The sequence below is a fragment of the Lissotriton vulgaris genome, chromosome 7, assembly GCF_964263255.1.
Source record: "Lissotriton vulgaris chromosome 7, aLisVul1.2, whole genome shotgun sequence".
NCBI classification, from domain to species: Eukaryota; Metazoa; Chordata; class Amphibia; order Caudata; family Salamandridae; genus Lissotriton; species Lissotriton vulgaris.
In genome coordinates this window covers 1367733077-1367877255 of record NC_141695.1, presented here as the reverse complement: position 1 = coordinate 1367877255, position 144179 = coordinate 1367733077, and the positions used below count along the sequence as shown (strand labels likewise).

Sequence of the window (144179 nt, the reverse complement as noted above, 5' to 3'; positions counted from 1 at the left end):
TGGGGCGACTGGTCTCCGTTGTTGGAATGGGAGGAATTGGGCCTGCAGGTGGTGGGGGATTTATATGCCGACGGAACGCTGGCCCCCTTTAGGGTACTGCAGGACCAGTTTGGTCTCCCGGATGGGAGCTACCTCTTACATTCTGCGCTAACAGCAGCGATACAAAAGCACTGGACGGGAGGTTTGGCGGAGCCGGACACGACCATGGCCTGCTAATACGTGGTGATGGCTGCGGGCACAATCAAGGCGGTGACTTGTATCCACTCGAGAATGCTAAATGAGGGCCTGGAACCGCTCACCGCACTAAAAGGAAAATGGGAAGACAGCATAGGTAAGCCCATACCAGACACGGTTTGGGGCCACATTTTGGAGCGTACATGGAAGGGTTGCAGGAATGCCCGCTTCCAACAGGTGCACTTTTTTATATTACATAGAGCCTACCTGACGCCAGGGAAACTTAGACGGCACTTTCAGGTGCAAGATGCAGTGTGCCCGAGATGTTTGGTATTCGATGTTGAACTAGATCATATGTTGTGGGGCTGCCCGAAGTTGGGGACATATTGGCCTGAGGTGGGCGAGCTATTGAATTCAGTCACTGATAGAGAGGTGGAGTTCGATATGGCAGCGTGCCTGCTGCTTTGGTTTCCACACACGGCAAGGACCAAAATTACAAGCAAGTTTATTGGCCTGGGACTCATGCTACCACAAAGAGAGATTACCTGGCGCTGGAAATCCAGGGAGGGTCCATCCGTCCGGAGGTGGTCGAATGAACTGTTGAAATGGTCCAGATGTGAGAGTGTGATCAGAATGCGACAGGCCACGAGAACTGGTAACGAGAAGAGTTTGGAGATGGCAAGGGCTTGGGAGATGATTGTGCAGGCTCTGGGCGACTATTTGACCGAGGACCAAGAGGAGGGCAATCTGGAGAGGGAGATTCCATGAGGCTTAGAAAGCCGAAGGCCTGACCCCGATAGGCAGTGAGTTCTTCTGCAAGTCCAAATAGGTACAACCCACATCAGTAGCAGTAGGGGGGGAGGGTGGAAGGGGTGTTATGGGGGCACCGCAGCAGTAACAAGAGGGACGCCTGCAATAGGGAGGTATGACTGGTCCTACAGGGGAGGGACGTAGGGCAGCACATATGGGTTGATGCTGAGTGGAAGATGCTAGGCACTTACAGATGGCTGACCTTGAAGTGCACTGGCATAGACCTGATAGGACGGGCACTAAGGGCCCGGTCGTCGCACACACGAAGTGACTGGAAGTGTTTGGCGGGGTGGGGGGTTGATGGGTAAAAAGCAGATACAAAATTGTGTTGTTGACCTGATGTCCCTTTGAGAAGCACATGGTTAACTCTTGCTGGAGACTGTTGGTGCGCCGCCTGGCCTCCGGGATGTGGGCTGAATGGCTGTGTACTGCTTTGAAACCGCACAGTGGCTTGAACTGTTGGAGGTATAATGGTCAACTGACCTCGATGTCTTATCTATAATTCTGCAATAAAAACATATTTAAAAAAAAAATAGAGGGGTGTGGAGTAAGCATGGGCGGAAAATCCGTTCCACTCGCGGATTTTGCGGATTTTCGGTAAATTCGCAATCCGCGAACGCTCACGAATTTACCGAAAATCCGCAAATTTGCACGCAGCGGATTTTTTTTTCTTGGTGATACAATTTTGCGGCGCGCGGCATTCACTTACCGTCATTCAGCGTTTGCCGAGTTGTTTTTCTTGATATTTTGCGAGTGCTGCGCCATTTTGGATCTTGCTGCGAGATCCCGCGGGAGTTTGGCGACCGCGATTACATCATCGCGCTCGCCACCTTGCACAGCGAGAGTTTGTCAACACGAGTACGCCGTGATCACGTATCGCGAGAGTTCGCATTTGCGAACTCGTACATGCGGCGAGCAGCAACAATCTTGCACTCACAAAAATACAAAATTTGCAATTCTGCACAAGAAATCCACCAGCAAGCAGCATAAACCTTCTGAAAATGATGATGTTTATCTGATTAACTCCTCAGGTTGACATTTGCCTGCACTTTTTTTGCAAGGAGTCCATTTTGGGGTGGGGGGAGGGGTGGGAGGAAGGAAGTGCCCCACAGTCTCCAACTTCCTGTTCCTGTCCAGCAGGCTCCTCCCAGTGCTTTGTCCATCTCCTGGTCACTTTTCATTTGGATCTGGAGCTGGAAGGATTACTTTTTGTGGATGCTGCTGGATATTTGGATTTGAGGCCTTTTTGACTTTCTTTGGATCACTTTTGGATTAGAAATTGCACAAGTAAGTTTGTTTGGGGCATTACAGTTGCTGCAACTACAATTTTGTAATTTTCGATTTTTGAGCTGTTGTTGGGGCCTTTTGCCCAGGGGTACTCAGTGGTGGGTGGACTGAGTCTTTCTGTGGGGTCTCTTTAATAAAAACATCATGGAGGGCCTGGATGGCTTGGGATTGTGCTGATTTTTCTGTGATTTTCGTTTTTTTGGGCTGTTGTTGTGGCCTTTTCACCAGGGCTAGTGAGTGGTGCATGTGCCTAGTCTTTCTGTGGGGTGTCTTGAATTTAAACATCATTGAGGGCCTGGATGGCATGGGATTGTGCTGATTTTTCTGTGTTTTTCGATTTTTTGGGGTGTTCATGGGGACAGGCCATGTGGCTGGGGGCCATTTTGAGTGCTGCTACAGGCCCTGGCCATGTGCTGGGAGGGATGGGGCCATTTTGAATGCAGGCAGTCTTCTTAGGTCTGCAACCATTTTGCCTAGCTTTCAACCTTTATGCCCAGGGGTACTGAGTGGTGCATAGGCCTAGTCTTTCTGTGGGGTGTCTTGAATTTAAACATCATGGAGGGCTTGGGATTGTGCTGATTTTTCTGTGATTTTCGTTTTTTTGGGCTGTTGTTGTGGCCTTTTCACCAGGGCTAGCGAGTGGTGCATGTGCCTAGTCTTTCTGTGGGGTGTCTTGAATTTAAACATCATGGAGGGCCTGGATGGCATGGGATTGTGCTGATTTTTCTGTGTTTTTCGATTTTTTGGGGTGTTCATGGGGACAGGCCATGTGGCTGGGGGGCATTTTGAGTGCTGCTACAGGCCCTGGCCATGTGCTGGGAGGGAGGGGGCCATTTTGAATGCAGGCAGTGTTCTTAGGTCTGCAACCATTTTGCCTAGCTTTCAACCTTTATGCCCAGGGGTACTGAGTGGTGCATAGGCCTAGTCTTTCTGTGGGGTGTCTTGAATTTAAACATCATGGAGGGCTTGGTATTGTGCTAATTTTTTCTGTGATTTTCGTTTTTTTGGGCTGTTGTTGTGGCCTTTTCACCAGGGCTAGTGAGTGGTGCATGTGCCTAGTCTTTCTGTGGGGTGTCTTGAATTTAAACATCATGGAGGGCCTGGATGGCATGGGATTGTGCTGATTTTTCTGTGTTTTTCGATTTTTTGGGGTGTTCATGGGGACAGGCCATGTGGCTGGGGGGCATTTTGAGTGCTGCTACAGGCCCCGGCCATGTGCTGGGAGGGAGGGGGCCATTTTGAATGCAGGCAGTGTTCTTAGGTCTGCAACCATTTTGCCTAGCTTTCAACCTTTATGCCCAGGGGTACTGAGTGGTGCATAGGCCTAGTCTTTCTGTGGGTTGTCTGGAATTTAAACATCATGGAGGGCTTGGGATTGTGCTGATTTTTCTGTGATTTTCGTTTTTTTGGGCTGTTGTTGTGGCCTTTTCACCAGGGCTAGTGAGTGGTGCATGTGCCTAGTCTTTCTGTGGGGTGTCTTGAATTTAAACATCATGGAGGGCCTGGATGGCATGGGATTGTGCTGATTTTTCTGTGTTTTTCGATTTTTTGGGGTGTTCAAGCGGACAGGCCATGTGGCTGGGGGCCATTTTGAGTGCTGCTACAGGCCCTGGCCATGTGCTGGGAGGGAGGGGGCCATTTTTAATGCAGGCAGTGTTCTTAGGTCTGCAACCTTTGTGCCTAGCTTTCAACCTTTATGCCCAGGGGTACTGAGTGGTGCATAGGCCTAGTCTTTCTGCGGGGTGTCTTGAATTTAAACATCATGGAGGGCTTGGGATTGTGCTGATTTTTCTGTGATTTTCGTTTTTTTGGGCTGTTGTTGTGACCTTTTCACCAGGGCTAGTGAGTGGTGCATGTGCCTAGTCTTTCTGTGGGGTGTCTTGAATTTAAACATCATGGAGGGCCTGGATGGCATGGGATTGTGCTGATTTTTCTGTGTTTTTCGATTTTTTTGGGGTGTTCCTGGGACAGGCCATGTGGCGGGGGCCATTTTGAGTGCTGCTACAGGCCCTGGCCATGTGCTGGGAGGGAGGGGGCCATTTTGAATGCAGGCAGTGTTCTTAGGTCTGCAACCATTTTGCCTAGCTTTCAACCTTTATGCCCAGGGATACTGAGTGGTGCATAGGTCTAGACTTTCTGTAGGGTGTCATGAATTTAAACATCATGGAGGGCTTGGGATTGTGCTGATTTTTCTGTGATTTTCGTTTGTTTGGGCTGTTGTTGTGGCCTTTTCACCAGGGCTAGTGAGTGGTGCATGTGCCTAGTCTTTCTGTGGTGTGTCTTGAATTTAAACATCATGAAGGGCAATGGATTGTGCTGATTTTTCTGTGTTTTTCGATTTTTTTGGGGTGTATAACTGAACTGATGTTCCTCTGTCTTCCATTGCTTTTAGGTGCACAAGACTCAAGAGAACCACCAGTGCCAGGAAGAAGTCCTGCAGCGGTGTGTTTGTGCAGCATAACGTCACGCGACGTCACGTCTGGCCACAGACAACTCTGCAACTCGTGCAACTGCGGCCTGCTGTTCTGACCTGCTCTGAAGAAGATGGCCCCAAAAAAAGTTCTACGTAGCTCCTCTAGCAAGAAAGTTGCCAGTAAGGAGCAGAAGACGCAAGTTACCAAGGAGACTGGTGTGCCGCCCGCCACATTTTTTGGGAGTAAAAAAAAAGTACGCCTGCAGCAGCAGCGGGATCTGCTGGGGACCAAACTGGGAGCAGCACCCCCGCTCCATTGGGCTCAGTGCCACCACCACCACCACGCCAACTTAAGTCCAAGCCCTTGAGTGCTGCAGAGGCAGTCAGTGTACTTCTTCAATCACCATCGACCAGTGATGTTGGCTCATCGCAAGAAAGTAGCAGCAATGTCCCTCAATCAACACAGGTTGTTGTAACTCATCTGACGATTGTTGAACAACCACAGCCGCAACAACAACCACATGTGCAAGTACAAGCCCAAGTACATGTAGAAGGAGAGGCAGCGCAAGGAGATGCGCAAGCAGAGGTGCATGGAGGGTCACAAGTGCCCACAATAGTTAATCCTCCCGAAGTAGGGGCACATCAGGAAATCGACAATCAAGCCGAGGTATCATTTGAGGAAGCCACTCCTCCTGATGATCATTCATTGTCTTCCACATCCCTAGCAAGGAAAAGATCAAGGGCGGTGTCTACATCTTCTTCAAGCCCACCTCCTTCTGATGATATGGATGAAAATTGGGAACCACCACGGCCGTCTGAGAGTGAGGCACACCATGATCTGACAAAGGTACTTAAGCGTAAAAGGAAGGTCATCGAAAAACTCATAGTTACGGAGTGTGATGAGGCTCAACAAGAAGTGGCGGATACTGCTGCTGATGAAGGCTCTCACGACGACAACCCAGCCATCATAAAGGTCACTGCAGCCCCAGCGGGCATGCAGCACACAGACATTTTGACCCTAGCCCAAGAAGCTGCTGAGCGTGATGATGTTGTCGACGAGGAGGCAATGGAAGAAATACCACAATCATTGGAGTTAACTAGTACACCAACACCTACCGCTTCCATATTTCTTACTCGCCAGAAGGGACCTCCATCCACCTCGACCTCAATTAGTGGTGGTGAAAGTGCAAAACGTACTGAAGTTCGGCAATCCACATCCTCCACTTCATCTGGCATTAGCAGCAGGACCACCACCACCAGTATCGCCACCTCCTCCAGCCCCCAAAGACATTTCAAGTCCGCAGTTTGGGACTTCTTTAGTGTTTGCCCAAAAAAGGAAATCCTCGCCATTTGTAGCATTTGTAAGTTTGCAGTTAGTCGTGGTAAGTTTGGTTCCAACTATGGTACCGGAGGCCAGAGAGGTCATCTTGAAAGAAAGCACGCTGTCAAATGGTTTGCGCACCTACAGGCGATCAAGGAAGCCCGAATTGCACGTAATGAAAAGGTTGATGTTTCATCTGATGATGACGAGGAGGAAGAAGACGTGTCAAACACTTCACTTACATCCAGTACCCCTGTCAGCAGCACATCCCATGTGAGCCACACTAAGAGTGTGGGAGAGAGTGAGACACCAATGCGAAAAAGTTCATCAGCGAGCGTAACTGGGTCGAAGAAATCATCATCATACCGTAAATGCTTGGTCCAGGGCAACATTAAAAAGATGTTGTTTACAGAAGTACCATATGAACGCAACCACCCACTGACGCGTCGGTATAACACTAAGGTGGCTAAAATGCTAGCTCTGGACCTTCTCCCTTTTTCTTTTGTAGAAAGGGTTGGTTTTCTAGAATTAGTGGCAGCGCTCTGCCCTAAATGGAAGGTTCCTAGCCGGTTCTATTTTGCCAGAGTTGCGGTTCCAGCACTACATGAAGATGTGCTGGAGGTGATTGGGGCAGCTTTGCAGAAGAGTGCTGTTCACACTATACATCTGACAACAGACATGTTGACCAGTGGCGCAGGCGCTGATTACATGTGCATCACTGCACACTGGGTCTCTTTTTCAGGGGTTAAAGCAAAGCTAAACACTGGTGTTGACCCGGACCAAGTTTTTAAAGCTGCTCGGAAACATGCAACTAAGCATGGGCGAATTTTGCGAAACTCGCGTTCGCGAATTTTGCGGATTTGCGAACTCGCAATCCGCAAAATCCGCGAATTCTCGCGAATTTGCGGATTTTTTTTGTGTGTTCGCGCGGGTTTCTGCCAGTTCGCGAGGGTTTTGTACAATTTCGCAAACGCAAACTTACCTGTCGGGTCGCAAGTTTTGCGAACTTGTTGTTTCTACGTGTCCAGCCTGTTTGGGACACTCTTCTTCATCACTGCCACTCTCTGTCACCACTGCCACTCTCTGACTACTCATGCCACCCTCTGTCCCACCCATGCCACCCTCTGTTTCATCACAGCACCCTCTGGTTGTCCAGTGTACATTATTGTGGCAAAGCAAAGCACACCTTCCCTGCCTCAAGTGACCTGAATTAATTTGGGGCTGATTAATGTGTCACAGAATATTTTTTTAGTTGGCACCTGCTTCCTTAGTGCTTCCTGATTAGTGATCTTTTGCACTTGCTAAGTGCTTTCATTGTTGCAAAATTAGTTACAACACCTGCCCTGCCCCAACTGACAATAATGAATTAGGGGCTGATTAATGTGTCACTGGATTTGAACTTCCAGCCTGGCTCCTGCTTGTCTGCCTTAGCTGTAATTCAGGACCTTTGTGTAACTATTCTGAGGGTCAGAGCAGGGTCACATAATAGTTGCAAGTAGGCAACTGAACTCTGGAGGGGCCCCTCAGGAAGCACTACAGGAAATGGCTACTAATGATGAGCTTGAACTTTTGAACCTGGTAAGTAGTTTCAGTTTTGCTAAGATCGTATTTCTGCAATTTAGCGCTTATTCGCGGGGCGCGAAGTTGAACTGGGAAGCTGCGAACTCATGCGAACAGTGGGAGCAAGCCATAAAATCCGCTGCTCGTGGATTTGCGGATTTTGCGGGAAATTCGCGAATCTCGCGGATTGCGAATTTACCGAAAATCCGCAAAATCCGCGAGCGTAACGGATTTTCCGCCCATGCTTACATGCAACACTAGCCATGTTTGGCTTGGAGAAACGTCACACAGCACAAAACATTTTGGATGAGTTTAACACAAAGGTCCTGCACTGGCTGTCCCCAAAAAAACGCCAGATTGGTTATGTTTCCACGGATAATGGCGACAATGTAGTTAAGGCCATGGAGCTGGGTCACTATTTCAGAGTGCCGTGTTTGGCGCACTGTATAAACCTGGTTGTTAAAAAATTCTTGAGTGATAAAGACAGTCCAGCGTATGAGGTAGTGGACACCTGCCGAAAAATGTGCAACCATTTCAGCCATTCTTTTAAGGCCCGGAAGCATCTGAGGAGCCTGCTACATGAACGTCGAATGCCAGTGAAAGCACTCATCCAGGAGGTGGCAACACGTTGGAACTCAACCTTCTACATGCTTGAGCGTCTGTATGAGCAGTATACGGTACTCGATCACTATTTCTTAAAACAGGGTACAGCTTAGAAGGACCTGAGGATGGATGCGGCGCAATGGGAAATAGTTAAAAGCCTGACAGACATGCTTCGTCCTTTTGAGGTCTTCACGCTTGCAGTCAGCAAGGAGGACTGTAATTTTGGAAAAGCTATCCCATTGTTGTACATGCTGGAGCACCAACTGAAGGCGGTGTCTTCTGTGTTTCAAAAAGATGAAAAAAACCAAGACCCTTTTGTTTTGGCGGAGAAATTATTAGAGCGCCTAAAAGGTGATGAACGTCTTAAAATGATCCACTCAGAACAGCATTACATTTGTGCTACTATTCTGGATCCATGCTACAAAAAGGCACTGGCAGGCCGAGCATTCTTTCCTTTTGCTGATGATGATGTTACAAAGTACAAACGTTGGCTAGCCTTGTCAGCCAAGAGGTTTGAAAGAGATCGGCAGCTCATTGAAGGAAAAGGCAGTACATCAGCATCAGCATCAGCAGGCCATCCCCAGTCAAAACAATCCACTTCTGCACCTTTGGCTGTGGCACAAGTGACCTCTCAGCCGTTAAAGACACCGGCAACCGGATCATCTGCAACAGACACAACAGTAACATTGGATGCTGAAGAGGATTGGCTAACTCTGCTTGGGTTTGGTTCTCAAAAGGTCACAGCAACAGCTAAGCAAAGTGGAGGAACCTTGGAGGACCTTGAGCCGATGGTGCAGGACTATCTGAATGACTCAACAGAGGCCTATGTTAATGCTGACCCATTGGCGTATTGGCATGGGAAAAAAGAATTGTGGCCACAGCTCTCCAACCTGGCTTTAAACTACTTGTCTTGCCCACTCGTAAGCGTGTGTTCTGAACGTGTTTTCAGTGCTGCTGGTGGCATTGTAACTCCCATACGGAGCCGCCTCTCGCCCAAAAATGTGGAGAGGTTAACAATTATCAAGATGAATCAGCACCTCATACCACCAGATAACAAAGTACGAGAAAGCAAGCCGGATGAAGACGAGGTGGACAGCAACGTAGATGAGGGAATTTCTTCTCTGTAAGGTGACACTGAGCTCACCCTGCCTGAATTCGCAGAGTATGATGACAAAGCCTTATTCTTATTCCTGGACCCTGACACTGAGCCCTGAAAATGAGACAATGAATCAATAACTTTCTTTTTCGTCCTTATTCACTTTTATTCCTGTGTGTCTGTCTTTCTTTGTTATGCACAGTTAATATAATTCAAACTTTAATCACCTGATCACAAAAACAAGCCCATCAGCAGAACTGTCTTCACTTGTTTGCTTCTTGATTTGAAGGTGCCGCAGTCTGCATTCCTCAGGTTCACAAGTTCAGAAGAACATGCTCCTCTATCCTCCTCCTCTAGATTCCTATTTCCCTCAAAGCAGCGGGCTGGATTACGCCCAATGAAGAAAGACTCAGCACTTGTGGGGGTGTTCTACTTCTTTGCGGGTGAGTTGACGGCTCTGGGGCTATTGCTGGGAAGCTCTAATACGGATAACATCGGTTTGGACCAAATCGGAGGTGGACATTTTTTTGTGTTTTTGCTGACTTGCTTGCCTTTGAGTTGCTCTTTGGGGGGGTTCCGGGTGTTTGTGGGTGAGTTTTGGGGTCTGGGAGCACTGCTGGGACAGTCTAATCTTGATTGCATTTGCTTTTCAGGAAATCCGTGGTGGAAAACGGGCGTTATGGCCTAGCTGCACAGCGCGTTTGGGCCGAAGGCCGAGAAATATTGTAAGTATGAGATTTTCCTTTTTGGCTGTTTGGGGGTGTTGTGCTTTTTGGCGGGCGGGTTGGCGGGTCTTGGGGCATTCCTGGGAAGGTCTAATACCGGATAGAAGTGGTTGGGACAAAATCCATAAGGAAAAGACTTTTGGCACTTTTTGTAACTTAGGGTTCGTTAGGGTTAGCCCTAGCAGCAGGATTGCATGTGTTTCGGGGTGTTCTAGATTTTTGCAACTGAGTTCTGGGGTCTTAGAGCACTCGTGAGAATGTGCAATTTTGGTTGCAAGTCATTTGAAGAAAATCCATGGTGGGAAAGGGCGGATTTGGCATAGTTAAAGAAAGCCTTTGCCAGTATTCTTAACTTAAGGCTCATTAGGGTTAGCAGTATTTCTATTGCATGTGTTTGGGTGGGGGGGGTTTCGAGTCTTGGAGCGATGCTGGTTATGGATACTTTTGCTTGCTTGCAAGTGGTTTGAATACAATCCACGGTGGGTAAGGGGGTATTTGGGCCTACTTTTACTTTCAAAGTACGTTTTGTCACCAGTTTTCTGCTAGGCCTCGTTTTTTTGAGATCTGATTGGGGGTCTTCTACATTTTTGCGACTGGCTTTAGTAAGGGTCTGGGTGGGAGCACTGCTGGGAAGGTCTAATTTTGTTCTAAAACACAGTTTACAGTACACCTAGCTTGAGGGGAAAGATCCGCTAAATTAATTTGCCCATACTTATTTATCCTTCAAAAGGTGACTCAGACAGAGTACGCACTTTCAAAAATATTGTACTGTCTATTAGGAAAATTAAAGTGTGACTTTTTGCACTACACAGCGTACATACCTTATATTTATTTATCAGTGGTGTTGTAATATTATATCACTTCCTGTTTTTCGTTCAATAATTACAGGCCGGGTTTCAGTCTGTGCAATGGGGAAAAAAGGCTTCACATTAGCGAGCCGCAATTCTGCATCCGCCAGGCAGGCAGTGGACAGGATGTCTTCTGGTCACCAACATTGATGGACGAAGCGTCAGCTAGAATGGAGGAGTGCCGCTAATAAGAGGAATTGTTTGCTGCATGCAACTTACTTACCAAATTCAACAGGAGAACTACAACAACATACAGATACAGTATCCATTGTTTTCTTCTATGAGTGTGACTGCATTTCTTGGATCTCTCTCTGCTTCTAAATTGATCTCTCCAGCCATTCTATAGGTTTTACTTCGGCTATTTTTTAAACCTAATTTAATGTAGCCCTGTACTGTCGCATTCTGTCATTCACGGTTGTCGAAAGTACTACTTACTTTTCAGTAACAATGCATTCAGTAGTGCATGCACTTCCTTTATGTCACGTAAAAGATTTATGGTTAGCTTTGTACCCAAAAATTTCTTTATGTTCAATTATTGTTTGTCTATGCTGTGCTTTTTTTTTTCTCTCAACAAAACCTACCCAAAAAGAAACCCCCATTCCCATCCATTTTACAAACCCTAACCCTCTTCCCCCGGGCTGTGTGGTTTTGCTTGATGTGTGACTAAATGACATCAATAATTCCACACACTTGCTGGGGATCATAAGGTCATAGCAACAGGCTGGTGAAGGAATCCGAGGATATATTCTAGACTTACTCAGCTTCAATACTATTTCTTGTAGTAGTAGCCAATATCAAAGAAATCCAACACAAGTACAAGTTATACCATTTGTTAGGCTACATTGTGGCACTGTTCTAGTGTACTGTCACCTGCCATATTCTCTATCGTACCGTTGTAATGCTACAATAAGGACAAACCAGGTTTGATTTTCTTTTTTTCCATAGGCATGCAACTGCCACTGTGTCACACCACTAGTACCACCGCAATGAGGAGGAAATTTCATCCGCCCTGGATTGCCAACCTTATTCGCCATTTCCCGTGGAGCCAGCCCTGGGCCTAGCCCTACTTTCAAACACAAATTACAGGTAAGATAAGCGTTTGGAGAGATTGATGGTAGTACTACTAAAGTCCTAGGACTATTCAGGAAAACAAACTTACTGTTAAACCCCCACCCACCAGACTCAAAAGCAGTAAAAAACAGGTATGGTCAGATAAAGTTTCAAAAAGTATATTTTTATAGCCCTAACAAAATAATCTCCCGCAAGACCCTCCCTAACCCCAACGATTGTCCTTCAAAAGTCCCAAAAAAAAACAACTCCCAATTCCCACCTCCCAAAAGTCTCTAAAAAAGGGGCAAGGGACACTACGGCAGGGTGCTGTTGACTTTAGCGGCCAGGGCATCATGCTCCTTGCGGAGGGTGGCATGGTCGAAGCGGAGGCCCTCCACCAAGTTCTTATAGCTTAGGACCTCCTGCTCCAGGTAGGACACTCTGAGGCATAAGCGGCGCTGGTGTGCCTTGCAAATCCTGTGGGGGGCAACTGCTGTCTTTGCTGCTCGGCGGTGGCGGTGGCGGTTGGCTTTGGTAGCCTGGCTCCGTACCGCTGGAGCACTGCGCTGGCTGGCAGCCCGTGGGGGCACGGAGGAGGATGCAGCTGTCCCAGTGGATGTTGTTGTTGTACCGGTAGACTGCGTCTCCTCCTCCTCCAGGGCCACCAGCCGCCGATATTCGGCGACAGTGGCATCCAGCCTCCGTTGCCGGGCAATTCGAGCCAACTCCCTCCTCCTTGATGGTCTTTTTGATTTGGAAGGAGCAACTATATGAAGAAAGAAAGACATAGTCTGTAACCAATGTTCCTTAAGATTAACACAAAATGATTGAGCAGAAAGTTGTGTCACAGTAAAAGTACCAAATTGAAAGCACAGTACATAACTATTGAGGACAGTATCTATGTAACCTCCGACTTCTTCATCCTTGCTCTAACATAAGTGGGAGTTTAAGGAACAAACTCTACGAGCACTATGGACTTCCATTACAGTCGACTATGACAGTACACCAGTCTTATTCTTCTTCTTCTCTCTTGTTTAGGGAAATTGGTACGTTATCTTATGCAAGCCGGCATAATGCCAGCGCAGTGAACTTGCACCCGAGAAAAACAGACGCACACCATGATGAGTGAGACAGACTTGCGTTACTGTACCGGTCCAGTACATGCAGGTGGTGAAGCTCTTACTTTTCTATTACGCGTGGCACTGAGAATACTCTGTTAAAAGGGCTACCGCTTAATTAATTTAGCTTTCACCCTATAGTGCAAATGAGTATTAGAAAAGGAAAATGAAGAAGATAATAATCTGATTATCTATCACTTCACATGGGATGTATTTGATGACATATGGGATGACTTTAGGTGCTTTGCTTATTATTGAGTGAACAGTGATACACCCACACATGAATGACGTACTACTACTAAACTAAAGTTATTAAGAGAGGTAGGGAGTGTCCACCGTAATAACCGGATATATGCTGTGCTTGCAGTTGCAATACAAACTACTGCTACTATTCATGGTAGTATTTGGACAAAATTACAACTTCTTTTCCTTGCCTTTCCTACACTGGAACGGACGTGCGGGTGCGGTGTTACATGCTCTTCAAAGTAACACTTAGTTCATCCAGTGACCGTCTACTCTCTCTAGATACACATATGCTATCTAAGAGTCAGATAGTACCATGATCCAGGCATCCATCCATTCAAAGTATATGCACACATACAGTTTCTGTTTCACCCACCCAGGCTGTTCTCCTTCCACCCATCCTTGCTTCATCATTCACCCAGCCATGCACCATGCCATATTCTTTCCTTCCCAGCCACCTCGGGGACCAAGCAAACACATATCATTCTTCTTTGCCAGTCATCATTACATTTCTCGTCCTTCCACACTTACTTACACCCTTCTTTCGCTTTTCGTTCATCCCATCCATCAAGTTCATCTCAGATCTGATTGGGATTCTTCTCGCCAAAAACTTCACAGCTAAGTCAAAGTACATTTAGAGGAGGCTACTACCTGGTTGATTTATAATACACCCGTGCAGAGAGCACACTCTGCAGTCTTCAATCTCAATAAGTAAGGAATATTAAGCATGGGTGAATTTTGCGAATCTCGCGTTCGCGAATTTTGCGGATTTGCGAACTCGCAATCCGCAAAATCCGCGAATTCTCGCGAATTTGCGGATTTTTTTTTTGTGTTTGCGCGGGTTTCTGCCAGTTCGCGAGGGTTTTGTACACTTTCGCAAATTGCGAACTTACCTGTCGGGTCGCAAGTTTTGCGAACTTGTTGTTTCTACGTGTCCAGCCTGTTTGGGACACTCTTCTTCATCACTGCCACTTTCTGTCACCACTGCCACTCTCTGACTACTCATGCCACCCTCTCGCCCACCCATGCCACCCTCTGTTTCATCACAGCACCCTCTGGTTGTCCAGTCAGTGTACATTATTGTGGCAACGCAAGCACACCTTCCCTGCCTCAAGTGACCTGAATTAATTTGGGGCTGATTAATGTGTCACAGAATATTTTTTTAGCTGGCACCTGCTTCCTTAGTGCTACCTGATTAGTGATCTTTTGCACTTGCTAAGTGCTTTCATTGTTGCTAAATTAGTTACAACACCTGCCCTGCTCCAACTGACAATAATGAATTAGGGGCTGATTAATGGATTTGAACTTCCAGCCTGGCTCCTGCTTGTCTCCCTTAGCTGTAATTCAGGACCTTTGTGGCATATGTGTAACTATTCTGAGGTTCAGAGCAGGGTCACATAATAGTTGCAACTGGCAACTGAACTCTGGAGGGGCCCCTCAGGAAGCACTACAGGAAATGGCTACTAATGATGAGCCTGAACTTTTGAACCTGGTAAGTAGTTTCAGTTTTGCTAAGATCGTATTTCTGCAATTTTGCACTTATTTGCGGGGCGCGAAGTTGTACTGGGAAGCCGCGAACTCACGCGAACAGTGCGAGCAGTGCGAGCAAAATCCGCTGCTCGCGGATTTTGCGGGAGATTCGCGAATCTCGCGGATTGCGAATTTACCGAAAATCTGCAAAATCCGCAAAATCCGCGAGCGAAACGGATTTTCCGCCCATGCTTAAGGAATATATAGCTTACCTCTGCCAGCCACCACCGTGTTATCCCTCACAGGCATGTCCGGCACTTGCACCGCCTCCTCCCCAGAGTTGTTCCCCTCGTCCAATGCTACCACCTCCGCGCTGGCCCCGCCTCTAAATGTTCCACCTACAAAGTACATTTAATAATGTTAGAATACACCACTCACTACTATATAATATTTGGTCTAGGAGGAAGAAAGAAATGTGAAAAAAACAATACAATGTAATAATTTGTGACTGTCTACTCTAAAGTAAAAATGTCCCTTTTTCCAGGGAAGGCTGTTGTCTTGCTCCACTTTTTGGCACAACTGATGAATGCTTGCTTTTTATTTTTAACACGCACCACTTTTTCTCCTAACAGACAGAAGCTTGACTTCTAAGAACACGAGCAGGATCAAGTTCAAACCAGGTGAGAGCTCGGCTCGACCACAAGAAATGTGTCCAATTAATCGTCAGCACTAAGCACTTTTCCATTTTCAGTTAAACGTTTACTTTTATGACAAACTTGATTTTAATAAATGTGTTTACTTTTAATAAAGCTTTTAAACCTAAATAGACTCTGTGGTTTTTGGTCCTCCAGACTAGAGGGGATGAGCTAAAGGTGTTGGAATTTTTGCAAGCATGAGTCCGTGCCTCTGACATCATTGGGGATCAATCATCTGTGACTTTGGGAGCTAAATGACTCTGCCACACTATCTAGTCAGTAAGGAGATTGGGGGTTCAACTACAAAGTCTGTTATCACTGAGGTATGTGGAAAGTATAACAGCACCTATTATAATTGATAAGCTAAGCAATGCATTATTTAGTGTCCATAGTTCTGTTTGTGCAGATTTGTCCCTGCAACAGTAGTAGAATGGATTGTCCTACTATCCAAACCAAAAGTAAAGTAGTATCTTATTCTTTCTTGGTGGTCATTCACCTTTTTATTGTTGGCAATTGTCAAAGCATAAACATTTAGAAGACTTAAAAAGACATTATGGACAATCCCAGAGGACTGCACTCAGTGCATAGAGCTATTGCTGACTAGAATGGGAGTCCAATGGAATTGCCAAATGTGCAATCTTAGTTAGCTACACAGACAGACTAATAAGAATAATCAAGTAATGCCACAGGGAGTCATAGTCGAGGCAGGATAAGAATTTAGATCCAGTCTACAAGAAGATCAAAGACGATTTAGAAAAAATCGAATGGGGAACGCTAGGAAAAAATAAGTACTCTATATTAAAATTAAAAACTTACTGGGGCCAGCAAAGGAGCCCTCACCTGCCCGATCCTGGCCTGCATCCTGAACAGCACCCTCCTCCTCCTCCTCCTCCTGTGTCCTCTTGCCCCTGGGGGGAGCTGATGTACAACATGAAAGAAAGAAAGACCAGAAAACATGGATGATATTTGTCAACCAAATCAAACATTTCAAAAGAACAATAACAAAATATTTTGGCGAAATAGCAAATAGACAACTATTCCACGGGATATATTATTGACCGATCTCATGTGGTCTACTACGTTATTAGTATTGCTTGATTTGCGGACCGTCGAATTGGAAACTTCTTATGTAACTCACTAAAAAAAGTACTAAAAAGGTTTGCCTAGGATTGGCAGGCAGCAGTCCGCAGCACGCGAAGTGACAAAGTCCATCGTGATTGCAGATCAGCGACAACACTAAAGTTTCCTACTACATTACCCAGTCATTAAAATACTCAAACTATCAATCCACCACCACTATTTCTTCTTATCACCATGTGTACAAAGGAAGGACTGGACTTGAGTCTGTAGGGGCTGATTTAGAAGCCCCTTGCGGCTCTTTTGCTCCATTGTTGCGTGACTTTTGTGACGCAGCGGCAGAACAAAAGAGGCGCAATGGTGCGGCGTATATTAACAACGTGACGCATATGGGAGATGCATCACGTTGTAAAGCCCTGCGCCATCAGGGGGCGTTCCGGCGCAAGGGAGGGCGTTCCTGCGCAGGAACGCATCCTAAAAGTGGCTGAGGGAAATCTACAAGATTTCAATCACTCACTTTAACGACAATGATGCGTGACTCAAACCCTGCGCCTGCTTGAAGCAGACGTACGGCTTGATGCAGCATTGGGGAGATAGGGCACCCCAGAGCATTGATGGAGCTGCGCCATCGTTGCGACGCAACTCCAGCAATGCGCCGCCTTTACGGCACAGATGCGTAACACTTTGGTGACGTTTTGGGCCCATGGTGCGCCGCATTGTAAATACGGCGCACCATGGGTGATGGTGGCGTGGCGCACAATTACTGGCGCATCCCTGCTACTTTGCAGGGATGCGCCGGTAAATAAAAATCTGAACCTTAGTGTCTAGCATTACGCAGTTCTTTAAACTACACTCATACATAATTTCACAGGCCAATGAAATGAACACAAAATCGAAAACAAATAAGCATAGTAGCAACACTACTGAGAAGGAGAGCAGTGCACCTGAAATGCACAGAAGATTTTGAAATATAATTTACCTACAATGTAATGAGCAGCATTATTGCTCTTGGTAAAAAACAAAAATTTGCAATATAATAACACACAGAGCAGGAGAAAACAGAGTAGTAAAGAAATAGCTACTACTACTCACCAAGCCCGGGGATCTCAAGGCCAAGCAGGTCGAGCAGATCTCGTTCACGGTCCAGGACATCCGTCCAGCGGTGGGTGGCCTGGTTGTAGGTGCACCGGACCCGAGAGTGGTGGTACATGGCCCGGCACACCTTCTCCCACCGCTTCCGGCGCTCCCGGATCCCGTACCCGCAACCGATCCTGCTGCCTGCCATGATGGTCTTGGGGAGGCGGCGTGAACATAAAAAATTAGTGCGCCCACCTCCTCCGGGCTAAAGATCTCCCGTGGTACGACCTGCTCCCCCCTCAAACGCCCGCACGGGAGCCGGGCACGGGGTGCGGGACCCTTCCCCTTCTCGGGATGCTTCCCGGCTCCCTTCACCATGGTCTGGGCAGAAAGGAAGCTAAATAATAAAGAAAATAGAATAGGGAAGAGAAGACAAGTAAAGAGTTGAAAAAACTAGTTTAAAATTAACCAAAAGTACCAGAAAACACAAAAATATAGAGCAAGAAAAATAGAGAGATAGATAATAAGTAAAATAGATTAAAAAAAACTTCAAACAAGCAAAGAATGGCAGAGATACAAAGAGGATACCAAAAGCATGCCCAGAACCATAGCAATAAATGAGAAACAAGATGGCCGCGCCCGTTCACGACCGCGCGGGTAAGTTCGCATGAGATTTTCCTCGCGAACACCCACGAAATTGTACTGGCGAGCCGCACACTTTGCGAGATTACACTTCGCGCCCGGAAACGGAAATACGTCATGCAAACAAGATGGCCGCGCCCTAGAACGATCGCGAGGGTAACTTCGCGCCTGGCGCTACAAGCGGCTCGCTAAAACGCACAAAACCTTGCGAACTAACACGCCGCAAAAAACAAATCGCATATTCGCACGAATTCGCGGCTTCCGAATCCGATCTCGCGCATGTTCGCTCCCCGCGAATCCCGCGAAATTGCAGAAAAACGAGTTTTGCAAAAAACTGAAAGCACTCAGCAGGTGCAAGAGTTCAAACTCATCATTAGTAACCATTCCCTGTAGTGCTTCCTGACTGGGGCCCCTCCAGAGTTCAGTTGCCAGTTGCAACAATTGTATGACCCTGCTCTGACCCCCACAGAAGGCTCATAGAATAGCTACAAGTAGGCCACAAAGGTCCTTGAAAAAAAAATTGCACTGCAACAGAAAGCAAATTACTGATAAGGAAGCAGGTGCCAGACCTGGAATTTTAAAACAGTGACACATTAATAAACTAACCCCAAATTAATTCATGTCAGTTGAAGCAGGGCAGGTGTGCTTGCTTTCCCCCCCCATAATCTACAGTGATGATGAACCAGAGGGTGGCATTGATGTAACAGAGGGTGGCATGGGTGAAACAGAGGGTGGCAGTGGTGAAACAGAGGGTGCTGGGAACCTGTGATGATGAACCAGACGTAGAAACAACATAGTCGCGACCGTTGCGAGCCGACAAGTAAGTTCGCAATTGCAAACTGGTACCAAACCTTCGCGAACTGGCAGAAACCCTTGCGAACACAAAAAAAATCCCCAAATTCGCGAGAATTCGCGGATTTTGCGGATTGCGAGTTCGCAAATTCGCAAAATTCGCGAACGCCAGATTCGCAAAATTCGCCCATGCTTAGTGTGGAGTGGCATAGAGTGGTGTAGCATGTATTAGAGTAGAGAGGTGTCGAGTGGCATACAGTTAAGTGTCGTAGAGTGATGTGGAGTGTCTTAAAGTGACGTCAAGTGTTGCAGAGTGATGTAGAGAAGAGTAGAGTGCCGTGGAGTGGTGTAGAGGGACGTAGAGTGACATAGAGTGGAGGGTCATAGAGTGGAGTGTCATAGAGTGGAATCGTACAGTGGAGTGGAGTAGAGTGTCATAGAGTGGAGTGACAGAGTGTATGGGCGTAGAGTAGAGTGACATAAAGTGGTGTAGTGCAGAGTGGAGTAAAATGTCATAGAATGGAGAGCTGTAGAGAGGAATGCCATAGAATGGAGTGGAGTAGAGTGGAGTGGCTTAGAGTGGAGCAAAGTTGTATACAGTGCAGAAGAATGGAGTGGCATAGAGTGTCATAGTTTTGGAGTTTCAAAGAGCAGAGCATTGTGAATAGAGTGGCATCGAGCAGTGATTCCCAAACTTTTCACTCCTCAGGACCCCCATTGAGTCACTACTGGAAGCCGGGGACCCCCAGGAAATTTATATTATTTAAATGTCAAACATTAAAACTGTAATTCGAAAAAAACACACATGGTTGCACATCAAACAAAGACTAGACTTGAATTGCTAAAGATTTTTGTATTTTTACATTAAAAAATATTTGCAAAAATCCAAAAATGCTAATGGGAAGGTTGGAGCTGCATCTCGCGACTAACTTTTCATTGTTTGGTTTTATTTCGCAGCCCGGGGCTCCTGTTCCTGCTAAGGCTGGACTGGAAACTTAAAGCTACTCAGTCAAATGTTGTCAGACCAATCCCCATACCGTGCACACCAAGTGCAGCGAGTAAGCCTGAGTACTCCAAAGGGGGCTTTGGGGCCCTCTCCCCCAAGAAAATCTGGGGGGAAATGGTGCATTTTACAACACATTTGTCATTATCTATTGAATTGAAATAATGACCTTACTATGCGCCAGGATATAACAATCTTTTGTCAAACTTCAATGATTGACAATCTTCAATGATTCCCTCACTACTGCCCTCCAACAGTGCCTCTCATCTCTCCATAGCCCCACTGTCACATGTATTTAATTTGTTTTATAATACCTCTCATACCACTGTACGGTGTCAGAGCACTTTACATCCCACACATACAGAGACAATGAATCATACGTGTGTAAATCAGTGAATAGAAAATGTTTCATAAGGCAAAGGAGACTAAAAGGTATAGGATTCAGATGTCTTCCAAACTGGTAGGCATTTTTTAAGAGTGCTTGGTCTGGAGAAGCACAAACTCAGGATTCAGAACAAAGCATAGGGGTTAGCGTTGACTTTAACCCATTTACCACGGCGAATATGTCGTGGGCGTTCCACGGAGTGGGCGGGGCTGCATCGGCCGTTGGCTATTCGCAGCACCAGGGAGGTAGTGCTCGCAACGGCCGACGGGAGCATGGAAGAGGTCAACAATAAGGATTTATTTCTACCCAAACAAACCTTTTTAGCAGCATTGGGATGACGAAAGACTGGGAAATAGCATAACTTACTAACTTGTACCATGCAGTGTGCATGTAGCTCTTTGATGGCAGTTCATAGCTCACTGTGCTAGATTACGATTGGAAATTGTGAACTGCATAATAAGAAAAGAGTCTCTGGCAAAAGCAGGAACACACTGAGCTATGCACAAAACAAAATGCATGGCAGACATTCTTTGCAGCAGGCATATTAACCATCTGGGCTTCCTAAGATGAGTAAAAGCTACCACTGGACAAAAACCCCATCTCTCTCCAGCTGGTTCATAACCACCGGGGTTATCTTGACACTTTTATTGCTGCCTAAAAACTGCTTATTATACAAGGAACTTTGCAGTGCTTTTAAAAATGCTGCCTGCGGACCCCTTGGGAATGTGTCACGGACCCCGGGGGCCCGCGGACCCCAGTTTGGGAACCACTGGCATAGAGTGTTGTGGAGTTTCATAGAGTGGAGTAGAGTAGTGTGTCATTGAGTGACATAGAGTGGAGTGGCATAGAGTTGAGCAACGTAGAGTGGAGTGGCGAGGAGTGGAGTAGAGCAACATAGAGTGAAGTGACATAGAATGGAGTAGAGTGTCCTAGAGTGGAGTGACAAAGAGTGGAGGAGCGTAGAGTGAAGTCACGTAGTGTAGCGTAGAGTGGAGTGAAGTGTCATCGAGGGGAGTGGCATAGAATGGAGTAGAGTGGAGTAAAGTGTCATAGAGTGGAGTGGCATAGCGTGGTGTGTCAGAGTGGAGTAAAGTTGCATGAGTGTAGTAGAGTGGAGTCACAGAGTGTTTTAGAGTGGAGTGTCAGAGTGGAGTGGCATGGAGTGAAGTTGCGCGTTGTAGATATAAATGGTGTCAAGAGTCATTGAATGAAGTGGTGTAGAGTGGAATGACAGAGCGGATTGACTGGAGTGGAGTAGAGTGGCATAGAATGGAGTAGAGTGTTGTAGAGTGGAGTGGCATAATGTGGAGGGGCGTAGAGTGGTTTAGAGTGGAATAGAGTGCGTAAAGTGGAGTAGGCATGCTGTGGTAGTCCGCTGCCATTACAGATAACATATTTTTAATGGAAATTACCATTACATTTACACAGGCATACTGTTTTAGTGATAAAACTATGCAGTGCACAAACAACTATGTGTGGAAATGGCATCACCTAGTATTTTGATTTGTTTTGATCTTTTAAAAATATTTGTTCCCAGGACTCTTGAGAATTAAATGAAAAAATGCTTCATTTGTGACTTCCTAATTATGACGTATTCAGAAATATTTGCACAGTTCATTTACAGACATTTAACATTTGCTGTGTGCTAGTAAAAAGCCTTTCCTTTCACACCTCAGATTGTCAGATAAAGCCTCTCACTTTGAAGTTAAAGGGAGAAAAGTAAACACCAAACTCCCTCCGAAGACAAAGCTTGACATTTGATCCCTGTCTTTGAATGTGCAGTAAATGTGACAAGATTGGAACAAAATCTAAAGGCCTGTTTTCAGACAGTGACCACTTGTGGAAAAATACAGTAAACAGGCAGTTATAAACAAATAAAGCCAGCAAATAGAAAGGGATAACACGTGAGTTACAAAACACAAAGCAATGGGCAATATGTATTCTTAGGTCAACTTTCAGAATGTCCCCAAGAAGTGTTAAGCAAACCAGACAACTGACCTGGTAGGTTTTGAACTGAAAAATCAGAGGCTACCAGACTGGTCTGGGGAGTAGAGTCCACCCCCTCCTCCTCACTATCCCAAACCTGAAGGAACAAGCATTGGCAAATCCAGCAGCTCTCTGCTACTAGCACTATTGGCTTTGTCAATTTCTTTTAGCCATCATGAAAAGCAGTCCGACTGCTGTGCAGCAAAGCAAAACATTAGAAATAGGATGGCCACACTTTTTTGTAATTGCAGGCCAACACAGACAGTGAGACTAGAGAGGGAGGGGGCAAGCAACACCAGGGACAGGTGAAGGAAGGTGATAGGGGCTAGGGCCAGGTCAGACAGTGGAGGGAGAAGCAAGATGGCAGACAGCGGTTGGGGCAAGCAAAACAAGGGACAGCAGAAGGAAAGCGGGAGGGACAAGCAACTCCACAGACCATGGGAGAGAGGGGACAAGGGCAAGAAGGATTGCGGGGAGAGTGGGATGTGGATAGATGGCCGGGAAACCCTTACACCCCATCAAGATAATGCTTCAACTAGAAAGTGGTGCAAGTTGAATTTAAGGGTCGTCCCGAAAGATTAAGCCCATTTGTACTTTTAGGTTCAAGTCTGCTTCAATGCATTCAGTTCTCTACAGAGACCACGTGTTTGACTACAGCTCAGAACTGGACTACAGTGTTTAAGACTTTCAGTCTGTTTTGAGTTTTGCCAGCCATGTAGTTTAAGACAAGGTACTCCATTACACCCTTTCCTCTCTATAACTGAGAAGCAAATTGGCTTATTTCAGGGTGGATCTAGAGGGGGGAGGGAGGGGAGACACCAACACCGAAGGAAGGGAATGGGGAGTGGGTACAACAACGATGAGTGGGGGCGGTGTACGCAGCAATGGGAAAGCCATGAGGAAGCAACAACAATGGGGAGTGCCAGAAGAACAAAACAGTATCTGAATCCAAGGTAAGCTGTGGAAAGACAGTAAAAAAGCAATTATTCAGTACTTGTCCATGCTCCCTCAGAAGGATTAACACACAAAGAAGAATGTGAAACAAGTTCTAAAAAACACAGAAAACGCTTCTTCTGAATGGGCTTTGGGAAGGGCGGGGATTTCTTTGGTGTGCCTATTCTATTTGCCCCTCCTCTTGAACCCGGGTTGTAAGTGCATCAAACATGGCTCTCTACAAAGGATCAGTGCCTTCAACACCAGTAGGTTCACTGAAAGCAAAAGCCTACCAGGTCGTCTGACGGACTCCTCTAAATATTACGGGGCATATTTACAAATGTGTCGCGCAGCACAGCCTAGCACCAACACAGGCACCCTTGCACCATAGTGCAAGGTTGCCTGCATTGTAATGCAGGATTGTTTTTGTGCAGGAAGGGGTATCATCCTGCACAAAAAAAATACCCTGAGGCATTTTCCTCTTTTTATGTGTGCTGCAGAATGCAGCACACATTAAACAGGAAAAAACAAGATGAAATAAACATTTTTCTCCTTGTTATGCCACACCTGGGGAGGTGTAGCAGTTGATAAATACATCAAAATCTATGGGTTTTATGCAGAAACACCATCACAGTACCCATTGAACGCCTCCCTGGGGCAGAGTACCACATCACAGCAATTTGCGCCGTGTTGCGTTACTCTGGATTTATCAAGCCATTCAGGGCCATGCAGGGTGGCCTTGTGTGGCTTGATAAATCGCACCTTATGAGATGTGTTGCTTTTGCACCAGGTGCAAAAGCAACGCAACCCTATGATAAATATGATGAATATGGCCCTAAAGGCATCCATTGACCTGGTGGGCTTCCTAATTGGCCTCTTTGTCTCTGATTGTTTCCAATCTTAATTGTGTCTCATGCAAGTTTCCTTTTCTGGATGCTTTGTGGCTCTTTCTCTCTGTCCTTTCTTTTGCATGTCTTTCTCTGTTTAAGATGGTGTCTATTCCTTCTTGTATCTGCTCCTGTACCTGTCTCTGCAATCAATTCTGTCTGTTCTGCCGGCACCTGCTCCACATGTACCTCCTGTTGCTTGTATCCATCTCAACAGGTGAATATCTATTTCTACGTTTACCTTTCTCTCTACGCAAGCAAGTCCATACCTACTGATGCCTGTTCCTGCATTCCCCTGTGTAACCATCACTGGCTGTAGGGCTTGTTCAGACATGTGCCTGTCTGTTTGTGATTGTATCAAATACTGCCCGAGCCTGCGTGCGTCTTTTTCTGTATTATTGTATCTATTCCAGAAGTTAAAGAGTTCAGACGGGCATACGCGTAAACTCGCAGGGACAGACTACAAGCCTTGAAAAAGGAAGCCTAGGATAAGCTTAAAGAGGCCTGCAATACAAAGAATTGTGCAGACTTCTGGAGAGTAGTTAACCAGACACTTTTTAATGAGAGCACAGTATTAGACAGAACTTTGGTTACACCTGCGCAAAATTGGGAAGAGCATTTTGGTGCAAATAAGTGGGAGATGGCGATTACATGAGGCACACGGTCAAGACTGATTGGCATATAGCTGGGTCCAAACTGGGGTGGCGTGGTGAGCAAAAGAACGATGGATTAAACCCAGATCTTTGTGACTGGGGGTGAATGTTTGCATTGTTCAACATTACGTCCATCTCTTGTTTCTTTTGCTTTTGTCGCCCTAAGTGGGAAGAGTATGCCCAGACGTGGGTCCCGTGCTCACTGTGCCACTGGGTTCAAGCTAGCCTGGCTGATGAAGGGTGATGCCCTGAAACCGGTCCCAGGATGCTTGTTTCCGGTCCAGAGAGGACCTGGCTTGGTAGTTCGGGCTGGACTGTTCCCATGAGGAACAGGGTCAAGACTGATTTGCATATAGCTGGGTCCAAACTGGGGTGGCGTGGTGAGCAAAAGAACAATGGATTAAATCCAGATCTTTGTGACTAGGGGTGAATGTTTGCATTGTTCAGCATTCCGCCTTTTGCTTTTGACACCACCCTAAGTGGGATGGGTATGCCCAGACGTGGGTCCTGTGCTCACTGCGCCACTGTATTCAAGCTAGCCTGGCTGATGTAGGGTGATGCCCTGAAACCGGTCCCAGGATGCTTGTTTCCAGTCCAGGGAGGACCTGGCTTGGCAGTTCGGGCTGGACTGGTCACATGAGGCACAGGGTCAAGACTGATTTGCATATAGCTGGGTCCAAACTGAGGTGGCGTGGTGAGCAAAAGAACAATGGATTAAACCCAAATCTTTGTGACTGAGGGTGAGTGTTTGCATTGTTCAGCATTCAGTCCATCACTTGTTTCTTTTTATTAAACTTACCTGCCCTGCAGCAGGAAATACTGTCTATTTTGAACTGGAAGAGGTGAGGAAAAGTATAAAGGGGCAAAAACTTTGTTTTGGGGCATACCTGGGACTCTGACCACACGCCACACGCCGCCGCTGGGGCCCACACGCTGCCTGTTCCCCCTGCCGCCGGTGATTTCCTGCTTCACGGCCGCCGGGGAACTACAGCTCCCAGCAGGCCGAGCGGGTCACTTCCTGGCCCAGCGCGCCCGGAGGCGCAGAAAAGGAGGAGGCTCCCACTGAGGAGCGGGGGCAAAAACTTTGTTTTGGGGCATACCTGGGACTCTGACCACACGCCACACGCCGCCGCTGGGGCCCACACGCTGCCTGTTCCCCCTGCCGCCGGTGATTTCCTGCTTCACGGCCGCCGGGGAACTACAGCTCCCAGCAGGCCGAGCGGGTCACTTCCTGGCCCAGCGCACCCGGAGGCGCAGAAAAGGAGGAGGCTCCCACTGAGGAGCGGGGGCAAAAACTTTGTTTTGGGGCATACCTGGGACTCTGACCACACGCCACACGCCGCCGCTGGGGCCCACACGCTGCCTGTTCCCCCTGCCGCCGGTGATTTCCTGCTTCACGGCCGCCGGGGAACTACAGCTCCCAGCAGGCCGAGCGGGTCACTTCCTGGCCCAGCGCGCCCGGAGGCGCAGAAAAGGAGGAGGCTCCCACTGAGGAGCGGGGGCAAAAACTTTGTTTTGGGGCATACCTGGGACTCTGACCACACGCCACACGCCGCCGCTGGGGCCCACACGCTGCCTGTTCCCCCTGCCGCCGGTGATTTCCTGCTTCACGGCCGCCGGGGAACTACAGCTCCCAGCAGGCCGAGTGGGTCACTTCCTGGCCCAGCGCGCCCGGAGGCGCAGAAAAGGAGGAGGCTCCCACTGAGGAGCGGGGGCAAAAACTTTGTTTTGGGGCATACCTGGGACTCTGACCACACGCCACACGCCGCCGCTGGGGCCCACATGCTGCCTGTTCCCCCTGCCGCCGGTGATTTCCTGCTTCACGGCCGCCGGGGAACTACAGCTCCCAGCAGGCCGAGCGGCTCACTTCCTGGCCTAGCGCGCCCGGAGGCGCAGAAAAGGAGGAGGCTCCCACTGAGGAGCGGGGGCAAAAACTTTGTTTTGGGGCATACCTCGGACTCTGACCACACGCCACACGCCGCCGCTGGGGCCCACCCGCTGCCTGTTCCCCCTGCCGCCGGTGATTTCCTGCTTCACGGCCGCTGGGCAACTACAGCTCCCAGCAGGCCGAACGGGTCACTTCCTGGCCCAGCGCGCCCGGAGGCGCAGAAAAGGAAAAGGCTTCCTCCGCGTCGCGGAACGCGCGCGGGACCGCGCCGGGCTAAGCCCGGGCAAAGGGCGGGCCCTCTGTGGCCCTCAGAGGCCAGAGGAGGCTGGGACGGGCTACCCCCCTTGGTCTTCAAAGAAGAGGTAAAGCCACTGATTGCCCACTCCACTGACTATCACATCTGGCTTGACACTGTTACCCATACCTATAAGGGAGTGGTTACTCAATATATCCCCCTGGTTGAACTTATGCCCTAAGATACTAGACGGGCATGCTATCGTCATTGTGGTACAAATGAACAAATAGTACAGTTGTTTGTTTTGTTTTCTATTACATTGCTCACCTTAAACATACCCCTACCAGCATGGATCCCCCTACTAAAACATCTAGTACAGCATCTAATCCCCCTTGGCTAGACGACTTAAACAGTATGTGTAATATCAGGTACACCCTTGTTACATCACCCTACCTGGTATCTAACGCCAGTCCGCTAGCTCACAGCGTTAGTACACAGGGGCTTTTACCGACTCCCATAAAATTAAATGCAAAAAATACAACTCCCGTTAAGGCCACATCTGGTAAAAGGAAACATGACGGGGTTGGAGAAAGTGGGTCCCAAACCAAAACATCAAAACTGCAGAGTGTGTCATCAGATTTAAACCCGCCTGTTAACATGGCTCTGTTAACTCCAGAGATGGGCAAAAAACTAGATGACCCAGCATCCTCTCCCCAATTGGTTTTACTGACCATGATTGAACAGTTGATCAAAACTATTATCCATCCCCTGATCGACAAAATTAACATCTTGGGGGACAGACTAACGGGGATTGAGGAAATTGTTAAACTCAATCAGGCATACACAGTAACATCTAAGTGTTCACCCCAGGCTGGTCTTCCTAATTTGCCCAAACAAACTATGCAAAACACAGTTCCCCCAACACAAGTAACAGTCTCCACTACTGTGTGCCCACTTGTCCCTAAAGCACTACCCATACCTGCCTCAGATCGCAATATTGAGCCTAGATTAAAAAGTACTAAGACACCTCGTATTAATCTTCCCCCAGAGGCCGCTCCATTCGTGTCCATCCTGTCGGGGGTTCTTCCCCTGAAACATGGAAAATCTGAGAGAACCAGCGATTTGCTAAATAAAGTTAAGTTCTGGCTATCGAAAAATAGACCCTTACCCCACAACCTCGATGGCAGGATAGTCAGCGTGAGGAGAGTGGGATGGTTGGGTCCCCTTCGAAAAGATATCTGCGGGGATCTGATTCTAATCAGATTTAGGAGCAGACAAGTTGTCCCCTATCTCCAGTCTTGGCAGCCCCAAGAAGGTGACGGTCCTATAACAACTTGGGACCTACATGACTTTTATCCAAGTGAATCATATACCCCCTTCCGGAAACAAACTGCCGATCACAACACTAAGCTGGGTTATAGATCCTGCCCACCAAATGAGCGCAGTTTCCCCTCTTTTAACTCTTTTCCGCATAGCCTTTTTAAGTATAGCAACCTACCTCAATTTAACCCTTTCACCCCATATAACAACTGTCAATATTAGGCGGGTGCATGCCATGTAAAATTCATAGACATTAATAACAACTGGGTCAGCTAATTTTACTTAACCTAATGAGATTATGTTCCTTTTAAAATGTATGTTGTTTGTTAAATTATGACTGTATATTTTTTAAATTGTATGCTTTTATGGTTTGAAACAAAATCGAATAAAGCTTAATGAAAGAGTATAAAGGAATTGTTACATGGAAGGCGCTGGGCCCAGATAGAGTCCCAGGTGACCATTTTAAATCATGCGTAGATCTATGGGCCCATTTGATCACTCAACATTACGCAGCTTGTGCTCACATTCCCTTTTCGTGGAAGTAATCAATTCTAGTACCCATTTTTAAAAAAGTGAACTACGCTGGCCCAGCGTGCTACCATCCGATCTCTTTGATAGATACAGAAGTAAAAGTGTAGGGTAGGGTCTTGTTGAAGCGACTAACAGATTGAGCCAATGATAATAACATTCTGTCAGAGATTCAATATGGATTTAGCTCAGGACAAGGCATGATAGAACAGAATTTGAATTTATATCTTTTAATTAGCAGAAATACAGTGGCCTAAAAATAAGGTATTTATGTAGCCTTTATGGACATCAGCACAGCCTTTGATACAGTGGTAAGATCTAAGTTGTGGGTTATGCTGTGGGACATGGGGATGGAGAAAGCCATAGTGGCGTTCTTGCACAATTTACATACGGGGCTTGAAGCAACTGTAAGATTTGCCCATCTGGAGAATGCACTGACCACTTTCATATAGGAAGGGGGGTCTGCCAAAGATGTATTTTAACTCCTTTCCTTTTGTATTTTATATACAAATCAATTTGACCGTTTTTTAAGGGATCGTTGCATAGATGCCCCGAGGAAAGGACATAGAACGGTTCCCGCTTTGTGGTATGCGGATGATTCCGTTCTTATTTCCCAGACAGCAAATGGCCTCCAACTTCTACTAAACCATTTTCATTATTATATGGGGTTAAAAATCAATTATTCTAAATCACATACTATGACATTAGGACCCAGAGGCACTAAGACTAGAAAATATGTAATAAAAGATAATACTATAGGCAAGGTGGATAGGTTCAGCTACTTAGATATACTGTTGGAGGATAGATCATCCTGGAAGCAGTTACTCAAATTACACATACAATCATATAATAGGATTACTTTTATTATCAATGCTTTTTCTAGGCGTTTAGGCTATAGTCACATAAAGTCTATATTATGCCTTTATAATGCTAAGTGTGTCCCAACGGTTACTGATGGGGCACAAATCTGTGGACATAAATCGGCCATTTCAATACAAATGGCAGAAAATAAATATCTAAGGAAATTCTTATGGATCCCACAGATTGTCCCTGCAGAAATAGCACACGAAGAGTTAGGGACAGGTTATATAGTGGACTATATACACTTGTGACCTATTTTTCTATGGTGCTCTATACGGACAAAAAAAAATTCGATTTTAACAGATCAATATTAAGAGATTGTTTAACCCCTTGGCCGCTGCGGTAATTCTGCCGTGGCGCTGGAGGGAGGGGGGCCTCGCGGCGCCGCCATGCTCATGACGGAACCACTCCGTCACGAGCCACGGGCGCGCTGTGCTTGTGACGGAGTGGTTTTGTCACTGCCCCGCCAGCTCAATAAAACAGCCACGCAGGCGCGAAATTGACGCCACGTAGGCGGGGAGGCCGCGCAGTGACGGAACCACTACGTCACCAGCACAGCGCGTCCCTGGCTCGTGATGGAGTGGTTCCGTCACGAGCACAGAAGGGGTTAATTTGAATTAAAGCCTGTGTATACCATGGCTGAGCTATATACACAATGCTATGGTAAAATCAATTGATAAAATTGAATTTTATTTAACATTGAATATGCTGATTAACCACAGAAGGTTTATAACATATCTTCATTTGAACATGTTTCTGCAACTTGTAGCAGGCTGACATAAGCCACAAGACCCTCCCATATGTTCATGTGATAAGTACTCTGTACTGGACACTTTACATATTGTATTCATTTGTCCTAAAAGGGCCAATTTACGACAAAAGTACATTCAACCATTACTTGGACATAAGAATTTTTTCCAAGCAAAAGCTGCTCTCTTATGCCCACAATTTTAAAATAATTTTACTGTTTGATATTATGTTTGAGATTCTTAATAGCTGTGTACCATGCCTATGCTTGAGGCTGAATCCATATGGAACATATTATATGAAATTATATAAATTGATGTGCTCATTATACTTTTATGATTGTTTTTACTGCACTCTTATGATTGCTGAAGTCAATCGACTAAAGCAGGGGTCTCCAAACCGGTCCTGGAGGGCTGGATCCATGCCAGATTTTTAAAATAACTACATGTATCTCAATGGGGATATCCAAAAAATCTGGCATGGATCCGGCCCTCCAGGACCGTTTTGGAGACCCCTGGACTAAAGTAAATATTGATTGATTGAATATAGAGATGACTGTTCCATACAAGCATACACTGAGTCCCTAAAAGCTCAACTACAAACAGCTACGTCAGTGGTTGGTTTGAAGACAGGTATGTGTATAAGCCAGAAAGACATTTTTATTGGCCCCTTTCCAATACAAACTCTCCATTTTGTCATCAGATCAACAGGTACACCTATATGTTCAAATGGTCTGTCCACTGGTTTGTCTAATTAAAAAAATTCTAGCAATTTCAAAGAAAAATAAAGTGCATTGGTGAGAGCGTGGGGCTGGTTCCTACCTAAAAATATAATTCAGTTTAGTGCATCTAATATAACAACCTTTGCCATCATTCCCTCATCAAGAAAAACACTAAACGAAGTTAAATAGCCTACCTTTCATTCTAACCACGTCTTTAGCTTGTACTAGCATTTCTGTGGCACCCATACAATGAAAGAACACGAGGGAAAACGTGTAGGTTTTAGCACCAGGGGTCCCTTACAGGGGTTATTTTGTAGTCTGTGATCTAAAGGAGAGAAGAGACCTGGTTAAGAGTTTTCTCAACAGGCAATGTGGGTCCAGATGCCTGGATCTAATGTGGCGTAGGGAGAACAGTTGAGGGTTCCTCCCAGGGAATTGTTTGGAAAAGTTAGTCAGAAAAGTCAAATAGAGCAGTGGTTTCAACAGATTATTCCAACAAACCAGGCCCTCTTTTTCAGATGTAGATCAATATGCATCGCTATGTGATCCAGAAGATCTGTCAGCATACAATCCGATCCAACCGTATTGGACTCTTCTTCAGCGTTTAAGGTACTCGGTACAGTTGTGAATTGCCGGGACGTATACAAGCCATGGTCCAGTCTTACCAAGAGAGCCTATTTCAGCGGTGGATCCAGTCTTATCACTCATCTTCAACAGGGAGAGGTGGACGTAGAATGCCTTACTACCCAGAGGAGGTGCTAGGGGCATGAGCAGGTCAGACCGAGCAGCACATCTTTATCTATTAGTGTTACGACAGCATGGCTCTGTGGAGCGGTGTGCTGACTGTTGGGTTCGGAATGACCAGAAGGTCCACAAAGCATTGTCATTGTAACCAAGGAGAGCATATCTTGCCATGCATAGACCCATCCCCTGGTTGGGCAGTGGTGTCTTTCGGCTGCTCAGGCAGTTGGCCCGAAGATCTCAGTTGGAGAGCCGTCATGCAACATAAACCTCTGCCGCAATGCAAGATGTATAACTACGGACCATCCGGGCATGGGTGCAGGTGCCAGTTGCAGCAGGGTTGTCGGGAGGGTGTGGGAATCGGCCAGGGGGATCCGGAATGGACAAAGCTTGCCTTTTCTAGGTGCCCTCCAGGAGGGGTTCACATGCCCGAGATACTGAACTGACTGCCATAATGGGATCTTCCTCCTTTTTCAGCAAAGGGCTGGAGGGAAACTGTTAAACAGAGAAAGTGGCTACATGATCGTCCCATACTCTTCGTTCCAATCCAAAAGCAGTTATCACAAAATTGGAGAAGATGACTCTGGGAAGAACCAATCTGTATGTGGCGTTGAGCAAAAGGCAGATCCATGGGTGGCTCACAAGGTATATAAACGAGGCTGCTCAGCTAGTCAGTGAGATCCTGATGGACTATGAGGGAATGCACAAGACAGACCCTTTTATTTTTACAGAGGGGTGGGACATGACCCCCCCAACCAACAGGAGGAGTCCTCTGAATAGTCGTCCCTTGAACTGACGCCAAAAGGAATATTTGTACCTGGAAAAAGACTGGGCCCAGGCAGTTGTTCCACTACAGAAATTGGGAGGTAAATGGTTATGTATGAATAAAAGACCACTAACCATAGAGCTAAGAACATGAAGCAACTGTTGCATTATAATAATGACCAGCAAATAAAGCGCAACTTCCGAAGAATGCAACTGTTGCCTCTGTGCTAACCGCCAAAGGTAGACAGGCTGTAGGATAGTTTCTCCAGCTTGGGACGTGCTGTAACTAGCACATCAACTCCTGAGAAGTGCTGGCAATTAACCTATATTATTACAGAGCAGTTTGACTGGAAAGTGCTAGTGCTCAATCACTGAAAATAGGCCATCTTCTGCTCAGATTTGCCTGCACTTTCCCAACAACCCATTAGCAGCCATGCTGAAAAATGTTTCATCGTTTTCTAACAAATTCGACAGTCCTCGTGAGAAGTGCGGGTGCTGCATCAATGCCCATGCAAGTGCAAATGTGTATCATTTCAGATCTAGAGGGTGAGAAGATAGCCAGTCTGCACACATCACATCTTTAGCATGTCACCTGTAACTGCTAACCAGGGCTGTATCCAAAAAGAAGTGGAGCAGAGCGACTTACACTGTCCCATAAATGTCTAAAAGTACCCGGTTGAGACCTGTTAATATTACGCCTGAGAGGATCTGAATTGTTTTGGCTTAGATTGTGGGGTTTTAAGTCCAAACTTCAAACCCGCTGCTTCCAAGGACCATCTTTAATGAACTATGGGACCGGAAAGATCCTAAATAGCTCATAGCTCCCCACTGTCTCCACGGGATACCCCCACCCGACCCAATAACTGATGCAGGTGACCGGGCAATTCATCGATGATGCACTGAATGGTGAGGTCTACTGCAGCCCCACTTTAAATTACGCTGACTGACTTCTGTTAACATGGCCCTTTTGTGTGTTTATTCCTTTAAATGAATGATGTCTCCTACCTTAAAGTTTGTTGCAGTCGCCTTAATGATCACAAACATCAGAACAAGTGTGAATGGAGAACTGTGATCATGACTAGTACATTGGTCCTTAGGGTTACGCATATCTGAGCGCAAACACCTGTGTTTTAGACAAATGAAGAGCGCGAGAAGGAGGATGGCCCACATATGTCTTCAACAGACACTCCCTGGAGTGAATGCACGAGTTTCTAACAGAGAAGCGTCCCTGGGCTAACTGTATGTGACGTCATACACAGCCACGAGAACGGCGTAGACTTGCTGGAAGTAACGCAAGTTTGCCGCTAAACAGAAGGGGGGGGGGCTCTGAAGCCAGTCATCTAGACCAGGCCTGAGTGTACCCTGCCCAGGTACCCTGTTGAATATGCATTTGAGTGCTGTCTGTTTCCTCTAGGCTTTGACTAGACCTAATACACTATTGAGTTTCTGCTTGGCTGCTATACTACTGGTCCTGAACCAGCTTAAGGATTAAAGAGATGATGACCGAGCGCTCTAAGAATCCTTCTCTACCCATCACCAGAGCCCAGACGAGGGCTGCCCAAGATCAGCCTACAGGTGCAGGTGAGCTGAGGAGTTGATCTTCCTGGCAAGCACCCTCCCTTAATGCCAACATCTGATTGTTTCACCTTTGTGGGGCTGCTTACCTCGCCTTATGTCAATACCCACTACACCCCATCTGGTGTGGAACTGAGCACAGGCCCATCGCTAAGCACACAGGCCTGGGTGACATCAAAAGGGTCACTGAGCTGCACGTGGGGTAGACTGGCCTCATCTGGTCTGCCCTGATCTAACAGGCTCACTAGCCAGCCACACCCAAAGCTTGAGAAATGCCCCAAGTGATGCTTGTGTTTGTTCTTCATTCTTGGGGGGTGTCAAACCCTAGGTTTACGTGAGAGCCAGGACTCAGTCCTCTCATGCTCATTATCAAGATCAAGCCTCCCCGGCCATGGAACCCTTGATCTAATGTAACCAAGAACACGGGGTCACACGCTAACCAACTATAAAGCACCAGTGAAAACCCATTACCACAAATAGAGCAAAAACCCATTAATGCCAAACTAAAGGATCTTGCGATGACTTTATCAATTTCTTAAAATTTCCCACAGGTTACACGCTTTACACGCATTATTTTGCGCTTTACTCGTAAGCTTACCTATGGTCGTAGTTATCTTGTGGGCACAGACAACGTACCAGCTTGTCCTTTGAGCAGCCCAAGCAGTGCTTAATTTGAGCTGGTGGTTTCCGGTGCTCGGCACTAGCACTTCATTGGTTTCTGGTGCTCGGCACCAGCCCTTATTTGCCATAACCACACTTATGACAGTCTGCCACATGGCGGTGCTGCTCATCTAATTTATAGATGAGCAAAACAATCAATCAATCAATCAAGCATTTGTAAAGCGCACTACTTGCCCGTGAGGGTCTCAAGGCGCCACGGGGTGGGGAGATGCTGCTACTGTTCGAAGAGCCAAGTCTTGAGGAGTCTTCTGAAGGTCAATAGGTCTTAGGTCTGCCGTAGGCGGATGGGGAGGGTGTTCCATATCTTGACGGTGAGGTCGAAGAATGATCTGCCACCGCCGGTTACACTTCGGATGAGGGGGACAGCGGCGAGGGCGTGGTCGGCAGAGCGAAGCTGGCGGGCGGGGGTGTAGAAGCTGAGTCGGCTGTTGAGGTATGCTGATCCCGTCTTGTGCAGTGCCTTGTGTGCGTGGGTGAGGAGCTTGAAGGTTATCCTTTTGTTGACGGGGAGCCAGTGCAGGTCTCTCAAGTGGGGTGTGATGTGGCTGTTGTGATGGTTGTTTATGAATACAATATACATTTAAAAAAATACTTATACCTGCCTACCCAGCCATTTCTTTAGCCTTGAGGAACTGGGATAATCTGATCTGTCGCACTTGCCCGTGAGAGAGATGGTTAGTTGTTTTGGTATCGTCATTGGCAGTGATGAAAGAGCAATGGATGTTGGAAGCTGCAGTGGCCTACTGGTAGAGGCCCTTACATTTATTATTTTACAGATTAGGCACTGCCAAGGAGGAAAAACTGACTAAATTTTTTTTTTAAAAAAGTACAGCATTGTATTTTCTATAGCAAAACTGAGTAGAAATCTGTAGTCTGCATTTTGTGATATTCTGTGATTTTCAAGGTTTTTTATCTAATTATTCCAAGAATGGATTTGTCTTATTTAGCCTATTTGTGTAGCAGAGTCTCCTACCTAAGTGTAAGTGGTTGGGATAAAAATCTGCAATACTGGCTTTTGCACACAACTATCCAACCGCACCACATAGAAATTCAAGAAGTGCAGCAGTTATTTGGCCAAAAATATTGGAACCTGTTGACTGCCGTTGAAAATTTACAACCACAATAACACACAGAAGAACTGCACAGAACACCAAGCCTTGTAGAACTCATGAAACTTCAAGCACATTTTTATTTTGCAGATTTCAGACTCAAATATTGGATAATTTTGCCATTACTCTTCCCTAAACCACAACACTGGCACATTTTTGGGAGGAGTGTGGTAGTGATATTTTCGGATTTTGTGCACTTTCAAATACAACACATTTGCCCAAATGGGAAAATCACATTTTGGGAAAAAACAGAAAATGAATAAAGAGATTTTCGCACACAGATGGAGAAATAGAAGCATGCACTATAACAGAGAACATATTACCGGAATCCGCCCTCAATGGAAATGAAAAAAGCATGTTTCAGGGAACTCATTACAACAATTTGGGTGTACCACTGAGATCAATGAGAATCGTACAATATATAGAAGGTTAGGGATGAGCTAGGATTACTGTCAGGTTCTGGAATAAGAATTGTGGCTACATTTAGGGCTTTTGTGAGGGTAACAGGGAACTGACCTTGTACAATAAAAACTGAGGCTCATGTACAGGGCTGTAATGCCCTTGAGACAAAATTGCTCTATATACAATGCAACAAAAAAAAGTTTACATTGAAGGATAACCTGAGGATTAGAGTAGTGATAACGTTGTGGGAAGTGTTAGGGGTGAACCAAAAAGTATCAGTAGGGGCTGAGGTTAAAAAAATGATAAGCGTTAGAGAAAGTTAATTGCTTAGGACTGAGGCCTGGTAATGCTTATGGTTGGAGCAATAAAACGTTATGATGTAGGCTGGGATGTGGGGAAGGTTGGGGATAGTGAGTTAGAAGTGATATGTAAAAAACACAATTTATCCTGGAAAACGTCGTTGTTGCAGCAGATAATCTAATGTACGTCAGAAGAATTCATGTGAAGGGTCCAATTTAAACGAGATTATGTCATGGTTATGTTTCTTCATTACATTTTTGTGGAACACGTCATAACGAAGAATCTAAGCTACCCTTCTCCCTTGCAAAGACATTTGCTGCCACTAGTGGTAACATGTTCCCTTTAAATGAGGCACTCCAGTTGGCTTCTTAGCATTGCTGTGCCCTTGCCACTGGATTCAAGCTAGCATGGCTGATGAGGGGTGATGCCCTGAAACCGGTCCCAGGATGCTTGTTTCCGCTCCAGTGAGGACCTAGCTTGGCAGTTCGGGCTAGAGCGTTCCCATGAGGAGCAGGGTCAAGACTGATTTGCATATGACTGGGTCTGAACTGGGGTGGCGAAGTGAGTTAAAGAACAATGGATTTAACACAGATCTCTTGACTGGGGGTGAATTTTAGATTGGCTCTAGATTCAATTGGGTCTTGTGCCATTGACAGTGGTGTAACAAAGGCCCCAGCAGGCCCTGCAGTGCAGGGGGCGAGCTCCAGGGGGCCCCATCAGCAAAGTACCCTGGCTGGAGAACTCCTGAGTAAGTCCAGAAGGGGGCACGCCATGTATTTGGATGGGGGCCCCCTCAAGCTTCATTACGCCACTGACCATTGAGTCACATCTGGGTTGATTTCACAGTGCAAAATTGATGACTCTTAATTACTTTTAATAGCAGAGACGGTAACGTGGCTTCTCCTCAGGCCTTTACCAGCCCTGAGTCTTGCGCAGCACTGGAACAGGTCTGTTGGATAGTTCCAACCTTCTTCTCGCCTTGTGTCTAGCAACTGACGTGCAAACAGTGCATTTAGGCTTATGTACTTAGCATGTGGATTTATCCACTGATGATAAGAGTGCATGTAAAATGCAAAAGGAGGATCTCTCTCTGTACACATATGTCACCACCACGAGTACAAGTGTTGCAAACTAAAGTACCAAGGTTTAAAGATGCAATGAGAAGAGCCTGTCTCTGCATTGGGGCACAAATTGACCAAGTTGTTTATCCCTAAAGAGTAAGTGATGCAGCAGAGAGAGCTGCTGATTCTAGGCGGGTACATGAGTCAGTAGCACAATTTTAGTGTTAAGTTAAATCACCCATTTTGTAACCTTCAAAAGCAGTACCACAATCCGTGAATATCAAACCTCCCACACGGCCTACTTTTTCCGACACCTGCTCAGCTGCACAACCTCCATGATAGCGGATGTGACGCAGACCACTATGTTGATGCCGGCAGTAAATGCTAGAGTGGCCAGGGCCATCTGCTTATCGGAGCGGCCAAAGATGGCGCACTCCACATTCTCAGGGCACAAGTCAGCCCAGCATGGAAAGGTGTGAGGGAACACTTTGGGCAGTTGCAACACAACCAGAGCACACAGGAAGACTACCTCAATGCACAAGAGGAAGAGTATGCAAGCAATGTGCAAAATAACAACGGATGTGCTCTGCGGCGGCACCGGCGTGGATGATTTGGCGGCAGCCTCTCTAACAGGATCCATCAGTTCAATGTCCTTCTTCTGTGAAGCAGCCTTGCGGGAGCCTCGCTGGACCAGGCGCATGAGCAGCACTGGCACAACGCCAGCCAGGAAGCTGAAGCTCCAGAGCGGGGACAGTGGGACATCAAAGTGATTATTGAAGCAGAGGGTGGTGCAGAAGGCACTCATTGAGTGGTTGCAGGTGAAGTCAGGCTTCAGAGAGGACCAAGGGTTGTCGGCTGTGAAGAGGGCGACCAGCCGGAGACTCAGCAGGGCATACCAGAGCACTGGGCCTTGGCTGTCGCCCATCGAGGCCAATGAGGGTTGGAAGAGGCGCACCAGGCTGGTCACAATGGCTGCCATCTACAGAGAGAAACAACATCAGAGACAGATCAATCACAGCAAGACATCGACCGCACAACCCATGAGAAGATAATAATAAAGCAATACAATTTACTCACATTCTTAATTTTTTCCTTCAGTCTTTGACTTAATGCATGTGCAAGTCTAGTTCTTGCCACTCTTTTATTAAATATGAAATCTGCAAAAGTTCCATCCTGTGTATCTTTTAAGCACGACAGAGTAACGTTTACTCATGTGACGAGGCATGGATAATCCGCGATTACACCACCTCAGCTATCTAATTTTTTTATTCTTCTTGCCATTCATTTTGTCAGCGTCTATGGACAATACATTAGCATATAGAATTTTGCCCTCAGATTGAACACATTTTCTTTATTGTTCGTTAACTACCTAACTAAACCTGGTAGCCACAAAATGTTGTTTGGTCATATTTGACCTCTAAGTGTGAGGGACCTGTTGGTTAAATTAACTAGCAATTTACAAAGCAAATTAGTCCCGCCTTGTCATCCAAATAATGATGCTTCATAACTTCCAGTGTAGCAATATGTAACGGATGTACGTTGTTACAACGCATGCTTTTAGCACGCATGCTGTAACAACGCAGTTTTTATAACGCATTCTTTTACAACGCATAATACAAAGGGGTGTTGGATAGTGAATATTTTAATTTACTATTCCAACACCAGTCCCCGTTGACACTAGGGAAGGTGTTGGATAGTAAATTAAAAGTATTCCCTATCCTTGAGCGCCCCCCAGAGTCATGTGTTGTAATAGAATGCGATTTAACAACCGCGTTGTAATAGCACTGCGTGCTAAAAGTTGCGTCGTAAACGACGTTCCCCATATGTAACTTGTACCCATAATTATAATTCACGCATCAATTCAGAGCTGAGAAATCTACCCCGATATGACAACTTTAGAGTATTTTCATTGTTTTATCATACGGGGTGAAGGCAGCGGTCCAAACAGTGGCAGCTCTTTCGCTAAGGCAGAGGAGCACCACCCCACTGCTCTTTGAGCAGCGCTAAAATTGAAAAATAAAACAATAATACCTCAATGTTATTATAATGTAATTTTCTGTACTGAGACAGTTTTACGGGGCGGGGCTGGGCTGTCATCACAGCCAGCAAAGGGAGGAGTGGTGGGCACTTAAGTCCGCATAATAGTTTGGATATTCGTCTTGAGCTGGCCAAACAGTCATGCGCACTTAGTATGTTCTCCACCCGGCCGCATTGCACAGTCCCTGTCTGAGAGTTGAACCAGGGCCCTCAGACCAATCATGACGCTGCTGTCATGCTGGAGACAGCAGCGTCGTGATTGGCTAGGAGAACCTGGGAGACTGTGTGCTTCCTTGCATGGTGGACAAAACAGCAGAGAAGATTTTTTTTCCTCTAACCTGCCCCCCCTCCCTGCCACCATTCTCTAGTAGCCACCCCAGGGTCGAAATGCATTGAAAAAAGTATAGAACTGTGATCATGTATGCAACGTGGTGGGGGTCAGGGAGCGTGGGAGCAGGGTCAAAGGGGTGCCTAAAAAGAGCAAAATATTTTGTACCTATTCTATTGTTTGTTTATCTTTAGGTACTCTAAAATAAAACAAAGCGCACCTTAAATGAAAAATAAATACAACTTAAAAATAATCAGTTGGAAATTCACTATTACACACAGTATCAAATGTGCTATCACAAAATGCACAAAAAGATTTAAGTTGAAGTTAAACCAAATGATTTAAAAAAATAGATATTAGCTGTACACAGACTATACCAAGTACAAAGATTTTTCAACTATACAGTAAAAGCACACACTCCACAGCTCATCTGGTAACATTCCTACACTACCTCTCAAAAAGAATGCATCCTTTTCAAGTGAATCTACCTATTAAAGCCAATAGCTCTTCCGGGGTGGCGGGCCCTAAAGTTGGCAGCTTTGCTATCTCACAACTGTAACCCAGACGATGACCCTCAGTTCTAACTGTACACTTAACTAGACCCTTTCCAACCCCAAACTATGACCCCGCCTTACCTCCAACCATAGCCATTACCATGATTCTGAATCTCTAACATGATTCTAACCACAAACTTGACCTTTTTCCTCATTTCATCGCCCTACTTTCAATTGTATTTCTGTGATTTTGATTTCGAAGGTAAATTTTTTTAATGAAATGGTACTTCAATTAAATGTTTTCATATAAAAAAAAGGAACTGAAAGGAAGTGATTGGTAGCATTCTGGTCGGAAATGTCATAATTACAAGTTGGGTGGAGATGAATCACTGGGTGAGGCGGCAGCCTTAAAAGCTTTGATATTTTTTTTTGGGTGGGGGGTTGTGGGAGGCTGGTTAAGTGAGCGGGGGCTGTGGATTTAGAATTGTCTTGGGCTGTGCCCCGCTCCCTTCATGGCCACGCCCCTCTCCTCACACAGTGAAAACAATTCACAAGTTGGCAGGTCTGAGATAGTCAACGCAAGGGTTAAAACAACTGCTATGGTTGGTTATTGTCAGGATAGGGACTTGATGAAAATTAGGCTCAGGTCTGGTGTCAGGTTTGGCTTGAGGTTACGGTTTTGTAGAGCTGTAGGTTAAGGTCATGGTTTTGGTTAGTTTAGCACCAGGATAAGGATGAGCCACTATGCTAATGGTCGGGCTGGGTTAAGTTACTAGATACAATAAGAATAGATTAAGAAAGGGTTGTGATCAGGGCCGGATTTAGGGTGGTACGACCGGTGCAGCCCCACCTGCCACTGACCACTGGGGGGGGGGGCTGGGGTTAGAAATAACAGCACCTGCTTCAGACTTTCTTGTGCATCCAGCAGTTTTCAGGCAGCAATAAAAACGTCAAGAGAACCCTGGTGATTAATGTTCCTGCTGGAGAGAAATTGGAGTTTTTACTAGTGGAGTTTTGACTCCTTGTAAAGTTGGGAGATGGTTAGTATGACTGCTGCAAAGAACACGTACCATGCAGATCACATAACTGTATTTTATGTGGATAGCTCAGTGGGTTGCTGCTTTTGCCACAAGATCCTTTTGTTACAGCAGTTCATAAGTTACAATCCTAATATAGAACATTCACTCATGAACTGGCATCAAAGAGCAGCATAAAAACGTATAGCATAGGTTATGACGTTATGTATTTTGCTCTTTAAACCAAATTAAAAGTATGTGAGAGAGGTGCTATGGAGAGATGAAGGTCACTGTTAGCAGGTGGAAATCCGTGGATTAGGTTATTGGTGCATACAATTGAACATGTGAAGACCTGGAAAGAGGGAGATTTTGAAACAAAATCGGGAGAGTATATTTTTCCCATTGACTTCTATTGAAGCACAGGCAATTTCAGGCTGTAGACAGCTAAAATAAGGCAAATTGTTCCCTGAAAAGCAAGGGTCTCTCGCCTGAATCATGTTTGTTGGCATGTATGTTGGTGGGGGCACCAAAAAAGACTTGTGGTTAGGCACCACCAGCGATAAAGCTTTCCCTGGTTGGGCACACCTCATTTTCAGGGTTAGGGTCAAAGTCAAGTTAAGGGTCGGCCTCAGGGTTATCTCAGGCCCAGGCTAAATTGATTAGGCTTGGATTTGGGTGCTGTTTGCGTTTAAAGGTTAAGGAAATGCCAGGATTTGTGAGAGGGTAGGCTTAAAGGTATTTCTAAAAAATATTTAGATAATTATACAAAATGACATCGTTGCACAGGATTTGAAAAGCAGTTTATTCTAAAATCAGAAATGTTTTGCTCCCCAATTTTTTTTAAAAGAGGCATGTGGTAAAATTTGAAACTGGTGGGCTCAAAAATCCAGAGCGTATTGAACAAACGAAAAGAGTGCAGCTACAAAGACAAAACTGTGTGTGCAGGACCCACAGCTGGAGGGATTTCTCATCAGAGGAAATATTGAAAAAATTAGACAAATGGAGTATTTTGTGCACACTTTTCCAAATATTTTTTCTAATAGCGAAACAATTTTACATTTATTGGAAGCAACTTGTGAATGGAAGTTGGCACCACCTCTTTTTAAAGAATCTCTCTTCATGTATGCCTCAGATTCCCTTTCAATTTACCATCATGCCTTTATAAGTAACATAGAAGTGTTATTATAGGAACAGTAATCTACTTAAAATTGTGAGAAGAAGGAAGAAATAAATTACTCAAATCTCACAACCAAATGCCATGGACTACAGAGCTGTTTAACAGGTTTGATTTGATTTGATATTTATAAAGCGTAGAAATCACCCGAAGGCATCAAGGCTCTAAAGGTCAGCCGTACATACCCAGGAAAGTAGAAAAAGACAGAAAACTCCAGCTAGCAACTAGACTGTTTAAAGGCAAGTTTTGAGGGCTTTTCTGAAGGGGAACAGAAGGGGAATAGATCTGAGAGCAAGGGGTAAGAAATTCCAGAGTTTGCTTGCTCACACCTAGAATGCCCTGTCCCCCCACTTCTTCTTGGTTCTTGGTACCGCCAGGTGCATTTGGAGCAAAGAACGTAGTGGTCTGCTGGGAGAATGCCAATTGAACATAGTCTTCAGCCTTCGTGAGAAGGGAGCATACAGCGATATATGAACCATGCAAAGAGATTTGAAACTAATGCGTTGTTCAATGGGGAGCCAGTGCAGGCACTCTAGACCCTTCCTGGTAGACTGCTTTCTAGGAATGTCCAGAACGAGTCTTGCCAGGGCGTTCTGCAGTACCTGGAGTTTGTACTGCAAATTCTTATTAACAGCCAGGTACAGAGCAATACAGTTATTAGTTCTTGACATTACCAAGGCCAGTGCTACCTGTATTTAAGCTGGTGGTTGGATAAAAGGGAAGATTTAACATCCTTTTGAGCCAGGAGCATGTAGAGATGGTGCGATTGACTTGTATATTGAAGCTGAGTTCAATATCCATCAGTACTCTGAGGTTCTTAGCCTTTTTGCTTGGGATAGGGCAGCATCCTACTGTTCCACTTAGATACCCCTGATCCTAATATCAACTCTTCGGTTTTATTCTCATTAAGTTTTAAAAAGTTAGCAGACCTCCAGTTTGCCACTCTGGTCATGCATCCAAGACAATTTTCTGACAATGAAGCCCAGCCCTTTTGGGATGGTAACCATAATCTGTGTATCATCTGCATATGACACCACCTCCAATCCAAAAAAATGGACCACAGTTGCAAGGGGTGCCACATACAGATTAAAAAGAATAGGGCTCAGAGATGACCCCTGCGGAACTCCACAAGGTAGAGCATAGGAGTCTGAGTGAAAGGATTTTAAATTCACCCTTTGGGATCTCCCTGTCAGAAATGAGGACAGGAAGGCTAGTGCTTGATGTGAGATGCCAAGACTCCAGAGTCTGTCCAGCAGCAGAGTAGGAGGATAGTGTCAAATGCTGGCTGCTGACAGATCCTAGAGGATCAGCACTACCCACTGTCCTTCATCCACTGTGTGCCTGGTGTAATCAATGGCTGATATTAAAGCAGTTTCTGTTCCATTATGCCTCCTAAATCCAAACTGCGAAACATTAAGCCATGATTGTGTTCTGTAGTTTCAATGAGCTGTTTATTAAGATGCATATCCAAGATTTTTGCTGGGGCAGGGAGCAGGGAAATGGGACAGTAGTGTTTGCAGTCTCTAGGATCCAGATTAGTTTTTTCAAAAGAGGTCTAATAATGGCCTGGTTCTAAGTATGGGGATAGATTCCAGATTGAATGATATTGTTCATTAATTTACAAAGGGGTTCTATTATGGTGTCAGCAGCCATATGGAGGATTGCAGGAGGACACACCTCCATAGGAGAGCCCAAGTGCATTCTCATAGGATATTGTACAAGAAGTGGTGGTGCGAGGTCAGAGAATTTTATGAGGCCTCTATTCTAGCTACCAGGCAACATAGGTGCATCTTCGATAGGACTGCTGACTGCCGGAGTTATGATGAGCATTTCAGGGTGTGAATCAAAGTCGGTATATATGTCTGTGGTTTTTGTTTGAAAGAAGGTAGCTAATTTATAGCAGAAAGTTTGTGATGTTTCTGGTTCTGCCATAGATTGGGAGGATGAGAGCTGTTGTACCAACCTAAACAGCTCTTTCGTGGATGTTGAGTTATGAATTATGTGCATACAGTATATGGATTTGTCTTCCACTAGTGCGCATTTATAATCCTTAACAATAGCTTTATATAATGTTCTATCCTGTGCCTCTAGCGTTAGTCTCCAAGCTCGCTCCGTGCAATGACTAACTTGTTTTTATCGTTTGAGTTTGTCATTCTACCACGGAGCTGAGGGGCGGCATTTTTCTGGATATATGATTTAGGGGGTGCCACTATGTTAGCTGTGGATTTGAACCATGTAGCAAAAGCCTCAGCCCCAAGATTAGGGTCCTCTTGAGCAGTACAGGGAATATTTTTTAGGGTGTGGATCAAAGTGGTGGCTGAGATAACTTTCCGGCTTCTAAATTTACTAGGAGAGTGAGGGGGTCTCTGTTCCCCACTCAATGCTGGAGAGAGGAAGTCGAACTGTACTGCACTAGGGTCTGACCAACAAATAGGTATTGTATGTTGGAAAGCAATTTGTGAATCATTGTAGAAAATACCATCCAATGTATGTCCTGCTTTGTGAGTCGGGCTGTTACTAATTGGGCAAAACCCATGCTCTCAAGCATTTAGATGAGAGTATTAGAGTCTGAGTTGTCCCTCTCTTCTAGATAAAAGTTAAAGTCCCCCAGGATTGTTCGCGGCTTCTCTACTATAACCGACTCTAGAAGCTGCTTAATCTCTTGTGAAAAAGGCGCCCTGGGTCCTGAAGGTCTATAAATCAATAACCCTCCAAGTGCACAGGTAGCTGGGAGAAGGAGTTTAAAGTTAGTAGCCTGACACGTGTGTATTCTGGTCTGGATCAATAATACATTTATTTTTCGATTTAAAAACAATAGCTAGAGAGATCCCTAAGGCACATAGAGCAGACCTTCTCTTATGCTTACATCAGTAAAAGCAGGCTCATGCCTCAGATAGCCTTCAAATGATGTCTTAAGATATTATGGATTTCTACACATGAGTCATGAAATAAGGTCCAGAGCAGAATGCGGCCTTTGGCACAAAGAAACTAATATCAGCAGAATGTATTCCTAGCTCGACATGCACTACCACTCACACACCATCTTTGGACGTAAAATACACCAATTTTCCCTCTTATAATAGCTTCCAATATTTAGTGAATTCCTCCTTTTTTTCTCGAACTTCCCTTATAAATAAATCCTCATCTTGCCCTTAGTTTGGTCACACAAACTGTGCAGAACATGTTGGCCTTTGCTTATAATTGGAAGGGCAGAGCCCAAATGCCAATTATGAAGGAGCCATCAATGAAAAAAAACTCAAATAGTTTATAATTAAACATCAATCTGTGTGCAAACTGCAATAGATTCGACATCCTCCAATGAAAGGACTTTCAAATAAACTGATTGCCTTTGAAGTGTGCCTGCCTAGATTGATGTAGATCAAACCGAGATTTCATTTTGGTTTGATTTGATTTTTTAGTTATCACCGGTTGGAGTGGGAACTGTAGTATTGGGCATAAGGCCCACATGGCATGGAATGACGGACACTAACACGCTGTCGTTTAGTGAGATAACTGGCCAGGAGCATGTGCACCCGGGCCCTTTTATTAGCGGGGTCACGTCCGTCGTGACACCCGTGATGGATGGGTGTGTGGGTGTAGTGTGTCCAGACCTCAAGGGAGTGGCTGGAAGTCTAGCTTCCTGCGGAACACTAGAACGTGTCCTGCAGGACATTACATTCCTCCTCAACTATATTGAGGAACAAAGTGTTAGTCCAACCTGTATGGACAAAACAAACAGTTAACTAAATACCACAGGGTCCATCAGTCTCTTGAGTCAGGTGGCAGGACGACATCAGTCATGGGCTGGTGACTTTGCTTGCAGCAGAACTTTCTCAGCAGGCACCCATAGTTTAACCTGAGGGGCTCAGGACACGGCCGCTGGCTTGGAGACGTCCGCTGCAGACCATCGGTTCGCTGACGATGACGTATCTTGCTGTCATTGCATGGCTTCCAATTTGCTGACATTGGTGATGGTCTGTGGTGAATTCTAAACAGTTCCTTTTAGTGAGTTGCGTCATGAACATGGATGGAGTCCCAAATGAGAATTCACAGAGGTGTTGCTGTGCTGACTGTCCCTGTTGAACTCCTTGGCTGTGACCAGTAACCGGTCGGTGGGGCAATGTCTCTTCTCGCTCTCCCGCCTGGGGAGGCCCGTTGTCGGGGTTGCTGCTGGACTGTAGGAGGGCTGCGCTGGGGGCCACTGTGTGCCTTCTGGGGCAGCTGCAGGACCGCTGAGGAGCTGTTACTTGGTCGCACGCACAACTCTCACGGGTGGATGAGTCTTGGCCAAGATTAGCACTCGCTGCCGAGGGTTCCAGGGTAGGCCAGATTCACAGGAGGCTTCTGATTTCTTCTAGTCGGCTGGTGTGGCAACGGTGTCGGACTCCAGTCCACCGATATTATGGGAGTGGTGTTGTTTGACGCCGGTGCTGATGGCTGGCGTGATGGTGGTTGCCAGCCATGTGGTGACTCTGGATGACAGGTGGTGATGACTTGCTGGGAGTGTTGGATGTCAGCAGGGACTTGGCTGCCATGTGCTTCTGCCTTGCTAAAATGGAGTGTCTATGAGGACAGACACTCTGTGCTGATCTGCACCCGTGGCATCTGTAGACAGGAGCAAGGATGCCACTTGACTTAGACTGCCGATGCTCGGGACGGACGGTCACCTGGGGAAGCGTTAGGATGAGACGCGGTTGGCGCATGCTGCGGCTTATGTTTGGTTCACCCATGAGCCTGTGTCCAGGGACGTCGGTCCACCTTGGTGGCTGTCTGGTGTGTCAGGGTGGGCTCTTGGCTTGCTGTGAGTCCTCGGTCTTCTCCCCTTGTTTGTCTCTTCAGCCCACCTGTGTTCCTTCGATTTTTGGGGTGACAGGGATGTCACTCTTTTCTTTCTTCGAGGGTGTTGTGTTTGGACCTCGAGGGGGCACTGTCGTGGTGCCGGCTTCTGCCTTTTCTCCGGCGCGCTCCTTGCTTGCTGGGCGACGTGACGTCCGGTCATGCGTCGCTGGAGCACATGTTGCTGTGGCAGCCTGCCACGTGGAGTGTGCAACTCCTCTCTTGCCTGGCTTGGGTAACTGCCGACTCCATCTTGAGGCAGTGTGAGGGAGGATAATGTGTGGTCTAAGGCCTATTGCGGGGCTTCGCTGTGATGGTGGAGACGAGGGTGCTCTCCTACCTGCGTTCAGCAGTGCTTCTTTGTGGAGATGTTTCCTGGGTGCTGTCTGTGCAGTCAGGTTCACTGGCGTGAATTTCTGCGCGCTTTTCGCTTTGCGTGCTCAGTCTCCTTGGATGTTTTTCCTGGCACGTGGGGTGCCTGTACACCGGGAGGAGCAAATGACGTGATGTCTGCGCTGCCGGTGGTGGCGTTGAGCGGCCACGGGTGGTGTGTGTTCTGCACCAGTCTGTTCTTGCGCTGTCGACGGGGACAGTTCACTTGAGGGGAGGCAGTCTGGTTCAGGGAATGGTTTCTTACTTGTTGAGGGCTGTGTCTTTGCAGGGTGTGACCCATTTGCTAGGTGCAAAAGGCTTGTGTGCGGTTTATTTACCCCTGCTAGTAGGTTGGGCCGTGATCAGAGACAGAGTCCTGTTTCTGGGGTCACAGGGTGCATTCAGTGTTCTGCGGGCTCTTGTGTTTGCCTGGTGCTGGTATGCAGTCCATGTAGTGTGGCTCCTTGGCCACCAGGTGGCGCTGCCGCTGCTTTCCAGGCTGGTGCAGCCTTCCTCTTGTTGCGGGCCATGGGGAATGTCCGCGCAGAGGCACTCACTCCTTTGGTTGCTCCCCACCGCCTCCCGTGGCAGATGCAGCACCGCTCGTGTAATCCGGGCAGGCCAGGGCTCCCTCTGCTGGAACTGCGCTCGATCAGAGCTGCCGATGCGGGTGGGGTATGCAGTGCTGGTCCTCTCTCTGGGCAGTCCAACGGGATGGCCATGGCACGTGTTTGTTTCACTCCTCTGATTCCTGCCCAGACTGTCCTGTTACCACGGCGTGCTGCTCCTGATTGTGCAGGCATTGCAGGCGGCTGCTGGGGTATGCCGACTGCCTCTTGGGTACCGTGGATTTGCCCTGTGGGACGGCAGGGGTGACTTTGCTTCTCCTCCATGCGCCGGCGGGGGTCGTGGCTGGCGATTGTGTGGACAGCGAGACGCGACTTGGCTGCGAGCTCTCGCCTCCTTCAGGAGTCTGTGGGCTTCAACGCTTCAACAGCGCGGGGCAGCTGGACATCCTCCTTGTCCCATCGGCGGCACCCATAGAGGGAGGTGTCCTCAGGTCTGTTGAGTCCCTGCAGTGCCGGACACAGACGAATGGTGCAGGGTGCAGCGCTGCATGCAGGGCTGGTGTAGTCTCAGAGTCTCCTTGTAGTGCTGCAGACGCAGGGAGTGCCTTCTGTGGAGCAGTGCTTTGCTCACGGTGGCAGGGATGCTCTTGGGGGCACTGCGCGGTGAGGGTCGCAGGGCTATTCACTTGCGGTGGCTCTATTGCCAGAATAGTGAGGGGACTCACGCTTTCTCTGTCATTCCGGCGGCTGCTGCGGGTTGTCCGTCTACTCCCCTCTTCTTGCCAGAACTGCTGTGTGTGGAAGATAGCCAGTCTCCGTGTCACCTTACAGGCAGAGGGCCGCATGGAGAGGTGGAGCCCGACCTTCCCTGCAGTCACGGGTGGCAGCTCATTTCCTCCATGCACCCGGGCCCTTTTATTAGCGGAGTCACATCCCTTGTGACCCCCGTGATGGATGGGTGTGTGGTGTAGTGTGTCCAGCCCTCAAGGGAGTGGCTGGAAGTCTAGCTTCCTGCGGAACACTAAAACGTGTCCCGCAGGACATTAACGTCCTCAAAAACACAATGTTTAATCGGAAAAAGTGGTATATATGTTTCATCCGCCCCACATTGATGTTGTGGCAGTTATCATTGGGCGTTCCAATACGTGCTTTTGAGGACGTTTCAATTTCTAACCACTGGTTCAGAACTGTTACAAGTGTCCTTTTTTCTTTTGATTAATTTGATACTCATCATGGGGAAATAAATTGGACACAATCATTTTCCTCCTCCCTACCAGTTGATTAATTATTATTGAAAGACTACAACAGCAAGACCAGGATCTCAGGGGAGAGGCTCACCACTGGTTTCCTAGAGCGGGCAGTGGTGAACTTGAACCATGCTGAACGCGCGCTTGAGTCGTATCTCTTCGCAGGTTGAAAGACCACTCCGGCCAGGCCAGGATCCGATAGGAGAGGCTCACTCCTGGTTTCCTAGAGCGGGCAGTGGTGCACTAGAACCCTGCTGAAAGTGCGCTTGAGTCGTATCTCTTAGCAGGTTGAAAGACCACTTCCGCCAGGCCAAGATCTTATAGGAGAGGCTCACCCCTGGTTTTCTAGAGCGGGCAGTTGTGCACCTGACCCCTGCTGAAAGCGCGCTTGAATCTTATCTCTTAGCAGGTTAAAAGACTACACCAGCAAGACCATGATCTTAGAGGAGAGGCTCACCCCTGGTTTCCTAGAGCGGGCGGTGGTGAACTTGAACCCTGCTGAGCGCGCGCTTGAGTAGTATCTCTTAGCAGGTTGAAAGACTACTCGGGCAAGATCAGGATTCTAGAGGAGAGGCTCACCCCTGGTTTCCTAGAGCGGGCGGTGGTGAACTTGAACTTGAACCCTGCTGAACGCGCGCGTGAGTAGTATCTCTTAGCAGGTTGAAAGACTACTCCGGCAACATCAGGATCCTAGAGGAGAGGCTCACCCCTGGTTTCCTAGAGCGGGCGGTGGTGAACTTGAACCCTGCTGAACGTGCGCTTGAGTAGTATCTCTTAGCAGGTTGAAAGACTACTCCGGCAAGATCAGGATCCTAGAGGAGAGGCTCACCCCTGGTTTCCTAGAGCGGGCGGTGGTGAACTTGAACCCTGCAGAACGCGCGCTTGAGTCGTATCTCTTAGCAGGTTGAAAGACTACTCCGGCAAGATCAGGATCCTAGAGGAGAGGCTCACCCCGGGTTTCCTAGAGCGGGCGGTGGTGCACTTGAACCCTGCTAAAAGCTTGCTTGAGTCGTATCTCTTAGCAGGTTGAAAGACTACTCCGGCAAGATCAGGATCCTAGAGGAGAGGCTCAACCCTAGTTTCCTAGAGCTGGGTAGAGGTGCACTTGAACCCACCGAACGCCCTGTCCTCGAGTGTTTGGCCGCGGATCAGTATTTCTAATGAAGCCTTGCCACATAGCTATCCACAATCAAGATTAAGTCCAAATTAATTCTTCATACCAGCAGGTCTGAGGAATGGGGTGAGCAAGCTCCCTCTAGCAACTGGTACTCCCCCATCAGACTGCTCTAACACTACCCCCAGACGATCCAGCACTGAGATTGAGAGCCACATTTGGGAAGGGGAGGTTGTGCCTTGCCTCAGCCATTTCGGTGTAGACATCAGGGCTGCTCCAGTGACCAAGCAACGCATTATCCCAACACTGCTGTGAGAGCCACGCCAGCTAGTTCCTCCCAGCACAGGTCACGACACAAAGTGAACTAGAGTAGGAAAGCATTTGCATGAAGGCAGCGGCGAAATAAAATGAAAAGTAGGAACACTCTGAGTGAGCATTGATGACAACAGTGAAGGGTGAGATACCAAAGTCAAGCTAAAAACAGTGTCTGAATAAGAAGACTTTTAGGTCTCGCGACCTATCAATGCGCATGCGCATTGAGCGGAGCGAGAATTCAAGTGCTCAAAATGCTCGTGAAACCAAGGGTTTTTTCGTGCGGTTTTTTTGAGTTCACGTGAATCACGTGACCAAACAAGCACACGCATCAGCCTCCCTCCCTCCCTCCTAATTGCATTTTTTCACGCCCGCACAGCACATCAAAGGGCTTCTCCCAGCGTGTGCTGTGCGGCTTCTCCTCCCCTAATTATTCATAGCTGGCCGGTGGCCGGCCGTACTTTCAGTTTCCCGGCCGCTCTTGTTCCTAATGTCTTCCCTTCATCGACTTCAGTCTAATTGGAAACATATGTTTTTCTTTAAGGTTATTCATTTCTTACTCATCCATTTTATGAGTTCATTCTTTCGAGTCACACATCGTTTGCTCTTTAGCATCTTTTAACCCGCACGCCACACCCACATCCAACACTTAACTTTTAATAATTTGCACGGGACAGAGAGCTCATCTATGGTCTCCAGTTGCCCCAGTAACTTTCTTAGTTTTTTCACCTGGTTTATCATTCCATGCTAGACCATCATGCACCTTAGCTTAGCGTCCATAGTCACCTTGACAACGGCCTTAGTCCCTCCTCACTGCAGGAGTCAAATTGAGAGTTCACTTCCGGGCAATAGCTTGTAATAATTCGGGGGCACTTCCCAGCCTCATTTTCATTGAAGTTACCCGAACCCGGCGTCTCTACCGACCGGCTTCACAGGTATGCGAAACTATGACTTACCTATTTGTACATTGCTGCTCTGTTTATTACGGGTGGTATAGCGTGACTGGCGTTGCCACATTGCCCTGTTGCTCACTTTAGGCACCTCGCATGTATTATCAGCACAGAGCCGCTTTCACAATTTTGAGTCTTGGAATTCGTTGACACTCCATTTAACCCTTTCTTTTTACCATGTTTTAAGCTAGTTTTCATGATCTTATTGTTCATTTCTATTTCGTTTCACACGTACGTGTATTACCTGGCACCCGGTGGTTTTGAGCACATGGTTTTCCTTTCACTCGTTTGCTTTTTCACACTATCCATCACTAAGCACACAGCACCTTTACTCTTTTCGCATTTGTAATGTTCTTTGATTCACCTCAGTTTAATTTCTTTCCCAGGGATTACCCCCTGACGAAGGGCTGGTCCCGAAATTCATTGGGGCTATATACAATTTCTGTGAATCACAACAGTATATACATGTGCCTCATAAATGCACTAGGATGTACCTATGATACGAATCACAGTTGTATCTGAAAATTGGATACTTCATGATCTGAACAACAACAGAATAAATTCATTTTGAACTTCCAGAGTGAAGGGCACCTTTTCCAATAATTGAGTGTTCGCCTCAAGGACAGGAGGCGACAACCTGTAGCACCCAAACCTCAGGATTAACTTTCTTATAGTTTAATACACTCTAAATAATTTTTTCCATAAAAAGGAGTGCGACTGATTCTTCCAAATTGATATTATGCATTGCTTACATCTGCTGCGCCCCATATTTTATGTGAAAGACTACGCAAATTAGGATAAATCTGGTGTAGAATATAATCTGGTGTATAATATAATCTGGTGTAGAATATATTCTACAGAAAGTAACAGTACACTTCCAAAAGTATCAAACGGGAAGCAACTTCTGTTAATAATGGTAAAAGCAGACACCTGCTGAATTATTCTAATCTATGCAGCAGCCTTGTCAACATACTCAAAAGAGCATCATTTGAACTACCAAAAAGATGTCAATGCTGCGTTTATTTTTTCTATTACAGAACCATGCAGCAAAACAGTTTGATGCAAGGTCAAAATAATGTCATAGATTGCAAGTGTGCCAAAAGTGCATTTAAAATGCACTATTTTGTACCATTTCCATAGAAATGGTTTTGGAGAGAATGCGAATATTCCGTTTAACAACTGCATCTTTTGGTTCTTACTGGAAGATTTTGTGTATTTGCACCATTTGTTTAAGAGCTTAACTTTGTGTGTAAACTAATGGCCCAGGAGAATTCCTAAACTAAACATTATTTGCACAATACACTGCTTCCTGTGTTCTTCACAGTACAGGACCGGATATCTTGCTGGCAGGTGTCTTTCTAGAACTGAAGCTCAAGCAATGGATATTAATGGCAATGTTGTCAGTGTAATTGTAGTTAGGTTAGTCTGCATAGGGAAGGTATTTTTTGTATGGCTCGGTTTGCACTAAACTTTCCAAACTTTTTATTCTTTAAAGCAAATGTTGTGCAGATCCGTCCAGTGGAGAACAAGAAAAAGGAAAGGTCTTAAAAGAGCCATTTTTCATTTTATTCTCTCTCACATGTTCTTTTGCTCTTTTAAGTAAAAAAAAAACAGCTGAACAAAATTACACCACAGTTGGATTGAAGGCAAAAATGTACTCAAACAAAATACTTTGTTGGCTTGCTATAAGTCAGTAGTTTGAGAAATTAAGGCTTAAACATTAGTTTGGGTAAGAAGAGGTTAGAATTGAGAGAAATCAGCACCTCTAATTACCGAACCCGCCACAGATTAACAAATCCATAGAGGTTTCGCAGCTCCATTTAAACAAATAAAGCACTAAATGGGATTAGGGAGCTTTTGATCCCTTTATGCACTTCGGATTTGTGAATCCAGGTCAGAGTACAAGAAACCTCTGCATTCTGATGGGCTGCCCCCGCAGAAATATTTCTGTTGGCACTGCCATTACTCACAAGCATTGGCATAGCCAATAGGTCTCGCATTTGGGACCTTATAAAAGTGTTTATCCATGCAACAGTTGATTTTGTTGCACTAGGGATATTGTGCTGCATAACTAAATACTTATAAGGTACCAAAAGCGAGACCTACTGGCAATGCCAATGCTTGTTTTTAATGGGCTCCAGAAGGTTACAGTTCTTATATGGATGGATTACCTCAGGTGCTGGGCGTCAACTCATGCGAAATGAAAATCCATTGGATCACCCGTCCCTGAGATCACCAGGGGTAGCTCTGCTGATAACCAGGACAGAGACTGTTAGACACCATGATGAGAGGTACTTAAAAGCATTGGGAACATATAATCCACATTATATTAATAATAATCCACATTTGTAAAGCGCGAACCATCACCCGTTAGGGTCTTTAGGCACTGGGGGCCGTCGGGAAGTTTAAGCAAGCTATTGCCCAGAGTCACTAAAGGGGTGGGCTAACCTGCCGCCGGCCCCATGGATCGAACCATGATCCCCAAATTCCAGAGTTAGTCACCCTGGCCGCGGCGCCACACCTCTCCCTTACCGATAATACAAGATAGAGCCTTCGGACTACCCGAATTAAACTCTGTGGATGATTCTCTGTGGCACTGAGCTATTAAGAGATTTTTCTTCTCCCAAAAGTTAAAGCACTAGTTGAACAATGATTTATTGCAGATCATTGTTCCATGTGCTCAGCTTTAAGTCTCTGATCCCACACCATCCCTTAAGTAAGCCTTGCACCGCTCTGCTTCACTACCATGAGGACCAAGGGCCTTATTTACAAGAAAGTGACGCAGCGCAGCACTGTTAACCATATGGCTGTGCCACCCTGCGTCAATTTAAAAGCACAGGGATGCCTCATATGACAACAGTATGTCGCATCTATGTGCTTTCCCCTGCGCTGGTGCACAATTGGTTGCCATGCGCCAACACCGGCATCCTTGTGCCATGGTCCAAGGGTGTCTGCATTTTAGGGGAGATTGGTTTTGTGCAGGAAGGGGCACCTTCCTGAACAAAAGCAATCACTTGCGGTGTTTTCCTCTTTGTATGTGTGTTGCAGAATGCAGCACTGCATAGAAAGAGAAAAAAACAAGCAAAGTGCTGCGTGAAAAGGGTCCCTATTTACAAGGCTACGAAAAGCCACGCAGGGAGGCTTTATGTGGCCTTCTAAATATGGGGCACGACACGTCAAAAAACAGTGATGCCCCGGCGTTGCAAAGGGCTCGTAAATATGCCCCCAAGTGCTTACTGTGTGTACTTGGTGCTCAGTTTGGGGCCCAATAGTAGAAATTAGGAACATTGGAGGTAAAATCCCCAGTTGATACAATTGATGCTCGTTAAACTTTGTGTGTCACAGATCCCGAAAGCTGTGCCCGCTCATCCCTAGAAAGGCTGGAGCAAACTAAAGAAAAGTAAAGGAACAGTGGGAAGGTAAAGAAGATCCTTGGAGTCCAGTAGAGATTGAACAGCTTCTTCTTTAATGGAAACAAGTAACATCTACAAGGTGAAACGTCCTATCCACCAAATCCCAACAGCAACTGAACTCACAAGGGGGCATATTACCAACAACTAGCAATAATTATCTCTATGTTGGTTTAGCGGCGATATTTTTATCGCCGAGCTGCGGCGATTTTTATCGCTTAGGAACCTTGCTATTATCAAGGTTTATCTCCTAGGCGATAAAAATCGGCCGAAATGCATGAATATCGCTGAAAAGTCAGCGATATTCATGCATTACCGAGCTAATGCTCTTAGCCATGTTATCCATCTACCATTGGATTACATGGCTAAGAACTGCTCAGGGGCAGGTGTTAGCTTTTGGAGATATTCGCGCTTAGCGCGAATATCTCCAAAAGTTGGTAATAGGAGATAGCGATGTTAGCGACTGTTTCCAGTCGCTAACATCTTGGCACGCATACTTTGCATGTCATTAGTGATAAATATCACTGACATGCAAAGCGGGGCCCAAGATGGTCTCTATCTCCTAATAGCTGGCGCTAACTGGTGTTAGCGACAGCTAGGTAATAGGGAGATAATTTTATCTCCGTTTCTTGGCTTTTAAAGCCAAAAAAGCGAAAATAAACCCCCTTGATAATATGCCCCAAGATTCTATAGCTAGCATCCCAGGTTAAACGAACACTCCAGAACTCAGAACACATCTCAAGTTCTGAATATGCATGTGGGATACTTAGGCATGTTAATTATTACAGGGAAAGAATAAATATGTTATTTATTTCACCTAAAACACTTGCTAGACAACAACTCTCACTCCAAGGTGAAACTGCTAACAATAGACAAACAAATTAAGAGATAAACAATTAATACAATTAATTGATCAGGCAAAAAGACAGCCCTGTGGATTCATTTTGTATAGAACCTGAGGGGAATGCACAATAAAATAAATATTTTAAGCTGTTTGAAACATTCGAGGGATGAACAGAAGCAGGACTTAACTGCCAGATGAGCCCACCGCTTAGAGTAGAGCAAAGGACTTTCAGTTGTGAAATCGCGGCAGGGCCAGCCTCTTTACCTGACTGTTGCGAGTGATACTTTCATCCTCCAGCCACCCTGAGATCTGCAACCCATCGACAAGTTCCTCACCCACGGACAAGTGCCTTGAAAGCCAAGCAGCAAACCTTGAAAAGTGCATAAGGAGAACCAGTGTACCTGTGATGTGATCAAATGTATGAATGCAGAGAGGACTCAGCCCACAAAGAGACGTTTAGAGCTTGGTGTGGGCGCTGGAGAGGAAGTAAAAGCAGCAAAAATAGCATTTCCGCTACCCAGAAGGAAGAGAACCATGCCATGGACCGCACAACAGAAGTCACTCAGATCACCAAAAGACTGAAGTAAAACATGTGGCTTAAATAAAGTTGTAGTACGAGAGTAAAGGTGTAAGTTAACATTCGGCTCTGTAATAAAAATCGAAGACTGTCAAAAGAATTTGAAGACATATACCCGAAGAACAGTTGCAGAAACAGCCTCTAGGAGTATCTTCGTGGTATATGTGGCATCAAGAAGAGTAAATCTACACTTAGCTTTGTACACTTGGATTGACACCAGGAAGACACTGTTGTATTCTGGGGCCATTTTTTCTAAATTACACCAAATTACTACCTAGCTCCCCTTGGTAGTAACCTGCGCATACAAATGTCTTTTGTGTGGCTATTCGCTAACTTCACATCTTTCATTCGTCAAAATTGTGATTCTCCGTTTGTAAATCGCAAATAAGTTATCCCTATTTTGAATCTGTAATTTTATGTATCACAGTTTGTTCAATTTGCTATGGCTTTACTCAGAATGGCCTTTGGCATTTAGGAGTCACAAACCAGTTTGTTATTAGTCTGTGAATCGCTAAACCTTGATACATCTGGCCTTTAATGCCTGTGAGTTCTGGGTTATGAAGGCACCTGGGAGAAGGACCTTGAAACTCTAAGGTTTGTTATTTTAAATCTGTATCTTGCTTTGTGATTCAGGCTTAGGGTTAATATCATTATGACTTGGCTAAGTATGCTAATGGAGGCTAAAAGTGAATTGTACATGCTATAATTTATGGAAACCACAATCCAAGCTACGTCCCAGCTGAGGTGTTCATGTCTGATCCAGTTTTGAAGGTGCTAGTCACAGCCTGCAAGGCAAATGTGATGCTTGCATGGGGAGCCGTTCTTCAATGAGGGTGGACTGTGGCGAGAATTCCCATTCACAATCAGGGAGAAGTAACTGATGCTACAACTATAAATCAATTGCCTAACAAGACTCATTGGGTCACATTTTTGGCTAGATAGTTCTTTCCGAGTACTATCTTGGATAGAAATCAAAAGATTTGTCAAACATGCTGTTCTTTGGCCAAAAGTTTTCATCTTTTTTGAGATTATCAGAAAATATATGATTCTTAAAAAAGGTACTTAAATGTCAAGCTTTCTTTGACTTCGGAAGATCATTCGATTAGGCCACTGGGACAAACCTCTTGTTACCAGGCGTGCAGGTGGGATCTTCCCTAAATTAGCCGAACTGATTAGGATTTTACATTCAATCAACCAATCAACTTTATTCGGACTAAAACAAAATAGTGAACAAGTACATAACAAGAACAATACATACATAAAAACATACATTTAAAATACAGATTAAAATGGTTAAAAAATGCATACGCAAAAAAATATGGTTAAAAAACATTTTGTGGTGGCTGTATTACTCTAATTAAGATAATCACAATGTAAACATCAGTAATGGAAAAAAAACATTACTAATAAACCAAGAGGCGAAAGTGCATTAGACCATAAAAAAAAGGGTTCTTGTAATCAGCAAATATTTTATCAAGTTAATCCCTGCATAGCAAACCTGGGGGCTCCCTAACTGCTGTAAAAGAATGAAAGCATGTTTATAAGATCTATTTTTGGCACTTGGTAAAATTAGGATCAAAAAGCCTTTCTGACGGGTGGTATAAAGCGTAAAAAACTATGTAAAGTGCAATGTGCTTTGCCTAGAGCGGCAATCACAGGGCCACAGAGGAATGTTTGTAAACCAAGAACCTTGAATGGGAAAGGCCATCAAAAAATAAACAAGAATAAAGCGTAGTCTCGTGAAAAGAAATGTATACCATGGGTTTTAGATAAAGCATAGATAGGGCTCTGGAACAGGTCTTACATTTCCATACCAGAGATACTCGCCAGACAGACAGTCTGGCATGTATTTCCACCTTCCGCGCATTATGACACTAGTTTAAAAACTGGTCTTTCACTAAATCCAGTGAGTGATCAGAGTACTATCTGGATTTGTATATAGTTCAGACCTCCCCCAGCCCCTAATCACTGAAGGTTTGCTTTATATATGCCAGCCAAGGTATGTGAGATGCATGGCCCAGAGAGAGACATTCGTTTATATTACAACTCTAGTAAAAACTAGCTTCCGGGTTTCTCCACACTCAAAGCCACAGCAATAGAGGGTGCAATTTGATATAATCCTCCACGAAACCTAAGCCAACCTTTTCATGACATAAAATTGTGTGTGTCTTTGACTAGACAATGTCCCTAGTTGAAACCTGTATTGACAAGATCAATGTTGAGGTGTTTGATAAGTGGGTTATGATCATTATACAGCTCACCAATACCTCATACCCATTTAGAATGGGGACAAGATCTGACGAGAGATTCATAAAATCAATGTCATTGCAATTTCCGTGATGAATTTCCTATTTAATGCATCACCATATGGGGTATGTGTAAAATGCATGATCTCTAAATCTGTGACATCCTGTAAGCCACAGGCCATGGCTAATTTGGGATACATGTACGAATATTAAAATCCATCACCCCAAAAAAATGCTGGTTCTCAAAATTTAACAAATGAGCTTCAAGATCATTGAAATCCGATTCCTTAGTCACTGAAGGATCAAAGATGTTGTGATAGACATTTCTCAATAAAAGGTCGTCGGTTTTTGGGTGTTTGAAAAGTAATATCTGATAAAGGGGAATACAATACAACTACTCATGACCAATCTGGCGAGATTAACTGGGGCATATGTTGCCAGGCCTCCCTTCGTAACTGGTAGGTTGCCTGTTGTGTTCAGGTTAGTGAAATGATATGTTAAGGCTATGTCTGGCCTCTGGGATCCCTGGTGCCTGGCAATTCCACTCATTGGACCGTAGAAATAACCTAAAGGGTGGGCTTTGATGTTTCCTTTGTTGTTGACTAGCTGGTCTAAACAGTACAGCATTGCTCGAGTAAAAGAGGGATTTTTGAATTTAACAATTACGCAGTCCCCTTGAGAGTCCTTAGTGCGGGTACCAACCCAAGCAACATCTTCTGACAAAATGAATATCTGCATGCAGAGTGCATGTCCAACCGGAGTGTTTCCTGAACCAGTGGACAACTTTGTTTTCAAGAGACCTTCTGAGAATGCTCTAGTATGTAGATGTTCTCCAGCACAAGGCTATATGGTGCACATTCTGTGGAATCTGAGGATGTGTGCCATTTGTTGCAAGGCATTTTGAATTAACTGGGCTGAAATCTGTGCAACACTAAGGTTGTGGGGCATCCCTCTGGGTGCTGTGACAGCTAAAGCCTGGCAATGCCCCTTCGCGTCATTACCCCCTCAACAACGCCCTGAAGGTAGTGATTATACAGGAGATCTCCTGGGTTGCTCACTGGATGTCAGATGGGAATTTTTGCCAAGGACTTTGCAAAAGATCATAAGTCTGTCATCCAAGTCATCTATGTTACTCTTTTTGGGAGAAAAAACTGTTAAACAATTCATCCAATGTATCCAACTTTTCAAGGCATTTGCCGCAGTGACCCATGAATTTGGTTTCAAATTTAGTCATGGCAGGCGGGGCTTTTTTATCAACCATGCTACCTTATGTTTTGCGTGTGAACCAGAAGCATCTTCACAGATTCAGTACAGGTCCTCTCTGCTTTCTCAGTCCCCTTGGACTCTTGATTGTCCTTTCTCGACCTCTTCATTCGGTGGGCTATTAGCCACTGATGTAACGTCAGTAATCGGGTCTTTTATCACACACGGGTTCATAGTGTCAATTAGATGGAGGGCAGCTTTAACCACATCTTGGGTTCCATCTTGAGTAGTGGAAGGGTGACACAGAACCACAGAAGACTCCCCATTAATGTGCCAGTTAGCTCCCGATGTTACATCTGAGTACATGACCAAGGACAGAGTTGGATTCCTAAGTATGGCGTCAAACTGGCCTCAACCCACCCTATTTCAGAGTCATTAACCACCAAGACAGAAGACAAGAAAGCTCTCGGATTTTGTGGTAGCACTTTTCTTGCTTAATGTTAAACCTGACAACCTACTTTTTTGCCTACCTCTTCTACTTTTTCGATCTTGCTTTTGCTGGTTTTAAGACTCGGTGCATTTTACCACTGTTAACCGGTGTTAGTGCATGTGCTCTCTCCCCTAAACATGGTAACATTGACTCATCCCCAATTAGAATATTTAATTTACTTATAAGTCCCTAGCAAAGTGCTCTACATGTACGCAGGGCCCGTAAATGAAAGGCCACTAGTGGGCCTGCAGCACTCATTGAGCCACTCACTTAAGTAGCCCTCTAACCATGGCTCAGCCCTGCCATTGCAGAGCCTGTATGTGCAGTTACACTTCGACCTGGCAAAATAAACATTGTGCTAGGCCTAAACCTTCCATTTTTATACTTATACTTTGCCCCTTAGGTAGTCTCTGGGTAACCCAGACGGCAGGGTGCAAAGTAATTAAAAAGCAGGATTTGTCCTTTTATGTTCTACATGCCCTGGTAGTGAAAAACACCCAAATTCATTTTTCACTGCTGCAAGGATGTTATGTTAAAGTATTTGTAAAGCGCATGACTGCCCCAGCATCAGGTCGTCCCGGTGCTAAAGTTGAACACAGAGTGAGGAAACAAGAGAGAGAGGATTAACAGTGGGAGAAATGCCAGGTCTTCACCAGCCTTCGGAAGGTCAGGTGATCAGGGCTGCTGCGGATGTGAAGAGGGAGGGAGTTCCAAAGGACGGGGGCCAACAGCTTGAAGGTTCGGCCACCCGCTCCGGCCCTCCTCATCCGAGGGACTCTGGCCAGAAGCAGATCTGCCGAGCGCAGCGCTCGTGTGGGTGCACAGTAGGAACAGAGATCACTCAAGATTCTTGGGCCGAGGCCTGAAGGATCTTATGGGTGATACACAGCATTTTGAAGTGCACTCTCTGTTCTAGAGGTAGCCAATGTAGGCGGTAGAGGAGTTTGGAGACATGACAGTGTTTAGGAAGGGCGAAAATAGCGCTAGCAGCAGCATTCTGAATGCGCTGCAACCTTTTGATCACGGATTTGTTAGCACCCAGAAGTAGCAGATTACAATAATCCAATCTGGCCAGGATTGATTATTGGTTGATCAGCTGCAGGGTTTGAGAGTTAAAGAGACCTAGTATTGGCTTTAGGCCACGCAACAGTCCAAAACATTTCCCTGCCACTGATTTGGCGTGGGCCTTAAAGGTGAGATCATTGTCCATCATTATACCTAGGTTCTTCACCACAGGTTTGGGTATGGGGGCACTCCAAGAGCAGGAGGCCACCACATATTGCCCCAAAAATGGGAATTCCTGCCTACCAGAAGAATCTCATATTTGGCTGAATTTAGCTGCAAATAGTTAGCAGCCATCCACTACAAGATGGCTGTTAGATCCTATTTACATTTTTCCTCGTCCTTGCTGGGATTGTTGGAGAAGGCGATCCCCAGCTGGGTGTCTTCTGCGTATGACACCAGGGAGATGTCCTGGGCTTTGGCCAGCAGAGCCAACGGTCTCACATAGACATTGAATAAGCTAGGGCTCAATGCTGACCCCTGGGGCACCCCACAGCTTAATGGGTGAGTGCAGGAGAGGAAAGAGGGGAGCGGTAACATCGAAGGTCTGACTGTCTGGGAAGGATGAAAACCAGGAGAGGGCTTTGCCCTTGACACCGATCTCCTCAAGACGATGGAGCAGGATCTCATGGGAGACCGTGTCAAAGGCCGCGCTCAGATTAAGCAGAATCAATGCTGTAGTTCTACCTGCATCCAAGGAGGTTTGTAGCTGTTCTATGACCGCCAGCAGAGCAGACTCAGTACTATGCCGAGGCCGGAAGCCGTTTTGAGATATGTCTAGTATTGAGTTTGCTTCCAGGTGAAGAGTTAAGATTGAATTAACATGTGATTCCGTGATCTTGGTCAGGAATGGGAGCAGCGAGATTGGTTGGAAGTTTTCAGGCTTGGACACGTCTAGGGATGTTTTTTTCAGTAGGGGAACTACCATGGCATGCTTCCAGGGCTTAGGGACCACTGCCAAGGATAGGGATAGATTAATTGGCTCCAAGCATTAAGGCAGGAGACACTATTGAAATTTTCTGAAAGCGCCAGGTTTCATTGGGTCATCTGGGGACCCTGATTTTTGTTATGTTATGTTATTTTATTTTTATATAGCGCAAATCACAACTGGTCTCTAAGCGCTTCAGAGAAAGAGCAGGTCACTGCGTAGCTGCAAGGGCGGAGCTTAGACAGATGTCAATGTCTCTCTAAACAGGTGGGTCTTTAGAAGCTTTCTAAAGGGGAGCAGGGCCGATTCCTTGCGCAGGTTCTCCGGTAGATCATTCCAGATCCGTGGAAGGAGGACCGAGAACGCTCTGCCCCCTTTAGTCTTGAGTTTGTACCTGGAGGAGGCTAGCCTGCAGGCCTCAGAAGAACGTAGAGCCCGGCCGGGAACGTACTTTTGCACTATAACTTTTATGTATTTTGGTGCATCCCCGTACATGACCTTGTGGACTATACACAGGCACTTAAATTGCATGCGCTATTCAATAGGCAGCCTGTGTAATTTGTGTAGTAGGGGCGTGGCTCGCATACTCCTAGGGAGACTAAAAATGAGCCTGGCCGCATCGTTTTGTACAACCTTCAGTCTCCTCAGAAGCCTCTGTGGGATGCCCAGATAAAGGGCATTCCCGTAGTCCAGCCGAGAAAGGACTGTGGCAGAAACAATTGATTGTAAAACAGAGGTAGAGAGAAGAGGGACAGGTCTCCGTAGTTGCCTAAGTAAGCCCGTGCAGATGCCTACAACCGAAGACATCTGGCAGGACATAGACAGATCCGAGTCAATTTTCAGGCCTAGGCTTTTTACTACTGGCACTGGGATTGGCGCCACACCTAATTCTGAAGGCCAGAAGAGGTCACACCAAGGGCTATTTTGAGCTGGAATAATCAGCACCTCGGTTTTATCCGGGTTGACTTTCATGGAATTGGCTGCCATCCAGTTAACAGTAAACCTGAGTAGATTTTTTACTGATTCTTGCGCCTGGCTGGTATTGTTAAGTCGAACCAGGAGTTGGGTGTCATCAGTGTAGTTAAAGACCTGGCAGTCTCTGCATGTGAGAGCCTCCACTAAGGGCTGCAAATAGATATTAAAGAGAAGTGGAGACAATGCAGAACCCTGGGCGACTCCACAGGTTACTGAAAACGATCAAACACCTCAGCGTGATGTTTAGTCAAGTAGAGGGCAGTTTAGGCTGAGAATAGTATAGGTCTTGGAGTTGGGGTCAGAGTCTGTGGCAAGCGAGGGCTAGTCCCAAAGGTGCACTGATTGCACTTACTGCAATGGGTGGGGGGAGCCTCCAGAGCCCAACTGTGATCCCCACATGCTGGCCTCACCTTGCAGAGCGATCCAAGCTTCACGTGAATAGACTATTCTTTGGGACAAGGACGGCGCAGAGTTCCTGGCTCCTGGCGACGTCCCGGCGCGGTCAGGCTCAGACGGGCTTGACTATTTCGTCAAGCTCTTAGATAAGGGGGTCAGTACCTTTTAGCTGGATTTACTAGCGGAAACTCTGTAGATCTATTTATCTTGATTTGATCATGTTGATGACCTTTAATGGCCTAGAACATGAACGAATGTGCAAAGTATTTGTTTGAGCTTTAACAAAATAGTCAGGCAAGAGGGGCAGAATTAAGGCAGGATTTTTCTTTTTCTCTTTATTGATTTTTTAGAGCCTTTCCAGTCAATGCCCTGAAGAGAATCCCTTTAAATGAAGTGGGATTAGAAACGCGTCGGCACGCTTTACCACTGTAGGATTCGTTTCTCTCATAAATAATATTCGCAACTCATTGAAATAGTTTGTTTCCAATGTACAAACCCTTGGTTGTTCTTAAAGCTTTGTCCCCGATGGTTGGTAACCCCAGCATGTAGCACTGACATTGTGATGAAATGTAATTTGGGTTTCCTTGTTGATTTTGACTGGCTCAACATTTGTATTCATTTGTTCTTTGTTTATTGAAAAATGTTTTTTATTTTCCTTGTTAGTCTGTTTTGATGTTATATGCCAGGTCTTCACCAGCCTTCGGAAGGTCAGGTGATCAGGGCTGCTGCGGATGTGAAGAGGGAGGGAGTTCCAAAGGACGGGGGCCAACAGCTTGAAGGTTCGGCCACCCGCTCCGGCCCTCCTCATCCGAGGGACTCTGGCCAGAAGCAGATCTGCCGAGCGCAGCGCTCGTGTGGGTGCACAGTAGGAACAGAGATCACTCAAGATTCTTGGGCCGAGGCCTGAAGGATCTTATGGGTGATACACAGCATTTTGAAGTGCACTCTCTGTTCTAGAGGTAGCCAATGTAGGCGGTAGAGGAGTTTGGAGACATGACAGTGTTTAGGAAGGGCGAAAATAGCGCTAGCAGCAGCATTCTGAATGCGCTGCAACCTTTTGATCACGGATTTGTTAGCACCCAGAAGTAGCAGATTACAATAATCCAATCTGGCCAGGATTGATTATTGGTTGATCAGCTGCAGGGTTTGAGAGTTAAAGAGACCTAGTATTGGCTTTAGGCCACGCAACAGTCCAAAACATTTCCCTGCCACTGATTTGGCGTGGGCCTTAAAGGTGAGATCATTGTCCATCATTATACCTAGGTTCTTCACCACAGGTTTGGGTATGGGGGCACTCCAAGAGCAGGAGGCCACCACATATTGCCCCAAAAGCAAATCACAACTGGTCTCTAAGCGCTTCAGAGAAAGAGCAGGTCACTGCGTAGCTGCAAGGGCGGAGCTTAGACAGATGTCAATGTCTCTCTAAACAGGTGGGTCTTTAGAAGCTTTCTAAAGGGGAGCAGGGCCGATTCCTTGCGCAGGTCCTCCGGTAGATCATTCCAGATCCGTGGAAGGAGGACCGAGAACGCTCTGCCCCCTTTAGTCTTGAGTTTGTACCTGGAGGAGGCTAGCCTGCAGGCCTCAGAAGAACGTAGAGCCCGGCCGGGAACGTACTTTTGCACTATAACTTTTATGTATTTTGGTGCATCCCCGTACATGACCTTGTGGACTATACACAGGCACTTAAATTGCATGCGCTATTCAATAGGCAGCCTGTGTAATTTGTGTAGTAGGGGCGTGGCTCGCATACTCCTAGGGAGACTAAAAATGAGCCTGGCCGCATCGTTTTGTACAACCTTCAGTCTCCTCAGAAGCTTCTGTGGGATGCCCAGATAAAGGGCATTCCCGTAGTCCAGCCGAGAAAGGACTGTGGCAGAAACAATTGATTGTAAAACAGAGGTAGAGAGAAGAGGGACAGGTCTGCGTAGTTGCCTAAGTAAGCCCGTGCAGATGCCTACAACCGAAGACATCTGGCAGGACATAGACAGATCCGAGTCAATTTTCAGGCCTAGGCTTTTTACTACTGGCACTGGGATTGGCGCCACACCTAATTCTGAAGGCCAGAAGAGGTCACACCAAGGGCTATTTTGAGCTGGAATAATCAGCACCTCGGTTTTATCCGGGTTGACTTTCATGGAATTGGCTGCCATCCAGTTAACAGTAAACCTGAGTAGATTTTTTACTGATTCTTGCGCCTGGCTGGTATTGTTAAGTCGAACCAGGAGTTGGGTGTCATCAGTGTAGTTAAAGACCTGGCAGTCTCTGCATGTGAGAGCCTCCACTAAGGGCTGCAAATAGATATTAAAGAGAAGTGGAGACAATGCAGAACCCTGGGCGACTCCACAGGTTACTGAAAACGATCAAACACCTCAGCGTGATGTTTAGTCAAGTAGAGGGCAGTTTAGGCTGAGAATAGTATAGGTCTTGGAGTTGGGGTCAGAGTCTGTGGCAAGCGAGGGCTAGTCCCAAAGGTGCACTGATTGCACTTACTGCAATGGGTGGGGGGAGCCTCCAGGGCCCAACTGTGATCCCCACATGCTGGCCTCACCTTGCAGAGCGATCCAAGCTTCACGTGAATAGACTATTCTTTGGGACAAGGACGGAGCAGAGTTCCTGGCTCCTGGCGACGTCCCGGCGCGGTCAGGCTCAGACGGGCTTGACTATTTCGTCAAGCTCTTAGATAAGGGGGTCAGTACCTTTTAGCTGGATTTACTAGCGGAAACTCTGTAGATCTATTTATCTTGATTTGATCATGTTGATGACCTTTAATGGCCTAGAACATGAACGAATGTGCAAAGTATTTGTTTGAGCTTTAACAAAATAGTCAGGCAAGAGGGGCAGAATTAAGGCAGGATTTTTCTTTTTCTCTTTATTGATTTTTTAGAGCCTTTCCAGTCAATGCCCTGAAGAGAATCCCTTTAAATGAAGTGGGATTAGAAACGCGTCGGCACGCTTTACCACTGTAGGATTCGTTTCTCTCATAAATAATATTCGCAACTCATTGAAATAGTTTGTTTCCAATGTACAAACCCTTGGTTGTTCTTAAAGCTTTGTCCCCGATGGTTGGTAACCCCAGCATGTAGCACTGACATTGTGATGAAATGTAATTTGGGTTTCCTTGTTGATTTTGACTGGCTCAACATTTGTATTCATTTGTTCTTTGTTTATTGAAAAATGTTTTTTATTTTCCTTGTTAGTCTGTTTTGATGTTATATGAATTTGAAGTGTAGTCCAAATCTGTTTTGTGAACTCGAAAAATGAGTTGCTATGAAATGTATCTAATATAATTAAATGAAGAAGACCAAGACATTCATAGAATTTGGTCTGAGTATGTTTAAATGATTGACAGCATCACAGTCAGCATCATAGTGTGTGTTTACAGTACTTTTAGAAAGATGGCATTTTCTTACTTTAGCCAATCTGTGCCTGCTGCCTGTCTCTGAACACGTATGGGGTAGGTGACTACAGGGCTTTGTGCATTATTCTCTAGACAACACACACAAAGGGAGCTTAGGTGTGACTGTGGGCCATCTACATCCTGATGAGCCATCCTGGGCAGGATGGGAGGGGGTAGATGGACAGACTCATATTTCCACCTGAATAGGCCGTGTCCTGTCCCCACACAAAGGACTGATTAAGCCCCTGTAGTGAGTAGGGAACTAGGTCAGGAAGGGAGGACCTCAGTGAACTTCAATAATCTTTCTTTGAAGTCTCCCCCACGTCAAAGGCACACCTGAGCATAAGTACTAGACCTCTTACATCACCACCACTAAAGTAACTCAGGGTCTGCCAGAAAGGAGGATTGCTGTGCTGCTGAAGTACTGCCACTCTGCAGGACTTCTGCCTTGCTGGACTCCTGCCTTGCCGTGCTGCCCTCCTGCCTGCTGTTCCTCAGCCTGGGTTAATAGGACTGGACTTGCATCACTTGAACCCAGAGTCTAGCCTTCTGTTTTGAAGTCTCAGGGACCTTAAAGACTTCCAACCATTCTACAACAGCCTCTGGAATTTATGAGTCTTGCCCTGCCAAGTGGTGCTTAACCTAGTCCTGGTCCCATGGAAGTGTGTATAAAGTGCTGCACCACTCAAAATCCATTTCACCACTCAGAAATGACTCTATACACTAAATCTCCTGCATTTCTCGCCCAGAAGCTTGTGGTGTACGGAGGAGCCAGAAACTCCTGGTCCTCCAGAGACCTTTTGGTCCAGCCACCGTGCTTTCAAAAGGAAAAAAACTATAAGTGTGCGTTCTCTGGGGCTGCACCAAGAATATGGAACTCATTCCTGCCCTCCATTAGAAGAATTCCATCTCTGGCACGTTTTAAAAAGGAAGCTAAAACCTTCCTAATGGGCAAATTCCTCTCCTAATGCATGCATTGCACTCACCTTCAGCGACCTTTTTTTAATTCTATTACTACTACTACACCTTGGACTAACCAGATGCTATCCACTGGCACCTCTTGGCACCCCACCCTTATATTCTTGAACCTTCATTCTTGTAAAATGTTTGTTCTTGTTTATATCCCAAATGTTCCACCCCCTACCTAAGTCTTATTTGTATACAACCTGCTAACCCTGTAAAGTGCTCTGATACCCTAATGGGTCAAGTCATCGCTCTAAAAAACACAAATAAAAAAATAAATATTACTGGCACATTTCCTTCGACGATGATGCATCACAGTGAGGATCGGGTAAATCGCTTCACTGACTGTGCAGCACATTGCCTCCATTCCTGACGCATCTTCGACTTTGCACTGCTCAATGATGACCCATTGCCTACATCCTGCAGTTTTGATGACGACACATCTCCTTTTTGCTTCTCACATCTCAGCTCCATCAATGCTGCAATTAAGGTGCTTTGCAGCGGGTCAAGGATGGTCCCTCTATCCAACCCACTATCCATCGAAGTATGCCTGAACTTTTGGATTTGTGCCAGTCAAGTGCGACCAGATAGCCCCCATTGGTGCTTTATGTTTTTAAGCGCAGCATTTCAGTTTATTCTTTAAAAATTCATAACTCCGGTTCTACTTACTTGATTTTTGTCATTTTTGTATTGTTTTGTTCATTAAATTAAGCTTTATTTTTCTAACCACGTGTGGTATCTTTTTGTTTGGTGCTTTCACTATTTTACTGTTTGAACTGTTGAACAAATACTGTACACATCGCCTCTTAAGTGCCAAGCTACCAGGAGATCTTTTTAGGATCACTCACGCCGTAAGACGTAAGTATCCTGGCTACTGCCTTGAAAAGCAACGCCGTACATGTCGTGCCTCGACACGACACGACACGTACGGCGTAAGTATCCCGGCTACTGCCTCGACACGCCACCGGGGTCCACACCAAGGCGTTCACATTGCTGCAACTGGCATTTCTAACAGCCAATCGCACCACTCTATTCAGCGGACATTCAATTCAGGCTACCCTGACTCCAGGGGTATCACTTCTGACTCCCAACTAGACACGCTGTTGCGGTCTAACTATCCTACATTACGGGGCCTATTACTTCAGTAACGGCTCGTCGCTCAGCTGCATTCAGCGAGCATTCTATTCCTGTTTCCCTCACCTGCTGCCCATTTTGACACGCCGCCGCAGTCCAACTCTAGGCATTTCTCCTTTCGAGGCTTAATCTCACCTCACTACACTAACAGGGACATCGGTGGATTGGTGCCCTTGCAGCCTCTTTAAAGGGACGTCAAAATACCGGCTAGCAGTTAAAATGTTGTTGACTTTCAGAGAGAAGTAAACATCAGGCAGCAATTACACAAGCCTATGCCGTTTTCACAGACATATGCAAAGTAAATTAAATTCCATTCCATTAATATACATTGATTAGTTTGAAAGATAAATGGACCATGCTGATGGCCAGTGGCACACTTCCCTCTTGAACTGAAACAAAATGAAAGCATGAGTGCTGGTTAGGGACAGACTCTTGTCTTTATCTCCTACTGTCTGAAGTGAGTAACTGTCCTGGTCTCCCTGCACCTATGCCAAGACATTGAATGAGAAGCTTGCACGAGTTTGAGTGCAGTGTGAGTAGGGATACTGTGAGTGCAGGGTGAGTAATGTGCTTTCAAGAGTGCAGAGTGAGTGAGGACGCTGTATGAGTGCAGGGTGTTCGTTGTGCCTGTGTGAGTGCAGGGTAAGAGGTGTGCCTGTATGACTACTGGTGAGCAATGAGAGTCCAATGGGTGTGTGTGTGGACACTGTATGAGTGCAGGATGAAGGGTTTGCATGTGTGAGTGCTGGGCGAGCAGTATGCATGTGAGTGTGTGTGAGCAAAGCAAGGTGTGTCTGTAACTAAAGTGAGGGGTGACTTGTCTGAGCATAGGGTGAGTGATGAAATATTAAAGCATAAGAAAACAGTAAAGCCACTACTTCTAGATTATAAGGCGCAGAAAGATTTACATATTTAAGACAGTGAAAATCATCCACCACGTTCACTAGGGGGTGAGAATGAAACTGACCAGTAACAGATGAGAAAGCTTAGATTTGACAACCCATAGAAGTACATTTCCCACTGAATTATACAGACTTATATTCTACAAAACTCGTAGAACAGAAAGGTTTGTTACCTGCTAGAAACGTAAAGTCTTATGTCTTGCAGAAACTGATACCTATGTAACCAAAGGTTTTACTACAAAGTAGGGAAGCAAAATCAGCATCTTTATAGAGCAGACATACTAGAATTGAGAAAGTATTTAAGTCGTTTGGTTATACAAAACCCACAATACATCTATGGTTCTGTGGAACCAGACTCCCTTACAGTCACTACTGCAAAAAAGTGTCTGTAAGAGGTAGGCCTGAAAATGAAGAGAGCTGTAGCTATAGTGTATAGCCAATTCCAGAGCCCTTTTGAACGTTTGAGTGCACGAACAGTGGGAAAGCTGGATAAACTGTTACAGTTGCCGGAGCAGTAGCAGACCAAAGGCCTTTTATAGAACAAGCATTTGCAATGCAATAGGTCTCGCAGTTACGCGAGTTTAAGCTATTGGCATTGTAAAGAACAATGCCTTTTATTTAGGTTTTAAAAAAGAAAACAAAAATAAAAGGCATTGTTATTTGCAATGTCATTAGCTTAAACTCTGGTAACTGCGAGACCTGTTGCATTGGAAATGCGTGTTTCTTTGTGTTTCAGCACTCCTCGTGAGAGCTCATGTTTTCACTCGCTCTGTCGTATGTCCCTTGTTGCCCCTTTACCCCTCCCACCCACCTCTTCCCAACCCCCGCCTGATTGCCCCCACATCCAAATGCGGTGCATCCCATTAGTGCATGCATACATGCGGTGTGCTCCCCACATGGGCAGTGCTTTGAGACCCTTCAGGAGTGCACCCGTATTAATGCATGAATGTGGTGTGATGTGTGTCCCCAAATGAACAGTGCTACAAGACACTTCAGCGGTGCACCCCATTAATGCATGCATGCTTGCTCCCTATCTGCCCTGCCCCTTTGCTGTCTCTCATGTCCGCGCTGGACACCCGGCCTTGTGTGTGATAAGAACTGGACACTGATGCATTCCTGGCACTCTACCACATCACAAGCCAGGGATGTGACTCTGGAGGCTCAGTCACAGTGCCTGCTGAGCGCTGAGCCCTGCCATGTGGGTACCGTCCTGGCTGCCTCTGTCCTCAGTCACTCCCCAACTGCTGCTTGTCTTGGCAGAGAGACATGTATGAAGTCAGAGGGCTATTGTGCTCTGGGACACTGGCATGCGCCTAGTGCGCCTTGGCATGTGTCTTTTGGCTTTATGTAGCGCTTAATGCTGTTTTTTGCCTTTTTCCAGGTGTTATCAACGTTCCATTTGCCCAGGATCATTATGTAGTCCAGCAGAGTAGTGAAGTTCAGTGCACAAGGTTCCAGGCTCCACAGCCATTACCTTCACCACTACTTCTCATCTTGTGCATTTGTTAACGCTTTTTGTAACAAGTGATGTAGTGTGACACCTCCAGCCAGTCTTCCCCTTACAGTCCGCATCACTTTGCATTCTGGGCTTTTTGAGCCTGTATTTAACGTTAAAACTGAAACCACAAGTCTCCTAATAGGCCAGAGTGGGGGGAAGAGGAGAATTTAAACACCACTATGCAAGGTGCTAACGGAGCTGCCCCTCCCCCTACATCTATCACACTCGAAACAACTAAATCAACTTTAGGAGGATCTGAAATACCGGTGATAACATTAGAAGTTCTATATCAAGTTATGCTCCACCATAGAGAAGAAACAAAAGCAGAGAACCTACGTACTCAGGGGGCAGTACGGAAATTGCAAAATAACTTAAGAAAGGTGATGAAAGTATCTAATGACACAGTTGCGAGAGTAACAGAGACAGAAACTAGGATCTCACAAATTGAAGACTCTATGGTTCAGCAAAACTCTCAAATAAGAGCAATGGAGGGATTAAAGGAAGAAATTAATTGGAAGCTTGTTGATTTGGAAAACAGATCACGCCGGAACAACCTCCGAATCCTAGGCGTTCCAGAAGGAAACGAAGGGTCAAATCCTCGACAATATGTAACAGAATTATTTTTAGAGGCCTTCCAGGAGTTAAGTCATTGGAGATGGGAGACTGAAATACAGAGGGCTCATAGATTTCCGTTCCAAAAAAATCGACAAGACTTAACTCTCAAACCACGAGCTATTCTGATGTCTTTAAATAACTTTTTGGCTAGGGAAGCCCTCTATGACCTAGCTAGGCCTAATAGAAAGCACAAGGGCAAAGGTGTGGAATTTTTTGTGCGCCCTGACTATTGTCATGTTACAGTTCAGTTGCACTGGCAGCTACGCCAGCTTATTCCTTTATTCCTAGCTAAGGGAGCACAGGCATTTCTTCTAAATCCTGCTAAACTTAAAATAATTCATAAAGAGCGCTCTTATTTTCTAACTTCAGAGGGGGCAGCTAAAGAGCTATTAGCCTCGTTTTGAAAAGGTTACTATTCTCAAAAAAAAAAAAGAATAAGTGATGATTGCAGCGGTTCACCAGGCTTAATGTTCCAATAGTTTCAATACAGAGCAAGTACCTTCTTATTCTACAAGGGGTAGAGAAGAGTATATTATTTTGTTTGTACTTGCCTTTATCAGTTTAACCAGTATCTCCAACTGTCTGATTTTGCTTGTTCTCAAGTTGGTCTTTCATTTTTTCCTATTTCTGGAGTCTGGATACTGGATTTGGTTTGATTTGGTATGGAACAATAATCATGGAGCAGAGCCATGTGACGTGAGCCACTTAGCGCCTATCACATCATCAATGCTAGGGACTAGTAAGTCCCTTTGCCCCGATAGGCTGGGGGGGCTGGAGGGGGTGGGTGGGCTCGGGCTGAGCTCAGGGAGGGTAGGGTGGGGAAACGGGGTTGCAAACAAAATCAGAAAATGCTTTATTTTGTCTATATGGAATTTTTTTCTTGCCTTCATTTGTTCTCTCAAATTCCATGATATTCTGAGATATAAGATTTATTTTTGGACTGTATTGATTTACATGCTTTACAACTTGACCTCATATATACTGTTTTTTCGGGGGGAAAAACAAAAAAATTCTCATGTTTTTTCTTATGTATATAATCACTTAAATGGAGAAACTACGAATATGTTCATGGAACATCTGTGGGTTAAATAATTTAAAAAAAAGGGGGATTGCTGCACAAATTATACAGACTATGAAAATTAATGTCTTATGCATTCAAGAATCACATATTATGTGGAATGACAGACAGTTGTATAAAGATCTGGGTTTGAATCTAGTGGTATGTACATCTCAAGGGACAACGACAAAAGGAGTGGCAATTTTAGCTAGAAGAGGCTTGGGGATTCTGATTCGGAGTAAGGCGGATCAATATGGTAGATGGGCAATTGCTGAATTTAGAATCAGTAACAAAGTTTGGACCTTTTGTGCGGTATATGCCCCAAATTCAGATGATTCAACCATATTAAACTCTTTAAATCTAGAATTAGCAGATTGGGCACCATTGTTAATATTATGTGGAGACTTAAATCTTCATATAGACCCTAATTTGAATATACGTGATACCTTCTTTTATCAAGGGGTTAAAAAAATCATTCAAAGCTCTTCGCTCCATGATAATGGACCATGGTCTATTTAACGTAGCTCATGAAAAAAATTCATCATCACCTGGGTTTACATTCTTCTCCTTTCCTCATAAAAAATGTGTACGCCTAGACTACTTTTTTATTAAGAAGGTATTACTTTGCGATACCAGATTTGAGTTATACCCACGTATAATTTCAGATCATAATCCAATACTGATTGAAATTAAAACTAACATATCAATTTCTCATGCAAGGCCCTGGACTTTTGACCGTAAATTATTAGCCGATTCTGAGTACTTAGAGATGATGGCAAAATGGACAAATGAATTCTTTGATATTAATAGAGGAATGGCTTCCATTCAGAATGTCTGGGACGCTTTCAAAGCAGAGATTCGAGGAGAATCACTATTGTATGTTATTAAGAAACAAAACATTATCCGACAAAAAGTAGATCAAGGGTACAAAAATGTTTTATTTTGGGAGAAGAAATTAGTAACAGCAATTGCCCAAACGCAGTCAACATCCGATATTGAAACTAATCTTGCGATTTATAAAGCACGGTTATATGAATCCTTTGCGTCTAAATTGGTGGAACAGATGGCAACTTTTAGATCTCAACTGTACGAGATGGCTGAAAATGCAGGGGAAATTCTTGCAAAGAGAACTAGGCAAAAAGAAGTGTTTAATACCATAAACTCAATACAGGACGAAACAGGGCAGATACACAATAAACCCGAATCCATTTTGGACATTTTTCGTCAATTCTACCTTAAACTATATCAATATGATGATGATTCTTACTCTTCAGAACATTGTATGAACTTTGCTAGGGTAAGCGTTTTACCATCTCTATCTAATGATCAAAAATTAGCCCTAGAATCAGAAATTACATGGGAAGAAACTGAAAAAGCATTAACCTCATTAGCAACAGGTAAAGCAATGGGACCTGACAGTATCCCATTGGAATTTTACAAGATTTTTAGGAACACTATAAAGCAAGATATGTTTATCACCTTTCACGAGGCACAGAGAGGTCTCCCACAGGCGTCTTCGGCCCATTTGGTAATAATGACATTTCTTAAAAAGGATAAGGATCCACTAAACCCTGCATCATATAGACCAATATCATTAATAAATACCGATAGTAAGGTATATTCTAAAATACTTGCCGCACGACTATCAAAAATAATATCTACAATTGTGTCCCGATGGCAACATGGGTTTATCCCAAACAGAGATACAGCAGACCATATTCGGAGAATTATTGTCATGATGGACTGGGCAGAGGGTACTAAGACATCAATCGGGATCACCCTATTGGATGCCGAAAAAGCATTCGATAGGGTGGCCTGGCCCTATCTCTGGGATTTACTTTCTATAAAGGGCTTCAGTTCAGGGATAATAACCGTGTTTAAAGCTCTGTACAAAAACCAGATGTCATGTGTAAAAATTGGGGCTACTAAATCTGCTCTATTTCCTATCCAACGAGGAACATGTCCCCTCTCCTCTTTGCCATCTACATTGACATTTTTCTCAATCAATTAAACCAGGATGAGGATATAATTCCGGTTGAGCTGGCGGGCGTTACCTATAGAGCTCTTGCCTATGCAGATGATCTAGTAGTAGTTACTAAGGATATTGAAAAGGCTTTCTCTAGGATTGAAGAATTAGCAGCAACTTTTGGTTCCTTCTCAGGATACAAATTAAACTTATCTAAAACACAAATACTTTTTGTTGGTCAAAACCCTCCGCCCCGCAATAACGTAGTCTCCGAAGCAACTTATTTGGGGATTAAATTAACCACCCCAATCTTGAAGATTCCTAATCTTAATTATGCTCCAATCTTAAAGAAAGCCAACTCAACCTTGGAAAGAATAGATCATTTAAACTTATCGTTACATGGTAGGAACAATGTGCTAAAAATGTTGATCCTACCAAAATTTATATATTTATTTAGAACAGTCCCACTGGAATTCCCGTTAGACTTTTTTTAAGCAACTTGAAAAAATGTCAGGAAGATTCTTATGGGGATACAAGGGCATTCGGAGAGCTCATAAAAAAATTATCTTACCAAAAGAGAGAGGAGGATGGGCCGTTCCACATTTTTTATTCTATTTTTTGGCAGCCGTATTACAACTCATATCCCCTTTGATTGTGGGCAATAAAGCTCCTATCTCACATGCACACTCCCCATCGATATATGAACTAGTATTAGGTACTGAAGCTAGCGGCTATTTCTTAAGAATAATAGAACCAAGCTACTACAAAAAAAACAAATTTAAGATCATATCTGCAGCATATAAAACATGGAGAATCATAAAAAAACTGGTTGGGATTCCAAAACTTGTAAGATATACTCCCTTAAACTCACCACACTGTTTCCCCCCTATATTTAGAGATCCGGTGATGAAAAAGTGGAATCATAATGGCATCTGTCACCTGAGTGATCTATGCTCAGACAATTCTATATCTACCTTTTCTGAACTTCAACATAAATTTAAACTCCCTTCTCATGATTATTTTAAATACTTACAGATTCATAGCTTTTTAAACTCACTCTCTTCTAACGATCGACAAGGCCTCAAAAAGATTTTGGTAATAGACAGTCTTTATGTCAAAAGAAAAATTGGTTATTTCTACAATTTATTTATGACCTATCTTCCAGATGATCTTCCTATGATTCAACATAAATGGGAGGTGAAATTAGGAGTAAACAACCTCTTAATAAAAGAATCAATTAAGACAGCTAATTCCATATTATTTTCTGGGCGATCACGAACTCAACACTACATGGCTATGTACGATCTCTACTATACACCCGCTAAAGTTATGAAATGGGGGGCCACTGTTGGTATAACTTGCAATCGCTGTACTCTGATCGGAGAAAATGCAAAACATATGTTCTTTTCTTGTATTAAATTAGCTGGTATAATCTCAGAAATCCAAACATTTATTGAGAGAATTACAGGGAGAACAATAAATATTTCTCCTGAATTGATTTTATTTGGACTATCATCAGACTCCATAGAAAGAGAACAACGACTCTTGATTTTTATTATGATGTCTGAATTTCGTGCATGTATTACTCAGGAATGGATCAGTCCGGAACCACCATTTTTTCCTATGTGGAGGGCTCGCTTATTAGCCGAATTTAATTTTGAACTTGCTATATATGCAACAAAAGGAAGAAAAAGGAAACAACTAGGGATGAAAATGTGGGCTCCGATACAACAATGGATCCATGTGGAAACAACTTAAGCAATTGTATGATTTTATCTATGTCAAAAATGTATTGTTTCCCCTTAGCCACCTTTTTTTTCTGTTCTTTTATTTTTGATCTTTCTATCAGAGAATCTGTTGTTGTCTGTTCTGACTATGTACTATGTAATGAAATAATCTGTTTTGTTTGCAACAAAAATCAATAAAAAAAAATGTTTTTAAATGAAACCACAAGTTCCTGAATACACTGTTCTGTACCGAAAGGGTCAGGACTGGCAGGGCATCTCCTTTATGGCTGCCAGGTCGTTTTATAGTGCATGGCAAAACCTATGCAGGTAGAGAGGGTTTGTTCATTTTTTAGGTCTCGTCCTATTCCATTCCGCAAGGAATGAATAGGACGAGACTATTGGGGCTAAACTAAGAGCTAAACTAAGCTCTGAAAAATGCAGATTTCCAGAAGTGCATGTGGTCTTGTGAACGCGCTTCTATCCGCCTGCCTTTCATCACCACATGAAAGCCATTTGTTGCTTGTTCACACTTCTTTCACGGCCGCGAGGCCGTGCGTACTTCAAAAGGATCCGCTCACTTCTCCTCCCCCCTCGCCGAGAGCTTCACATTTCAAAGAGCTCTCCCCCGCCCCACTCTGACTTCACATTCTTTCTTCCTCTTTTTTTTTCTTTCTGTAACGTCCTGGCTCTGTTTTTCTTAGTCTCTATCTTTCTTTTGCTTTCTCTCTTTTATGCCTCTCTGCCTCCCTTTTATTTCCTCATCTTTCTCCAGCCATCTGTCACTCTGACGCTCTCTCCCTGTCTCTCCATCTGTCTTTCTCTGCCACTTCCTGTCTGTCTTCTTTCTCCCTCTCTCTATATCTGTGTGTATCATTGTGTCTGACTTTCTCTCTTTTCCCTATCTTTGACTTTTGTCCTGCTCTGCCTGTCTTTCATTATCTCTCTCTGTCCATATCTGGAATTCCTAATTTCTGTTCCTGATTTTCTTTCTTTTGACATCTTCCTCTCCCGCCAACCCGCCCCGCTGTTTATTTCTCTCTCTTCCAGGCACCGAGCTATGGGTGTTCTTAATGTCACGGACAAGCTACAAATGTTCGGTGCTAAGTGTTATTTTTGTGGTGCACGTGTAGTGAAAAACGTCTGACATGAGCAGATGTGAATGACATGGGCAGTAACACTGCAGAGCTTTCAGTGCTTACTTTTTGTGTTACTTTCAAACTGGAAAGCTTTGGTTGTGAACATTCACCCGTTTTTTAAATATTTTTGTGTCACAAGCTTCTCAAGCACTCTGCTGGCTCTGAAGGGACACAAGTGTTTTTATGGTTACTTCTTTCCCCACACCTGCATGGATAGTAGTCATTTTGTTGGCAAAAGTGTTTGGCACAGAAGCTTGGAAACACTTCTGTAGTCAAATGGGTTTAGCAGGTGGTATTAGTTTCACATTCTGATGGAAGGCCAACTTCGAAAGTAGGTACTTGCGTTAGTCCCACCTCATCAAAGTTATGTGACCTCATCAAAGTTATGTGTTTAAGGACACTTGTATGTTCTTCCTTTCCCCATAATTCCCTTGTTTCCCTTGTTTTTCTGCCCTTCTGCCCTCTGTTAGACTCGCTTTTTGTGCCCTAGACTCGTTTTTGGTGCCTTTCTGCCCCTATTAGACTAGTTTTTTCCCTTGTTTTTCTGCCCTTCTGTCCTCTGTTAGACCCGTTTTTTTTGCCCTTCTGCCCCTGTTAGACTCGTTTTTTGTGCCTTTCTGCCCCTGTTAGACTCCTTTTTTGTGCCTTTCTGCCCCTATTAGACTCTTTTTTTCCCTTCTTTCCCTTGTTTTTCTGCCCTTCTGCCCTCTGTTAGACCCTTTTTTGTGCCCTTCTGCCCGTTAGACTCGCTTTTTGTGCCCTTCTGCCCCTATTAGACTCACTTTTTGTGCCCTTTTGCCCTCTGTTAGACTCCTTTTTTTCCCCTTGCAACCCCAGCATCACTCAGCGCAACCCCTGCATCACTCAGCGCAACCCCTGCATCACTCAGCGCAACCCCTGCATCACTCAGCGCAAGCCCTGCATCACTCAGCGCAACCCCTGTATCATCACTCATCGCAACCCCTGCATCACTCAGCACAACCCCTGCATCACTCAGCGTAACCCCTGCATCACTCAGCGCAACCCCTGCATCACTCAGCGCAACCCCTGCATCACTCAGCGCAACCACTGCATCACTCAGCGCAACCCCTGCATCACTCAGTGCAACCCCTGTATCACTCAGCGCAACCCCTGCATCACTCAGCGCAACCCCTGCATCACTCAGCGCAACCCCTGCATCACTCAGTGCAACCCCTGCATCACTCAGTGCAACCCCTGCATCACTCAGCGCAACCCCTGCATCACTCAGCGCAACCCCTGCATCACTCAGCGCAACCCCTGCATCACTCAGCGCAACCCCTGCATCACTCAGCGCAACCCCTGCATCAATCAGCGCAACCCCAGCATCACTCAGCGCAACCCCTGCATCACTCAGCACAACCCCTGCATCACTCAGCGCAACCCCTGCATCACTCAGCGCAACCCCTGCATCACTCAGTGCAATCCCTGCATCACTCAGCGCAACCCCAGCATCACTCAGCGCAACTCCAGCATCACTCAGCGCAACCCCAGCATCACTCAGCGGAACCCCAGCATCACTCCGCGCCATCACAGCATCAATCTCTGCAACCATTCAACAACAACTGGTTCAAATATGTTCTCTCAATGTTTCAAGCTGCAACCCCTGCATCACTCAGTGCAATCCCTGCATCACTCAGCGCAACCCCTGCATCACTCAGCGCAACCCCTGCATCACTCAGCGCAACCCCTGCATCACTCAGCGCAACCCCTGCATCAATCAGCGCAACCCCAGCATCACTCAGCGCAACCCCTGCATCACTCAGCACAACCCCTGCATCACTCAGCGCAACCCCTGCATCACTCAGCGCAACCCCTGCATCACTCAGTGCAATCCCTGCATCACTCAGCGCAACCCCAGCATCACTCAGCGCAACTCCAGCATCACTCAGCGCAACCCCAGCATCACTCAGCGCAACCCCAGCATCACTCCGCGCCATCACAGCATCAATCTCTGCAACCATTCAACAACAACTGGTTCAAATATGTTCTCTCAATGTTTCAAGCTTTATTACAGATGTAACAAAAAGATGTTAATATTTCACTTCTGTTCTTGGATTTTCATCACAATAAAATACACTGAACATAATCTTCACAAAAGTTATTTACAAAAGTTTAAGCTATTGCCATTATAAATTAGAATCACTTTTATTTAAGTATTAATTATGTAAAAAAATTAAAAGCCATTTTTATTTGTAATATCAATACATCTAAGTCACGTAAATACAAAACATGTTGCATTACAAATGCTATAGGTGTCACATTTGCGAAAGTTATAACTATTGGCATTGTAAATGACAAAGCTATTAATTTAGCTATTTTCAAAACCAACACATAAAAAAATTGTCATTTACAAGACCAATAGCTCAAACTTTCATAATGCGAGACCTATTGCATTTCCAATGCTTGTTTCATTTTAGGTCTCGGCTAGACAGCGCCTATTTGATTGCATGTCTTGCAAAGACGGTCTTTACGCAAATCCACCACCATTCAAGTGCACAGCGGAAGCAAATGTTTTTAGTTTTGTAGTTATGAACACACATCTACAAAGTGCTCAATCAGGTGAATAGCTTTTATAGTCCAGAGTTTTTCATTTTTGATTTGATTTTATTTTTTTGCACTGTGCTGCTGGTTTCTTAGGCTGAGGTTTGGCTGCTCTTCCTGGCAGATTTGTCTGGTTGTTTGAGGGTGAAGGTGAAAAAACACCCTGGGCTTTTTAATGCACACAAAGAAGTTGGTCGGGCATAACCTTATCTCAGCCAGTGGGAATGTAAGCAATTAGAGACATCAAAACATGCTCAAATTATTGTTTGGAATCCTTTCTTCAAAGGCGGCATGACTGGGTGAACCAGCATCATGGCAAATAGAACCTCCTAGATCCAGTAGTATGTATGAGCACAGGGAAACAGGCTTTACACTTTCATAGCGACAAAGTCACCTAAATAAAGAAAAGATTCCTATGTTTTGAATGTAGCAGCTTGCTGGGTACTATATTGCAACTCTGTGTGATATGTACTACATGACTGGCCAAATTGGATGTGTTGTGCAAAAATGAAAAATGGCAATAAAAAAAGTTTTTTAAAAAACAAATGTATGAGCATAGGAAACCCACCATATGCTGTTAATATTTGCGCACAAATAACCTCCACACGATGGTGATATATTTGTATAGCCCAAATGCTGAATCTTGCTTTTTCTAAGCGCTAAATAACAGTTGGTACTATTACCTTCAATATAAAGGTATTTATTCTTCCAACCTCCAAAGAATGGAAGGCTGAGCTTATATTTGGTAAATGCCACTGCTATTCAACATGGCTACAAAAACATTGACATTGACAAAGCCAGCAGCTTTCGGATTGCCGAGACCTATTACCTTTGCCAGTGCTGATTTCTTTTGGTTAACCTCCATCTATCTGGAGGTAGCACCAAGATGCTTCTTTTGGAGTGACAGTTATGCTTTACAGATTCAACATTCATTCATTCATCAGATGGTGTTCTGGCAGTGGGCGTGCAGTGTGCCACAGAGAGGGTGAGGCTGCCAGCCAGAGATAGTTTTGGAGATGATGCAGCTGGTGTTGACTATGGGCAGAGGAGGCAGCAGAGTTCTGTCAGCGGAGGATTACCGTGGTGATATTTGTTCCAGTTCGGAAGTGGGGCCAGTGTGGAATCGAGAGTAGGGCATGGAGTATGGCAGGGTTTTAAGTGGGCCGGGTCTCACCGGTGCTGAGCACCGGTAGTTTTTTAAAGGAGGCTTCGAAACGGGCAGTGCCGGACTGGGAACCAAACCCGGCCCTGGCAAAGTGCACGGCCGCCTCCCCCCCCCCCCCCCCCCCCCCCTTTGGGGGGCGAGGGGGGTTGGGGGTGAAACCGCGCTCTTTGCCAGGGCCGCTTTTCGGCCGATTTTGTTACAGGGCTGATTTTCGGCACTGTAACAAAAACGGCCCCCAGGGACACAAAACCGGCCCCCACCCATGCGGCCCACCAGGGGATTGCCCGGTGCCCGCAACGGCCAGTCTGGACCTGGAAACTGGTCTCTATCGGGCTCTGTTTTATGCCCTGGCACAGGCGGTCCGGTTTTTTTCCGGACTACAGTGGCAGCAGGCACATCGATGTGTGCGCCCTCACACTGCTCACTAGTGGAGAAGTCTGGCGTCATGCCAGATGAGCACTGTAGGGGGATGGAAATCCTTTAACGAGAGTCATTTTCTCTCTGGATTTCTCTTCTCTTTTTGAAACTCTGGATTAGTAATATTGTTGTGGTGTCACCAGGGCTTTAAGTGGAAGCTTTTTCAATATTATATACAAGCCATAGTTGCTGCTTATTTATCTTATGCAACTAACAACCATTGACAAAGCCATTAGTCCTGACTTGGAAGTATGATGTTCCTTGATATATCATATATCTGGATGCGGTGACAGAAACAGCAAAATACAAGTCAGGTGGCACACTATGCTAAGCACAGTTTTTAGGTTACGTGTTTTAAGCCACGCCCTTAATTACATTGACCACGCCCCTTTGAAAGACCCTCCAGTTTTTTCATCCCACTTAAAGCCCTGGAGCAGGGCATCATCACCACCGCCCGATGCAAGAGTACAATGGCTTCAATGATAGTCCGAAAGTCACTTTCTGGTAGTAATGGTTTTGCTTTCCTCAGTGGCACAACGAAACTCAAGGGGGCCCCCTGCAAAGTACAGGGAGGAGGGGGCCCTCCGACTCAGGCAAGAGGTCTCAAGCCAGGATACTGTGCTGAGGGGGCTCCCTAGAGTTCGTGGGGGCTGCAGGGTCTTATGTTACACCACTGGCTTTCCTTAGTAAAGAGAATTGGTACCAAGTCAGGGTCTGGTTCAGTAACAGCTGCAGGATCTAGCATTGGGCTGGGTAGCTCTATTCCTTTCCAGCACCACCCCTAATTCCATGATAATCATTTTCTCAGTGTGTAAACCATGAAAAGTGTTGTTATCTGTAAACCTGACACACCTGCAGGGTCACAAAAAAATGTGGAATAAACGCCCGACCCAGTATCTTACTCGGAATGAAAACTCGATTATAGGGTAACACTGATCCCTGCAGCAGTTATAGTGACGCCCTGGAGTCTTTTTCCAGGGTTTAAATTTGCGCTTCAAAATTATACAGAATTGTGGTCTGGAATAGATGATCAAACCTGTGCTACAATACTACCTGGATTCAAATCGGAATTTGTAACTGCAGGCGACAGAAATATTTCGTCAGAAGAGCCATTAGGTCATTCAGTCACTATTTTTCCATGTCACAAGCCGTAGGCTTTCAAGTGGTAAATGCATTCTCTGCAGCATGCTTTAAAATGCAGGGGCCCTTCTCACTGGGACTCGAACCTGTGACCTGTAGGCTGTACACGTTTCCAAGCAGGGGCCAAACCCGCGGAGAGTTGTTTGACAAGCTTTGCAATCGGCGGCTTGCAGCACAGGTGCATTCTCTGCAAAAAACAAGCACCAGTGCACTATGTCCCTGAAAAACAATGACGTGACCAGATGGTTGAACACAGATGTCTGCAGCAAGCGTGTTAAACTCCCCCATATCTCCTAGAATCCTACGGCATGGCGAGGAAAGAACTGCGAACGGGTCTCCGCAGGAGGCACATCAACCCACTAACCTATTTTACTGTGTCTGGATCCTGTGATTTGTAGGTTACGCAGACATATTTGCAGCGACACCTGCATTGACAGACTGAGCTATCCGACTGAGATTCGAATCTGAAACATTGAATAGAAGCAACTGCCCCTTCGTTAAGCACTACGGGGCAGATTTACAAGCCCCTTGCGCCACTTTTGCGTCACTTTTTCCATGTTAAAAGTGACGCAAAAGAGGGGCAAGGGGCTCGTAAATCTGCCCCCTCTTATTTAAAATGCCACCAGAACCTCCGATGCGATACCTTTCTGGAAGGGTAGTGGTTCCTTCTTCTCGCCTCTCATCCCACGCCTGCAGGCTTCGAGGCGCTTGCTTTGACGCTGCACGCCTCTGAAATCTTTGAGAAGTGTGGAATGGATCTCCGCCCCGGGACGGTTTCCTTCCCCCGGTCATGTGTTTGTCCCGTTCGGGCCCAATCCAAAGTGACGAATGTGGATGAGGTCAGGGTTTCCGGAAAGAACTCCCACCCATTGGCCGGCAGAGGAGCGAGCCATTGTGTTAATAGAGGAACAGAGAAGAGAGTTCACGTAAAGCTGAAACTGTTACTTCTGCTTATGTATCCATCCCAAGCGAGGACTCTGCCCTTGAGCAAGAGGAGCCTCGCCTCCCAATCTCAGGGGCTCACTGGCTCAGTCAAGGGAGACATGACTTCAATGCAAGCAAAGAAAATGCCCTTGGCCCCCACTGTATATTAGACATGCCAACAGACCCGATACAGGGCGGGAACTCCCGATTTTGGAAGCGAAAAACGACTTTATTTTGTCTGTCGCCAGACTGAAATTGCCTCCGTTGCAAAAAAAGTCAATGGGGCACATACATTCTCCAGATTATTATTTTTAAATCTCCACTTTCCTCTTCTGAATGTTGGCATGTATGCTGTAGGCAGGGGCACAACTAGACTCAAACTGTGCGGCCGGCTAACGCATCGACCAATTGGGGGGCAGGGGGGGCATATCCAGAACTCGATGAAAACGTCCTTCCTTCAACACTGCTGTATGCTCCATACTACGAGGAGCATTTTATTGACTATCAGCCAGATTCATCAAGCAAAATGCGCTCGCAAAAGGGTCAGAATCTGGCCCTTTGCGAGTGCAATTTTTGCATTTGGGATTCATTATCCCAAATGCAAAAATCGCTAATAAAGAATTCGCAAATTTGCGAGGATTAGCATTTAAGGAATCTCTATTAGAGATTCCTTAAATGCTATTCATGAAACATTTGAAAATTGCGAATTTGCAATTTAGGACCGCTATTTACCACAAAGTCAAACCTCGTGGTAAATAGCGAAAACTTAGAAAAATGCATTTAAATGCATTTTTCTAAGTTGCATGTTACACACACACATGTCTTTGGACATGTGTGTGCACAACATCAGTGTAAATTCACATTTCAGGGGTGCTACAGGGTGTCCTTTGGACACCCCTGCACCCTTGAAATCGCAATTTCATTTTGCGAATCGCTATTTGCGATTAGCAAATTGCGAGTGTCTTCCCATTCAATCCCATGAATGAATGGGGAGATATTCCTTAATTGCGACTCGCAATTTACGAGTCGCAATTAAGGAATAATTAGAAATCGCTATTTCTTGAGTGATTTCTTGATGAATAGCATTTTGCTTTTCCTTAATAGCAAATCAGTAAATTTCGCTATTAAGGAATCGCAAAATGTGTTCGTCATGAATCTAGCTGTCTATGCTGAAGCATACTTGGCTATTAACATTGGTCTCAATTTAATATTATTAAGTGTGGTTTAAGGGCTCTTCATCAAGGAATTTTAGCAGGATGAACGGTGAATGCTACACTTGAACGCACATATGGCCATTAGACCAAGAAGGATGTGGAATTTCAGGCACAATAAACAGCAAATAGTTGCACTGGGACAGTTGAACTGGTCGTAACATATTGGGACTTAAAAAATACAAGATATTTATGCATTCTTCCACAATGGAGATTTTTCAAATTTTGTAGCTGATGGTGCAGTTTAAATGTGTTTGTTTTATCCTTGTACTGTTCATAATAGCGCATTTTTCAGCACACACAATAGGTTTATGTTAGAAAACAAGTTTAAGAAGCGGCAACTCATAAAATGCTGACTCTATATTCAGCAGCACTGCATGATAATCCCCAGTTTCAGCTCTCATCATAAATTCATGATTTTGATACACTTGCGGAATGTCGTAGCTTGAAATGCAACTGTTTTTAATGTTAGCAGCGCGGAAACTGAGCATAAAGTGTGATTGGCGGTGGTGCCTCTAACCTCAAAAATTAGAATTAACCAGGGTATTAACAAGTAAACCTTGTTAGGTCATATGCTAATCAGCTGCAGCCAGCTCAGGTAAGCATGGTCGGGCGATGGGGTGTGGCAGGGCACGTCAAGGGGAAAGCCAAGAGACGACGGAATAGGTGTTATTTATTTATTTATTTATTTATTTATACCTATTCCGTCATCTGTTGACTTACCCCCTACTACCCCACCCGCAACTGCCCCACCCCAGCCCACTGCGTTTTCCTGTGCCCGCCACCGCTGATGCTAACACTGGCACGGTCCTATCAGCAGTTGGTTTTGAGGTTCATGAATACAGTGGCAAGATCAGAAATTAAACCTAGTCAAAAAGTCCTTTGGTTTTCACTCCTTTGCTTCCAGCTAGATTCAGAGCGCCCTCAATGGGAGGCTTTTGATGAACTCAAGGTAGGTTAAGGGGTCAACTTTGAATTGCCATTTGTGGTGAAATAGTGGTTGATGTCACTTCCAGTTTTATGTTTATTCATTGGAAGCCCAGGCAGCACGGAACAAATACCCACACATGTGTCTCATACATTAATATTATTATCATAACAGTTTCCACTAACAATGCTTTCTAGAAAATTTCAGACACAGTGTATGGAGAAAAATCTTTATAACTTAAAAACTTAAGTTTGTGGCATTTAATTTATTTGTTTACAGATGGCGTGGTGCATATGTTTAAATGGATTCTTTTTGTGGGGAGAAATGATCACGAAATATGATGTGTTGGGGTAATGTTTAGTAGAAGTATACAAATGTATTTATAGAACAATGGTAGGATGGCTTTTAACAGCAGTAATGCTCCGGTTACTTACTGGTAATCTTCATTATCCTTAATCTGTAGTCCCTGTCACAGGCAATTACTCGTGAGGTGCAACCATCTCATTGACAGGACAAAAACCAGGAAGTAGGAGTGGGTTTGTACTAATCCCACCCATTTAGGGTGATATAAGATATAGCCAATCCCCTTCCACTTCCAGACATACCAAGCCAGCAGAGGCTAGTCATCACAGGAAGGGAGGGAGGGCTGATTTGACTGTTACGAGGACTACAGACTAAGGATAATGAGGATTACCGGTAAGTAACTGCAGCATTGTCCCTACGTCCTATGTCCCCATCACAGTCAATTACTCGTAAGGAATACCAAAGCCAAGACTGGCAGAAGAATCACAGCAAAGAGATATACTGCAAAAAAGTAGAAAAATTGATGAAGACAAAAAATGCAGCACATGAGATACAGCAAACTAAAGAAGAACTCATGAAGAATCCAAAACCGATTCCAAAACCTTGTGACCAAAGGAATCGGTACCCAACCCCACCCCATCAATATTATTGTGGCATAAAAACATTTGTGGAGTGGCCAAGGTGCCTGCTCAGCAAATCTTCTGCAAAGAAACCCCTATGAAATGAGACCACAAGGCTGCCACCCCTTAGTGGAGCGTCCCTGAATAGAGGCTGGAGGGGAAACATGTGTGTACTCATATGCAACAGAAATAGCCTCCCAGATCCATCGGCTAATGGAAATATTAGATGGTTTGCCACCTTGGTTAGACCCCAAAGGTAATAAACAAGTGATCTCACATCCAGAAACCCAGGGTACGATCCAAATAAAGCAAAATAGTCCACCTAACATCTAGCAAATGAAGCAACCGTTCAGCATCAGAAGGATTTGGGAAGAAAGAAGGGAGAAACATCTCCTTCTCCCAATGAGTGAAGGAAGGAACCTTGGGCAGAAAAGTAGGATTTGTTCTCAAAGTGACCCCATCCTCCAGAATCCGTGAACCAAAGGGTTTTACACAGTAAAGCCGCCAGTTCCCCCATAAGCCTAGCAGAGGTTACAGCAACCAAAAAGACAACCTTCAGAGTCAGCCACTTCAATGCCACGGAAGACAGAGGTTCAAAATGGAAACCCTGGAGTGAAGAAAGAACCAACTGTAAATCCCTAGGAGGACAAAAAGGGCGAGTAGTAGATCTGGATGGAGAGAAACTCTTGAGCAGCCTAAAAACCAAAGCCACATTATCCAGGAATTCACCGCTGGGACTATGAAAAGCCCGAATGGCAGTCCTTTGAGATCATAACGTAGCCACAGAAAGGCCCGTTTTAAAATCTTCCAATAGATATTGCAACACCGCCAAAATCTCACTAGCAGAAGGCGAACAATGATCACCCTCACACCACAGTGGAAAGTTATTCCAATCTCATGAATACCAAGAAAGCGTAGAGGGATGGTTAGAATGCTGAATAGCAGCCGACAAATGATCAAGTATCCTTTTACTCCTTAACCCCTCCCTTACAACTACCAGGCTGAAAGAGGCAGATGAGCCAGGGGTAAAGACCCTTGAGACACCAAGGGAGGAAGAAACAGAGGAATTTTCCAGTGAGGTAGAAGAGAAATGGAAGAAGCAGAGGAATCCACGACCTCCTGGGCCAAAAAGGTACTACCGCTATCAACTTAGCTCTTTCCCTCCGATTCCTTATCAACAATTTCTGAATTAAGGGAAATGGAGGGAAGGAATACAGAAGCTTGCGAGGCCAAGGGATGGACAAGGCATCCACCCACCACACCCCCAGGTCAGAATCCAAGAACAGAATCGAGCCAGCTGAGCGTTGGCTGGGGAGGCAAACAGGTCCAGAAAAATATCTCCTAACTTGTGACAAATCTCCTGAAACACTGTTCGTGTCAGGCAAAGATCCTGAGATGTGACAAATGTCTTGCTGAGGGCATCAGCTCACATGTTGTCCCTCACCCTGATGTATGCGGCCATGAGATAAAGAAGAAAATGCTCTGCCCAGTTCCCGATCTTCATTGCTACCAGATTGAGGGAGGAGGACCACGACCATCCCTGCCTGTTGACATAAGCCATGGCCACACATTTGTCCATCCTTACCAACACATGACGATTCACTAGATGGGGCAGGAAGAATCGCAGGGCTAACCATATAGCGGAGAGTTCCCTCCGATTGGATGACTGACGCCTCTGAACATCGGGCCAAAGGTGCTGAGTCAAGAATGCTCCCAGATGTCCACAACATTTCAAAAGACTAACATCTGGCATCAGAATGAGAGTAGGATCCAGAGCCAGAGGAACTCCCCTGAGAGGGGACGCTTCCTTCAGCCACCACTGAAGTTGGGAGGAAACCTGAGGAGTGACAGGGATCTGAGTCTCGTACTCCAGAGAGGAAGGCTTCCAAGCCAGATAAGATGTGACAACAGAGGTGTCATTTGCAACCGCGTCCAAGGCACCAGGAACACACATGAAGCCATGTGCACCTGGATCTGCAGCCAAACTCTTGCCGATGCTGTGTCTTGAGACAATAGCCAAGTGAAAACCTGCCACAATCTCACAGCTCTATCCCGAGGCAGATAGACCATGCCCTCCCGGGTTTTGAACAGGGCACCAATAAACGTCCACTCCGGGGATAGCACCAGATTACATTTTGCTATGTTGAGGAGAAAACCATGAGCGTGAAGACAGTTCACTAGCAGATCCAACCCAACCAAGGCCTCCTGCAATGAATCACCCACCAGGACCCAGCCGTCCAGATATGAGAAGACAGCCAAACCCTGTTAATGGAGAGCAGCCACCAAAGGAACCATCATCTTAGTAAACACCCTTGGGAGAGATTTGATGCCAAAGGGCTTGATACATGGAACTGCCAAAAGCTAAGCCTGGGTGGAGCTGGCGGAGCATCACTACGCGGAGGTCCACGGAGTTTGGGACCATCTCCATGGAAACTCTGCTCCGCCGCCTGCCTCCACCCCCCCCCAAAGGAAAATTACATGAAATATACTTTAACGGTTAAAAAAAGAAACACTTACCTTAACTGCAGCGTCCCCGGGCTGCCGTCCTCCTCTTCCTCCGTTTCACGATGATCTGCGCAAGCACGCTCGCCTGCGCCCGTTCATGCGCATTTCTCACAAGGAATGCGCATGCGCGAGCGCGTGTGCTTCCCCAGATCATTGTGAAACCAAGGAAGAGGAGGACGGCAGCCTGGGGACGCCACAGTTAAGTTAAGTGTTTCTTTTTTTTAAACTTCAGAGTATATTTAATGTAATTCTCCTGGGGGGGTGGAGGCGTCGGCTGGTCAACTCCGCTCAGCCACGGAGTGTGCCGAGTTGTGCCTACTCCGCGTTCTCTGTGGAACGCGGAGTAGGCACAACTCCGCACACTCCGCGGGCGGAGTGGAGTTCTCCGCCCACGGTATCCAAACACACAAAATCTCAGAAATCTCTGATGTACCAGTGCCACTGGGATGTGGAAATATAAGCATCCACCAGGTCTATGGTCACGAGGAAAGACAGAGGAGAGATCAAGGGAATAATCTTATGCAATGTCTCCATCTTGAAATGCATGTTCTTCATCCATTTGTTCCCATTTTTGAGGTCTATGATCAGGCGTAATCCCCTGTGACTTTTGGACCCTGAATAATCCGGTAGTGGGTTATTCTTCCTTGTTGTGCCAGTGGAACTTGCGCTATTGCCTCCTTCTGAAGAAAAAGGAGAACAGCAACCCTCAATGCCTCCAGTTTGCTTTCGCAATGGGGTTCTCAAGTAACAATGGTCCCCAGGTCTGGAGAAATGGGGAGAAACCCTATTTTATAGCCTGACTCCACCACCTGGAGGACCCAAGAATTGGAGGTAGAGAGTACCCACGTATCCCGGAAATTAGCAATACGACCTCCATCTCTGGCATAGTCATGACTTCTGCTTGAAGACGCCCGATGAAGACCGACTCTTCCCATCATCTTGTGATCTAAAGGGTTTCCCTCTCTGACTCTTTCGACCTTGCATGAACTGGCATCTGGAAGGCTGCTGAAAAGACTTTGATGATTTGGCCTGTGGATGGTAAAATTAAACTGAAACTGACTGCAGGGAAGAGGAAGAATGTTTCTTCTCCTTAAACATCTTATGCAATTTTTCATCTAGCTCTGATCCAAAAAGTTTTCCCCCTCAAATGGCATGCGACAAGCCGCATTTTTTTCAGCGTAATCAGTACACCAGTCTCGAAGAAAGACTTCCCGACTAGCTGCAATAGTAGGTCCCTCAGCAAGAAAAGCCACACGCACCACATCCAACGAAATGTCAGATAAGAACTCAGCTTGCTTCTCAAGGCACTCAATAAGGTTGGAGCACTTCACCCTCCTGAATGGCATTGAACAGTTCTTTAAAGTCCGCAAGCTGGAAGGCAAGACAACTGAAGGACACCCTATATTTGAGTGCACCCTGGATAGGATCTCAGGCAACAAATCTTTGACACTATATTTCCCCTTAAAGTCTGAAAGAGTAGAGTCATCCCCTATACCTTCATCTGATCCTGACTGAGAGATGTCTGCTCTGGACCTGTCCCGAATCTTGGACTCAGTCTTCAGCTTTCACAAAGTCCTCAACAGTATTTTCTTAACTTTCTCCTCAAGGGTATCATCTCCCCATCTCCCAGAGGAGACCGTGTCCTTCTGGAGTGCTTGCAGCGAGGAGAACTGGACCTAGAGGAGGAATCACTACTGGAAGAAGAGACCAGGTGTCTACTCTTCTTAGAGTAATGGCCAATGACAGCAGCAGCCCACAAAGCACAGGCTCGAAATGTGGTAAATACCCAAGCAGCGACCAGCACAGCACATTAACTGCCATCAGCGATTCCTTTTAATAAAAAGAAAAAAACACAAGCATGTGCAAAGCCCCAAACAGGCATATGCATGCTCCAAACCTGAACACTACTCTAGTCATGAATGCCCCTCAGCACCATTCGGGAATGAAAATAATAAAGGGCATACAGCACAGCCGCCGGCTTTGGGGAACTCATTCTTTGCTGCATTCAGAGTGAGACCTGCATCAGCAAGTAACTGGCAAACTTGGGTAAGGGTTTTGTTGTGTTCTTTCTGTGTTCTCCCTAAAAATAGTATATCATCACTGTAATTGAAAGCATGTGTAACAGGTTGGATTACTCGACAAATAACATCCTGAATATCTCAACAGCCGAAGATACTCCAAAACTCAGTCTCTTATATCTGAACAAACCAACATGAGTAAAAAAGGTTGCAATGTCTTGCAGTTCTCCTCTAACTTGAGTTGATGGAATCTTTCATTTAGTTCAAGACGGGAAAACACTTTGGCTCCATTCAATTGCATGATAATCTTTGCTATGTGTGGACTAGAACGTTTTATTCCTCTCAATGTCATTGTTTATGTTGTGAATGTCAATGCAAATGCGCACTGCTCCACTACTGTCCTTTTTGGGTAGTACTACTATGGGAAAAACCCATGGCATGTGGCCTGTGGAGCTTCGAATGAAGAGTGCTTCCAACTCATTCTCTACAGTATCTTGTAGATGAAAAGCAACGCTAAGGTGCCCCTAAGCAACAGCATGGATGCATTCATTGATATGAAGCTGTACTTTCATTTTCTTGAGATTTCCCAGGCTATGGAATAACAATGAGAATCAGCTCATGATCTCAGACTGAGCACAGAAGTTGTAGTTGAAGGATATCACCCCATGTCAACAGCGGTGGCAAAGCTGAGCAAACCGGCACTTGAAGTCTCTTGTAGAACATGAATGGTGGCTTGCACCTATGTCTGCTTATATTGCATTGTCGCTGTAAATGACCCTTAGCTTTGTAATGGCTCAGAAGCAGCCCAGGTATATACCTTCATGCCTAACAGAGTGAGGCAATGTACCAGGATAGGCTGCTAAAAACTTCCACTGGCAAATTAATGACCGCACGACTGTCTGTGATGAAAGTTATTGGGTGATTGTTAACTTTCAGCGGGGTTTTGGAGCAGTGTCCAAATTAAGCTTTCACTGTGTTTGGTAAGCTTTCTTTGAACTGTGAAATTCTTTACAGGCAGTTAACCCCACATGTGAACACAGTTCTTTATTACATATCATCCGTGAATACCCATCCTCTTTGCTGGAACTCAATAGTGACATCGAAGGACCTTTGTACGATGAGTTTGATGACGATTGATATTGCCTGGTTTCTACTCATTGTAGCTGATGTTGCTTTTGGTTTTAGGGGGGTGGCAAAAATGTCTCTAGAATATTCTCGCATTCATCTTTACTTGCCGTTGCCGTGCACTTAACTCTTCTTTATACAGTTATGAAACGGTTCTCTTTCCCACAACCTTTGCGGACGACCTGTCCTATGGCTGCACATTTACCTTCATGGGGAGATGAAAATCCACATTGGAAGCATAGCTTTGTTTTCCTTGAAGACATCAACTTACGTGTGTCTTGTTTATGCTTGTGCTTGCTTTTCACTGTCAATTCCGATTCATTGTATGCTGTTCCTGCTTTCATGTCAGCAGCTTGTCGGTCTGCTTGTTCTTCTGCTCTCTCAACCATCAGCATTTTCCATAGACTGTGTGTTTCTCTCAGCATGCGCCTTCTAAACAAATCTGAAAGGCAGCCATCAATGATTCTGAGGCGCATGGCTTTTCATCGATGAAGTCACAGAACTTGAAATATTTAATGAGTGCATCAAGTCTTTCAACAAACGTGTCCATTGCTTCACTAACCTGTTGTTGTGCTTGGTTGAAGATATACCTTTCATCATCGACATTCGGCATTGGATATAACTTGGCCTCCAACACTTCTTTTACCTTTTGGTATGATTTTTTATCAGTGTGTGAGATTTCTTCAGCACTTCTTTCATTCCATCACCTGCAAGGTTTTTCAAATATTTGATGATCTTCTTGTCATCTTTTGTTCCAGTGTATCTATGAAGTGATCAACAGGCATATGCATCAAATAAATACCGGGAGCAAATGGGCAGATTCTCAGCATCTGCCCCTTTGCTCCTGGTATTTGTGCATTTGGGATGCATCATCCCAAATGCAAAAATCACAATTTAAGGAATCTCTAAATTGAGATTCCTTAAATCGCGATTGCATTTAAGGAATCCTAAATTGAGATTCCTTAAATGCAATGCATGAAAGTAAAAAAAAATGTGAATCCGCAAATAGGAGTAGCAAATTACCATGAAGTTGAACTTCATGGTAATTTGCTAAAACTTTGAAAAAAGCACTTTTGTACATTTTTCAAAGTTTCATGTTGCGCACACACATGCCCTTAGTGTGAAACATATGTGTGTGCAACATATGTGCAGAGATCAATTTCAGGGGTGCAACAGGGTGTCATTTTGACACCCTTGCACCCTTTAAATTGCATGAGCAATTTGCGAGTACCTACTAGTACACGCAAATTGCTCATGCAATCTCCAATTCATTCCTATGGGCCTGTAGGCCCATAGGAATGAATGGGACAGCATTCCTTAATTGCAATTTTCGAGTAGCAATTTTCGAGTAGCAATTAAGGAATGTTTAGGAATCGCTATTTTAATAGCGATTTCTACATGCATAGGCTTTTGCTATTCCAAAATAGTGATTCCATAAAAATCGATATTTAGGAATAGTAAAAGGCTACGTTGATGCATCTGCCAGCAAATGTTTTGATCCATGCAGCCCACCTGACGCCAATGTTCTGCTTCTTAGTAGTGTTGAAAGGCAGTGGGGACTTCGGACACATGGCTGCATTATATTTTGAACTCTTTTCTGCCACTATTGAGAGCACATGCTCTTCAGATGGCTTTCACCATGCAGGGTGGCACCAACAACTCTGCAAGAAATTGCCCTGTGCTTGAACTTGGGTCACAGAATGCTTCAATCACCGTTGACAGTGAGTAAGTACTCTTTCCTCGTATCTTTTCATAATTTTTATTTCTTCAACGGAATAAACGTCTGTATTTGGGGTGCGGCACAGCCTCTCTGTCAACCACCTCGTCAGCGTTTTTGGCAAGCATTTTGCATATGCTCCTCTGCAGGGCCTTCAATCTCTTCTGTGGTCATGTATGGGCTAGATCAGGGCTGTGACTCCATATGTGCTGGTTGCAGACCACTCTGCATCCAATCTGGGAACACTTGGCAAGCACAAGCAGTTTGCCATATCTTTGCAAATTCTCAGGAAGAGCAGTCTTGTCTTCTCAGGTACATATCCCCTACTCGTGACCACTTGTAGTGTCTTCTAAAGCCTAAGAGCATGCAGATGAATTATGCCACACGGGAGATGCGGTCAAGTATTACTATATTCCTCAGCATACGCTCATGCACTGTGCATTACATTGTAATACCCATTAACCACACCGTAACATCTCCACGCATAATACGTATTTCCTCTTCAGATTCTGCCAAGAACCATGAGGGTCCTAGTGTGAATAACATCATTATGCTACGGGAGGGGGGATGAAGCCCTCTAAGTGCAACAGTAGTTGCGCACCTGGCTGTAGGGCAGCAAAATTGGCCATAATGTGGGTGCAGCAGGCTACTTACCCATACAAGGAACATTAGGAACATTAGGAACCATACAAGATGGTGATTTTGAAAAAGTAGTCAGAGGTGGGGGGAGCACTTATTTTCCCCACTGAATTGCATTTAAATGGAGATCATTTTTGGCAGTATGTCGTTTGACTTTAAAAATGGAAGTCTCCCACCTGAAGCAGGTTTGTTGGAATGAATGCTTTAGCTCCCTGTTCTCCAGTGCCACTGCGCCTGCTGCACTATAGATAGATTTTGAGCTGCATGGGATGCTCACATCACTTACCCCTAGTATTCTAACACATATGATTGCAGGAATGCAACAGGTGTTATTGTATGAGTAGCACTAGGCTCCCTCTCCCATGGGTTGTGTGTTTTTTTATTCACTTTCAGATCCAATCAGCACATGTTAATCTAAGATCAATGCTGGCTACTGGATCATATTAATTTCTAGGAAAGGACTTAGTTTGTGCTGGAGCTGTACTTAATGGAAAGCAGAAGACACTAATTTTTAGGAAGCCCAGAGGAACCAATTGACCTCTAAAAATAAAAAGAAACTTTTTTTTTGACTGTGTGATTCTGTAGAAATTTGTTGTGGGGATACATAGGGCTGCTTTGGGATTTTCGTCTTGAAGAAACAAAAACAAGTTATGTGTTATGTGGGATGTATGTCACAATGAGGTGTTATAATTTAAGATGTATTGGGTGGATCATGTTCCTGCAGAGGACATGTTTGGTGCCTAAATGATTTGAGGTGTTTCTCTTTAGATTATATCGCTAGGTGTGGCACTATGGCCACGAGGATTTGCAGACTATTTCTCTATGTTGCCAGTGATTGCCAATAGATGGTGTGGATTCCTGTCTTGGTGTCTGAACAGGCTTCCTTCGCCAGATGCATCCCATATCTTTTCAGACACTGTCTCTAGGTATCAGCTTAGTTTATAAATTTCCGACATTTCGTTTAAGCCATCCACGGCTGAAGTTTACACAAGACTATATATCATTTTGTTTAACAGCTCCATGGTCCTGATGAGAACTCCCCACTTATTATGAGTTCGAAACGCGTAGACCAGTTTATTTTCCAGCTATAGTAATCTAAAACGAAGTGCAATTGTGTTGAACTTTTTAATGTGTTGTTATATCATTTTCCATGGCTGTTCTTACAAATAAAAAATGTAAAGATTTTTTTTAAATTGAGACTTGGCGTGTGTGAGTGTGTTGTGTGATGAATGAAAGAAAAGAATGTGTTAGAAAGTAAGAGAAAGAAAGAGTGCTAAAGGTGATAACTTTTTATGAAATATGATTTTTGTTACGAGGTGCAATGTCAACAATGTGATGATATTGTAAACAAGCATTTGCAATGCAATAGGTCTCGCATTATGAAAGTTTGAGCTATTGGTCTTGTAAATTACAATTTTATTTATTTGTGTTGGTTTTGAAAATAGCTAAATTAATAGCTTTGTCATTTACAATGGCAATAGTAATAGCTTTCGCAAATGTGACACCTATTGCATTTGTAATGCAACATGTTTTGTATTTACGTGACTTAGATGTATTGATATTGCAAATAACAATGGCTTTTAATTTTTTTAAAATAATTAATACTTAAATAAAAGTGATTGTAATTTATAATGGCAATAGCTTAAACTTTTGTAAATAACTTTTGTGTAGATTATGTTCAGTGCATTTTATTGTGATGAAAATCCAAGAACAGAAGTGAAATATTAACATCTTTTTGTGACATTTGTAATAAAGCTTGAAACATTGAGAGAACATATTTGAACCAGATGTTGAATGGTTGCACAGATTGATGCTGTGATGGCGCGGAGTGATGTTGTAGTGGCGCTGAGTGATGCTGTGGTGGTGTTGAGTGATGCATGGGTTGCGCTGAGTGATGCTGTGTTGGTGCTCAGTGGTGCTGTGGTGGTGCTGAGTGATGCTGTGGTGGTGCTGAGTGGTTCTGTGGTGGTGGTGCTGAGTGGTTCTGTGGTGGTGGTTCTGTGGTGGTGGTGCTGAGTGGTTCTGTGGTGGTGGTGCTGAGTGGTTCTGTGGTGGTGCTGAGTGGTGCTGTGGTAGTGTTTAGTGATGCTGGGGTGGTGCTGAGTGATGCTGTGGTGGTGCTGAGTGGTGCTGTGGTGGTGCTGAGAGGTGCTGTTGTGGTGCTGAGTGATAATGTGGTGGTGCTGAGTGGTGCTGTGGTGGTGCTGAGTGGTGCTGAGTGGTGCTGTGGTGGTGCTGTGGTGGTGCTGAGGCGGTGCTGAGGTGGTGCTGAGTGGTGCTGAGTGGTGCTGTGGTGGTGATGAGAGGTGCTGTTGTGGTGCTGAGTGATAATGTGGTGGTGTTGAGTGATGCATGGGTTGCGCTGAGTGATGCTGTGTTGGTGCTCAGTGGTGCTGTGGTGGTGCTGAGTGATGCTGTGGTGGTGCTGAGTGGTTCTGTGGTGGTGGTGCTGAGTGGTTCTGTGGTGGTGGTTCTGTGGTGGTGGTGCTGAGTGGTCCTGTGGTGGTGGTGCTGAGTGGTTCTGTGGTGGTGCTGAGTGGTGCTGTGGTAGTGTTTAGTGATGCTGGGGTGGTGCTGAGTGATGCTGTGGTGGTGCTGAGTGGTGCTGTGGTGGTGCTGAGAGGTGCTGTTGTGGTGCTGAGTGATAATGTGGTGGTGCTGAGTGGTGCTGTGGTGGTGCTGAGTGGTGCTGAGTGGTGCTGTGGTGGTGCTGTGGTGGTGCTGAGGTGGTGCTGAGGTGGTGCTGAGTGGTGCTGTGGTGGTGCTGAGAGGTGCTGTTGTGGTGCTGAGTGATAATGTGGTGGTGCTGAGTGGTGCTGTGGTGGTGCTGAGTGGTGCTCAGTGGTGCTGTGGTGGTGCTGTGGTGGTGCTGAGGTGGTGCTGAGGTGGTGCTGAGTGGTGCTGAGGTGGTGCTGTGGTGGTGCTGAGTGGTGCTGAGTAGTGCTGTTGTGGTGCTGAGTGGTGCTGTGGTGGCGCTGAGTGGTGCTGTGGTGGCGCTGAGTGGTGCTGTGGTGGCGCTGAGTGGTGCTGTGGTGGCGCTGAGTGGTGCTGTGGTGGTGCTGAGTGATAATATGGTGGTGCTGAGTGGTGCTGTGGTGGTGCTGAGTGATAATGTGGTGGTGCTGAGTGATAATGTGGTGGTGCTGAGTGGTGTTGTGGTGGTGCTGAGTGATAATGTGGTGGTGCTGAGTGATAATGTGGTGGTGCTGAGTGATGCTGGGGTAGCGCTGAGTGATGATGTGGTGATGCTGAGTGGTGCTGAGTGATGCTGTGGTGGTGCTGAGTAATGCTGTGGTGGTGCTGAGTGGTGCTGTGGTTGTGCTGAGTGATGCTGAGTGATGCTGTGGAGGTGCTGAGTGATGCTGTGGAGGTGCTGAGTGATGCTGTGGAGGTGCTGAGTGGTGCTGTAGAGGTGCTGAGTGGTGCTGAGTGATAATGTGGTGGTGCTGAGTGATAATGTGGTGGTGCTGAGTGATAATGTGGTGGTGCTGAGTGATAATGTGGTGGTGCTGAGTGGTTCTGTGGTGGTGGTGCTGAGTGGTTCTGTGGTGGTGGTTCTGTGGTGGTGGTGCTGAGTGGTCCTGTGGTGGTGGTGCTGAGTGGTTCTGTGGTGGTGCTGAGTGGTGCTGTGGTAGTGTTTAGTGATGCTGTGGTGGTGCTGAGTGGTGCTGTGGTGGTGCTGAGAGGTGCTGTTGTGGTGCTGAGTGATAATGTGGTGGTGCTGAGTGGTGCTGTGGTGGTGCTGAGTGGTGCTGAGTGGTGCTGTGGTGGTGCTGTGGTGGTGCTGAGGTGGTGCTGAGGTGGTGCTGAGTGGTGCTGAGTGGTGCTGTGGTGGTGCTGAGAGGTGCTGTTGTGGTGCTGAGTGATAATGTGGTGGTGCTGAGTGGTGCTGTGGTGGTGCTGAGTGGTGCTCAGTGGTGCTGTGGTGGTGCTGTGGTGGTGCTGAGGTGGTGCTGAGGTGGTGCTGAGTGGTGCTGAGGTGGTGCTGTGGTGGTGCTGAGTGGTGCTGAGTAGTGCTGTTGTGGTGCTGAGTGGTGCTGTGGTGGCGCTGAGTGGTGCTGTGGTGGCGCTGAGTGGTGCTGTGGTGGCGCTGAGTGGTGCTGTGGTGGCGCTGAGTGGTGCTGTGGTGGTGCTGAGTGATAATATGGTGGTGCTGAGTGGTGCTGTGGTGGTGCTGAGTGATAATGTGGTGGTGCTGAGTGATAATGTGGTGGTGCTGAGTGGTGTTGTGGTGGTGCTGAGTGATAATGTGGTGGTGCTGAGTGATAATGTGGTGGTGCTGAGTGATGCTGGGGTAGCGCTGAGTGATGATGTGGTGATGCTGAGTGGTGCTGAGTGATGCTGTGGTGGTGCTGAGTAATGCTGTGGTGGTGCTGAGTGGTGCTGTGGTTGTGCTGAGTGATGCTGAGTGATGCTGAGTGATGCTGTGGAGGTGCTGAGTGATGCTGTGGAGGTGCTGAGTGGTGCTGTAGAGGTGCTGAGTGGTGCTGAGTGATAATGTGGTGGTGCTGAGTGATAATGTGGTGGTGCTGAGTGATAATGTGGTGGTGCTGAGTGATAATGTGGTGGTGCTGAGTGATAATGTGGATGAACCGCATGAATGACGCAGTGTCATTTCTGATAAGGGATTGTCCATTTGGTCAGGTGACTGTCTTGTTTGGTGGTGTGTAGATTAGCAAGGAGTAATCAGGTTCTTGTTAGGCATTCTGCCACTCTGTGCTTAAGGTCCAGACATGCTAAGTCAAGAGGTTAAAAACAATAAATGATGCCCCATTGGTGTTTAAGAATGAAATAACTAGATGTATAGCACTCCAGCGCTCACACATAGCATCTCAAAGTGAATTCGTCTCACCTGAAGCTCTCTCGATCTAAGCCACCCTCAAGGCCCCCGTTGACTGATTCAAACTTCCACCCTGGAAGAAACATTTATGTCTTTTAAATAGTTAGCCTGTGTTCCAAAAAGCGTCAAACCTCACTCGGATGGATAATTGATATCAAGAACCATGATTCCGCCCCCTGTGTGTTAGAATTGTGGTGTAACCCTTCTAGCCTGTGGACCGCCATTGTTCGCATTGAAATTCTTAGACTTTCTCAGAGGGAGAGTACTGGCACTTCTCAGAAACAAGCAGGTTCTATGGTACAAGGTATCAGCACTTCTGCAATCCTTTTCTAGCACTGTCATGGCGTCTGAACCTTCCAGTGAAATGGAGCTATGTGACTGTCAGCCCCCTAGGAAACATCCCCGCCTCTTGTAGGCTCACCTGGCATCAGTTACAAAAGACCCGTATTCCCTGGGAATAAAAGAACCCTTTGTGGGCTGAACGGGCACGGAGTCACTCGAATGGACTAACGCACTGTGCGGATGTCAAGAAGCATGCTTCTTGAAAAGGTGCTTGACGTGTCTCGAACCGGGGCAGAGCGACCAGGGCAAGCAGGGGTAAGGATGATTTGCTACAACGCAGACCAAAGAAGACCATGCCAGCACTACGCCCAACAGAAACACGCGAAAAGAGCAGTTTTAGATGGGAGCACGTTACCGCTCTATATTTAAGCACAAACGTAGGCTATTTTAATACAGTGAGCCAGCCATATAAAATACTTATTTGGCTATGGCACTACTAGGGGGTGCGGGGCGCGCGCAGGCAGCGATGATGATGCTGCAGATCTGCGGCCGGAGTCTGTGCGGAGGGGAGATCGCGCGCTCCAGCAGTGAATAATAATTAGGGGAGAGAGAGGGGAACAGGTGGCCGTGAAGCAGGGGGCGGGGCAGCGGAACCCTTTAAAGTCACGGCCTGCGGCCGTGAATAAGTGACGGGGGGGCCAGCGGAACCCTTTGATGTGGAAAATGCTGCTGGCAGGGGGAAGCCTGTGGGGAAATGCAAGCTCGTGCACGAAGGAGCTTGTGGTCAAGTGATTTCACGTGAACTTTTGAAAATCCGCATCGTAAAAAGTCAGCTTTTGGATGGACAGCAAAAGGTTCGAGTAAACTCGACCTAAAAAGTCTAATTTTTGATATGTGAAAAAACAAATAACAGAAAAAAGATTCATTTCAGACAGACTTAGAAGTCTAAGATACATGTTGTTGGATTTTCAATGTGTTTCCCCTTGAATGAGGGCAGAGGTAAACGAGCAGTATTGGCAGTTGTTTAGTTGTGTTTTTAAGAGAGGCTTGGCCTTACTGCTGAGAGTCCCAACCCAGTGGTGTTATTAGCTAAAAGAAGGAAAGCATGATTTAGGAGAAGAAGCTTGGTCTTCTTTACATGTAGCCTTAGTAACCAGGGATAACTCTGCCTTTTGGAAGGCTGTAAATGCCCCTTTTCTGATTAATAGTGATATACCGACAATTGAGACCGCTATTAGTGAAGCTGAATGGGTTAATCATTTTTCACTTTGTATAACAAACCACTTCACGAGGCACTGGGAGAAGTTGAACTAGATATCTTAGATTTATCACCCAGGAACCATCAAATTGATTTACACTTTGACCTTGCCAAGGTTAATGAGGCTACTATGACAAGCTTGGGAGGGAAAGCGCCCGGCCCGACGGCATTCCTGTAGATCTTTTTAAATCTAATATTTTACTTTAGGAACCACTTTTAACTCAGGTAATTAATGATAGCTGCTCTACTAGCTTCTTACCAACCTTGTCAGAATCGATACTGGTTCCCAGTTTTAAAAAAAGGCGATAGGGAAAACCCCACGTGTTACAGACCTATCTCACTGTTAGACTCAACGGTTAAAGTTGTGGGTCGAGTCATTTTAACTAGACTAGAGAATTGGGCCAAAGAGAACTTCATTGTTTTTGAGATTCAATTTGGTTTCTGTAAGGGTCTGGGCATGTGGAACAGGGTCTTAACTTAAACATTCTTTTGGGCAAGTACACTAAGGCAAAAAGGGGCAGGTTACATTTGGCATTCGTTGATTTAACTGCAGCCTTTGACTGCGTTATCCACGACAAATTATGGAAGATTTTAGAGGGAATGGGGGTGGATAATTTACTCATCCACTTCATGAGGCAACTCTATCTGGGGGTAAAGGCAAGAGTTCGATTTGGGGCAGGAGGGAAATGTACATCACCATTTAGTATAAGGAGAGGAGTGAGACAAGGCTGCGCCATGGCACCCTTTTTGTTCACCCTTTCTATAAACGATTTTTGGCAGATATTGGCGAATGAGTGCCAGGACTTACCGATAATTGATAAACGCCCCATACCGGCCTTTTGTATGCGGATGACGCTGTCCTTATGGCGCATACTCCTTTAGGTCTCCAAAGGGTTATGTCAAGCTTTTCTTCGTTTATGTACAATTCGGGATTTCACTGTTAATTCCTCAAAAACATTTATTATGAAAGTTGGAGCAGGCAGTAATAAGAGCAGAGATATTGACGATAAAAGGATTGAAGGCTATAAAACATTCTCCTATTTAGAGATTTTGTTTGACCGATAAGTAACCTGGACTCATGCTGTCAGAGCCAGGAGATTGCTGTTTATGAAGGTAACGGCAGCCTCATCCAATTTCGGTATAAAATTGGGCATACGCCCTCCGGTAGAATTGCTGAAAATTTACAAAGCAAAATGTCTGTTGATCGCCATCTACGGTGCTGGCATCTGGGGTCATGTCGGCATTAACTCTCTACAGATTGAAGAGAATACCTTTTTTAGATTTTGCTGGCAGTCCCACACAGCAGGTCTTTCTATATTTGCCAAGCAGAATTAGGCATGCCATGCATTGCGGACATCATAAAAATTCAGCCAGTCCTATAGTGGCACAGGATCTGGACGACAGAGAAAACATTACTTAATCGTCAAATTGTAAACGATAGATGCAGATTACAAGGGGACATGCATATTAGGTGGCTAAATTATATTAAAAAATGTCACAATTGGGCTTGGTCACCCAGAATATTACAGTGATCCTTACACCCTATGTACAGTAGCCAGGAAAGATCTTAAAAATAGTTGTTTGTCTTTACTGGAGTCAAACAGACCAATGGCTGAAATGGTAAAATCTACTGTAAAAGCACATCAATTGATGCTGACCAGCCATACCTCATGAACATCGAAGCAGGCTATGACAGATTCCTGTTAATTCGTTTTAGATTAGGCATGATACATAGAACAATTAGTTTTCCTGACTTGAACAATTGGTCAAGACGGATGTCTAAATCTCCTTGTGATGACCTATCCCAACAGTTGACATTACATGTACTCTTTTTCTGTAAATTTTATTCTGTACAGAGGAGGCAGTGGATCCTCCCGATTTTAAGAATACTTGGCGTTAGACAATGTCGTCCTGCACTGTTGGTCTTACAACTTTTAGATAATTCATTTTTTATTACCTCTACAATTGTGTTTTAAAAAAATATTTTTAAATGTAGGAAAACTATTTTGATGCGAGTCTGCTAAGCGCACGACTAGGAGAATGGACTGCTGAGTATGCTAATATTTGTAAATTTGTATACCATGTTATTTTAACCGCATCGCTGCGGCGGCTTTTCCTGCTGAGTGCGGCGTTTTTAAAAAACCCGTGTTACATGACGAGCTCAGCTCGTCATCAGCATACGAGCGCCGTAGCTGATGATGAGCTCAGCTCGTCATCAGCATCGAAGGGGTTAACATATGTGGGTTTGATAATCATGTTGTATGTTGTTTTATCTGCTTTTATGATTCTCTTATTTAAGAAATTGAATAAAGCTGTGTTGAATTGATAAACATTTCAATGTGTGAATTCATGAAATGTAAATTTTCATTACATATATTGGTGACTATTTTGACAAAAACAGTAGGTGTGTTTTATATTTGATATTGTTCTGAGCCCTTAATAAAGTCAATAGGTCCACTTTTAAAATGTTGGAGTTTTGACGCTTTGAAAAAATCAGTAGGCCTGACTCACTTAAAATGAACCCACTTAAATTGTTGTATCACATAGTCAGTCTTGAATGCCTGCAGGAGCTGCACACTACCCCATGCTGGGCACGGCTAAATGCCATGTGCGCTGGAAGGTTGGGCCTGGCCCTGCATCCAACACCACCCACTCAAGGCCGAAGATCATGCACAGCATGAGGCTTGGCACAAGCAGGGGCTTGGGCGCTGAGGTCTCTGAAGGGTCTGATGCCCACGGGGGTGAGCACAGGGCCAAGCCCAGTATATATATACTTACCTGCATGGCAAAGTACCAAAGCATGACTTGCGTGTTACTTGCATGTGTGGTACTTACTTGCGTGGTAACCTCCTGCCTTTCAAAGGCTTCAAACAATAGGTAGAAAAATGACTTCCTTTGCCTGTCAATGCAGTTGGAGAAGGTGGAAAACGCCTCATCCCAAAAGTGGGTCATTACTAACTCAATTTGAGATTAAATCAATGGAAACAGTTATGCAATGGATAAGACAATTGCAGCACTGGAAGGGACCATTATAGAATCTGTCATTTTCTGGGAGCTCACATTCTTCTGGCAAAAAGTAGTCTTGTTTTAATAAGAATGTTGGCTTTGACTATACGTTCCAGAATTCTTTACACAGAGTAAGATCATTATTATGACCTTTAACCCTGAGAATAGCCTTAGGGTTAAATTCACACCACAGGTAGGTTTCGAAGCCTGCATAAATAGTAGGGCAGGATCATCTTAATTGAAACCTATTTTGATGTATGTATGTATGCATGTATTGGTATTTTTGTATAGCGCAATGACGGTCACCCATCGGGTATCCTGGCGCTTTGACTTGGATGATACAAACACAGTGTTTAGGCAGTTGCGTGGCTTACAGAGAAGAAACTTACCGGGTTTTTGGAAACAGATACGTTTTCAAAGCCTACTTAAAAGGAATAAAATCGTCCGTGCAGCGTAAGCATATTGGTAAGGAGTTCCACAGTATAGGTAGAGAAAATAAGACATTGTATTTGTCATCACTTAGATGAAAAAAAATTTCAATGGTTAGTTGTATATCATAAAGCCCTGTTCTAACTAGACTTGATTCTAGTTATATGTTAATAATGGTATTAAAGCTAGGCAAGAAAACTAAGGCACACACATACATACCTTAGTAATTGCGGGTAAGCAGGTATCCCCATCAGAAGTCTATCATTCTGGATCTTTCACTTTCCATAGGAAGGCCAGTATGGTTCTCCTGAGACATGCTGTCACATTTCAGGTCCAGGATTCTGCATCCAGGCACAATAAAAGATGCAAGCTCAGGCTGCAGGCTTGCCCGGCAGTATCTACATTCAGCTTCCAGGTCTTTGTCCTCAGCTTCTAAAACCAAGGAATTTTGTTAGAGACTTGTCTCCTACTCTAGTAATGAATGGACAACCTCCATGTATTTTCATTGATCTGATCCATTCACAATACGCTCATTTTCAGATATGAGCAAATTAGATCAAGGTTACTTCAAACCTGACATCTGTGCATGCAGAGTCAGCCCCCCCATTTGATTGGAAGAGCGTCGCCCCACTTAAAAAACCCCCAGCAGTCCCCGAGATGAAAAATAAAATGGTAATTCATTACCATTATATTTTTCATCCTCCCGTCCTGAACCAAGTGTCAGGACAGGAGCAAGGCTGCTGCTGAATGACAGCAGCAGGGACGAGGGTGGGCAGTTTAATGCACTTTTCACAGTGCGCATGGCCATTCGGTCAGATGTCTTACAGCAGCTAGCCAGACATGAGCACTTTGAAACCTCTAACCGAGCTATCTGAATACACCAGGGTTAGAGTAAGGGCAGGCACCCAAGGCGCTGTGGAGCACCGAATGAGCCCACTCCCTCCAATTAGGGTGCTGCACTCGCAGCATGAGAGAAGAGTCATGATTGGTCTAGGGAGTTTTCCTGGTGGCCGAGCTGCAGTCACAAGAGATGAGGAGCAGGAGGTCCTGTCCTTTTTTCTTTTATCTGCGCTCCTGTCTTAAGGTACTTTTACTTTATTTTAACTTTATTTGTGCACAAGCTCATATATTTAAATTTTATGAAAAATGTATTTGAGCATGCCCCCCTGTTGATGTCAGCCGCCACTATTTGCATGTTTTCAAAGAGTATCAAATTATCATTTTCCAATGGAGATCTCTGCATGGCATAAACAAGTTCAAACTGGGAACATAACTTATTGTTACCTTCACTCTTTTAGTGTTTGAACTGTGGCTGTACCTCTGTCCCTGCAGTCAGGGCTTTAAGTGTGTTGAAAAAAGTGGGGGGTCTCTCAAAGGGGCATTATTCTATGTAATAAAGGGCGTGGCTTATACATGTAAGATAAAAAATCTCTGCTATCTGACTGGTATTTTGCTGCCTCTTTCTGTTATTGCATCCTGACATATAGTAGACCAACTGGCATGCACTTATAACGCACCAAGACTATTGGCTTTTTCCATGGTTGTTAGCTGCAGTAGGTGAATTATTTTTTTCATAGTGTTTTATAAAGCTCGAACATGGCCATCATGGTTTCAGAGCGCTGTACAAAGAGAGTGGATGGGGTTGCATTTCAGTAAAAGTACCCATCTCTTTTGATACGCTGCACATAGAAGCTGAAGAGCAAGTTACAAGTTTGTGGAGAGGATGTAGCCTTACGGCTAAAGCGGTCGACGTCAAAGCTGGGAAACCGGGTTTGAGTCTTGGCTACGATGCTTAACATCCTGTGATTCAGGGGCAAAGCACTTAATCTCCCTTTGCCTAAGAAAAATGAATGTGTACTTGTTTAACGAAACTGGTGCTATGTAAAGCGCTCTGATACCCGATTTCTCTGGTCTAGTTCGTGCTATATAAAACTCCCCCCCAAAAAAAGAACAATAGAATACAAGATGAAATAAGTGAATGACAGCTACAAAAGAGTTCTCTTATGACACATGTTTTTCTAGTAGTATGTCTTTAACTTCCTTAATTAAAAGAGCAAATTACAACAACAATAGGATACAAGTTGAAATATGTGAATGACAGTTACGAAAGAGTTCTCTTATGACACATATTTTTTAACTCTGGGTAGTAAACTCTGCTCCGTGGGTGGAGTATACAGAGTTTGTGCTATTCCACACTCCGCGTGGGGGGTGAAATTCGGCATAAACTCCACCTACGCAGCGGAGCAGAGGTCACCGGTGCAGGGAGACTACCCTGCCACCCATATCGGTGTCCTGCTGTCCTGCTGCTGGGCCTGGATCCATTTCCTCTGCTCCAGTGGAATTACAGGAAGAACTGCAGTGCACATGGCATACTGCCTGAAGGCATAATGGGATTTGATAGGGTCAGGCATGCTTACGCGCAGTACGCCATGCGCATTGCAGTTCTTCCTGTAATTCAACTGGAGCAGCGGAAACCGAGTGGAGCTAGGCCCAGCAGCAGGAGCAGGACACAGATGAAGGAAGGTTAGTCTCTAACTACTACGGGGGAGGGAGGTGGATCATTAGCAGGAGGGGTGGAGGGCTGGGACTTTAGTGGGAGAGGAGGCAGGGGGCCGGGTCTTTAGCAGGTTAGGGGCAGGGCCCACATTGAATCGTGACTTCTTTATCCACAAATCTCGTGCACGTTGCACTTCCCGTTTACTCCATGTAAGATACACGTGGTAAGGGTGCAGGGTGGGATAGGGGCTTGGAGGATGATATCAGATCTAACAACGCCTTCTTTGTCAGGATCTCCACGTAGTGTCCGCTCAATGTACCGTTTGTCTTAGGAGATCTATGTTTCTTCAAAAAACAATTAAACAGTTCCTAGAAAGTGACGCCATCTACTTCTGGGTGCTGCTAATTACATTCCCATTGTGGCCCTGTACCTCCTGTATTGGCTGCCACAGAGTCCTTTGCATCAGTAGAAAACACCCCATCTTGCCTCTTCAATCCCAGGTGTGCACAGCTGACTCGTTTGCAGCCAGTAACCACTTATGCATGCAAAGGCCCGGCTGTACCTTGACTCGCATCTGAGGAACAACTGCTGATGTTTTGTGGCTTGAGATTCTTTCAGGAAACAACAGTATTACATTTTCACCTATCTAATAGGGGGAGGAGGGCACTTCACCAGGCCACAGAACTCCACAGAATTTCACACAGTTTTCCAGTAACTCCGTGAAATTACACGGAGTATCACAACGCGGGTTCCATCCACCCTTAATATTTTTCTAGTAGTAAGTGCTTAACTTCCATCTTGAAAAGCCAGAATAAGGAGATTGCTCTCATTGGGGGTGGAAGGTATGTTTGGAGCAGATCCAGCAAAAGTGTGACTGTGTTTTTTCCTTTTTATGAATCTGGCTGGTTCTAGGATGAGAAGAAGAAACTTTATTGTGTGATTAATAAAAATCTTTGCAATGACTCTTTATAAAAAAAACTGGAGGAGATGCACAATCAAGAGTTTTACAAAAACAGTTAAAAAGAAGAAAAGAAGGTTAAAAATATGGACGAAAGATCTATACAAACTGATGCAATACATTGCATTTGTATAAAAAAAAACGTTCACCGTTTACTGAGTCTTTGTTAATCAGAAGAGAGTTTTCTTAAAGTGCAAAAGCGGGTCTTTTTGGGTCAAGTTCAATCGCTGGCCTCTGGATTTTGGATCGTGTTAACTGTTTTCATGAAGCGCACTAGTTTGCAGGCTAATTGGATATCTTCTCCCTTGAAGCTGATCAACAGGGCTTGTCTGCGAGTTCGCACACCATTTTGATTCCAGAGCTGTGTTCGTTGGCCCCTTCGGGCACTGTCTAGAGCTTTACAGCTACATAACAAGTGCAAAACGTCCTCTTTTGGATTATCGCAAAGCCTACAGTTGGAGTTAAATTCCAGGCGTTTCCATGGGGGAAGATGTGCTTTTGACGGGATTACCCCCAACCTCAGCCGCAGGAAATCTTCCTTCACCTTCCTTGAGAAGCTGGTACTGAGGTATGGCTGAGGTAAGGCGCTAGTGTAGCCTTGGATCACGAACCACCCGTGTGATCTCCTGGTTAGTGCTGCTTTGTCTTCTTCCATGGAAAGAATTTTCACTGACTTGTTGACCAGGCGCTTAAAGCACTTATGTGAACAGCTCGAGTCCCAAAGGTCTTTTAATGCGAGGGATTTTATAGCTGCTTGGAGGTAGACCGTTGCGGGGGATCCCTTGTTTGTCTCCAGCTCTTTCCAAAGGTGGGCTTTCAGAGAGTCTGTTACAGCGTTCCTTACTTTATGCCAGCATTTTGCAAATGCACCCTTACGTGCAATTTGCTGCTTCTGTAAACCGAACTCCAGCCTTAGCTGTGCTGGGGAGGTGTACGGAGGGAGTGAGAAGAGTATTCGGAGTGTTTTGCTGACCACATTGTCTAAAGTGTCTTCGTCTCTCCCTCTCATGCATTCATTGCCATATGTTATTGATGGTAGCAGTTTTGCGCAAAATATATCCAGTAAGGGGATTAAGTATGGGCCCGCTATTTTGTTCTTCATATTTTTTTAAAGCGATGGCCAGTGAAATCCCTCTGTTTTTTATTGTTGTTGCATGTCGCTGGAATGAGCCGTTGGAATCAAAGATTATCCCCAGATATTTGTATTCTTTAAATGTTTCCATTTTGAGGTCATGCAGAGACCATTGAAATGTTTGCTTTTTCGCTTTTTGATTAAAAACCATCACCTTCGATTTTTCCATCTTTTATGGTCAGGCCGTTTTTTTCGGAAAATGTACTTGTTGTGTTAATAAGATGTTGCAGGCCTACTGGGGTGCGGCTGATTAGTATCAGATCGTCTGCATATAATAAATTCGACATTGTAAGACCCCCTAGCTTTGGGGCATGATGGTTGCATTTGTCCAGATCTTTAGAGAGGTCAGACATAAAAAGGTTGAACAGGGTCGGTGCGAGGACGCACCCCTGTTTCAACCCTTTTGTGGTCGGAATTTCTTTTGATAAACAGTTGCCGGCCCCCAGTTTTATTTGGACCCAGGTGTCTGAATGCAGTAAGATCAATAAGTTGAGCAGTTTGACAGTGTTGACCACAATTTCCCTCTGTCAATGCTATCAAAAGCAGCTGAAAAGTCGATGTAGCACGCATATAATGTTTTTTTATGTTTAATGGCAGCATCTATCAGCAGGGAGAGGGCTAGAATGTTAGTTGAGGTCCCTAGATTTTTTTGTTATCCAGTCTGGTTGATAGGGATTAATTTTTTCTTTGATGCCCAGGAGGTTAGTTCTTCCAAGAGTAGCCCTGAAAAATATTTTGCATCTATATCTATAAGAGCTATGAGTCTGTAGTTCTAGGCCTCGTTCTTGTTGCCTTTTTTATAGATTGGAGCTATTATTGAACCCCTCCAGGAGGACGGAAATTGTTCAGCCTTCCAGGTATCTACAAAGAGCGGGAGCAATTGTTCAGCCCAATAAGTTGGATCTTGTTTATAGATAATGGGAGGGATTCCATTTGGGCCTGGGGCTCCCTCCTTCCGTCCTTTCGCAATTCGTCCCTTCAACTGCTCAATCGAACCTGGGAAGTTGGTGTCCACAACTGGAGGCTTTAGGGCTGTCGCGATCGGCTTACAGAATTCCGTATTTCGATGGCCCATGCTTGGCACTTCATCATTAAAGTGTTTGAACAGATAATTTACCCATGTTACCTCTGTGATGTGGAAGTTCACTCCAGGGGCATTCGGATTATCTATTTTATTTACAGTGTTCCAGAATCTTGCACTGTTGTTGTTTTTTGAACCATAGAGTAGTTTTGCCCAAGTTTTTTCCGCGGCTTCTTGTTTGATTCGCCACAGGATTTTGTTCTTTTTGCACTTTAGTGATCTCAATTTAGACACTAAACTGTTGTCACTTCCATCTTTCCGCAGCTCGAAAAGTGTACTGCTAATGGCTGTTTTTATTGCCCTTAAATTAGGCGTTATAGAGGATTGAGGGTAATTTTTTGGGTTGCTTATCGGGCAGGGCGATGTTTTTTTTTGGCATGTCCGTAGGTTGGTTTCTTTAACGAAATTGAGCTTGGTGTTCATTAGGCCAAAAGATTTCAGGAAGGACTCCCAGGCAAGTATTTTGTTATCGTTCAGCTCGGCAGCACTTTCCCAGCTCATTCTAGGATGAGGGATTTAGCACTTCTAGAATCCTTACCACCTCCTAGCAGCATGATCCTATTCACCATGTATTTAGGACCAGAATTGTATAGAGCTTTGTGTGTTATGCATGCAACCTTCAGTTGGATCCTTGCTACAACTGGGAGCCAGTTAATAGTTCTGAGTGATGGGGAAACGTGATCATGACCGCATGTTCCTGTTAAAAGTCTTGCTGCTGCATTTATTGTCCCTTACATTGGGGCTAGGCTGGCCTTAGGTAGACCTATGAGAGTGGCATTTCCACAGTCTAGTCTTGTAAGCACTAGAGATTAAACGTGAAGACGAACTTGTGTTCGGACGGACAGTCGTTTGGCTTTTTGGAACCCGTAGAAATTAAGGGCTAGTGACTTATCAAGGTCCTGGTCTTCACGTTTACACTGCTCTATGATACAGGGAGTTTGGTTCTTAAATGAAGGTTTATTACAACCGTGTCATGCTGGACTGAATTGACTGTTTTGGGATGAGAAATATACCATCGTATGGTGCTGCTTATTCTATCAACTACCATATGGCCTTGAAAAAGTCATACCTCAACGAAACACGTGTCGACTGTGTGCTTAAGCTGAATTGCGAACAATTAAAGAATTTGGAACTTTCCATTGTCTTTTCCTGTATACTTATTGATGTATACTACTGGACACAACTGATAAGGAACCACACAGAATATGGACCTTGTAACTGATGTATAGTGGTGGTGCTCTGGACAAATTTTGTTCAGATTTATATGTGTGGCTGGTTCATACATGTGACACTATTTTGGTGACATAGTGTTCCATGTTCCATTAAGCACACATAACCAACAATTGTATATTTTGAATTTTTCCTGAATAATTTGTTTGGGCTAACAAATTAAGTCCATTGTCATCTCCTTTTCTTTTCCGATCATCAGCCTTCAAGTGGTATGAGATTTATGATTGTTTCAGGATTTTAGTGAGTGGTTCCATGTAAAGATTAAAGAGCGTAGTTGAAATAGTAGATTCTTGCTGAATGCCCCTGTCGTGTTTTGCTACCTCAGATACGGTTTTGCTGATTTGGACTCTTTTATTTTATTTTTTTATATTGAGATCCTGAAAATTGCAAAAAAAATTACACCTGTTCATAATATTCATAAAATTCATACACCAGAGAGGAATACACCTGTAAAACAAATGTCATGGCAAAGTTCACCCAGGAACATAAAAAACAACTATTATACATTGAGCTCTGAATAAGACAAGTATAAAGAACCAGTCTAGACAGTTGCCTTTGAAGTTATACCAATGAAAGAGCATAAAGAGCATAAAGTGCTAAATGCGCAAAAAAGCTATGAAGTCAGAACCCATCTTCTAGGCTGGCCCTGCAACTTAAGCGATAAACTGCACTCAAAGGGTATTGAATTTATTGATCCCACTATTACGCATTGCACGTAGCTCATCATTTTTTCAAACTTTATTTAATTTTCATAACCATTCTGCCAATGGAGTGATCCGCTGTGTCCGCCATTTTTGCAATAAGAGGGACCTAGTCAAAGTCATTGCTACATATTATAATTTTACCAATTTTACGGTTAATCCAGCCACAGGATCATACTCAGAACTTTCCACCAAATAATGGAGGCTAGTTTAACTTGCCATTCATTCTCTAAATATTGAAAAATGTAATTCCAGAATTTCTGAATAACAGGACATAGGCTAATAACATGCACCCACTTAACCACAGCCCCCGGGGTACACCTGAAACACTGTGATGACCAACTGGGATTAACATGTGCAAGAAATTGAGGGGTTCTATATAACAGTCAATCCCTAAAAAATAACATTCAACGCCAAGTGGCGCCTCTCACAATGCTGCAATGTAATATATTAACTGTATCCCACATCTTTTTTGTTAACACCAATCGCTCATATTTTTCCAATTTTTTTTTGCTTTTTGACTCCGGTCAGAACTCTTCATGGAGGCAAGCAAGATTTTCCATTCCCCGGGACATGCATGGTTGCAGGCATCAGTTAGCACGGTAACCACTTTTTGCCAATTGCTTATCTGGCTAGAATCTAGTCTGCACAGTATTTTATTCAGCATTCTAAATAAATCGAAAGGCAAAAAATCGCCATGAACTAGATTACGTTTTACTGAAAAGTTTAGCCATCTCTTACTAGATAAAATGTTTGCGTGCGTCTTGAATCACGCTTTTTCCCACTTTTGTATTATGTCTGGTCCCAGATTAGCGCCTGATTCCATAACAAGTTCTGACAAGGTGCTACCGCTTTAATATGGGGGATGGCATATCTCCCATAGAGATCTCCTAGTTGGGAAATCAAGTCCCCTTGGATGCTAAGGGTCCTTGGGGGCCAAAAACTCTTCCTGTTACATCAAGTAAGTCTCACACTGCGGAATTACTGAGAGCTTAACTGAGGCCCACCCCCTTTTTTCCACCACTCTGCAAACGCGCCTCCTGGTGCACTACTGGTTGGGAGATGAAGTCCTGTTGGATGCTGAGAGTCCTTGGGGCCAAGAACCCCTCCTATTACAACCAGATTGTCCCACACAGCGAGATAGCTGAGAGCTCATCAGAGGCCCGCCCACTCACCGCCCTATACAGCCGCTCACACACCCACTCTAAAAGGTTAGAGGTTACAGTTAGGAAATTATAATTTAAAAACCTTAGAAAGTCACTTAAAAAAACAAAGGTTACAGGACATTATAGTTAGGAAATAGAATTTCAAAAACCTTAGAAATTCACTGAAACAAACCAAAGGTTACATGGACGATATACTTAGGCTAAGACTTCACTCGTACAAAACCAATGAAATTCAGCAGTTGTAGTTACCTGAGGTAACTATAAAATACGCCCCGCAGTGCACTGCTTATGACCTCACTTATTGCATCACTTATGACATGGTCAGTGACATCACTCATAACATCATCATGATAGCTATGTGCCCCTTCCTGCACAAAAACAATCACCCCACGACGCAGGCATCCTTGCACCATGTTTGTGCACCTGCGCAGGGGGAAGCACAGAGATGCGACATATTGTTGTAAATATGCCGCATCCCATGGCTTCAAAACTAACGCAGCGCGGAGCAGCAAAATGACTTGCGGCACAGTGTTGCGTTTGTTTCTTGTAGATCTGCCCACAAATATTTTGTAGCTATTTTCTTGCTTTCTCACCAACAAGTAACTGCAAAAAATACGCAATGAACACACCTTAAATGTAAAATAAATGCAAGTTAAACTTGTCAGTCGGAAATACATTGTGCTGTTAGGAGAGTTCAGTTGTTTAATGTGATCACTTCATTTGTCTAAGTGTGTAGCCAAAGGGTCACTGAATTGTATCCTGGTTGGTGCATTAGGGAAGATTGATGTGTATTTATTGTGCCCAGCCTGTACCATGAAGCACTGTGAATATGTGTCATTAGTTTAAACAATGTATTGTACATAGTGTATAATATAGGCTGCAAGTAGTAGCAGACAGGCAGGCCTACTGACGAGGACCATAGGCTGGTTGTTTGCGACAAGCACAGTGAAATGTGTTGATTTACACACTTGTATGATTGATAGTCTCTGTTTGTGATGTAAAATGCTTGATATCTTACACTGGAATGAGGAGTAGTAAAATTGAAATTAAATAAATGTGAGAAAGGGGGGCATGACGAAATGAGGAGCATTGTTGGAGGGTGGTAGAGAAGGAGAGTCGGAATGGTACAAAAAAATGACCTAATCACTCAAATAAAAGTGTCCCCCATCAGCGAAGCAGATAGCCAAACAAGTAGCCCACGTTGGGGGATGGGGAGAGGGCCTGGCGCCCACAAGATTGTTGAACCAGGCGCAGTGCTTTTAATGGGCCGGTACTGTCCCGTACGGAGTACCAGCACTTTTTTATTTTGGGAGGTAGAGTACCGGTACTTCTCAAGAGAAATGCTATGCTTTTAATTGAAGAGTACCGGCACTTCTCAGAAACAAGCAGGTACTCCGGTTCAGAGTACCAGCACTTCTCTGTTTCCATTTCAAGCACTGACCGGGTGACACCAGCGCTAAAGCCGAACTAAAAAAACGGGTACTTTATGTGTTTTTTCAGTTCATAACAAATTAACATGTATTTTAACTACAACCCTCACGAATTCACTTGGAATACCGGAACCATACAAGAAGACGCTGCGTAACAGTGCGGCAGAAACGTCTATTGCTGTTGGGTGTGACCTTTACATTCGAACTTTTTTCTCAGAATTTGGTTCTATACGAACATTTTATCTCAATAAAGTAGACATTCCATTTGAAAACATGTACGGCAGCTGCGGAAGCAGGAGGGGTCGCTTGGTAAGTTTCGGAAAGACTTCATTTGTCGCCCGACATTGGAAATTCAGAACCGCATTTTACTCAATACACCAGCAGATGTCGCCAAAAGAACACAAATGTTAAGAGCACTATTTTATCGAAATGTTAAGGTGATTTTCACTTTACTAAAACAAAAATGCAGCATTGCATTTCCTATGCACATTCCTGCACAAAAGCTTCAGATTTCAAATATAAATTCTATATTATTGATTGAAGGAAATAAAGAAAGAGGTCTCGGATTACCTGATGCTCATATTTTTCTCAACAGTCCTACGAGAACCCATACATTGGAGTTCAAGGTGTGGCAATAAAAAGGGGTGAGTAACAAGGGCAGGCAGACCGTCAATTAGTATTTTTATATAAAAGAAAAGCTCTGCCACAAAGAAATTGGCAACAAGGAGAAATGTGACAGTAAATCTGTTTTGGCTCCCAAAGGATACATTTCAAAATATGAGGTTGAGGGCCTGCTGCAAAGAACTTTGTGTGCCCAGTAAATCTAAGGTAATAATAATGGTAAGATAACTCTGGAGGTTAATACACTTGCTGGGGAGATCTATGTTTTGTCTTTTCTAGTTTTGACTCATTAAGTAGCATAGTGGGTTAATGTGTCTCCCGCAAAGCACATTGTATAACATGCAGATGACAGATTTGATATTTTGTAGATTGGTAAGAGAGTTAGCGCTTTTGATACAGAGATACTTTTATTACTTTACTTTTACTTTAGAAATCTTTATTTCGACCGTTTGGTCATAAAAGAAACATGTACAATACAATCACATAGATTCCGCCACAGTCATAAAAACATCAATGCATACATTTAAAATCATAGCCAGACAATGCAAATGATTATTAAAAAATAGCAATTCTACAGTCTACCCAGCAATTTTTAAAAGACGACTACGCGTGTGCCAAACATTCGTAAAGAATTTGGAAAGTGCAAAGACAATTGGGCCGGAAGCATCACTTTTCAAAATCCTGTACATTGGTCCGTATTCCCTGCCACCCAGATTCTTGATCAAGGGCAGTAGCCGGTATTTTCTTGCTGCCTTGTATGCTGGGCAGAAAAAGATCACGTGCAAATCGTTCTCCTCTTTGTCAGCGCAAAGAGGGCAGAACTTGGTGGAAGGGACTTTTGACCAGGTACTGCAAAAGGACCGTAATGGGAGTGTGCTGTATCTCCACTGGAGGAATAACTTTCTAGAGAGTATGGGGTAAACAGGGTCCAAAGCTTTCTCAAATGCATAAAAATCCTTGGTTTGCAGGAATATAGAGGATAGGGACCCCTCCGTCTGAGTAGCTATAGCCCTTACCCTCTTGTGCTTGTGGTACAGCTTCGCCAATGCTCTCCTGGAGATTCTTGGTGCTGTATCTGCTGGTACAGTCCACAATTCAGGGAGCCCCATATCAATGCAAACTGACTGGATATTTTCAACCCAGGGGATACTGAGCACCTTAGGATGTTTTAATAATTCGACCAGTTCCGCCCTATAGTCGGCGAGATTGTCGCTGCTCCATAGCCTGCGCCAGAAGGCAATGGGTCTTAGGCTTATCTCGTCGGCAAGTGGTCGTAACCCTAAGTCTAGCCTCAGGGGGAGAAGGGGTGTGCTGGGGGGAAGTGCGGTAATTTGCCTTAAAAACCTGTTTTCTGTATATGACAAATTCCGACATGGGATGTGCCCCCACAATTCAGCCCCATACAGAATAGCCCCCCTAGCCTGTGCCTTGTATATCTGAATTAGGGCCCCCAGAGGGCGGTAAGTCGAACCGGTCATCATCCGGGAAATACCCCCGGTGGTTTGTGTTAACTTAAGGTTAGCCCTAGTTTGATGGCTCTCCCAGGTCATATTTTCATTGAGTGTCACGCCAAGATATTCGAACGTGGCTACTCTTTCCAGTCGTACTACTCCCAGCAGGGGGTTTGGGCGCTGTTTAGTGTTTGGGTTCAATACCATATATTTAGTTTTTGAGGCATTGATTTCCAACCCTCTATCCTGGCAGAAGGTCACAAAAGCATCAAGTATCTTTTGAATGCCCATGGATGTTTTCGATACCAACAGTGTATCGTCCGCGAACATTATTGCGGGTACACTGTTGCCATTCAGTTTGGGGGCATCTGTGTAGTCGGTGGCGTTTAGATGGGCGATTACCCCGTTAACAAAGAGGCAAAACAGGGTCGGCGCCAGCACACATCCCTGTCTCACCCCTCTGCCCACGGGGAATCTATCAGTTAGCTCCCCCGATCTCCCACACCTCACCTGGGCATAATTATTGTGATGCAGCCTCTGCAGGGTCAATAGGATATCTGGTGGAACGCCCATCCCTGCTAAGATGACCCATAGTTTACCCCTAGGCACAAGGTCGAAGGCGGCTTTTAGGTCCACGAAAATCGTGTACAAACTACCGCCTTCAAACCTTACTGTCCTCCAGTAAATCAGATTTAGTCTGAAGACCTGGTCCACGGTTGATACCCCTTTCCTAAAGCCTGCCTGGTATGGACTGAGGGCGCCCACCTCCTCAATCCATTCCTGGAGCCTGTTCAGGAGGACCCTGCCGAACAGCTTCTGTGCTACATCTATCAGGCTGATTGGTCTGTAGTTGGCTGGGAGCAGGGGGGATCCTTTTTTGAAAATCGGGACCACCTCGGCCCCCAGCCAAGTACTGGGGATTTCCATCCCACTAAGGACACCATTAAAAAGGGCTGCGAGGTAGGGCGCCCAGACGGTGGGCTCCTGCTTGTACAGGTCTCCCGGCAGACCGTCCAGCCCAGGCGCCTTCCCCGTAGCCAGGCCTGAAATGGCAGCTGTTACCTCACTCAGTGTTATTTGGTCCGCCTGCAAGCCCTGTCTCACTGGTTCAATTATCACAGGAATTTCTCCCGGCTCAGCGCTATATAGCGACTCGAAGTGGGCCTGCCACACTCCCGGCGCTATGTTAGGCTCCACTGCCGAGCGAAGACTCCCTGATCCCCCATTCACCATTCTCCAGAACAGTCGTTGATCTTGTACTGCTAGGGCCTTTGTGAGCTCTTCCCACTGATTTTCCTCCCATTCTATTTTGGCTTGTGTGAGAAGCTTCTTATAGGCTTGTCTGCATTGCTTAAGACGTTCCCCTCCTGTGCCCTCCTTAATGACTCCAAGGAGTTCTATTTTAGCTCGTCTACAGGCTGTGTTGTACCATTGTGTTTTGCCTAGGGGCCTCACTCTTGGCTTTTGCATTTTACGTGTCAGATGGGGTGCCGCCGCTTTTATGAGTTCTTTATGGGCGTCAGACAGTTTACTCCTTGTGTCTGTTTGGTTTGCCACGCTATCGAGGGCCCCAACAGTTTCCAGGATGGGAGTAATCTCTGCATAAAGCAGAGGGATTTTATCCTTGTTTGTGACCATATGCTCCCACCTAATTCTTCTCCTGGTGTTATCTATAAGGAGCGGGGGATAGTTCCCTACCTCATGGGTCACTAGACCCTGCGGTGCTGGGTGGGCGAGGTCTAATTCGAGTGCATTGTGGTCACTGTCCATCCTGTTGATAACCCTAAAATCCTGTATTAATGGCCACCTCGGTAGTTGGACCAGAATATAATCTAAGTGGGACTCCCTTCCTTGGCGATTATAAGTGGTTTTGCCTGGTGTGTCTGATATGGTTCGCCCATTGCACGCTCTAAGACCATACCTTAACGTGAGAGCCGTAATTTGTAATGCTAGCGGGGTCCAAGCTTTCGGCGGGGTCACATCAGCCCCTGGTACAGCCCACCTATCCTCTTCTTCTGATAGGAATCCTTCCTGGAGGCCGGGAAGTGGCTCATAGTGGGAGTTAAAGTCTCCACCCACCACATAGTAAGAATCAGTCGACAGTTCAGATAAAAAGTTCGACAGTTCATTAAAAGCCGGTGATTCTTTTGCCTTTCCCATTGGCCTGGAATAGATATTGACCAGCAGAAGGCTAACTTTGTTTGGCCATGTCAGTGAGACCGCGAGGATGTCGTCGGAGCTGCATGGGAGCCGTGTTGCCACACAACCCAGGTGAACAGCAATCCATGTCGCAAGACCCCCTGAAGGTCGGCCTTTGCCTTCCCACCTGGCTGGAATAAAAAAGGATGCATACCCTGGATACTCATAGTCCTCTCTGGCCCAGGTTTCCTGGAGCATGCATATGTCACCAGTTTCTATGTAATTTCCCCAGGCAGGGTCTTCCAGTTTGTTTGTTAGTCCCGCGATGTTCCAGGAGATTATCCTCAAATGTTCAGTGGTTGGGGGTGTCATGGCAGGGAGGATGGAGGGGGTAAGACCATATTCCACTTGTATTGCAGGGCCTGTCGATGGGGCAGCAAAAAGAGCATGTGACTCCATGGGTCCCGACTCCCCCTTGCCCTCAGGGAAGGGAACCGCAGTTGTTCGCTCTGCAGTAACTACTCCACCAGTGGTAAGGTTGAAGAATTCAATTTGGCCGTGTTCTGGGGTGGATAGATCGTTCAGTGGGCCATGAATTGCAACAGGGCACATCATCTGGGGGTCCGGGGGGCCACAAAAGCCCGATACCCCTAGCGCAGAGTTATGGGCGGTGAGTCAGTCGACCCCGTCCAGCCCATTCAGACAGTTAAAGCGATTAAAATCGCAAAAAGGAGTGTCCGGTGGTTGGTAATATGGGCGTTGGGCAAAGCCTTTATGGTTACGTCTGTAATCCACCCTTGTCCATTTATCATATGTTTGAACCTGGTGCCTAGGAATTGGAGGAAAGAAAAAGGATACTGGGAGGGTTTGTATCGTGGAATCAAGGGATCGGTTCATTCCTTCACAAATGTGTCGAACCGTGCCTGGGTCTTTAAAGGTTACCATGATGCAGTCCCCCACTATGGTTTTCCTGGTCTTCCCCAGCCATGGAACCCTCCTCACCATAATAATTTCATTATTAAAGTGAGATGGCAGGGGTCGGTTCCAGTTTAACCATTTGATTACCTTTTTCTTGAGGGATTGATAGTCCTCGTGTTCTCCTGATCTTAGATGGGGGGCACCGGCTAAGACCACCATTAGTCTATTGGCCTCGGGTGGAAGATCTGGCCTCCGTGGTCTAGGAGTTGGGCAAGCTGGCGTGAGTGGGAGGTCATTAGCCCGATCTTGGTTTGTTCCAGTGGACTCTGTTTGTGAACTATGTGGGGCTAAAGCCACTGGATCAGTAGGTCTGTTGCTTGAGTTATTGTGCCGTGCTTGGATTTGGACAGACATGAGAGGTTGCAGAGGGGCAGCCGGTGGCTTGCTTTTTGGGGGGGCTTTGCTAGCGTTAGCTGCGGTTTCTGTTTTAGAGGGTTCCCCGCCCAAGTAGTGAGTTTCCCCTAACTTTGTCTGTTTGCTTACTAGAGAATTCAGAGTGGTAAGAGAAGTCTCTAGTAAGGTAAGCCTAATCTCAACTTTTTTTAGACTGTCAGTAATGGGCTGCAGGAGGGAGCGGAGTAAGAATTCGATGCTCCCCTTAGCGAAGAATGGATGGTTAGGATTCGGTGTGTCAGCCTCTGACTCTTTAGAAGTTGTAATTATGCTAGGATTTAAGAGCTTAGGTGGTGGGGCTATCTCCGTGTTCTTCTTCGATATGATAGTGTTAGTATTACACTTACCAAAATCCAAGTGCGATATTTTAGATTTCCCCCGTCCCCCCGCTGATTTCCGAGCCCGTTTACTGGGTGGGGGCCTGTGTATCTCTGCCATGACTTTTAATTTAGGCTTGTTCTTATTGGCCATCAGTACTGGTTGGGTTTGAGTTACCAGGTCAACAGGGGTGTGGGAGATCTCTAGGGGGGCTGACTCTGTAATTTTGTCGGATGGTGACCCTTGAGTCGAAGAAACTTCCCTTAGTAAAGCAGGGAAGTCCTCTATTGTTGAGGTGTCTAGGCTAGTGGATAGCGCACCTACCTCTTGGGTAATGGGGTGGGGGATAATATCTAGCAGAGGCCTGGTTTTCATACATTCAATGGAGCGCCTACGCTCCGCCCTACGTTTCTCAAGTGAACCTTCCAAGTCCGTTTCACCTTTGTTGGATTTGAAATAATTGTCCAGTGTCCCGGAACAAGAGGCACCCTCCCTGGAGGGAGTTTCCCGTGGGGGGGGCGTAGGCATATCCTAAATTGTGGCGCTGGAGGGGATCAAGAGGGGGGGCCCGGCCCGGCCTCCTTCGGCCACTGACGGCCTAAGACGGTCCCGCCCTTGTCCCGGGCTTCTCCCGGTCGCTCCCGCGCGCTCCCGCGCAGCGGGGGTCCGGCACTCCTTTTGATACTGCAGCTATGTGATAGGCGGGGGGCGTGGCCAGCGGGGAGAGCAGCCCAGGTGTTGCTAGTTGGGCGCGCAGGGGCTCCTGGTCGCTGGAGTCCCCTGCTAGCTCGCAGCCCCGCTGGTTCTCTTGCCTACCCCCGCGCTCCTCCTCACTGGCTCCTCAAGGCAATCCTTCGGCAACCGACGCGCTGCGGGACCCGCGAAGCGGGTCCGGCAAGTCGTAGGGGCAGCAGCAGGTCCGCTGGGCAGCCGATGCAGCACGCTCCTCCCTCGGCAGCAAGGTACGTGGTAAAGTGTCCCACAGACAGAGGGACAGCAGCAGCTTTTTGGTCCGTTGGCGGGGGGCGTGGCCAGCGGGGAGAGCAGCCCAGGTGTTGCTAGTTGGGCGCGCAGGGGCTCCTGGTCGCTGGAGTCCCCTGCTAGCTCGCAGCCCCGCTGGTTCTCTTGCCTACCCCCGCGCTCCTCCTCACTGGCTCCTCAAGGCAATCCTTCGGCAACCGACGCGCTGCGGGACCCGCGAAGCGGGTCCGGCGAGTCGTAGGGGCAGCAGCAGGTCCGCTGGGCAGCCGATGCAGCACGCTCCTCCCTCGGCAGCAAGGTACGTGGTAAAGTGTCCCCACTTTCAGTTCGTAAATTGCACTCTTTTAATATAGAACAATAAACTAAGGGCCAGATGCATCAAGCATCCATTTTGCGATTCCTTATTAGCGAAAATTAAGGAATCGCTAATAAGGAATGGCAAAATGGAATGCATCAAGCAATCTCAAAAAAAATAGCGATTCCTTAATTGCGACTCGCAAATTGCGAGTCGCAATTAATGAATACCTCCCCATTCATTCCTATGGGCCTATAGGCCCATAGGAATAAATGGGAAGACAATCTCAATTTGCGAATCGCAATTAGCGATTCGCAAATTGAGATTGCGAGTTCAAGGGTGCAGGGGTGTCCAAAGGACACCCTGTTACACCCCTGAATGTGATCTGTGCACATATGTTGCGCACACACATGCCCTTAGGGCATGTGTGTGCGCAACATGAAACTTTGAAAAATGCACAAAAGTGCATTTTTCAAAGTTTTTGCAAATTACCATGAAGTTGTACTTCGTGGTAATTTGCGTGCCCTATTAGCGAATTCGCTATTTTTGATGCTTTCATGCATTGCATTTAAGGAATCTCAATTAGAGATTCCTTAAATGCAAACAATCGCAATTTAGCGAATTCTCTATTTGCGATTTTTGCATTTGGGATGATGCATCCCAAATGCAAAAATTGCACTCGCAAAGGGCCAGATTCTCAGAATCTGGCCCTTTTGCGAGCGCATTTCGCTTGATGCATCTGGCCCTAAGAACCTGCATCAAGTCCTGCATGCAAACTGGATGGCATGGGTTTACAACCTTATTATTTTTTCTCAAACTGTTGTTATTATAAGGCTGCAAAAAGTGTTTTTTTTTTTGGATAGTACATTTGTTATAAGTACTGACAATTCCAAGTGGAGTTGGCATTGGAAAGGCAATTGTAGCAAAAGACTTGAACGAAGTTAGAGGCGCTATTACAAAGAGGAAGACAAACTACTGTATAAACAAGCGTTGAAAATGTATCACATCAATGTAATGCTGGCCAGATGTAATTTTTATTCCTAACGGATTAGTGATGCAAAGAACAGGCCTAAGTATATTTTTAAGATTGTCTCGCACTTTTCCGTTCCCACCGTATTCGCTCCACCATGCGAGACAGATGCAAATGTGTGCAGTAAGCTTAGTCTTTTTTTTATTTTTAGGATAACATCATTAAAATCCAGTTGAATCTTATTTTATCAATTGCAGAAAATACATTTGCAATTTAGTCAACTGTTCACCAGTACCTTTGCCGGAGGGAAAGCTTGCACGTTTTCTACCTCCTACAGAAGAAAAACTGAGAGTGTTTCTAGAATTTGCAAGTTCGGTTCGCCTCTAGACTCATTCACCCCCCTCCCCCATATTTTGCATCAGATTACTGACTCAATTTGTCCTGTTTATCTTGAGCTTTTTCACTGCCTCTCTACAAACAGAGTAAGTGCTTTAAGTCCTGGAAAAGATTGATGGTTTGTCCCCTGTTTAAAAAAAACGCTTCTGCTGCACTTCTGTCTACCTTTTAACTAATTTCCCTACTCCTGGCTGCCTCAGAAATTCTGCATGTTAGTCAATATACAGCTTACAGAATGTTTAGAGACTTTCAATGTACTATGCCCCTCGCAGTCGGACTTCAGAGCCTGCCATAGTACTGAAACTGCTCTGTTGGAGATTTCTGAATCAACAAAGTGGAAACTTGATCTTGGCTGTAATGTTCCATTGGTTCTTTTGGATCTCTCATCGGCGTTTGATACTGTCTCGCACAAGGTATTATTACAACGTCTCTCTCCATCGGGGTGAATGGATCAGCCCTATAGGGGCTCAGTTCCTTTCTCAATTCCAGAGAACAGGCATTGTGAATGAAACTATTTTACTCGAGGTAAAACAGTGTAATGTTGAGTACCTCAGGGTTTAGCACTAAGCCCTACCCTCTTTCATATCTTTGTGACTCCCCATGCTTTCCTAGTGGAGTCCTTTGATTTTAAAATGATTTAACCCACAGATGATACACAATTGCGCTTTCCTGTGAAGGCGATTCGGCTGAAGCTAAGAAGACCTTTGCACTATTTATGAAAGAGTAATGTGTTGGCTTAGGGACAAAAATCTCCAGTGTAATCCTGACAAAACAGAAATTGTGTTTTTCATCCCTTACCCACCGTTAGGATGGGCAGGATGCTGGGCAGCAGGCTGTCCCCTCCTCTCCCTCCAATGACAGTAGCCAGGAACCTGGGGGTGTTATTTGATGATTGTTCTCTGTGAAGGCACAAATCTCTTCAGTGGTTAAATCGTGTTTCGGGATTTTAGGAGCCCTAACCAAATTTCTATATTTTCTGCCTTGCGAGGTGCAGAAAATAGTGGTTCAGTCATTGGTTTTGCCTCGTTTGGACTACTCTAATGTTTTTTACTGAGGCCTACCTAAATATCTTACACACTGACTTCAAGTGGTACAGAATACCACAGTCTGGCTACTGTTCAAACTCACAAAATGGACTCCAGTGTTTGGTTTTCGAAAGCAGTTGCAGTGCCTATCTATTAGCAAAATAATCATATTTAAAGCTCTGACAATTACTCACTGTACTGTGCATGGAAAGGGACCCAGGTATCTTAACATCAGAATCCAAGAATACGGCCCCTCTAGATTCCTGCGCTCTAAGAATGTGCGGATCCTTGTAGTTCCGTATTTTAAGAAAAAAAGGTCAGGTGGCTCTTCCTTCTCATTTCAAGTATCATCAATCTGGAATCAGCTCCCTTTCAAACTAAGAAATACATCGGATGAGGCTGCCTTCAGGGAGCTACTGAAAACTCACCTTTTCAGTGACTGGCGTTTCCATCTCTCCTGTTTCGCTGCTTTAGCACTGAAACACTCTTGAGTAGCCGTGCGCTCTTTGAAGAGTCATTCATTCTTTAATTTATACGTGACTTCTATACTCATTCTCCTAAGTAGCATCTTGTGCATTGATTTAGATATGTGTATGATGTATTGTCAATGTACAATGTGGGTGTGATGTAAAGCCCTCTGACAACTTACACTGGGATGAGTAGCACAATGAAAGAATGACATTTATTAAAAAAAAGTAAGTGCTCTTTAAATTGCTATTCATGTAAATGCTCAATATATCTAACATTCTTCCAGTGCATGCTGGTCTAATGTATACAGGGATTGAAGAAAGTCAAAAGCTTGCCTTCAAATAGTAGTTTCTCTTAAGTGATTATGAAGCGATACCAAGCTGGGAGCCTTTGTTTCCCCTCCATTGCATTGGCCTCTATGTGTTAGGATCCAGATAGCTCCCAGCCAGGATTATACTTTAACAAAAGGAAGGCTGATGGCCCTTTAATTTTGGCCATTTTGTGGGCTCAGATGGAATCTAAAGTAAGCACCCTTGCTGTCAACAAGTTGCTGCTCCGAACAAAAAGTAGACAACATTTGCTTGTTGAAGAATTGTATCTCGGTGTTAGCAAATTACACTGGGACACCTTCAGCATATTTCTCTGTGGCCAGACCGATCCCCGATCCAGCTCAATGATAGCTGCTGGATCTGGGATCCAGCGAGATCCCCTTTATTCCACCCTGGCCTAGGGGCTATGCTCCTCCATGCGCCAAGGAGATAGGACACTTTAACAGGGCCATCGGGTGAAGAGAAAATAATAACAGGTCTCTTTGCCCCGCCCTGAATCGCTAACAATCAGAGTTCGAGAATGTTGCTTTGATAATGTCAGTTAGGGTGCTGTGGTGAAACTTTGTTATGTATGTGCAAACAATGATAAGGTGAAAACCGTGAGGCAACCTCCTCTAAAATGTGTTGAGATACCCAATAGACTGTGGGAAAAGCTAACCATAGACTTTCTTGATGCAATAGTCAAAGTGGGGGCTGAAAATAGGTACATGATTGTTCTTGTGAAGTACCATACTAAGTGGTTTGTGATTAAGATTGTAGATGCATAGACACAGAAAGTGTGGCGGACTTCCTGGATGCATTTTTTCTGGAAGAAGATGCACCAAAACCATAGTCTCAGACAACGATGTACAATTTGTATCCCAGAAGATGAACATTTCCATGGATGAATGGGGTATTTGCAAGAAGGGGTGGCCTTGTTCAGGCCACAAGCAAATCGTATGGTTAAAAGATTAAACCGTATGATTATGGAGAACTTAAAACAGTAGTTGGCCAACCGTTTGTCTTGGAGGAAGTAGTTGAGAAAGTTGATGTGGGACCACAGAACCATGCCACATTTGAGGAAAGGAATTTTCCTGTTTGGCTCGTTAGCCCCTTGCCTGCGGGGCTAATTCCCCCACTGTGCTGGGGGACAGGGGGCGCGCACATCGCCCCAGTGCTCGTGTGCTCATGACGAGCTGAGCTCGTCATGGCCACACACGTTTTTAAGAACGTTCAGCACAGCGGGGTAATTAGCCCAGCGTGCGAGCGTTCGGACCGTTATGATGAGCTCAGCTCGTCATGAGCACACGAGCACCGTGGCTCATGATGAGCTGAGCTCGTCATGAGCATGGGAGGGGTTAAAGGGAAGAGAGCTGGGAAGGAAAGAGATTCCTACTTGGTTAGTTGACGAGGACTGAGTGTGGGTTGAGCATGAAGCAATGAAGGCAGGAGTCACTGAAAGGCAGAAATGTATGGAGGGATACTATAATGCAAAAGAGGGAGTGAAAGAAACTCATTTGGAAGTGGGAGATTGGGTGGTGAAAAAAGAGGTGGAATTGTAAAAAAAGGGGAACAGTAAAGTTTCATGCCTGTTCAAAGTCACCGGAATAAGGAAGGAGTGTGGTAGAGTTGGAAGATGGTTCAGTGTGGAGCTTGGGGAACGATAGTGACATTAGAAATTATCAGGGGGAAAGGGGTGACTTTTAAAATGTGTTTAAATGCAAAATGTTGATAATATTCTGTGGACTTCTATATTATCTTGAGCTGTATCATCATGCAATGTTTTGACACTAGCTTTTTTTAGAATCTTGTAGAAAGTTGCATGTAGTTAGTATACAGTTTTGCTGAAGTTACTTTCTTTTATTTTATTTTCTTGTTTGCTTTCTAAAGAGGGAGATATGTGAAGATGAGGCTGTAAGTAGATCTATGGAATGGGAACATGGAACTATGGGGGAGAACGTTGTAATGTGAAAGAGAACCAGTACTGGAGTTGGATCTGCTGCAGAAAGGTAGCGGGGTATATGCTGGTAGCATCTGATGACAATAGATCATATGGAAAAGGAAACATTGCCTTGTGAAATTCCTACAGTGCGCTTGAGCTAGGAATAAACAAACACTCATATGCAAGGTCGCCTCACAGTCACCCCTTAAACACATAACCTCAGCCAAATTAAGATTGTTTCAAAGAACCACAGTAGGGATGTGGTCGAGATGCAGTGGTAAACAGTGGTGAAATTTAATAAACAAGGGTGGGGGCACGCAATAGAAGGGGGAGGGGAGGGCAAGCAAACACAGACAGACAAAGGAATGGAGCAGGTGACAGAGCCAGCTAGGAAAGATGCACTCTGTAGAGTGGCTCATCAAAAAGAAAATAAAGGTCCCAAAAGTGGAAGCAGTTTAAGGTTACAAGTACTTGAACCATGCTCTAAAGGAGAGGCACAGGCAAGAAAAGGGAAGCGCTGACCACAGAACTGACCAGCAGGAAGCAAGCAATTGAGAGTGACTTTGAAGCCCACTGATGGCAAGAATTGGTAGGGCTCCAAGCCCACTAACAGTAAACACAATGTCTCGAAGAGACACCCCATGCACTGTCTATACAAGACCTAAAGAGGAGAGCCAGTCACTGTCAATGTAACCTGGCAACCCAGCGGTGGGTAGTCAACCTGGTCAAGGGTTTCTGCGAGTAAGTCGGCAGAAACCCATCATTTCTTCCATGTCTTAATGAGCCAGGGGAACCCCAAGTTTGGTGGAACAGGAAGCACCCACTACCCCAAACTCCAAATAACCGTGATGGTCTTCGCTTGCCAGCATCGGCGTAGGGGGAGACAATGAGGTCTGCAGTGCAAAATGCCAAATGTAATCCTGGTTTCCTCATTCGGTCATATTGTGTGGAAATTGGCAACCTCTTTACCTGAAAAATATGGGGGCACTTACAATGGGCAAAATAGTTCGTTCGTTCCAAAAGCTTTATTCAATCATTAAAAAATAATCATGAAAGCACATAAAAAATTTAACATTTACAATCCATAATATTTTGTTCTAGTATATTTGTCAAAAGGAAGGAAAGACAGGTTTAAAAGCAAGCGTTGAAGAACTCAGTGCATATCCATATAGCAGCAAACGACCAATGTATGTTAAAAAACCATGCTTTTCCTTGCGGCCATTGATTTCAGAATGTACAGAAGGATATTTTTTATACAGGGGAACGCCACCAAATGGTGTACGATTCCTAGTCTTAGCCTAGTAAGAACAAACCGATGGGATGGTTTAGTAACTACCGTTAGATATTTTTGGTAGCCGGTAGTGACCACATTAGGGTAATAATACTGGGGGATTGTTAACTGCATATTAGCATCTCTACGTGCTTGGGCTTTCTTCCCCAGATAGATATACTTGATCTCTTTCTTGGGAATATCGATTACGCTTTCTGGGTTAGCCATAATATTCATGTTAAATATGTCCCTAAAGGTTGTTACCACATAATTAATCCATGGAATCAAAGAGCTTTTATCCAGTCGAAGGTAGTCACTGATGATACTTCTAGTAAAACCAGTTTTTTCCTTCAACCTGGGCTAAACAGTTAATAAATAACTTCGTAGAGGGCATATAGGTTAAATACAGACAGTGCAAGTGGGTAATACATTTATAACAATGATGCCCAAAACAAACAGACTACATGACCAGCTTGGACTGTCCAACTGTGTTTCAATAATTACCCTAACAAGGGGGTATTAGCAAGTGAATTTCATAGGTGAAGAGAGAGTCAGGTAAGAATCCATTTGCAAACTGGGAATTATGGGGCATATTATCAAGGACAGGCGATACATTATCGCCGCTTTTATCGACAGGAAACTGCCGATAAACCGGCGATAATGGCCTTGATAATATGCTCTATGAATTCCAATCGAAGCCCATGTTAGATGTGTTCACATCTAACATGGGCTTCGATTGGAATTCATAGAGCATATTACCAAGGCCATTATCGCCGCTTTATCGGCAGTTTCCTGCCGATAAAAGCGGCGATATTGTATCGCCTGTCCTTGATAATATCCCCTTATGTGCTTAAGAAATTAAGGAAGGCCTTTTTGAAGGCTAGGCTGAAAGCTGCTTAGCAGAAGGACACACCCATGTCTACTTGGCCCATCTCTCAATTCCAGCAAATCCGTTGAAGGCTTTCTAAGTGCCAAAGGGCATTATAGAATACGTGTAACACTTCGCAACGGGTTGTGCAGGTCTGTCAGACATTCAGGGGATTAATTCCTTTGCCAACCTCATACCAGATGTTGGCTCTGAGATCACTCTAAAACATGCAAAACACTGTATTCTTTGCAACATCAATAGCTGGTTTGGTAAAGTGACTGTTATGCAACCTGGAATCTCTGAATCTCATCTAATAGATCTCAGTCCTACCCATGCAGCTGGACATACACTAGACACTGTACTTAAGCCACATAACTTCACCATTGTGCTTGCAAACACCACCGTGCCTGGACTGATCATGAAGTAATTGAGTTGAACCAGAACATCTCTTCTCTTTCTGTGAAGCCTGCATCTACTAACATCCCAAAAACTCGTACTGCTTGTGAAAAAAATGAAACCGCTTTTATGCTCAATTTACATTCTCCTTTCCCAGCAACCCAACAATCATTTAAAAAGTCTCTCCGTCGCCTGTCGTCTATGCTTAACCGCATCGCTGCGGCGGTTATTTTCGCGCTACGCGGCTTTTTTCTAAAAGCCGCGTTAGATGACGAGCTCAGCTCGTCATCCGCACACGCCCCCCGTGGCTGATGACGAGCTGAGCTCGTCATCAGCATCGAAGGGGTTAAGAACATCACCACACATCGAAGATGGCTGAAAGGAAATGCTGGGTGACAGAATGGCTAAAATCACTCACATTAATTTAGAGAAATGTCACTGAAAAGTCTGCAAAGTTACAATTAGAAAAGCTAAAAGACTTCACTACTCATGGTGATGTAATGAAACTACCAGCCCAGCCTACGAACTCCAGAAGTAAATCCTGGATTCCTTAATCTGGACTGTTCGCCCTCCAGAATCACCCACTCACAAGTTCTATGTTACTGCAAGCTGAGAACTTCATCCCAGAAGCAAAAGGCTAAGAAAGTAATCTTGAAACAAAATCAAAATCTGTCATGCAACTCAACTCAAACACTTATATGATATCTGTAAGAAATTGGGTTTTTAATTAGGATGCGTAACTACTCACCTCAAAGAACAATCACAGCCGTTGTCAGGGCGAACCCTCAAAGTCAGTAAACAAACCTCGGTTCAAGTCCTCGGTACCTATGGCACAGAGCAAAAAGGCTAGACTTGGGGTGAAGAATGCTAAAATAGAAATTAAATAAATGGGAGAGAGGGGATGTGGTACAATTAGTAGTATTGTTGGAGGGTGGTAGCGAGGCAGTCAGACAGGGAGCAAAAATAGGCCTGGGCACTAAAATAAAAGCGGCCCCTATTAGCAAAGCAGATTGTTAAAATAAAAGTGGCCCCATTAGCGAAGCGGAAAGTTAACAAAAAAAGTGTCCCACGTTTGCAAATGAAGCCAGTTTTGAACTTGCAAAAACCCTTTGTGGGGGTATTTTTCAAGATAAAATGAGACTTTGTGCATTTCTTTTTTGGTGCAGGGAAGGCTTGTGGAGTTATCAGTGAAATCGCCTGTAAAAAGCAGTTCACCTGGCCATATAAGCAGTGCTTTACATTGGCCGGTAGTCGCCGGTACTGAGTATCGGTACTTCTATTTTTAGCGAGCTGAGTACCGGCACTTCTCCACTGCCAAGGAGAGTACCGGTACGCAAGAAATGTTCGCTCGTTGCTGCTAGTGCTGCTGAGCTCGAGGCAGTGTGAGCGGAGCAGATCTATAGGGCACTCTGACATCCAAAGCGCCTCTCTAGCCCTTAGCAGAGCCACCCTGAACCATTCATCAGAGACTCATTTGCATTATGCACATGATGTGGGATGGCGGGGTGTTGCAGATTTCACCAGCCTGCTGTGTCTGAGAGTAGTCCCCATCCAGGTCCTGCTCTGTCAATCTCATTTGCACCGTGGCTGGCGCTGTGAAGTAACTAAGGAATAATCCGAAGGGAGCCTTGTGTGTATTTGTCTGCGGAAGTTTTCGTGTTTGCCTGATATTGTGTATGTTTGTCAGAGAAATTAGATCAGAGAGGAAGAGAATCGGGACACTTAAAGGGTATTTGAAAAGAAATGTGTGGAATGCTCGTTTCTGTGTGTATGTGTGCGCACACTACAAGATCTAAGGATTTCACTTAAGTCAAGCAAGTAGGAAGAGTATGACAATAGGAGGCTGCAAATATTACAAGGAAATATTAACATTTCGTGTTTGCCCTTCATTTCATGTAATGAGTTAACACGTTTTGTTTAGATTAATACATTTCTCATGTGTTTTGATTTGTCCAGCAAGTGGTGTCAGAGGCGCAACTAGCGCCAAATTTTTTTGGCGGGTGGATAAAAAATTTGGGGGGAATCTTCTTCCAGCAATAGGCAGAGTAGAGATCCAGGGGTTCTAAGAAGGGGTGAAAAAACAACAAATCCTCGTTTGAAGTACATGGTCTTATAAATACCTGTGAAGTACTCTGTGCAGCTGCGAGAAGACGGACGCCAGACCAGCCAGCCTACAACAGCTCAAAAACTGTCTGTGTGTAGCTGTCTCAGCCCGGTCTGACACACACGAGGTGGGGAGGAAGGGCTGAAGCCCTTTGAGTCCAATAGCCGTTGGGAGTCTGAGTGGTGTAGAACTCATTAATGCTGATATGCCAGCATCTCATTGGTTCTGAGACACACTGATAATTAGCCTGAAAGTGTGAATAGTACTGTAGATGGCTTGGATGCACTCATAGTTTACAAGCTCCTTCCATTATGATTAAGGGCTTGTTCCAAAAAAGTCTTCACACCACCCTTTATTAGCATATGTAGCATGTTAATCTGCACACATCCTACATTTGAGACTACTATCAAGGGCAGTTCAAGGGCAAAATTAATACTCAATAGAAGTGTCTTTGTATCAGCATGTCTCGCTCCACCTCTAACCACTAACCACACCCCTAACTCAATTTAATGAGTACCGGCACTTATATTTTCCCATTTAAAGCACTGCATATAATAGGCCCATAAACTGCTAAAAAGCCGCCCACACACTATTCTGGCAAACCAGTCCTTCTGGCACTGCCTGATTGCTCTCTAGCACAGCTTTCCAAACTGTGTGGCGCGACACGTTACTGTGTCGCGACTGATACATAGGTGTGTCGCGCGATGCGAAGCGATGACGTCCGCCGGCCGGCTGATATTAGGGGAATGCACGGTATTAACAAACAAACTGATGGACCAATATGTTTCACTTAATATGCATTCACACTCTAAACGGAAAGTCCTATAAAGAAAAATAATGGCCTGTCAGTGAGTTAGTAAATTCAGAAGGCCGTAGCAAGATGTTCGTAAGAGAGATAATTCGATTCTTTTTGAAAGCATTACCTCTGTTGATGTGTTAGAAACACGCGTCCACGGCCACAAGAGGCGCTGCTCCTCCATCTCAAGTGAATGGTCGTAAGAAGCTGAGACGGCACCGGCGCTTTCTAAATGTGTATCAAAGCTAGAGCCCAAGACCCTCTGCACGCGCAGCAAAGAATGGAGCATCATACGGGAGAACAGCCATTGTGCCACTGAACGAGGACAGCTGAGGCAGTGTACAGCCGTAGAACCTTCCTCAGAGAGAGGGGGGCTGTGCCACATGTACGCATTTACTGTGTTAAATTCCGGTTGGGAGGCATTCCAGGTCGTACGAGGTGTGATGTAGTCGAATATCCATAAGCCACAATTCTAAATATTATCTGTCGTAGTTTCGAGGTTCACAGCGCTATGAAGTTATCGTAAAATCACTCACTATCGTAAAAGACAGCCCCCCAAAAAACATGCCAGGCAGCACCAGAGAATGCCACAGGAACCTTTCATGTCTTGTTTTAAATCTACCCCCTCAACCCATCCCTTTCCTATGGTAAACAAACACAGGGGCGGAAGCTGCGACATTCCCATGAGGACATCTGCAGAACCTCGCAGCCCCCTTTCAGGTGGGAGTAGCCCACCCAGGCCTCATCTTTTCTTCTCCACAGTTTGGTGCTGGTAGTACTATTCTAGTAGAGAAAAGACCAGAGTCGTACGTATGAGAATGCAAAGAACACAACAGGACCGGTGAACTGCTCACACGAGCTTGGGAGTGCTACGGCGCTGCTCACGGCCCTGAGCTCGCGGCCTTGCTGGGATACAGTGATATCGGAGCCGCCTCTACCTCACCATCCCAGGCACTCACTCGGTTGGTAAGTAGTGAGACTTAGACCATTTTGGGGCATTTTAAAACGCTAAATCTCTGTCAAGTGATGGAATGGATTGTATTTTAAACTCCCACCGCCGAGTTTAAGCTGTATATGCAGACAATATGTCTCTTCTTTTTTATTGTATGGCTCCTTGCTGGTTATTAATCATCACAGTGTTAAAATAAACCAGCCGTGGAGCGTCTGTATGCCGTACTAAGTTTGCGTTACCTACACATTGTTTAGGTTTAGGAAATAAAAAGACTGCGAGGAGGGGACTTTCAATTCAGTTGTGTGTGTGTGGGCTTGTGTGGAGTTGTGTGTGTGGGGTTGTGTGTGTGGGGGGTTGTGTGTGTGTGGGGCTGTTTGTGTGGTGTGTGTGTGGTGCTTGTGTGGTGTGTGGTGTGTGTGTGGTGTGTGTGTTGTGTATGGTGTGTGTGTGGTATGTGTTGTGTTGTGAGTGTGTGGTGTGTGTGGGGTGTGTGTGTTGGGGGTATGTGTGGGGTGTGGGTGGGGTGTGTGTGTGGGGGTGTGTGTGTGTGGGGTTGTGTTTGTATGTGGGGTTGTGTGTGTGTGGGGTTGGGTGTGGTTGGGTGTGTGTGTGTGGTGTGTGGTGCTTGTGTGGTGTGTGTTGTGTGTGTGTGGTGTGTGTGGAGTGGTGTGTGGTGTGTGTGGGGTGTGTGTCTGGGGTTGTGTGTGTCTGGGGTTGTGTGTGTGTGTGTGTGTGGGGTTGTGTGTGTGGGGGGGGGTTGTGTGTGTGGGGGGTTGTGTGTGGGGGGTTTGTTTGTGTGGGGGGGGTTCTGTGTGTGTTTGGTGGGGTTGTGTGGGGAGGGTTCTGTGGAGTTGTGCGTGGGGGGGTTGTGTGTGTGGGGGGGGGGGGGTGTGGGGTCCCCCTTAGGTGGTTAGGGCTCGCTTGCTGCGTTCGCTCGCGTTACCGTGTCCCTGAACTTTTTTCACAAAAAAGTGTGTCACCAACATGAAAAGTTTGGAAAGCTGTGCTCTATAGATAGACCAGACCGAACCCGTAGTGAGGGAATCCTTGGAGGAGGTGGTAATGGGGGGATGGCGAGAAGGATTGGTGCGGCGCCTACAAAATTGTCCCACCAGCTGTCACCAATCCTGAAGCCGAACTAAAAAGAATGTATTGTGGGTAAGTCATGTGTTTTTTCAGCTCATAACAACTTAACATGTATTAAACGACAACCCTCACGAATTCACTTGAAATACCAGAACCGTATAAGACTCTACGAACCAGTAAAGCTCAGTCTATTTCTGTTGGTTGTGACCTTTCCATTCAGACCTTTTTCTCAGCTTTAGGTTCTAGTCGATTATTTCAACTGAAGAAAGTAGACATTTCCGTGTAAAGATGCTCGTCTGTTCCGAGGCAATTGAGGGGTTGCTTGATGAGGTTCGGAAATACTTCATTTTGGGGATAGGAATCTTAGCCCGATGGAGGAAATCCAGAGCCGCATTTTACCCAATTGACCAGCAGATGGCGTCAAAAGAACACAAGTGTTAAGGCGCACTATTTTCTTGAAATGCAGAATTCGCCTAAGCATGTTCCTTCACGAAAGCTTCAAATATGAAATATGTATTCTATATTATCGATATAGCATACAGCGAAAGGGGTGGAGTCACAAGGGGAAGACTGACAGTCAATATATTTATTTAAAAGAAAAACTCTGCCACAAAGAAAGAGGCAACAAGGAGAAACGTGACAGTGAATCTGTTCTGGCTTCCAAAGGATACATTTTAAAGTATGAGGTTAAGACTCCTGCTGCAAAGAGCTTTTTGTGTGCCAGTAAATCTCAGGGAATAATAATAATGGTAAGATGACTCTGGAGGTTAATACACTTGCTGGAGGGATCTGTGTTTTGTCTTTTACAGTTTTGACATATAAAGTAGCATAAAAGGGTTAATGTAATGTGTCTCCTGCAAACCACATTGTTTAACATGCAGATGACACATCTTATGTTATGTAGATAGGTATGCGTTCGCTCACGTTACCGTGTCCCTGAATTGTTTTTCACAAAAAGGTGTCACCAACATGAAAAGTTTGGAAAGCTGTGCTCTATAGATAGACCAGACCGACCCGGTAGTGGGGGAATCCTTGGAGGAGGTGGTAATGGGGGGATGGCGAGAAGGACTGGTGCGGCGCCTACAAAATTGTTCCACCAGCTGTCTAGGTTCTAGTCGATAATTTCAACTGAAGAAAGTAGACATTTCCGTGTAAAGATGCTCGTCTGTTCCGAGGCAGGCGAGGGGTCGCATGATGAGTTTCGGAAATACTTCATTTTGGGGATAGGAATCTTAGCCCGATGGAGGAAATCCAAAGCCGCATTTCACCCAATTAACCAGCAGATGGCGTCAAAAGAACACAAGTGTTAAGGCCTACTATTTTCTTGAAATGCAGAATTCGCTTAAGCATGTTCCTTCACGAAAGCTTCAAATATGAAATATATATTCTATATTATCGATATAGGAGATAGCGAAAGGGGTGGAGTCACAAGGGGCAGACTAACAGTCAATATATTTATTTAAAAGAAAAACTCTGCCACAAAGAAAGAGGCAACAAGGAGAAACGTGACAGTGAATCTGTTCTGGCTTCCAAAGGATACATTTTAAAGTATGAGGTTAAGACTCCTGCTGCAAAGAGCTTTTTGTGCCCAGTAAATCTCAGGGAATAATAATAATGGTAAGATGACTCTGGCGGTTAATACACTTGCTGGAGAGATCTGTGTTTTGTCTTTTACAGTTTTGACATATAAAGTAGCATAAGAGGGTTAATGTAATGTGTCTCCTGCAAACCACATTGTGTAACATGCAGATGACACATCTTATGTTATGTAGATAGGTATGAGGTTTATGGGGCTGTGTGGGCTGCGTCTGACGAGAGGCCACCTGAAGAAGCTTCTCTGCACGGATGACTGTTACTGCAATGAACTATGCAATCGGATTCCACTCTAGAACGTAGTTTTGTGAGATGACTACACTTCAACACTTATGCAGTGCTCCCTGACACCAGCACTCCTCCACAGAGTGGCTCCTCAGCGACGAGTGTGATTTTCAAGGTCAGGCATTCAAAATGGCTGTCGCGTCCTCGTACACTTAGGGGCCAATTCCGATTCAGGTCGGAAATCGGCCCGGGCAACTCGCACCGGGACCGGAGTCTGACCGACACCAACATGCACCATACGAGCCTTGCAGTATTATGTAAAGCCCGTGATTTACAACTGAGCCGTACGGAAACAAAGCCGTACGACCGAGCCGTACAAAATTCAGCTATCCGGACAGAAAATGGACACGAGCTGCACCGATCGAACTGAACCCGAATGAACCCGACCGATACGTACCCGTGACGTCCGAGCCGCACAGTACGATGCCAAAAGCATGAAATCCGACCGAATCGCACGGAGCCCAAGCTGCACGACCGACCCGGACCGAAAACATACCTGAAGCAAGAGAGACCACCGTGATAGACTCGCGTACAACACAGAACACAATCAGCGTGAAAGACACGGAGCAGCACGCACAAGCCAACATGAGCATCCGACTTGGTCAGAAGAACGTCTCCTACATGCCCACCAAAAATAATGGCAAAAAATAATGGCAACAACACAAAAAGAGGACCAGTCAAGCCTTGACAAAGTCAATTAATACACACAAAAAAACACAGACACACCCACAACTCCACCTATAAAAAGGCACAACTACACTACCATGATCCTTTGCAAATGCAACAGAGCAGCCAGCAAAGAACAACATGAGACACCAACCACAGACACACGCACAACTCACCCATCACACAACCTACACACCATCAGCACCTCTCCAAAAGCTCTCACACATACACCTACAAAAACAGACACCCACCCACCCTCACTTGCACCCACACACACCCATCCACATCACTCCTCACCACCACCCATCACCATGCCCCCTAAGAAGAGTCCACTGTTCACAGAGACAAAGTTCGAAATATTGGTAGATGAGATCCTCAGAGTGGAGCCACATTTTTTAGCACATTGGTACAAAGGACCCCCATGTCACAGAAAACCAAGATGTGGGACAGGATTGTGGACAAGGTGAACGCACAAGCACCAGCGTATTGCACAAAGACCGACATCCAGAACAGGTGGTATGACGTGCGCAGGAGGGTCAAGAAGCTCCTCCAGAAGGAACACGCCTTGAGCCAGGTCACTGGCAGTGGCCCTCCTGCCAAACCAGTTCACTTCAGGTCCTGGGAGGAGAAGGTGGAGGACATCCTACCACCAGAGGGCATCCATGGCCTACCTGACATACCAGAGCCTGGTGAGTACACAACCAATATACCCAATATTGTGTCGCAATACACACACATCACCGTTAAGGGGACAGTGAAACCATGCACTGATAGCAAAGGCATACTAAACAAAAGTCAATCAGCCCAAGAAGTGTATGCTAGTCAGACAAACACAATATTGGCCACATCATAGCAATTTGTAACTGTTTCATGACATGTACAAACCTACCAACAAACAGGACAAGGCAGTGGCACTAATCTGAGTTAACACTGTCAGATATCCCTACCACCACAACCAATATCTCACAGTAAAGCTGACTGACAGGAAGGAATAGTGGGTATGCTTGTGAAGTGAGTGTATATCAAAGCATGATGGTGTTGTTGTCACAGATAATGCACCCCCTCACAATTACACCATCAACACCTCTCTGAACAATGCTCACCTCAGAGGGGCTGAAAATGGGCTGGCAAGTACTCTGGGAGTGGGCTCTGTTGTGGGCAGCACAAGGCCCTGCTGGGAATTGGCCACCACCAAACAACAGAACTCCACTGTCAGCCATCTTGTCAGCACAGACACACCCCCTCACAGGGAAGCAGAGTCAGAAGGATGGAAGTGAGGGCATGCTGGGAATGGTGTATAGCCAAGAGTATGCTGGGACTTGCAGTCACTCACAATACCCACCCACCCAAATGGCCCAGCAAGCTCACACTGAACCATGCTCACCTCACAGAGGGGGGGGGGGAGTATGAGGATTCAAGCAAGCCTGGCTGAAGACGGCTGTTATGCCAGAAACCGGTCCTAGGAAGCTTGAATCCGGTCCAGGGAAGGCATGGCTTGGCCGTTCGGGTTGGACTGTTCCCATGAGGCACAGGGTCAGACTGATTTGCATATGGCCATGTCTGAACTGGGGTGGCAGAGTGGGATAAAGAACGGTGATGGATTAAACCCAGATCTGTTGACTGGGTGTGAGTGTTTGATTGGTTCATATGCTCCGTCCATCACCACCCCTTTTGTACCACTTTGTTCGCCATAAGTTGGCAGGGTATGCTCAGACGTGAGTCCCTTGATCACTTTGCCACTGGATTCAAGCAAGCCTGGCTGAAGACGGCTGTAATGCCAGAAACCGGTCCTAGGAAGCTTGAATCCGGTCCAGGGAAGACATGGCTTGGCAGTTCGGGCTGGACTGTTCCCATGAGGCACAGGGTCAGACTGATTTGCATATGGCCATGTCTCAACTGGTGTATCAGAGTGGGCTAAAGAACGTTGATGGATTAAACCCAGATCTGTTGACTGGGTGTGAGTGTTTGATTGGTTCAGATGCTCTGTCCATCACCACCCCCTTTTGTACCGCTACAGCACACTGAGGCAGCAATCCAAGAAGCACAGCCCCATTCCTGTATACGTATAGGAGGGAATTTACTAAGGAATTAAATCATGTACATACCATGGCTGCACAGGATGAGTGATCCCTTGCCCCTCCTTCATTGTTAGTACTACCCATTGCAAGATGAATGTATCAGTACCTCTTCCTCCCTCTCTGTTGCAACATACATAGTTCAACCATTGATGTCTGTAGTAACATAACTGACAATGTCTGTCTCTTCCAAACACAGGTGCCACTGGGGAAACAGCAGCAAGTGAGGATGAGTCACTGGCCCAGACTCTGGTGGAGGATGAGCACTCTGGTGTGGATCTAGCTCTGTTCTCTTCGGATGACTAAGATCAACATGGCACCTCTGGTGTGGGTCATCAGGCAGCCCCACCATCAGAAACACCTGCCCCCCCTGCAGCCACGCCAACAACATCTGGCCACAGACCTAACACCCCTGCCAACATGGACAAACCTAGGAGACCAAGTTCAAGCAGCACAGGGGCCCCGGCCACCCAGGATGCTACGAACAATGACAGCAGTAGCAACACCCAAGGGGCCCTCGGGTCAACTGTGCCTGCCACCACTGGTACAGGCCGTGTGTCTAGGGGTGGTGGGAGTGGTGTTAGGCAGAGGTCACGGTCTGCAGAGGGGCTTGGACTACTTGATGACCCCAACGGGTACGCATCATAGATGCGTACCAGGATAGCACCAGAGGATTCAGCCAGATAGTGGGGGTCCTCAAGGACATGCAATAGGCGCAGGCTGGCTATCATGCATTCATGGGGGCCAAGTGGGACAAACTTACAGCCGTGCATATGATCATATTGATTTGTCTCCACCAGATCATCACAAATATGTCCACACCTCCCTGTGTGCCAACAACATCTCTTGCAACAACATCTGCAAATGCCATAGGGAGGGAGGATGAATCTGGTGGAGAGTCCAATGCAACGTCGGCGCCTGCTCCTGAGGATCCCCCCCAGAAGAAGAGGAGGGATCGTCCGAAGAAGGACAAGTGAGCCACAGCTGTCCCCGCACATTCCCCAGGAACCCAGAACCTGTTTTGGATATTGGTCTTTGTGTGCAAAGCGTTCACCTTGTTGCACATGTGTCAGAAACTCAAGATCAAATCACTCAGTTTCCGTGATTAAATGGAAATCACGGAGTTTGGGTGAAAGCAATTGCCCAAAGAGCAATAGATGGGCATTACAGCAGCAGCAATGGAGGACCAAACTGGCCGCTATTCCCGAGCATGGGTTAGCAGTCTAGTTGATTTAGATGTTCCAGGTGTCAAGCTAATGTGGAGCGCGCTTTTCTGAAGAACTGCGCACTTTACTGAGAAACGTCCCAGAGCTAGTCGAGTGTTTCTCACCTCAAGAAATTTATAGAGAAGATTCCTTGTCAGCGCGTTGTATTTCTCGTAGCTATGAAAGACGAGAATACGGGCGCGGTGAAAACCTTCAGTTGTGTGATTTATTGTCACACGCGAAATTCCGGTTGAGCAGTTTTTTAAGCTCCGTTTGTTAGCTGCACTGAGTCTACGTTGGAGCAGTGGTATCCTGAGAGCCAGCGACCTTGAGAGAGAGAGAGAAGGAGTACAAGAAACAGACAGAGATAAGTGAACCAATTACAAACGTTTTTGTGGACATTAGCTATAAAAACTGAACTGAGTTACAAAACGACTTGAGGAGTAAGTCTTATCTGAACTGTGACAGCAAGAAGTCAAATGTTTAAGGAGTGAATAAATACTGGAAGTTCCATACTGTAAAAGGAGGCGCTTGTAATTAGCAGAGAGATTATTTGGCAGTCAGCAAGCAATTTAATTTACACTGTAGTTAGAGTTATAGGAGTTATAGGCTAATACTAGTTTAGGTAGGGTTTAGACAGGCACATATAATATTCCAGAACTGTCAAGATTAATCTTCAATAGCAAGGAATTAATTTAAATCAACTCTTAAAAAAAGAAAATATGAGGTAAGGAAAACATTAGTTAATAAATTAAGAACCTAGATTTATGCATAGAGATATGTTAGGCTAATTATTACTAGTGTGTTTATACAGGGTTCTTCATATTAAGAAAGGAGAAAAGAGACAGAGAGAGAGAGAGAAAGAATAACACAACCAAAAGGCAAGAAGAGGAGCACTAATCTCTGAACAAATTGGTAAATAGGGAGTCAATTATTTTAAGTCAGCAAGTAAGTCAGGAGTAGGTATATAATCATCAAAGTGCTTTAGGTATTCTCTGAATAAGAAGTCTGCAGGTCGGACGACTCATGAGAAGCTGAGAAAGTGTTCCAGAGCAGTCTCTTCTTTGATTTATTATTTTATCCACTCCCCCTTCCCCCTTGGAGGTTATGGGGAGTCAAGTTATATAACGGGCTCTGCGGGATCTTTGAGAGGGAGTTGGGAACAATCAGCTTATCGTCAGCTTCTGCTCCTGCGCAAGACTAAAGCGGTAAGATTTAATAGCACTTTGACAACATGACACAACTCCCCAACATGACATGGAGGGTCCATGTTGCACTAATGAAGAAGATGAATGTGGACTTCACTCTGGACATTTCATCTACCAATATTTCAAACTCATCTGTGAACTTTGGATTCTAAACTTCATGTACAGCACTATCTCCACACATGTATATAAATAAACTCACTATTACACTATACTTGCCTATGTTGAGATTCAAACGTGGTATGTGTCATAGAGATGATGAAATGCTGAAGTACACAGTGCATGCCGACTACTACAGCAATGTCATTACCGTTATGTGATCATGTTGATGTGACACCTATGAGGGAGACACACCAATAGGGCATCACAACACATACTCACCATGGACGTGTGACACATTGCCTACAAAGATGGTTACCAGATATACGGTAGAATGCACAGACACCACACCTTTCCACAATCACTGCCAACAAGCCCAAAGGTGAGGTAACCAAATGTAAGTCAGAAGTGTGAAGACAGACAACAAACATAACTAAGTGAAGCACAGGTTCATTACAAATCAGAAGCAAGTTTGTTACACAACAATATCAAGGTGAATCCACATGACAGTGGGCACATGTTCACCAAGTGCTGTCAAATGGCGTTTAAGGGTGGATTCTGGATGTCGGTGTCAGACTTGCCCCAGAAACTGGCAAAGTACCTTGTGGAGGACAGAAATGAGACACAGTCAGAAGCACACCAGAACAGGATGGAAATGCAATAAACATGTCACAAGAAACCTATACACTAACGACTTGGCATGTCAACACCATTGTGGACTACAGACCATCCGATAGGACACATCACTGCACGCTTCGAGTCAAGTACCACACGGAAAAACTCTAACAGCAACTGAGCTGCACAAACACATCACAGGCTCACTTAGGACATTGACATGACAACCCTGTGAACTCACCTTCAGCTGAAGAAGTTGTTGATGAGCTATCTGCGATCGTCACCCTCATCATCATTACTGGCCTCGTGGCCCAGGCCAGGATCCTCCACAGGTGGTGGACGTTGGTCGTCGTCATCCTGGATGAGAGGCACCTCCTTCCGTACTGCCATGTTGTGGAGCATGCAGCAGATGATGATGATTTTACACACCTTTGCAGGCTCATATGGGAGGGCCCCTCCGGTCTTGTCCAGGCAGTGGAAGCGGCTTTTCAGGAAACCAAAGGTACGCTCGATAACTCGCCTGGTTCTGCCATGTGCCGGATTGTAGCGCATCTGGGATGCTGTCATAGGGTTCCCCAGGGGTGTCAGCAACCATGGCATGTTGGGGTATCCAGAGTCACCTACATACAAAGAATCAC

General features: G+C 45.4%; 1 protein-coding gene across 1 annotated transcript; it reads right to left on the bottom strand.

Moving 5' to 3' along the window:
* Positions 1-36079: 36079 nt before the first annotated feature.
* On the bottom strand, positions 36080-84819 carry LOC147703723 (gap junction beta-5 protein-like). Its single transcript, XM_086932068.1, has 2 exons — positions 84685-84819; positions 36080-38761 (listed from the first exon to the last, which is right to left on the bottom strand). The coding sequence occupies exon 2, from the start codon at positions 38759-38761 to the stop codon at positions 38081-38083; it is 681 nt and encodes a 226-aa protein (XP_086788194.1). The 5' UTR covers positions 84685-84819; the 3' UTR covers positions 36080-38080.
* Positions 84820-144179: the final 59360 nt, after the last annotated feature.

What these genes read in the sequence shown, in the direction of transcription:
- LOC147703723 (XM_086932068.1), bottom strand. Translation starts at nt 38,761, where the DNA reads ATGGCAGCCATTGTGACCAGCCTGGTGCGCCTCTTCCAACCCTCATTG.